At 43.8% G+C, this 106,924-nt stretch overlaps 2 protein-coding genes across 5 annotated transcripts; both read right to left on the reverse strand.

Annotated features, from left to right (window-relative positions):
- Window positions 1-11,139: 11,139 nt before the first annotated feature.
- LOC310997902 (uncharacterized protein) lies at window positions 11,140-42,713 on the reverse strand. The gene is made up of 22 exons (XM_083987735.1): window positions 42,615-42,713; window positions 41,456-42,296; window positions 39,519-39,569; window positions 39,154-39,380; window positions 38,961-39,003; window positions 38,204-38,329; window positions 37,354-37,461; window positions 36,227-36,445; window positions 35,509-35,655; window positions 34,495-34,740; window positions 32,630-32,848; window positions 30,751-30,894; window positions 29,229-29,471; window positions 27,701-27,853; window positions 26,368-26,631; window positions 24,482-24,586; window positions 23,996-24,133; window positions 22,852-22,959; window positions 22,200-22,237; window positions 19,387-22,096; window positions 18,032-18,137; window positions 11,140-12,469 (listed from the first exon to the last, which is right to left on the reverse strand). The coding sequence occupies exons 2-22, from the start codon at window positions 42,203-42,205 to the stop codon at window positions 11,853-11,855; spliced, it is 6,762 nt and encodes a 2,253-aa protein (XP_083843861.1). The 5' UTR covers window positions 42,206-42,296; window positions 42,615-42,713; the 3' UTR covers window positions 11,140-11,852.
- A 2,921-nt stretch (window positions 42,714-45,634) lies between these two features.
- On the reverse strand, window positions 45,635-103,875 carry cul9 (cullin 9). Of its 4 annotated transcripts, XR_014595959.1 has the most exons (45): window positions 103,680-103,875; window positions 98,700-99,410; window positions 96,002-96,156; window positions 93,690-94,406; window positions 91,365-91,506; window positions 89,950-90,327; window positions 88,509-88,766; window positions 87,487-87,679; window positions 85,890-86,091; window positions 84,518-84,708; window positions 83,894-84,090; window positions 82,710-82,858; window positions 81,578-81,666; window positions 80,922-81,027; window positions 79,604-79,831; window positions 78,499-78,589; window positions 77,729-77,900; window positions 77,475-77,580; window positions 76,814-76,909; window positions 75,518-75,693; window positions 74,887-75,020; window positions 74,239-74,424; window positions 73,372-73,401; window positions 71,293-71,426; window positions 70,463-70,645; window positions 68,854-69,011; window positions 67,895-68,093; window positions 66,022-66,193; window positions 64,363-64,508; window positions 64,104-64,230; window positions 63,088-63,293; window positions 61,329-61,594; window positions 57,814-57,931; window positions 56,767-57,015; window positions 54,516-54,656; window positions 53,288-53,452; window positions 51,307-51,470; window positions 50,318-50,411; window positions 50,128-50,202; window positions 49,532-49,642; window positions 49,307-49,424; window positions 48,603-48,736; window positions 47,940-48,031; window positions 46,917-47,567; window positions 46,806-46,830 (listed from the first exon to the last, which is right to left on the reverse strand). XR_014595959.1 is itself a non-coding variant. In XM_083987730.1 (44 exons), the coding sequence occupies exons 1-44, from the start codon at window positions 103,852-103,854 to the stop codon at window positions 47,348-47,350; spliced, it is 8,154 nt and encodes a 2,717-aa protein (XP_083843856.1). In that variant the 5' UTR covers window positions 103,855-103,875; the 3' UTR covers window positions 45,635-47,347. The 4 variants fall into 4 exon arrangements, 3 of the variants coding, with proteins under 3 accessions (XP_083843856.1, XP_083843857.1, XP_083843858.1); XM_083987730.1 differs by having other exon boundaries at window positions 45,635-47,567; XM_083987731.1 differs by lacking the exon at window positions 73,372-73,401 and having other exon boundaries at window positions 45,635-47,567.
- Between the last annotated feature and the right edge of the window lie 3,049 nt (window positions 103,876-106,924).

Below are 106,924 nucleotides of genomic sequence, written 5' to 3' on the forward strand. Positions count from 1 at the left end.
AATGCCACTTGTCAATTAGCTCAGTGCGATCGACAAAGGTCTTTGGTTCCCGAGGTTGTGGGTTCAATCCTCAACTGATGCAAATTGAATATTATAAGGTCAACTGTCTTGTCTTCCTATTCTCCTGTTTGTTGCTCAGAATTGCTTAAATTTGCCCAAAAGTAGCCCGGACCCGACCCATCGCTGCGCAGCAGCTATAATCTTCTTCTTCTTCTTTAGGGTCCGGGCAGCTAAGCTGCCGGGACACTATTGTATTCCTAGGAATTCTTTCTTTCTTTCTTTTTTAGGGTCCGGGCAGCGCAGCTGACAGGACACTATTGTATTCCTAGGAATTCTTCTTCTTCTTCTTTCTTTCTTTCTTTCTTTCTTCTTCCAAGGAAGTCATACTTCCCATGGGCGAAAACTCACCAAACTTTGCACAAAGGTTCAGTCCCATGCCCGATTCACTCAACTCCAAGGACATGTGCCCCCCCCTCCTAGGGGGGGCACAATAAGCGTTTAAATTTAAAAACTTTAAAAATTCCTACCAAACCAACGGTAGATGCTACAGTGTTGAAACTTCACCACAATGTAGCCTCAATACTGCTGAAACTTTTGTCCACTTAAACTTATTACAAATTATGAAGTCCATCACTCTGTTTTTTTCAATAACTGTAAAACTTTTAAAATGTATCTCCTCCCACAATTTTTGCTCAATTGACACCAAACTTGCTACAGAGCATCTCCAGACCGTCCTCCACAAAACTTGTTTCTCGGATTTTTGATTAAGCAAAAATTGAGCCTACAGTGCATGAAAACGTTTGACTGTAAACAGTACTGTAAACATATACCATCAAATTCTTGATAAATACATTTTCAATCTTCCTGAAAAAAAATGACAATATTCTGGAGTCATGGTTGATGAAGTTTGGCAAATATCAGAATTTTAATTCAAAAACTGAATTTTTGAGAACATTTTGAATTCTGCTCTCATGGGAACAACTGCAATCAATGTGAGTGTGGAATTTTTAAACATCAGATTTTCTCTTATGAAGCAAAACACTTATCATTAAAAACAAATCACCAACATTTCCATGCTGTCAAGATGCAATTTATGTATTATCAGATTTTTGTTTAGATGACTGAATTTCTGACTTTTGACCATTTCATCACAACAGCTGCCCGGGCACTGACTCACCTGAGTGGATAAATAAAGCTACACAGCAGGCTTCACTACCAGCCAATTAGCTCAGCGAGTTAAGAGCTGGTTCTTGGTGTCAGAGATTGTGAGTTCGAGACCTAACAAGGGTGATGATGACGATAACAGATCAAAATGTCACATGTCCTCAAGCTCTTTTGCTGTCTAGATGCAATTTATGTATTAACAGATTTTTGTTTAGATAACAGAATTTCTGACTTTTTGACCATTTTTGAAATCTGCGTTCACAACAGCTGCCCGGGCACTGACTCACCTGAGTGGATAAATGAAGCTACACAGCAGGTCTCACTACCAGCCAATTAGCTCAGCGAGTTAGGAGCTGGTTCTTGGTGTCAGAGGTTGTGAGTTCGAGACCCAGCAAGGGTGATGATGATGATGACAGATCAAAATGTCAATTGTCCTCAACACGAAATACAAGACAGTTGTCCTAATGGTGGCATCACAGCAAGCCTCTAAGTTTAAAAATCCAAATAGCTCGGACTGGACCATGTGCGAAGGCTCCTAACATCTTAGACTCATAGTAGATGTTTTACAAATACATATCATTATTCTACCTCAAAAACTGATTTTTCTTTTTACTGTGGTTTCAAATCTGCCTACACGACAGTGAATGGCTTACTCAATTTGTGAAGCCACTGTTGCACTGCCACTTGTCAATTAGCTCAGTGCGATAGACACCAGTCTTTGGTTCCCGAGGTTGTGGGTTCAATCCTCAAATGATGCAAATTGAACATTATAAGGTCAACTGTCCTGTCTTCCTATGCTCCTGTTTGTTGCTCAGAATTGCCTAAATATGCCCAAAAGTAGCCCGGACCCGACCCATCACTGCGCAGCAGCTATAATCTTTCTTTCTTTCTTCCAAGGAAGTCATACTTCCCATGGGCGAAAACTCACCAAACTTTGCACAAAGGTTCAGTCCCATGCCAGATTCACTCAACTCCAAGGACATGTGCCCCCCCCTCCTAGGGGGGGCACAATAAGCGTTTAAATTTAAAAACTTTTAAAATTCCTACCAAACCAACGGTAGATGCTACAGTGTTGAAACTTCACCACAATGTAACCTCAATACTGCTGAAACTTTTGTCCACTTAAACTCATTACAAATTATGAAGTCCATCACTCTGTTTTTTTCAGTAACTGTAAAACTTTTAAAATGTATCTCCTCCCACAATTTTTGCTCAATTGACACCAAACTTGCTACAGAGCATCTCCAGACTGTCCTCCACAAAACTTGTTTCTCAGATTTTTGATTAATCAAAAATTGAGCCTACAGTGCATGAAAACGTTTGACTGTAAACACTACTGTAAACATATACCATCAAATTCTTGATAAATACATTTTCAATCTTCCTGAAAAAAAATGACAATATTCTGGAGTCATGGTTGATGAAGTTTGGCAAATATCAGAATTTTATCTCAAAAACTGAATTTTTGAGAACATTTTGAATTCTGCTCTCATGGGAACAACTGCAGTCAATGTGAGAGTGGAATTTATAAACATCATATTTTCTCTTATGAAGCAAAACACTTATCATTAAAAACAAATCACCAACATTTCCATGCTGTCAAGATGCAATTGATGTATTATCAATACATTGTATTGTTTAGATGACTGAATTTCTGAAATTTTGACCATTTCATCACAACAGCTGCCCGGGCACTGACTCACCTGAGTGGATAAATGAAGCTACACAGCAGGTCTCACTACCAGCCAATTAGCTCAGCGAGTTAGGAGCTGGTTCTTGGTGTCAGAGATTGTGAGTTCGAGACCCAGCAAGGGTGATGATGATGATGATGATGATGATGGTGATGATGATGATGATGATGACAGATCAAAATGTCAGATGTCTTCAAGCTGTTTTGCTATCTAAATGCAATTTATGTATTAACAGATTTTTGTTTAGATAACAGAATTTCTGACTTTTTGACCATTTTTGAAATCTGCCTCTACAACAGCTGCCCGGACACTGACTCCATGAGTCTATTTGAGAAGACACACACCATGTCTCACTTCCGGATAATTAGCTCAGCGAGTTAGGAGCTGGTTCTTGGTGTCACAGGCTGTGGGTTCGAGACCCAGCAAGGGTGATGATGATGATGACAGATAAAAATATCAGTTGTCCTCAACACGAAACACAAGAGAATTGTCCTAATGGTGGCATCACAGCAAGCTTCTAAATTTAAAAATCCAAATAGCTTGGACTGGATCATGTGCGAAGGCTCCTAACATCTTAGAGTCACAGTAGATGTTTAACAAATACATATCATTACCTCAAAAACTGATTTTTCTTTTTACTGTGGTTTCAAATCTGCCTACACGACAGTGAATGGCTTACTCAATTTGTGAAGCCACTGTTTAACTGCTACTTGTTAATTAGCTCAGTGCGATAAACGTCGGTCTTTAGTTCCAGAGGTTGTGGGTTCAATCCTCAACAAATGCAAATTGGAAATTATAAGGACAACTGTCTTGTCTTCCTATTCTCCTGTTTGTTGCTCAGAATTTCCTAAATTTGCCCAAAAGTAGCCCGGACCCGACCCATCGCTGCGCAGCAGCTATAATTAGTGTGACTGCTGAAGCAGTCACACTATTGTTCTTCTGTTTGGCCATTTTCTTCCGCCTTTTTACGGTCTTCTTCTAGTCCTTCATACTTTGTGCTATTTCAACAATTCATATATCAAAACGTGCAGCTTTTTTTGAACTTTATTGGCATTACTTTTCTCTTTTTAACTATTTATACTTTTTCAAATATTTAACCTTTTCTGATTTTTTTCAGCTTTATAATGGGTGTGTATTGCGTCTAACGAGCAGAGCCAGAGTGGTGTCAGAGTGGATAGAGGCAAAAAAACATTCTAGAGTTTTTCTGGCTAAACTGTCAGCACGGCCACAAATTAAACTCTAGACAAATTATTTTCTCCAGTTTTGTAGCCACACTTGTCTTCTGGCTAAAATTCTGGTCAAAAATGCAAAGAGACTTAGATAATAATTTAAAATATTTTTTAAATGCAGCATTCACATTCATCAAAGTCTCAATCTCTCTTCTTCACAACTCCACTGTAGTGTAAGGGGTAGGGTGGCTGCTTGCCAACCCTAAGGTCACTGGTTCGAATCCAAGGGAAGAACTCGGGTTATGTTATGTTGAATTCTGCTCTCCTCCCCCGCCTTCAATTGGTTACAGGTGTTTGTTATCTCCTTGATTACTCATACCAGTTTGCAGCACATCATCACATAACAATGAATGACAACAGTCTTGAAAGCAGTGTGCTCTCTGTAGCCGAGTGGCAGAGTAAAGGTTTAGTGATCATATGGTCATGGGTTCAATTCCTGCCTCGGTCATTTCACATCATTGCTTGACTTTTGATTCCAATTATTCAGCTGTCATTGGACAGTCTTTGATTCCTCATAGTATAAAGCTCATTGTAACTCAGGTTCTCTGTGGCCATATGGTTAGTGTGTTAGGTGTTGTGCTATTTCAACAATTCATATATCAAAACGTGCAGCTTTTTTTGAACTTTATCGACATTACTTTTCTCTTTTTAACTATTTATCTCTGCTCTCATTCAGCCCAATGCTGAGAGTTCTCCACAACTCTGTCTGTAGCCTAGTGGTTAGCTTGCTGGTCTGGGGACCTGAAGGTTGCTGGTTCAAATCTTGCCTCAACAACAATTATAGTGAATTATTTTCCCAGTTGTCCTCTGTTGACTTCTGATAACTTGCTTCATGTTGAAACTGCTGCTCTCAGCCTGAAATTCACAGAAATTTTCATTCTAAGTCATTCAAGCTTGACTCTCAAGCTTTCTTGATGTTGACAGTGTGCAGATCATTAACAGACAACAGTCTCTGCAACTGTGTGTGCACTGTGGCCTAGAGGCAGAGTGGAAGTCTAATGACCATGAGGTTGTGGGTTCGATTCCGACCTTGGTCAAACATTTGTATGGTGATCACTGCTTGCACTATTTGCTAATTCTGCAACAGCGTTCAGTTGCTGTCAGCAGTCACACCATTTCCATTCTTGGAAATGCTTTTTCTAGTTCTTTCTTTCTTCTTCCAAGGAAGTCATACTTCCCATGGGCGAAAACTCACCAAACTTTGCACAAAGGTTCAGTCCCATGCCAGATTCACTCAACTCCAAGGACATGTGCCCCCCCCTCCTAGGGGGGGCACAATAAGCGTTTAAATTTAAAAACTTTAAAAATTCCTACCAAACCAACGGTAGATGCTACAGTGTTGAAACTTCACCACAATGTAACCTCAATACTGCTGAAACTTTTGTCCACTTAAACTTATTACAAATTATAAAGTCCATCACTCTGTTTTTTTCAATAACTGTAAAACTTTTAAAATGTATCTCCTCCCACAATTTTTGCTCAATTGTCACCAAACTTGCTACAGAGCATCTCCAGACTGTCCTCCACAAAACTTGTTTCTCGGATTTTTGATTAAGCAAAAATTGAGCCTACAGTGCATGAAAACGTTTGACTGTAAACACTACTGTAAACATATACCATCAAATTCTTGCTAAATACATTTTCAAACTTCCTGAAAAAAAATGACAATATTCTGGAGTCATGGTTGATGAAGTTTGGCAAATATCAGAATTTTATCTCAAAAACTGAATTTTCTAGAACATCTTGAATTCTGCTCTCATGGGAACAACTGCAGTCAATGTGAGTGTGGAATTTTTAAACATCAGATTTTCTCTTATGAAGCAAAACACTTATTATTAAAAACAAATCACCAACATTTCCATGCTGTCAAGATGCAATTTATGTATTATCAGATTTTTGTTTAGATGACTGAATTTCTGAAATTTTGACCATTTCATCACAACAGCTGCCCGGGCACTGACTCACCTGAGTGGATAAATGAAGCTACACAGCAAGTCTCACTACCAGCCAATTAGCTCAGCGAGTTAGGAGCTGGTTCTTGGTGTCAGAGGTTGTGAGTTCGAGACCCAGCAAGGGTGATGATGATGATGACAGATCAAAATGTCAGATGTCCTCAAGCTGTTTTGCTGTCTAAATGCAATTTATGTATTAACAGATTTTTGTTTAGATAACAGAATTTCTGACTTTTTGAAATCTGCTACACAGGATGATGATGACAGATCAAAATGTCAGTTGTCCTCAACACGAAACACAAGACAATTGTCCTAATGGTGGCATCACAGCAAGCCTCTAAATTTAAAAATCCAAATAGCTTGGACTGGACCATGTACGAAGGCTCCTAACATCTTAGACTCACAGTAGATGTTTGACAAATACATATCATTATTTTACCTCAAAAACTGATTTTTCTTTTTACTGTGGTTTCAAATCTGCCTACACGACAGTGAATGGCTTACTTGTGAAGCCACTGTTGAACTGTCACTTGTCAATTAGCTCAGTGCGATAGACAATGGTCTTTGGTTCTAGAGGTTGTGGGTTCAATCCTCAAATGATGCAAATTGAACATTATAAGGTCAACTGTCTTGTCTCCCTATTCTCCTGTTTGTTGCTCAGAATTGCCTAAATATGCCCAAAAGTAGCCCGGACCCGACCCATTGCTGCGCAGCAGCTATAATTTTCTTTTTACATTTTGACACAACATGTTCCAGCAGTAGGTAGTATACAGAGCTGAAGTTTAGCTCTAGACAGTAGGCCTACATATAGATTACGTGTGTGTCTGCACATGTGTCCATTTGTCCGTCATGAGTGAACAACAGTCTCATCTTGTAGCCTGGCATGACACAAAGTCACAAAGTCACAGAATGGTCCAATCGAAACATCAAACATGTGATTAATATATATTACACTTGAAGAACTAGTCGATAAAACCCTTTGTATGTTTGAAAAGGAAGAAGCACTAGTTTATTCATTCCTACCCCTTCTCCACCTAGTAGGTTATCTTACTTCCTGTGTATCCTGTTTTTTTATTTTATATATACTCTCAACAAAAACAAACAATCACCAACAAATAACAACACCATAACTGCTTGTGAATAAAATAAATGTATTTAAAGTAGGTGGCAAAAGTGTGAAAACCTTAGTGTTTGTCATAGCCAGGGCCGTTGTCTAGGGGAGAAAGGTGATGATAACTCTAGGGGCCCAGCGCCCAGTGGGGCCCATAAAAAACCCCAGTAGTCTAATCTTTGTATGACTGATTTATTCTGTGTAAGACTCTGACTAATACTCATAGTAATGCTGCATTAGCATCAAAACAAAGTAGGCTACATAAGAAATGATAATACATATGTAGTCTATGAAAAAAAGTGGAAGAGTCAGGGGCCCACTTTAATATTCTTTCAGGGGGGCCAGAATTCCTAGCCACGGCCCTGACTATAGTTATTTACCTTTATCTATATAGCTAGCTTGCTATATATCTATACACATAAAGATAAACAGCTTTATTATATTAATTTGATATATATTAAATTTAAAATACAGCTAGCTAAGAGTTCCTAGTGACTCAAAGTAAATAAATTGCTAATACAAAATTAAAAACTAGAGTTTCAATTCTGAACACAAACTAAATTCTTTGGTCAGTTCCAAATAAATAAAGAAGGTATTAGTAGTATGGTCAGGGGGAGGGGCCCACTTTAGTATTCTTCCAGGGGCCCAGAATTCCGAGCAACGGCCCTGATCATAGCCCTCTTCTTCCCTGTACCTTGTGAATATCATCTGTTTTACCGCTGTTTGAATGCTGCTGATGGTTGGACGTTGTCTGAGCTCCTCCTCCAGTCTGTTCCACAGCTTCACTCCACATATTGACATGCAGAAGGTTTTAAAGTCTTTTGGAGATCATTTCATCTTCCACTTGACGAACTGTTCTCATTAACAGTCATTTGGAAACGTTTGCATGACACTGTATGTATCTGGATATAAAATTCATTCTCTACATTTTTTTCGAATACATTCTAGTTTGGAGGAAAAGAAAAAAAGAAAGAAATAATAATTCAAAAAAGTGATTAAACTCTGAAATCCTGATGTAAGTTGAACCCAATGTGGTGGAAGAACATGATATTATTTATGGCTTCAAAAATTAACATAATGTTTAATTCAGAACATGATGCAAACCAGATTGAATTCACAATGTCAGATAAACTTCAATTAGTTTTATGTTAAAACTGTTTAATCTGAGAAAGACATCCAGTTACAACAAAACATTTTCTACCAGGAAAAGAAAAGCACTTCATTCATTGAATATCTGATCTGTTTTTTTTTTTAGGACTGATGGTGAAACGACAAACATCAAGCATGAGTTTGAATTTGTTTCAGATGTTTTATTGATTTTGCAAAAAGAAAAAAAAGGTCATTATCCAACAACAGAAAAGTATTTACATTTGTTTTCAACCAAACACAGATTTATTTTTAGCTGAAGTGACAGTTCAACATGTGACTCATAAACATCAACGTGACTCTGAACAGAGCAGCTGCAGATTCTAATCAGTCGTCGATAACGCGTTAGCAGTCGTATTGATCGACAGTGAATCCTGAACGTTTGCTGGTTTTAACTTCTCACATGTGACTTTCAGTCTTTGTTGAACGTGACATTTTAACAGAAATCAATCATTTCACTGACAATGGAGATAAAAGCTCAGCGCCATCTACAGTTCAGCTGCTTCTACTGCAGCTTGAACCAACCAGGCAATTCATGTTGTTCAGTAAGCCGGTGCATATTCTCATTTGTCCAGGTCATAGTATCTCAAAGGAGGTTAAATGGAAAGCAACTGGACTTAGTTATTTGTCTAGGAAGACGTTTCACCTTCATCCAAGAGGCTTCATCAGTTCAGTTCATGAAGTTCATGAAGCCTCTTGGATGAAGGTGAAACGTCTTCCTAGACAAATAACTAAGTCCAGTTGCTTTACATTTAACCTCCTTTGAAACATGTTGTTCAGTGTAGAGACGAGACTGTTACACAACAGTGAAATATACAGTTTGTAAAAAAAAAAAATCTCTGTCCTCAGAGTTTTTATTAAAATGAATGTTCATGTGTAGAAACAGGTTTGATCACATCTTGTGTTAGTTTGAGTAAAGTGACTCTGTGATCATAGAAAAACACACACACACGAGAAATGAACTCCTCCTGGAGGACAAAAATAAATATATACATTATATACATACACATATACACACACACTGTTCTGACAGAAATCTAGTTCTAGTTCTAGTGACCAAATGTTTCACCTGTTTTGAACGTGGTCATTTGTGTTGTTTAATAGATTGTGTCCATCCATAAATGGAGGAGATTTGAAGGTTCACTCACCAGTTTCTGTCACAGTAACTGTAGAAGCCAAAATATATTGGCTGCCATTTTGCTTTAGGTTTTACATCATTGCGTTAACACATTGAGAGGGTGTGCTTATTTTCTTTTACTTACTGTGTGTGGTGGTGGGAGGTTTGAACACAAAGAGAGAGAGAGAACTAGAAGCTCATATATTTTTTTGTTGACCGTCATTTCACTTTACCATCTCAACATTATCATTATTTATTGAAAGGGCACGTAGGCCTATTATTTTCCCCTTTTGCTATAACTGGTTGTTGGCTCCTTTTGATTTTTGTTACAATAAACACTTTAAACTTTGGACGCGTCACAAAACAGCTTGAAATGAGAAGTTCATCAGCGGCCGAAGTTTGTTGAAAGACAGCCGCAACAGTAACATTATATAACAAATAAACACAGAAATTCAAACCTGTATCACTTCAGTCACTAATTCAATTGTCCCAAAAGTGAGTTTTTGTGTCTCCGCCTGCAGCTTGTTCGGTTCTCAAACCGTCTCATTATTTTTAATGAATTATCTAATATTTGATATTTCTGATCATATAATTTCATATTTCATGGAAGCGTCACTTTAGTGTTTCAGTAAAGAAGCTTCGCTACGTATACAACCTCCATTTTGCACCAACTGAGTTAACTAGAGGTTTTCAATCGAGGACCAGATTGATCGCAAGATATTTAACATTCTGGGAAGCAAGTTTTAGTCTTTAAACAAGTTCATTATGATAGAATTTATAAAGTAGGAAGCTTGATGTAGGTCCTACTTCGTTACCTGATCTCCAGGTCCGGTCTCGAAGACGATCCATGAGTCAGAATCTAGTTTCAGGACTACGACTGTTTTAGTTTTGTGCTCGTTTGCTGCAAATTCATTAATGTGTTCAATTCAGTTCAATTAGCGTCGACCTTGATATGCCTTAAGGTCCAGTGATATTTATAGTTTGAACATTCCTCGAGTGCGGACTGAATTAGGGAAAAAAGCGTTTAGTTACGCCGCTCCATCAACATGGAACAACCTTTCAGGCTGAACTGAAATTGTCTGAACTTGTATCTTTTAATGTGTTTCGTCACTTCTTAAAGGTCCGACAACAAAAATCAATTGAGCGGTGCCTTTGCTGACCAACCTTGTCACCATGACCCCCATGATGCTCCTTGCACTTTTGTTTTAACCTCCATTGCATATTATGGCCGTATTTATTATAATGTAATATTGTAATGTATTTTGTATTTTTATAATGTTGAAGACGTGTGCTGCTGCCCTCTTGGCTAGGTCACCCCTGAAAATGAGATCTCGATCTCAACGGGTCTTTTTACCTGGTTAAATAAAGGCTAAAATAATAATAAAAAAATCTGGTCGTTCATATAGAGATCATTGATGTCATTTGTATGAAATGTTCTAAATATTCTGTTTTACACCTTTGATGAGAAGCTGATGTGAGTTTCCATTAGTTTTCTGTTGGTGTGGACAAAAAAAACACAATCATCAAACATTTTCTTGTGTCTGTGCTCCAGAGGGGAGGAGTCAGATTCTGCTGCGACGCCCGATGATTGGCCGGCGCTCAGGACTCGTCGGCTTCACCTTCACCAGAACCTGCAGAGAAAACAAAGACTCACCTGGTCGGCTCCAACAGGTACAACAAGGCCCCGAAAACCAAAAACCAAGCGTAGAATAGTGACCTCATATATACATCAGTGTTATACATAACAACAGCCCCTAGAATAACTAAGTTACCACGACCATTAGACAAAGCAGGGTAGATGTGTTTTATTTATATTTTTATTAATAACTGTAACTTGAAGGTAAAGCAGGCAGATGTTAACATACAAGTAACGATTTCAGACTCAACTGCTTCTTTTTCTAAAATAACATTATTATTGTAACTCCATTTAAAAATAAAAGTAAATCAGTTGGTAACTTCTCTGTGTTTAGAGAATCTGAAGATTAATGAACAGAGTCTGACGTGGGGGGAACTAGTCGTATTCAACAACAGTTAATCATTCAGTTTAACCAAAAACAAAACCAAGTCATTACTCACAGTCCATTTTTTTACTTCAATCCCATTAACTTCACCTTGATCTCCACAAATCTGCTGCACATCAAACAATCAACATTCACAAACTGTTAAAAGTTAAATCCAGAACTGCAGCTTCTCTTCTGACGTTCCTCGTGAATGATGGACGACAGCAGATCGGTTGATATTGAATTTATTATTTCAATCAGGACAAACAGGGATCAACGGTTTAAGCTGAAGTTCCTACGCAGTAAAATAAAAGTACAAACACATGACGTAATCTAATCTAATCTAAAGAGGTTTCCTGTATCGGTGAAGAGTCTCTGCAGATGTTCATCATTCTGTCTGAATCTCATCAGAAATAAAAGACACGTAAAAGTGATACTCCTCTTAACTTTTCTCTGACGCCTTGTTCACCTCCATCTCCCACTTCTCCAGGAAATCTTGGAGGTTCAGATTGAAGACGTCGATGCCTTTGGGGGACAGGTGGATGCCGTCGGCCCGGTAAAGGCCCGTGTTCGTGCCACAGCGGACGTTGTCATGGGTCAGCGAGGTGCCGCCCAGCTCAGAGATGATGTTCTGAATCCTGCGATTCACCGTCGATCGGATCAGATCGACCTCGTGGGCGTCGGTCGAGTGGCGCCACACCCTTCGGGGAAGGATGTTGGACCACACGAGGACGCACTGCGGGAAGATGCTCCTCATGGACGTCAGGTCCTTCTTGACGCAGGCGAGCAGGTTGGTGGGGCTGTCGGTGCTCAGGTCGTTGCCCCCCAGGTGCATGATGAGGACGTCGGGGTTGGGCCACGTGACTTTGAGCTGGTGCAGCATGGGCAGCAGCTGGGGCCACGTCATGCCCTGGGTGCCCTTCCACCACACCGTCACCTTGCTGGGGTCCATGCCCAGCTGCATACCTACCTCTGGAGACTTGGCTCGAGACTCGGCCCAGTACACCAGCGAATGACCACATATCCACACATTCCTGGGCTCGCTGCTCACTGGTTTACCTACGGGTTTTAACACAACAATCTGTGAAACACAAATCCTCAAGGACTCTTCTGCAATTGATGCTGATGCTGAACTATCTCTTGCAGCGGACGTCTAAAAACTAGGACTCCACTTTTACTACTATTTTAGTCTTTGAGCTGGTTTCACAAAGATCCGTCAGGCTGATTTGTGGGTGTGATTAACCCTAACCCTACAGAGCTGCAAAAGAACTTCACATCAAGCACATTAACTGTGGGGAAAAGCTGGACAGCCGTGTGTCCACTAACCCGGACATATGGGTAAAACTGAGTGGTGGGTTAAAGCCAGTCGATCTGTATAAAACCAGCCCCAGATGTTTAAACATTACCACGACAATGTTTACCATTTGTTCTGTCCAAAATAAAAACTACTCTGTGTTCTCTCAAACTCTTTGTGACCGGTTTAAACATTTGTTTCATTCGACTTTCTGTTGTGAAACCGTGAGAGAACCGTCTCGTCTGAATCTTTTCACCTCCCTAAACCAATGAATGTAATTAACTGACAATTACTGCGTACACAGACGTCATCATCAGTGTCTGTTGTTACTTTGGACTCAGTGAAACCTACTCATGTAAAAACAACTGACAGATCATTGATAACGTTCATGGTAAATGCAACTTTCAATCGGTTTAACAATTTCAGTGATTAATTAAAGGTTTTTTAAAACAATCTTAAGAGATCAAAACAAAACACCTACCTTCACTGTCATTCTGCAATGTTCAACTGTTCTGTTTCGTTTTAAACTTTATGATGACTTCCAAATAAAACTGGATTCATGATTGAACACCTAACATGACAGTAAATATTTGGATAACACTGAACTTTTTTGTGTCTCCCTAGCTAAACGCTAAACGCTGGGTTTACCGAATGTACATTTTGCATCCGTCAACGCTGGCTGTGCATGGAATTGTAACATGCAAAGAACACATAGGGCTGCCCCCGACCAAAGATTTTCTTGGTCGACCGATTCGTCAACTAATCGACCCCCCCCTCCGTCGGACACGTTCCACCATAGTCACTCACACACATCACACAGCTAATGAACTTGATTAACGTTAACATTTCTGTGTCAAAACCAGTGTTGCCAATGGCTTTCTTATTCCTTTTTTTTTTTTCGCCCGCGGTCGGGTTGACAATTAATTCTCATGTTTCCGGCCGTGTTGGGTCTGAGATTCAACACGCCGGTCTGATTTTACAGTTATTACAGGCAGTACGCCCGTTTATCACCAATAAGCACAGTAGGAACAGTAGATGAGGAGGGTAAGTGACTGAGCTGAGGCTGTGTAAGACGGGTGGGATGGGGGGTCTGCGGCGTGGCTCTCTGACGAGTCTCCAAACCAGAAACGTCTGGAACAACAACGGAAAAAGTCGCTCTTGACAAGAAAAAATAAAATAAAATAAATAGAGACCTACCGTGTTGTGTAAAAAAAAACCCCACAACAACAAAAAAACCTAACAGCTAGAGCACGTCACAACTTCCTGTATCTGGCCCTTCAAATTAAAAGCCCTATAGCCTTTCATACACAGTTCAGTCATGTTGATTTTGACTTAAATTTGACAAGAAATGGCTCCAAATGTTTTTGTTTCTTCTCCTGCGACCAATCGACCAATGAAATCTTGGTCGGCAAATGTTTTTTTGGTCGACCAGGGCTTGGTCGACTATTTGGGGGCAGCCCTAAAAAACACATCAACAAAAACCCTAAAATAATTTGTATCATGATATTATATTAATACCCAATTGTTTTGGGTTACAACAAAAATGTTAATAATCAACCGTTTTCCGGTAAACTTTTCTTCTACCTGCTTTGTTCCAGGTTTCTTACAGTCAGAGGTTAATTCAGAGTCCAGTGTTTTGTTTAGAGAAAGGAAATGAAATTCATTCAAAGTCAAATAATTGTTAACTTTATGCGTAATGATGAAACAATGTTTAAGGCACATTTCAGTTAAAGGCATGAAGTCAACCCAGTTAATGTGTCCTGAAATGAACATGCCACTGGTCACTGGTTAAGAAATTGGCTGGTGGGCAGACTGATTGGAATATGAAGCGTTAATTAAATGGCCCATTGAACTGTAAAAATATATAATCTGATCTTATGTCCTTTGGGACAGTTTCTGTTTTCCATTTCTTTTTCTCGACTCCACACTGGACCTCATCATCTCCACTTCAGTCCAAACCCAAGTTGATGTAAACTGTAGTCATCGGTCCTGTGAACAGTCAGAGGACTGTTGAAGTTACCTGAGCAGCTCATTTAAATGACGACACTCGCTGCGGGACAGAAAATCACGGCAGACTTCAATACGCAAAAGTGAGGAGTGAGTCGGCCTACTTTCGGTCGTTTTGGGTGATGGAAATGCAGCAGTCTGAACACCGAAGGAAACTACAGAAGCAAAAGACCTGTGATAAAACATTCCCCCGATCTCTGTAGTTTGATGATATCTGTACAACCAGCTACATACTACACCGAGTTTTACACTTTCAAATCCAAATTGTTACGGAAACGCCCCACTAGGAACCTCTGAGATCTCCAGTCCTTGACGCATGTTCAGGTCTGAGTTTCAGCTTCAGTGATTAAAATGTTAACATCATTCATTAAGTGGTGAAAAGCTACCAAAACACTGGACTACACTGAACTGTTGCGTGGGTCCTCTTTACTGGTATATAACTGATACTTAGTGGACCGAACGCATCATAAAGAACGAGAAATTTAGCCTGTGCGAGATTCGACATTTAACAAATAACCCACCGACATCGAGGGGTGGGCTGCGTTCGCTAACGTTAGGTATAGAGTTGACCACTTACCGTATTGATGACCGATTACCAGTAAGTTGCAACTGAAATCGCTAAAGCTATCAATATCCAGTGGACATTACAGTCATCTACATTAGCTTCCTGAGCTAATGTGGGCAGACTGAAAGGGAAAGAGAGGTTCCTGAACCAGAAACCTTTGGTTTTACAGTTCACAGTTTTTCGGTTCATGCTAAACTTAAGAAAAAGAAGGCAAATTTAGCTTGGACTAGACACTATTTCAATTTATTCTAATTATATTTATGGGAATAATCTACGTGACATTCCGAAATAATATTAAGATTCCCTGTGTAATGTTACATGAAAACAGAGTTTGGCCATTTCGACAGATGGTAATAATAATCAATAATTTGCATCTTACACCACTCAGGTTAAGGATACCTGGCTGTCGGTTTTTAAGTATAAGCTCTCTTTGTTAGCTCTGGGCTAACAGACGCGTAGTTCAGCTCTGGTCGATGACCTTCAGCAGAAGATCGACGACTCGTATACTACCAACTATGGGAACGTGACGCCGGACGGCCCTGGGACACATCGACCTCACCTCTGGGACTCGGCCATGACCTTTGTCAATAACCCGGTATTCAAATTCTTTAACGTAAACTTGATATTTGGTAATTGTCAAATTACTTAACCGAACGAATTCCTGAGAATCAGTGACATCATACCGGAGGTTCACAAAATAATCAACCCGCAACGACTTGACTGCTGTTTTAGCAGTACAACATCTTCCAGTCTATAAACCAGGCACTGCCTGGCTGACAAAGGGGTTCTGATGTTAATCATTAATCAAAACGAGATAAAACTTCTTTCAGTAGAGTGGGACAAGCTTAACTCTATGTTGCCATGGTTACAAGCAATCTATATCTTGAGTCACTTTTCTGGATATCTGGAAAATGCACCAACTTCTTCCTCAGTTTGACATAAACAGAATTGAGCAAACTTGACTTACCCTCAACAGCTTTACAAAAACTTACCAGAGGAAAAGCAACATTGAACGACACAAAAAACAAACATTTAGAGAACTGACTCGCTAGTAATAAAGAACATTAACTCTAAAAAAAACAGCTGAAGGCAGCCCTTCTAACGCTCGGTACTTCCATTTTAGAAATAAGGCCTTGATGTGGAGAGGCTCAGTGAAACACTGTCATGAACATGACTACGTTTCTGGAACAGGGTTCATGGATGAAGCTGGATGTTACAGCTGCTGGGAATTCTGAGAAAACTGAAACTATTTGACACAATCATGTAGTTTGGTTTAACAAAACCATTTCCACAATAAACATGTAGGCTATACCAGCTGAATTTTCTTTATTTTATGCAAGTCCTGACCCTTAAATTCTTAACACCTCACCTGTTGTCTACCTCCCTGATGAGATGTTCTGCTAACTTGTTGAGTATAATTAACGCTTGCAGCAGTGAGGGTTCAACTGTCAAGCGGCTTCTCTAACCTTTTACCACGGGTACCGAGGTGAAAACTAAGACGTTCTGGGATCATCATACACAGCTGAGGTAAACTGTAAACTGGAGCTACACTTCTAGCAAAACACCAGGGCCAGTATCAGGATATCACACCTCAATCATTATTTAGAACAGACTGAAACCAAAATATAATACAAAGTTAAATTCATTCAGTCAGTCATACAGTTTAAAATACTTGTTAAATTAATTCATAGCTTTGATATCCAAACTAGAACTCGGATATTACATCGGCCCAAGAATTTAAACTTTTACCTTACCTAACTAAATATCTTAAAATCTCACCTGACTACATAGTAGTAGCTTGTGTTGGACTCAAACAGGTTTCTTTAAAGCTAGATACCAGTGGAGTCAAAATATGAAGAGGAAAAAGATGTTACTTTGTGAAGTTGGGACTGTAGTTGGCTTCTTCTCTTGATCGATTCGCTGGGATGAACCACTAAGCTCGGCTAACGTGTGCAGGGGATGGATGGACTGACCTCTGGAGCAGAAGAAACGACTGATCTTTGCATCTCTGTAATGAACTTAAGACGCCGGCTTTACCTACATCTATGTGCGGACGCTTGATTAACACACCAGGACTTCCACCATGGGTGACTGCAGGTCCGTAATAACGCAAACAGGCTGGTGCTGCTATGCTAAACGCAGGAGATGCTGGACAAATGTACACTAGAAACGTGAAATCAACGACAAACCTTGCTGTGATCTCTATCATATAATGTATAATAAAAAGGAGCATAATAAGATAAAAGACGCCCCCGAACTATGCTGAGCTCCAAATCCGTTCCCACCTTGCCCAAGCAGTGCGATCGAAAGACGGCATCAACAGACGAGCGTAAATCTAGCTTAGACTCCATCACGAGACCTAACTGGGCTAAACCGATCGTTCGTATTGTACATATCCTGCAGTTAAATCTACTGTAGATAACGTCGCGATATTTCTTAACATTTCTACCATAGCCATCTCCGGACATGTGGCCAATCAAGTATCTCTGGGCTGGATAACTCTGGATAAAATAGTTTTCTTTCACAAAGTACCTGTCTCGGTAAAGAAAAAAGAAAACAAGTAGTTTATCTTTTGTCTTTAGACCTTAAAGTAATATAAACGGCATGCAGTTGTAAAAGTTAACGTCAACACTTACACCTTAGAAGCACGCCGAGAACATAACCTTACTTAATGACAAAATTCGAACATTTCCGTAATTCCGTAATAAAAAAAGACTGTTAATAAAGTTGTAATGTAATTTAACAAGCTTTATACCTGGGGGGATCACTGTGTTGTCCTTGTTCTTATCTCTCTTACGGGCAATCATCTCCTGGTACTGCTGCTCCCTCTTTTCCATGACCCTCTGGTTGTACAAGTCCAGCTGCAACATGAACACAAACACCTTGTCAAGGCTTAAACCACCGCTGAGGTTTCTACTTCTACGTGTATCTAGATTTCCCAGACTGGGGGGCAAAGCAAAAAAAAACCCCGTCACGGAGCGTTGTAAAAGGTTTGACAGCAGAAATGATATCTAGGAACTTGAAGGATTAAAACCTGGGTGGACAACCCGGTCAACTAGCTGCTGGAAAGCTACAGGGGCCAAAACCCCTTTCTTGGGTCATTCTGCTGGCGAAATTATGTAAATGCAAATATTTAGGTACTACAATGGCATAAATAGTCATACAACTATAACATTTGGCAGAGAGTATCTTGACACATAGGGGGAGGCATGCAAAAAAGATTCTGGGGTTTGTTGTAACTCAATTTTAAGATATCACCCTTAACATCCCAAAAAAGACAAAAAAAAGTACTGTTCGCCTGACATTCTCATGAAAATTATGATTTTTCAGCACTTTATGGAGAATATCTATGCCTAACATTTATATAGAAAATGTCCTTAATTCATAAGCTTCCATTTGAGTGCAAGATAGCCTTTCTACTAGCTACTGGAAAGCTTCAGGCTGGCTCCAAACAATGCAACACCTATTGTGAAAAACTACATGTTAACTGGCCTGATCAGAAACCATTCTATTTCTGGTCTCCCCAAAGTGAACAGATAGATAGAGAAGACCGTCGGCCACAGCAAGTGGGGCTTTGGAGATAGAAAGACTATCTTGGACTCAAATGGAAGCTTATGAGTTAAGGAAGTTTTCTATATACATATCAGGCACAGATATTATCCATAAAGTGCTGAAAAATAATAATTTTCTTGAGAATGTCAGGCGAACAGTACTTTTTTTTTTTTGTCTTTTTTGGGATGTTGAGGGTGATATCTTAAAATCGAGTTGCAACAAACCCCAGAATCTTTTTTTCATGCCTCCCCCTATGTGTCAAGATACTCTCTGCCAAATGTTATAGTTGTATGACTATTTATGCCATTGTAGTACCTAAATATTTGCATTTACATCATTTCGCCAGCAGAATGACCCCAGAAAGGGGTTTTGGCCCCTGTAGCTTTCCAGCAGCTAGTTGACCGGGTTGTCCACCAGGTTTTAATCCTTCAAGTTCCTAGAGATCATTTCTGCTGTCAAACCTTTTACAACGCTCCCTGTCTGTTTTCCAAAAAAACTGGGATTTTGCCCGCTGGGTATAGGTAAGAGCATGTCAACGTTCAAAGCCCAAATAAATACCTTCTCCTGCTGCTTTGCCTTGATGTCGTCCTCTCCCGTTGCAGTCGAAGGGCTCGAGGCCGACGGCGCCTCGGTGGGTAAACTGAACTGGACCGACTTGACGGGTTTGGCTGGCGGCTGCACTGCCAGAGATTTAACCGTCTCTATGACCTTCAGACATCTGGCCACCGTGGTAGAGATGGCCGACTGGTCGTTAGTCGCGACGCTTGATGTTACCGATGTTGTTGCTGCTGAGAGTGGCGTTACCATGGCGGCTGTGGTCGAGGGCTGCACAGAACTGGAGGAGTCGGAGGAGATCGAGGCGATGGAAGTTTGGCCGATGAAGGGGAAGCCCGGCGGAGGGAACGGCGGCGGGCCGGGAGGACGCCGGGGCGGCGGTCCGGGCGGAGGTCCCGGTGGAGATTGTCCGGGACGGCGGGGAGGAGGAGGCCCGGGAGGAGGACCGGGGGGAAACCCAAACCTCTGGGGTTGATCGGCTGCTGTAGCTCCCATGGTGGGGGCAGTGGAGGTCTCTTCTACAGGCATCTGGGATGGTAGTCCGGGAATCTGGGATGGTAGTCCAGGAATCTGGGATGGTAGTCCAGGAATCTGGGATGGTAGTCCGGGAATCTGGGATGGTAGTCCAGGAATCTGGGTTGGGATTCCCGGCGGCCAGTTGGTTGGAATGGGGGGAAGCTGGTACTGAGTGGGAGGGGGCCCCGGGGGAGGTCTTGGAGACGTGGTGGTGGTAGCGGAGGAACTCCCCATCGCCTTGGTGAAACTGTGCAGCTGCTGTGCCTTCTTCAGCTCCTCCAACTCCTGCTGGTCCAGGAATCCCTCGTACTCGGAGACTTGAGGTTTACGCCGACTGCCGAGCGGCTCAACGCTGGCGGACCGGACGGGCGAGGGCGAGTGGGAGTGGGAGTGGGAGTGGGAGCGGATGCGGTCGGACTCGACTGAACCCCTTCTACTTGTTCCTGGTTCCTCTTTCATCGACAACAAAGTCTCCCTTTCTACGGACGAGGACTTGGGGCTGTAGATCTTCTCCTGCGCTCGGCTGGCCAGCTTGGACACGTCGCCCGTGCTCAGCTTCAGGCCGATCGTACGGAGGAGACTCTGGATTTTGTCATACGGTTCGGGTGCCTTCTTTGCTTCCTCGCTTGTTGTCGTTCTCTCCACCGAGCACCGTTTGGGGCTCAGCTGCTTCTTCTTTTCCCCTTCTAACGCTCGACTGCTGCTGCTGCTGCTGGGTTGCTCTTGAGCCATTCCCACGATCCGAGAGAATCCGCCGCCGCCGCTGTCTCGGAGCGCCCGCTCATGAGGCAGCAAGTCGTCGTGAACGCGAACAGGAACAGGAACAGGAACAGGAACGGGAACGGGTTCGGACTTCTTCTCGGCGACCACCTTCTTACTGAGCATGTCCAGGAAGCGGTCCAGCGGTGGTTTCTCACCGGGAGGAGAGCGGCTTGAGGCTGCAGGTCGATTCAGTTTGGGCGAAGGGCTTCTGGGAGGCGTTTCTGAAGGCGACGGCGGTCTGAAAGAGGCTTGGGAGGACGAAGCGGCGGCGGCGGTATGCGTCGCGGACGGCTGAGTGGAAGCAGCCGACTGTGCAGAAGACGACGACAAGGGGCCGTGAGGGTCTGGGGCCTCGCCCGGTTTGACGGCGCGGTACGGGTCGTTGTCGTACGGCCGGTCCGCGTACGCCGGGTCGTAGTAGCGGTCGTCGTAGGGCGGCTCGTCGTAAACATCGTAACGGTCGGTGTAGCGGTTGCTGCTGGTGGTTGTCGACGAGGGCGGGGCCGCGTAGGGAGAGGGTTCGCCGTAGACACGACTTTCAAAAGCTTGCTCGGCGCCATACGGACGGTCGCCATACGGACGCTCGGCGTAGGGAGGACGGCTGCTGGCGTACGGCGCCGCGTAATGGTCGCCGTACCGCCGATCCTGGTAGGGGCTGTAGGAACGGTCGTAATACGGATCGTCATAGGGTTGCGGAGGACGATGGTGGTACTCGGGGCCTTCGGGCCGTTTCTTCAGGATGGATCGGACTGGCTTGTACTCGGTGAGCGGCACGGCGATGCGGCCGTGGTCGTAGTCGATGCAGGTCCTCTGTCCGGGGTCGAGTCCTCTGGGGTCGATGTCCACCAGCGACTTCTTGTAGGCGATCATCTCGTTCAGCTCCTCCAGCTCACGCTTCTTCCTCGCCAGCTCGTCATCCACGACCACGCCGCCGCCGCGCCGGGGCGGAGGAGGGCTGACGTCCCTCCTCCTCTTGTGACTGTCTTCTCGGTCGATGCTGATCTTGCTCCTCTTCCTCGCGGCGGCGGCCCGGTCTTTGCTCCTCTCTCTGCTGCGGCTTCGACTGCGGCTCCTGCTCTTGCTGCGGCTGCGGCTTCGACTCTTCGAGCGACTCCTGCTGCGCCTGTGCGACCTCTCCCGACTGTGCTTGTGCCTGCTGCTGACGCTTTTCCGGTCACGGTCGGCGCTAGAGCTGCGCCTCCTCTTGATGATGCGTCCGAACTGGTCTCTGGGAGGACTCTTGCTCCTGCTTTTACTCCGACTCCTACCTCTGCTCCTGCTGCCGCTCCTACTCCTGCTCCTGCTGCGGCTGCGGCCATACCGGCGCCGAGCGGCACTGTAATCCCGCCTGCCGATGCCGCTCTTACTGTCCTGAGCTCGGAGGTTTTTCACCACCACCTTCATCTTGTCTGTCTCTGGTTTGTTAGATTCCTTCCTGAAATGTCGAAAGAATAAAAGATATATCTATCTATAGACTCATTGTTATCAACAGTATCGTCAATGAGACAGTGACCGGTCAATAATAAGAAATGACTCACTCTGCGTCTTCTGCAGCTTTTGTCAGCTTGATGGTCAACTACCAAAGGAAAAGACGAAAGTTGTTAGAAAAACTGTCACCTCTCCTCAGCCACGATTAGGGGTGGGAATCGATAAGAATTTAGCGATTCCAATTCCATTATTGATACGATTCCACAACAAAGCGTGTGTTGTTTGGTTCAGAAGCGCAATTTGCAAAGTAAGTCAGAGGAATTGATCCACTGAGGTCTAGTTCTGGAAAACAACCAGATCTCGATTCCCATCCCTAGTCACGATGCTTTCACATTTTATAAAACACACTGAACTGGTAAATTCACTAAAACATTGTGACTCTAACGGTGCATTCATTGAATATTTGAAAACTTGCGATGTGCCAAACCTGTCATTTACGCTGCTGGCACAAATTTGAATGTATATTTACATCTTTGCATTGACATTGCATGTAATCTCGTGATCCTCGATCTTGAAAAATTTGCTTTGTGTCGACTAAAGAAAGAAAGAACAACTTTGGTGCAAATATTTTGCACATAAATGTCAACATGCCAAAAAATGTGGATACAGTTATTTCATGTAGAGCACATACAGAAGAGAGGGAATCAACAAAACGAGAAGAAGAGCTAGCTGTTTGTCCTGTATGACCAGTCGTAACCTCACCTTTCCTTTGCTTGCTCCGACTCCGACAAGTTTCCGAACCGGGAGGAAAACGCTCTCGGTGTAACGTTTGATCCTAATGGCCTGGTTTCCCCCCTCCGCAGTCTCATGCTTGGAGAAACAACAACATTTTTCATGCTTTTATTCTGAAATTTCATCATCCTGGACTGGAACGCTGAATCACTCACTTACTCACTGACGGCTAGAAAATCTACTTGGACTTAAAGGTTGAATATGTAGAATTACCCGAACAACAGACCGTTGCTAGGTAAAACGGGCCGTTGCTAGGGACTCCGCTCTGATCAGAGGACAGCAGAGGAGGAGAACTATGCAGGATATTTACTAGGGCTGGGACGATATGCTTTTCTCCCAATTCGATTCTTCTACGATTTTTTGGATGGCGATTCGATTTAAATTGCGATTCTACGATATTGCCGATTCTCTCGATTTTTAGTCTGCATTTTTAACATTTATCTGCACACAAAAAAACACAGCAAGTAACGTGTTTATGACAGATAAGACTACACAACTACACCCATCCTAACATGTATATGATAATCCATTGATCCACCGATTGATTATTAAAAAGGCTTCGTTGGAAACAGACACATAGGACCGGGAGGAGGCAGGAAAACAGCGGAGAACTGAGCCACGTGTCGGCTACAGGTACGAATGTAAACAGAACGTAACAGAAAGTCATTGTCGAGCCCGTCAAAAAAATATTAATTCAGACTAAAAAAAATGTTTTTATGGAAAAGCAATACTTTCATTCTGTACCACTCAAAACGCCCCGTGGATGTATTATTTTTGAAAAAATATAGCTTTTAATAAAGATTCTACATATTCAACCTTTAACATTAAATTCACATTTGTACATGGAAACAAAGTTGGTCGTCATTGGTTCCAACCAGAATCTTTAACTCAAGAACTCTGGACCTGGAAAACAACATTTTAAAAAAGACTTTTTCCAAAACCTTCCAGGAAGTTTTCTTACCTTTAAGGACATTGAAACGTCGACAGACTGAACTGCAGCCGCAGCTCCAGGACGTCTCTTATTCAAACATCTTTAAATAAACTCAACTCAACCTGGAGCAAAACCTCTTCTGTCAGACTGAACTGTAGGAGGAAGAGGAAGAGGAGGACTCACCGGGACGACGCTGAACTCCACCTTCTCATTCAGCTCCAGCTTCTTCTTCTCGATGACCTCGGCCATGCTGAAGAACAGCTGGGGGTTCTGGGTGCACTTGATGAGTCCAGAGTTGTCGGTGAACTCGATCACGATGCCCTGGTGGAGTGGATTGTACTTTATTGTCCCGAAGGGCAGACAATACATACGAGACATCCAGACAAAATACTACAGCTTCAAGTCACAACTTACGACTTTGTAGCGTTCCAGGCAACCCACTCGTGTTTTTCCGACCTGTTTTACCTGTGAAAGTCACTATAACGGCCACTCGTAACTTCTGACCTGTGAAGTCGTACCAGATCGAACTGGTACAACTTCACAGGTCGGAAAAACACGAATTACGAGTTGCCTTGAACGCACCATAACAGTCCTCGTCCCTACGTCGCCACATTCACGTGAATCCCTTGGCTGCACACACAGCCCTGCATGCTGTTCTCTCGGACTCACGTGTCGTCGTTGTTCCGTCGACTCCTCGAAGGAGTCGGGGAGAATCTCCACGTAGGTCGCTCGCTCCTCCTTGGTCTCACGGTGGGTGGCGATGTTGAAACGCACCTGAACACGTCAGGAAACAGAGGTTCAAACATTAAAACATTAAATCATACGGCCCCTTTTCCGTTAGCACTTCCCGGCTCGACTCGACTCAGTTCTTTTGCTCATCCACTCGTACGTAGCACCTAGCACTTGTTTTGGTCGTGCCTCAACCAAAGTCCCAAGTGTGCTGATATGAGCCCAGGGTTCCTACAGCTGAAGCCAAGTTAAATATAAGACTTTTTAAGACGTTTTTAATGCCACTTGAATAGGGCTGGGTATTGTTGAGAATCTCACGATTCGATTCGATTTCGATTCATTAGGTCACGATTCGATTCGATATCGATTCGATTCGATATTGATTGAAATGCTTCGATATCGATTCAGTATCAAGCAGAAATACACAAATAAGAGTACCAGATTTTTTTTTTTTTTTAATAATTATTTGTTTAGTTTCATGCCTTATGAACAGCCATAGTATAACTCATAGCATAACAAAATATGACACTGCTTTAACACTGAACTACAGTGCAGCTAAATTTAAATTAGGCTATGTGTTACTTTCCTCTTGGAAAATAACTCATAACATTTTGAGTAATAAAACAATACAAAACAATATTATTAATAATAGCCTACTGCACAACTGAAAATATTGTAGCGACCCCGCAGTAATGTTCTTGTTATGATGTTTAAGTTCTGTGATTTCTGACTGACTGTCAATGTGTATGGTACGGGCAGGTGGGATGAGAAACTGAGGGGCTGGGGTGAGTGTGAGGAAGACAGAGTCCTGTCTGTGTGTAGGTGAGTGAGTGAGGAGGAGCAGAGGAAGAAGTGAGAGCAGCTGTCAGATAAGTTTGTGTTATGTTGTTGACTTGTCGTCGGGTCTGACGCTACAATATCAATAACAACGTGTGCTTAACACAAGGGGGCAGTTGTCGGTCTGACTTTTTCGCGGCACGGAGAAATGCGCATCTGGTGGCTCAACCTGGTCAGTGGGTGCTTGAGCACCGGAGCACCCACGGAATCGGCGCCTATAAATACAAAATGAATCCCCACATCTGCTTTCAGGTTTGAAGGCGCTGGCTTAACGCTGCTGCTGCTACTCACTCCCATATTGTTATGGTTTGGTCTAGTGCGGCCCCCGTCCGTACAGCGCGAATCACACGAGGGTGTTGCTCGCAGCACCCCCACTGGCCAGGGGCTTGAATCGATTCAGAAGATTGCTGAATCGATATTGAATTGCAGAGAAAAGAATTGCAATGCATTGCTGAATCGATATTTTTACCCAGCCCTACACTTGAAATGAAATTTAAGACCGACTTCACAATAAACACAAATGCAAAAAAAACAAAAAAACGTCACCACATCTATTACATAGGGTTAGGGACAATTTTACCCACTTTCCTATGTGGTCCAAGGTAAAGTGACTGCTACATGAATGATTGGGGGGGAAAAAAGCTGATTTGGGAGCTGGTGGCGGTGAGAAATTTAGCATTGACGGCCGCCACTAACTTCTCGTCAGAATGTTACCAATTATTTGCAGATTTGAGACTAATTATAATCATAAAATCCCACCTACCAAGTGTTAAAATTTTTAAGACCTTTGAAAAATTGATTTAAGACACTGGGAACTGTGACAGTCTGTTCTGGTTACGCTCCTCTCCTCTTACTCTCTTTTACAGAGCTCTAGACAGAACGAGCTGCAGAGCTGCAGAGCTGCAGGTGTGAACATTAAACCGCTCTGATTGGCTCTCGTCCAGAGGAGCTGCAGAGCTGCAGGTGAAAGACGAGCGGCGAGAACAAACCTTGTCTCCGTCCAGCATGGTGGCGCCGGTCAGCAGGTCGCAGCGGCCGAAGGTCAGCTGCTTCTGTTGGCCGTTGACGGTCATCACCAGCCGGCCCATCTCTGGGTCTGGTCTGGTGGGTTCAGCCGGCACCTCCTTCTTCACCTCCTGCTGCTCCTCCTCCTCTTTCTCCTTCTTCACCTTCACTCCTTCTCCTGCTGCTCCCTCAGGTTTCCCCACCTCCTCCTCCTCGTCCTCGTCCTTTTTCTCCTCTTTAATCTTCACCTGTCAGAAGAAACACATTGATTTCATTCCTCCAGATGTTCTCCTGTAGAGATGTCACCATTATAGATTTTCTTTGTACGATTATTGTCAGAGAAATAATCACGGTGTTACGATTATCATGATTATTATGCATTCATTAATTTACATCATATGAATGTGTAAAATCAAATACAGTCAAAATATAATTACATTACTAATTATTTACACTAAATATTTCTCTACTATTAATATATAATACACAATCCAACAACTCCACAACGCTCTGGTGGACAAGTTGTGAGCTGCACATTCACCACGCTATGAGATAATAACACAACGTTACCACACAGAGTTGTTTTAGAGGGAAATTCATGTAAAACCTCTGATGCACGTTGCCTTCAGGGACAGTTTTTCATCAACAGTCTCTGTATTTCCCTCTACAACAACTCTGTGTGGTAACGTTGTGTTATTATCTCATAGCGTGGTGAATGTGCAGCTCACAACTTGTCCACCAGAGCGTTGTGGAGTTGTTGGATTGTGTATTTGATGAGTTTGATGATGAGGGAAACCAAGAAATCCCATAATGAGCCTCCGTAGCGTAGCTCTGAGCAGCTCACGGCTCTGCTCCGCCGTTCTAAAAATAGCTTGCACCGACAATTAAAGGTAACGAACCTACTGCTATGACTATAGGGATTATGGTGATGGGCCAATTTGACTAAATGTTGAACTATCCCTTTAACCAATTATTAATCCTGCAGGGGAAGTGTTTTAAATATTCAAGTCATTAATTGTCATCTATACCAAATGTTTAAGTTTATCATTGTTTGTTTTTTAGCACAAATGACTCGCTAACATTTAAATTCCTACCAATCGTATGTTACGTTAGATAAACGGACCAGTATTTCTTACATTTACCTTCACTCTGGCACCACATCTGCCTCCGTGTTTCCAACATAATCTATTTTGGAAAGTGACGGCATTTGGAAATTTTAATTGTGGCGTTTCATACCGCGATTAATTGTGAAAACCAGTAATCATGACCACCTTCTCTCCTCTGCTCCTCCTGCAGCAGGTGTGTGTGTTTCCTCACCTGTCCGAGCAGCGCCTCGTTCTCCAGCGGCTCCTTCTTGATCTCCTTGCGGGGGAACTTGGAGATCGCTCTGAGCACGGTGCCTTCGAAGCGCTCCTTGCTGATGTCGTCCATGGTGCAGGGGTCTCTCATCTTGAAGCCCAGCGGCGTCCACTGACGAGACAAAACACCGCCATCATCATCATCATCATCATCATCATCATCAGAACGTTGTGATGTCATAAAGCGTGAACAGGAAGTATAAATGAATACGACACATGCAGTTGGTAATTATGAAGTACTAAGTAAAATACAGTGAACAAGAGTTTTCATACTCATCGTAACTTTCTTTTTCTAGTTTTTTATGATCAAAAAGTGCAATTTTTTTTTTTTTACTTTTTTATTTCCACACAAAGTTAAACATAATGTTGATTATGTGTGTGTGAGTGAGTGAGAGAGATGTTGTATAGAAGCGTATTGCATTCACTTGAATAAATGTTGTTTTTTTAATCTGGTTTTTCTGAGTAATTTATTTTTTGGTTTGACTTATTGAGATTTTAAAATTTTTTGACCGCAGCGTTTGACCGCAGCGGTTAAACGTTACCTGCCGGTGAGAGCTTCTTGCAGGATTTTGAAATCTTCCAAATTAGTCCAAAAAACAGAAAAAAAAAAACCAAACCAAACCAAACTTTACTCAGAAAACCAGAGATTTTAGTTTTTTTTCTTCAAGTGAATGCAACATGATTATGCACTTGCACTTTCCCACTGCAATCCTGCGTTTTTACTACCATGGGCTATTTATTGTCTTTATTTATCCTCTATGCACTAATTTTTTACTATTTTATGTCTTGCTGTCGAATGATGATGTTTATTGTGCAGCTGAGAAACTGAATTTCCTTTGGGATAAATAAAGTATCTATCTATAGACCGAATCTCCTTGTTGTTAACATTCTACTTCCTGGTAGAAAACCAGCTGTAATTTGAATGAGATCAATAGTAACGAACCAGAGTTTAGCTATGTATCATATTTTTCACGCCCTATCACCGTTTAGACAAATCTGAAATGATTGAAGAAACATTACTATTTCTGTGTGTGTGTTTTGTGTTGCTATGTGTTGTATTTATTCAGTTTGGGGGAATCACAGTGTCTAGAAAGCATCAGTGGCTCAGCTGACAATCCTGTAATATCTGTAACAGACATTCACTCTTTTTATGCTTGTAAAAATCTTGTCTTTTATGCTTGAATATCCTTGTTATTAACTTTTATGCCTTGTTTCTGCTGAATGTTTGTATAGTTGTGCAAATTGTCCAGTCATTGGTTTTATAAACTTTACAAACATCAGATTAGTCTAAACGGTGATATAGTGACATGAAAAATTAGATAAATATAGAGAAACTCTCGTCCGTCACTATTGTTCTCATGCTGGTTTTCTACCAGGAAGTAGTTGTAAACAACAAGGAGATTCGTTCTATCTGCTTCTGTGTGTGACCGGCCAATCACAGAGCAGGACTCAGTCAGCAACCAATGAGACATCGAGCGGCTCCTTACTTTGTCCTTGGCGGCCGCCAGCGCCGCGGCCACCTCCTCCTTCTTCCTCCTCTCGGCCTCCCTCTCCCTCTCCCGCTCCTCCTCCTCCTCCATCTTCCTCCTCTGCTCCTCCTCCTGCCGCCTCCTCTTCTCCTCCTCGCGCCTCCTCTTCTCCTCCTCCTCTCGTCTCTTCTGCTCCTCCAGGATCTTGTCCTCCACCCTCCTGGTCCTCCGCAGCCGGATCGCCCTCTTCTCAGACTTCACCTGCAGAGAGGAAGAGACAGACGTCGTCATGGTGATGTCACCTCCCGACCTGTGATGTCACCTCCCGACCTGTGATGTCACACTTCCTGTAGGCAATATTTTTTTTCGTAGGATGAGTCTGGGAAAGTCCCGCCTTCCTCGCCTCTGATTGGCTGGATGAATTCTCCTCCGATTGACGTCATCTCACAACGGTACTGTAGTAAACTAAAATAGACACAACTGAAGTGTTAAATGTAATCAGACGCCATGGTGAAGCGGTTTGCGTGTTCGCCTGCGGTGTGGTGAATCCCAGTTCGATCCCCGCTGGTTTCACATTCTGAAAAATTTAGTTTTTAAATTTATATTCCAAGTTTACATTTTGAGTTTGAGTGAGAAGTGTAATTGTGCCATTGGTTTAGTTTAGGCAATGAAGAGGGAGTTGGTTAAAGCAGAAGTAAGCGATCCGGTGGTTTTGGCTAATGCTGCGTTCCAGGCAGGCTTTTGAAACCGTAAATTACAGCTTCAAGTCACAACTTACGACTTTGTAGCGTTCCAGGCAACCCACTCGTGTTTCTCCGACCTGTTTTACCTGTGAAAGTCACTATAACGGCCACTCGTAACTTCTGACCCGTGAACTCGTACCAGATCGAACTGGTACCACTTCACAGGTCGGAAAAACACGAGTTACGAGTTGCCTTGAACGCACCATAACGTCTTGTCAGCAGATGGAGTTAGCAGCCCCCGCCCTCGTCATGGATCTATTGGTCCTCGTCCCTACGTCACCACATTCAGGCGCATCCCTTGGCTGCACACACAGAGAGGACTGCCCCTTTATGCCGTTCTCTCTCCTCATTGGATAAAGGTTGTAGGATACAAGGAAAGTTTTCTCCTGGGCTCAGAGCAGAGCAGAGGGACTGACAGACCCGTGTTTCAGACCAAACACTCTATAGAAGTGATTGCTGTCGGAAGATACAACTATTTAAGACTTATATTAACACAAACATATCACTTACTTCTGCTTTAAGTTTAGTAAAAAGAGCAGGTAGAGGCTAGACAGGCCAGATAAGCAGAGAGAGTCCAGGTCATAGACTGTATAAAAGGTCCAGGTAGATCTAGAGGCACTTATCACACTTTGCCGACAGCCTGCGTTTCACAGCCGTTTCACAGCCAAAACCAACAACCAATCAGGCGAGAGTCCTTCTAGCCAATCAGAGGCGGGAACGGCGGGAAAGGCGGGACTTTCCCGGACTCATCCTACAAAAAAAAAAATTGCTTCCTGTGATGATGATGTGATGGTTACCATGGTGGTGGTGAACTCCACCTCCTTGTGGATGTCGCCGCTGTTGAACTCGGTGTCGCTGAAGTTCTCACAGAGGTCGAAGTGAAGTTCACCGTGTTCGTCAGAGTTCACGATGCCGTCGTCGCCGAGGTAGGTGATGACGCCCTGGAGACACGGGGAGCGATCGGTTATTGGTCGTTAGTGGTGATCAATGGTGATAGGTGGTAGGGCTGTCAGTTTTTAGAAAAATGACATTCGAACGATTATTGAATGACCCGTAATTCGTTCGGATATATTCGATTATTACACCCCCCCCCCCCCCCCCCCCCCCCCGCGCCGCCGCAGCACACACAGTCGCGGTGTTTTATTTTGAAAATTGACCGGATACTCTCGTTGTTTCATGTTTGACTTCCTGCCCAGCTTGACGCGATTGCTCGCGGCTCTCACACAAAATAGACCAGACGCTGCACGGCGCGAGCCGGCAGCGGAGGTGCACGCCGCGACACCACACCAGCGGTTAATATGGGCACAGAAAGTAAACTGGCTCCGCTTCTCGGCTGTTCGCGGCCCTTCCGCGTCCGGTGGACGTTCCGCGGCGCTATGCAGGCACCGGGCACTGCAGCCAAAGACGGTAAATAGAGTATCTTTGCTGCAGCCTGCATATCGAGCAGGTCATTAATGCTCGAATACGAACTTTTCCCCCCACATTCGAACGAATATTCGAATGTCGAATAAAAAGTGACAGCCCTAATAGGTGGTGACCAATGACCAATGACCAGTATTGATTGGTGGTGACCAATGACCAGTATTGATTGGTGGTGACCAATGACCAGCATTGATTGGTGGTGACCAATGACCAGCATTGATTGGTGGTGACCAATGACCAGTATTGATTGGTGGTGACCAATGACCAGTATTGATTGGCGGTGACCAATGACCAGCATTGATTGGTGGTGACCAATGACCAGCATTGATTGGTGGTGACCAATGACCAGTATTGATTGGTGGTGACCAATGACCAGTATTGATTGGTGGTGACCAATGACCAGCATTGATTGGTGGTGACCAATGACCAGTATTGATTGGCGGTGACCAATGACCAGCATTGATTGGTGGTGACCAATGACCAGTATTGATTGGGGGTGACCAATGACCAATGACCAGTATTGATTGGTGGTGACCAATGGCCAGTATTGATTGGTGGTGACCAATGGCCAGTATTGATTGGCGGTATTGGTGGTGACCAATGACCAGCATTGATTGGCGGTGATCAATGACCAGTATTGATTGGTGGTGACCAATGACCAGTATTGATTGGGGGTGACCAATGACCAGTATTGATTGGGGGTGACCAATGACCAATGACCAGTATTGATTGGTGGTGACCAATGGCCAGTATTGATTGGTGGTGACCAATGACCAGTATTGATTGGGGGTGACCAATGACCAATGACCAGTATTGATTGGTGGTGACCAATGGCCAGTATTGATTGGTGGTGACCAATGGCCAGTATTGATTGGCGGTATTGGTGGTGACCAATGACCAGCATTGATTGGTGGTGACCAATGACCAGCATTGATAGGTGGTGACCAATGACCAGTATTGATTGGTGGTGACCAATGACCAGTATTGATTGGTGGTGACCAATGACCAGTATTGATAGGTGGTGACCAATGACCAGCATTGATTGGTGGTGACCAATGACCAGTATTGATAGGTGGTGACCAATGACCAGCATTGATTGGTGGTGACCAATGACCAGTATTGATTGGGGGTGACCAATGACCAGTATTGATCACTATTAATCAGTACTGATCAGAGGTGATCATTGATGAGTATTGATGAGTATTGGTGAGTATTGATCATTGATCAGTATTGGTGAGTATTGATCGGCCTCACCAGCTCCCTCTTCTCCTTGGTGTAGCTGAACGTGAACGGGATCTTGGGTCTGATGTTGGCCGCCCTCCTCTTCCTGGTTACCATGTCGACCAGCAGGTTGATGAGCACGTGGTCGTTCTTCAGCAGCGTCACGCCGCAGTCCCGGTGGGCGAAGGTCACGTTGGTCTTGACGGGGCCGATGTTGGCGTGGATCTGCCCCGGGTAACCTGGCAACGTGGGCTGGAGGGGGCGGGGCCGACGGGACAGGAAGCAGAGAGACGGCACGTTGCTTAGTGACAGGTGGAGGGAGGGGGAGGAGCCTCTGGGCCGTGACATCACACACGTCATATACGACCAGCTCGTATTTTTTTTTCGTGTTTTGCCTCACTCCCGAGTCCATGACCAGCAGATAGACACCATCCTTTCAACTGTGCGTGAAGTAACAAGGGAGATGGAGCCGTATCGCCGTAATTAGCTTAGCTCAAACAATGGACGTGTATGGGTAGTGTTAGCCTGCCTCCTACCTAAAGTCGCTAATTAGCTTAGCTCAAACACTGGAAGTGTATAGGTAGTGTTAGCCTGCCTCCTACCTAAAGTCGCTAATTAGCTTAGCTCAAACACTGGAAGTGTATGGGTAGTGTTAGCCTGCCTCCTACCTAAAGTCGCTAATTAGCTTAGCTCAAACACTGGAAGTGTATAGGTAGTGTTAGCCTGCCTCCTACCTAAAGTCGCTAATTAGCTTAGCTCAAACACTGGAAGTGTATGGGTAGTGTTAGCCTGCCTCCTACCTAAAGTCGTTAATTAGCTTAGCTCAAACACTGGAAGTGTATGGGTAGTGTTAGCCTGCCTCCACCTAAAGTCGCTAATTAGCTTAGCTCAAACACTGGAAGTGTATGGGTAGTGTTAGCCTGCCTCCACCTAAAGTAGCTAATTAGCTTAGCTCAAACGCTGGAAGTGTATGGGTAGTGTTAGCCTGCCTCCACCTAAAGTCGCTAATTAGCTTAGCTCAAACACTGGAAGTGTATGGGTAGTGTTAGCCTGCCTCCACCTAAAGTAGCTAATTAGCTTAGCTCAAACGCTGGAAGTGTATGGGTAGTGTTAGCCTGCCTCCACCTAAAGTAGCTAATTAGCTTAGCTCAAACACTGGAAGTGTATGGGTAGTGTTAGCCTGCCTCCACCTAAAGTAGCTAATTAGCTTAGCTCAAACACTGGAAGTGTATGGGTAGTGTTAGCCTGCCTCCACCTAAAGTCATCAGAGAAACTCTTCAGCAACTCTAAACGGAAACCGGCGGCCGATCTTGGTCTCAGAGCTACAAAACTCTCCGGTAAGGCATCTTGAGCGGTCAAATGCCGCTAACGGGATGAGATCGGTCAAAACGGAGGGTTCAAGCAAAGACGCTTTATTTTGGTTCAAGCTAGCTACATCGAGGGTAGGTTAGCTTCCTGTTTCAAAGTAAAAGCACAAATTCTATCCTCATGGTTTTCTGTATGTAAAGGGCAACGGGTGTTTTATTTTGTGAAAGTAACCAGAAGTGCGTTGGTCACAACGGCTAGCTTGAGTAGCGCCGAATTCGTCCCAACAAAATTGTAAACAGCTGGTATTTAGACAAATTAACGACACACTGCTGATCTAAACGGCTACTTTCTCACCTAAACATGTTTGAAATGTGGATAAAGTGAAATATTTACAGAGTTTAGAGCTAAAATGAAATCAGCTTCTGACTGCTGTATCTCCGTATCTCCCTTGTTACTGCACGCACAGTGGAAAGGATGGTGTCTATCTGCTGGTCATGGACTCGGGAGTGAGGCAAGACACACAAAAAAAAAAACATTGGCGTATCCCTTTAAAGCCGATCAGCTGTATCGATCAGCGGGCGGCGACTCACCGTGGGCTCGATGATGGTCTGGCTGACGATGCCCTCGTAGAGCTCCGTGTCCAGCTTCATGTTGGGGCCGAGGTCCAGCTTCCCGTTGGCCTTCCCTCGCAGCGAGTCTCCGTCGCTGTCGCCGCCGCTGCCGTTCTCCGCCTCGGGCTCCGCCTCCTGCTCCATGGCAACGGTGGCGGTGCAGAGCGTCAGCAGCAGCGGCTCCTTCACACGCCGAATACGGATCGCACGGTTACCGGTTTTCAGCTGATGGGAATGGGAAAAAAAAGGGAAAAATTTGGATTTTCCCCCTTTGCTTTGTTTTGTTTTCATTTTAGTTTATTGTTCTTCATTTGTATCTTACATTTCTATTTGTTCTTTCATCTGCTATTGTTTAAAGGAATAGTTCCCCCAAAAATTCAGAAATTCAGTCATTATTGACTCCCCCTCATGCTGATGATGAATACTCTGGAGTAGTTTTTTATTCCTCAAAGTGCTTCTGGCAGGGTTCTTACGGATCCTTAAAAGGCATTTAATTCATTAATCTAAAAACAAGGCCTTAATTGGCATTAAAATGTCTTAAATCAATTTTTCAAAAGTCTTTTAAAATACCTAATTAGGACATTTTTACAGCCTCAACCAGTCCTGGATTGAATTTGCCTGTCCTAAATGACGCAGTTTCCAGTGAACTCTGGACTATCTCCCTTCAGGACTCTTGGATTGCAGTGGACGAGCAGTGTGGAGGAATATTAAATGGTTGTTGTGTAATTTTATGGACGTTTTTGTGTCTGGTCCTATTATTACTCTCATATAAAGTTTTGGTTGGACTAGGAACCGGCCTCCCAGGTCTCCAGATGAACTTTGAGGAATAAAAAACTACTCTGGAGTATTCATCATCAGCATGAGGGAGAATCACTATGACTGGATTTCAGTTTTTGGTGAACTATTCCTTAATGTTGTAAGGAAACAGACCCGCTCCAATAAAAACATGCGACACAGAGAATAAAAGATGGCGGCCGACTGCAACGTCCTCACCACGGTGACGGTGAACTCCACCTCCTCGTTGACGTCCTCGGCCGTCAGCTCCACGTCGCTGAAGTTCTCCCTGATGTCGAAGGGAAGCTCGCCGTGTTCCTCCGACTGGATGACGCCCTCGCTGTCCTTCAGGCTGATGATGACGCCCTGACGACCACACACACACACACACACACACACACACACACACACACACACACACACACACACACACACACACACACACACACACACACACACACACACACACACACACACACACACACACACACACACACACACACACACACACACACACACAGGTTATTGAGCGTCACTTCTCTGGAGCTCAGAGGTCAGAGAACTACAGACTGTGGTGTTTAAAGGGATAGTATCATTTTTTTAAAGTGTGGTTGTATGATCTCCAAATAGCCCCTAAGTACTTTAATTGCAGTAGAAGACTCTCTGCACTCCTCCCGTTAGCAACGCCAGCCCATAATAGCCCTGCCCAGAGATTTACAACATACAGTGTTGTGAACAGACCCAAAGAAACGGCCTATTTTCACGGCCTAAAAGAGGTTTTACCTGAAAAAAAATACACAGTTCCATTGTTCGTTATAATATAATTGTTTTCCAGCACTTTGAGGGGCTTTATATTTGTCTATTGTATTTGTTTTTATAAGACCGAAATAAACACATACAAAAAAAAAAAAAAAGAGGGGGGGGGGTGACCTCTGACCTTCTCGCGCGCCTCCTTGGTGTGGCTGAAGGTGGCGGGGATCTTGGGCCGGATGTTGGTGGCTCGTCTCTTCTCGGTGACGATGTCGGTCAGCAGGTTGATGAGCACCTGGTCGTCCTTCAGCAGCGTCACGGTGCTGTCCTTCCTGTCGAAGGTCAGGCTGGTCCTCAGAGGCCCCAGGCTCACGTGCACCTGGCCCGGGTACTGACGCTCGCCCGGCTGCACACAGGGACAAGACAACCGGTCAGAGACAAGGAGAGAGGAGAGACAAGAAGACAAGGAGAGAGGAGACAAGAGTTCGTTCATAGCTTTTCTTTTTTTTTTTTTTTTTTGAAATCTTAACACTGGTTTCTTTAAAAAAAAAATTCAAACTTTTTTTTTCCCTTTTAGAAATCTTACCACTGGTTTCTAGAACTTTTTTTGAAACTTTTTTTTTTTTTCAAAAATCTAACCACTTACCACTTGCTTCTAGAACTTTTTTTTTTTTTAAATCTTACCACTGGTCTCTAAATTTTTTTTTTTTTTTTTTTTTTTTTTAAATCTAGCACTTTTTAAAAAACTTTATTTTAGAAATCTTACCACTTGTTTCTAGAACTTTTTTTTAAAAGAAATCTAGCACTTTTTAAAAAACTTTTTTTTTTTTTTTTAGAAATCTTACCACTGGTTTCTAGAACTTTTTTTGAAACTTTCTTTTTTTTTCTTTTTTTAGAAATCTTACCACTGGTCTCTAGAACTTTTTTTTATTTTTAGAAATCTAGCACTTTTTTAAAAAACTTTATTTATTTTAGAAATCTTACCACTGGTTTCTAGAACTTTTTTTGAAACTTTTTTTTTCTTTTTTTTTTTAGAAATCTTACCACTTTTTTCTAGAACTTTTTTTTTTTTTTTAGAAATCTTACCACTGGTTTCTAGAACTTTTTTTGAAACGTTTTTTATTTTTAGAAATCTCTTTAGAAATCCTACCACTTATCATCCAAACCATAGAGAGATCAGAGTTCATCTTAAACCTCTCTGACAGGAGGCGGGGCTACTGACCTGGGGCTCTGTGATTGGCTGGCTGACAGGAGGCGGAGCTACTGACCTGGGGCTCTGTGATTGGCTGGCTGACAGGAGGCGGAGCTACTGACCTGGGGCTCTGTGATTGGCTGGCTGACCACGGCCTCGTAGATCGCCATGTCCACGTCCTCCGTTCCACCTGGAGCCACTTTCACGTCCGTCGCTATCAGACTGTTCTGCTGCAGAACCAGAACCAACAGACACATCAACATCTGGACCATAGCAATAAATATTAAAGGGATAGTTCACCCAAAATTGAAATTTCCTCATTATCTCCTCCTCCTCATGTGGACTAAGGGCTGGGAGAAGTTTCAGAGTCCTCCGTGGCTTCTCTGAGTTACAGGGGGTCTCGGCGTAGCAGTGCATGTTCATATGACGGTTGCAAATGGATACCAACTGTCTTCGTAACAAAAAGACACACCAAAAAACATCCAAATACCTCCATGCTGCTCGTCTGTAATGTCCCTCTGGTATTGAAGCCCCGACATGAGAAATTGTTCCGCTCTTCCTGTGTCAGTGCAAATCTCGTGTGATTTGCACTGACACAGGCAGAGCAGTGAACTGAGACACTGGAAGCTTCCAATACAAACAACCTTAAAATATAGACTTATTTAATTTTTTTCGGAACAATTTCTCATGAGGGGGAGGAGATAATAATGAGGGAAATTTGAATTTTGAGTGAACTATCCCTTTAAGTTTAACCAACTCAATATAAAACTTCAAGAAGGGAAATCTAAATATTATAAGTAGCGGTGCAACGGATCACAGCTGATCGATCGATAAAAGAGAAACAGCAGGTGTGTGTGTGTGTGTGTGTGTGCAGCTGAATAAACGGGCGATTAAAACCCTCAGAGCTTCAGGGACTGAATGAGTGGATTTAACAGGAAGTGGTCCGGTCCAGTTCCCGGTCCAGTTCCTCACCTTCTCCTTGCAGGCGGTGAAGTGAACTCTGACCCCGGGCGTCATGGCCTTGGGGTTCCCGAAGAAGGCATCGAAGCTGAAGGTGAACTTCTCCAGGTCTTCTCTCTCGATGTAGCCGAACGACGGCTGAGACAGAGACACAGGACAACCATGAAGCTCCAGTCCTGAACTTTCTTATGAAAAATAATTAACCGATGATTAAACTAAAATGTTTAAAGGGACAACTTGGAGTTTCTATTTGGTTATAAAAAGTCTGATATTAATGTGGATGAATCTCCGTTACCACTTGTTAATGGTCCATTTTAGATAAATCTATGGTTTTGTCTCTATGGTTATTTTGTTATTATTAGTGGTGGTGGAAATGCTGGGCGAGCCGACCAGCGTTTCTTTACTTTCGGTTTCGTGGCGAGTCATGAGAATAACGCCGCCGAATCTCCGTTTATGGTGGGAACTACGACGGTATGTGATTGTCTTCCAACCTTTGACTTTAATTCTTGATGAATGAAAACATGAGTCTGTCTTGCACCGGTCAAAGAATTTCACGGTGCGGAGGCTCATAAATGTAGTGTGGAAACACTTCGCTTTAACAAAACTCCTCATTGTCCCTTTAAAGACAAGATTCTTTAATGATGAGATTCCTATCAAAATAAAAGTCCTAAGTTTCAGGCTTTTACTTTGAAAAAAAAAGTCCTGAGCAGTTTAAACAGTGAAGATCAATGAGATTATTTATCTATAATGTATGAAAGGTGAGTCTCACCCCGATGAAGGAGATGATCCCTGTGGATCTGCCTGGAGGAGGTCTGAGGAGACACACACACACACACACACACACACACACACACACACACACACACACACACACACACACACACACACACACACAGTTGTAATGACTTGTGTCTTCAGAAACAAACATCATCATCAGGACGTAACTTCATCTCTGCACTCACTTCTCAAACATGCGTTTTCCCAGAAGGCCGAGCGCCTTGGCGGTCTTCACGTCCAGTTTGGGTTTAGCGGCGGTGGCGGCTGTAGCAGCGGCGGTGGAGGAGGAAGAGGAGGAAGAAGAAGAAGGGGCGGCGGTCTCAGGTGGTTTAGCGGCCGTCGTTTCCTCTGAAGGTTTTTTAGTTTCAGCTGAAGTCGACTCAGACGGCGGAGCTGAAATCAGCGCTTTGATCTGAGAGGTGAAACCAACCAACCAATCAATCAATCAATCAATCAATCAATCAATCAATCAATCAACCAATCAGAATAAAGACATGGATAAAAACACGAGAGGATGTGGTGCAGCTGGACTGGACCGGTCTGGACTCACCCACTCTGGCTGGTCCGGAGGGGGGTTCGGCATCGGCTCCTCCACAACAGGCTGAGACACAGACACAACAATTAATCAACCAATAATCAATTATTAAATTAATCATCAACTATTCTGATAATCTAATAATCAGGGTTAGTTAACCATGACCACGGACCCACTGGACCAAAACACACCAGAAATACACACACACTTGTTCTTAGTAAATGTTCTAAATTTAAGGCCACTGGCGTGACTTTTTGGAAAGATTTCAGTGAAATTTCTGGAAAAAAAAGTGGTAACATTTCTCAAACGAAAGTTTAAAAAATTATTTTTTAAAAAATTGTAAAAAATTCTCTAACAAAAAGTTTTAAAAAATCTAAAAAAACTAAATAAATAGATAAAAACTGGTGAAATTTCTCGAAAAAAATAAAAATAAAAAATCGTAGAAAAAACTACAAAAAAACTGGTGAAATTGATTAAAAAACGTTAAATGTTTTAAAAATCGTAGAAAAAAAAAAAACTGGTGAAATTTCTCAAAAAACGTTAAACATTTTAAAAATCGTAGAAAAAACTAAAATAAAAAAACTGGTGAAATTGATCAAAAAACGTTTAAAGAGGAACTAAACCCCCAAACCACTTTTTTCTGCTGAAAACAAATATATTTGGGTATAAGGTAGTGTTGTCGGTTGATTCTGGTCCAACTTTTGACATTTTAGTCAAAATATTTCAATTTGGTGTATTTTGTAGTAAAAATGATGAGTGACTGCCCTCTATGGGTTGAAACACGGCTATTACAATGGAATTTTTCTATTGGCTGAGATGGAGGCAGATGACGTTTTGGAGGCAGCTTTCGTCACCGGCCACCAGCTCCCCGACCAATCAGCACCGGCTGCTGCCTGCCGCTAACGGTTGCTAGGCAGTCTAGCTGCTCTGCTGCGGCTAACGGCTGCTAACAGCTGCCTGAATGGGAATCGTTAGTGCGGCCGGCGCTGGCGCTAACGAGCCGTTAACGAGCTAACGAGCCGGCGGATCAGCTGTAGATGCTGTGTCAGGGCTCCTAGTAGTGTCCGCGCTACTAGTGCTGTTTAGAGTCGCTCGTTAGTAGCTTGTTAGCGCTAGCAGAAGTGTGATGTGTGTTTATTACTTTTTTTTCTCTTTTGTGTGATTTTGCGGGTGTGAATGGGGCGCAGGGGAGGGGGAGGGGGGATCGGAGAGTGCTCCTGAGTCCCGCCCATAATCAAGGCATTTTTTGAATTTCAAGCTTAGAGCACGTCATCCAAAACTGAGGGGTTTAGTTCCCCTTTAACGTTTTAAAAATCGTAGAAAAAACTACAAAAAACTGGTGAAATTGATCAAAAAACGTTAAACGTTTTAAAAATCGTAGAAAAAACTAAAATTAAAAAACTGGTGAAATTGATTAAAAAACGTTAAACGTTTTAAAAATTGTAGGAAAAAAAAATGGTGAAATTGATCAAAAAACGTTAAACGTTTTAAAAATCGTAGAAAAAACAAAAACAAAAAAAACTGGTGAAATTTCTCAAAAAACGTTAAAACGTTTTAAAAATCGTAGAAAAAACAAAAACAAAAAAAACTGGTGAAATTTCTCAAAAAACGTTAAAACGTCTTAAAAATCGTAGAAAAAACTAAAATAAAAAAACTGATGAAATTGATCAAAAAACGTTAAACGTTTTAAAAATCGTAGAAAAAACTAAAATTAAAAAACTGGTGAAATTGATTAAAAAACGTTAAATGTTTTAAAAATCGTAGAAAAAAAAAAAAAAACTGGTGAAATTTCTCAAAAAACGTTAAACATTTTAAAAATCGTAGAAAAAACTAAAATAAAAAAACTGGTGAAATTGATCAAAAAACGTTAAACGTTTTAAAAATCGTAGAAAAAACAAAAACAAAAAAAACTGGTGAAATTTCTCAAAAAACGTTAGCCAGTAGCTGCTCACCTCTCCTGTCCATCCGGGAGGGGGGAAGGCCGGGAAGCCGTAGGGTGGGGGGGCGGGGGGCACCAGGTCGGGGGGAGGAACCGCGATGGGGGGGGGAACTCCTGGGGGGGGGAGGACCGGAGGAGGGAGGCCAGGGGGGGGCACGGGGGGGGCCGGAGGGGCGGGCGGACCGGGCTCCGGCCCCCAGGGCGGGGGGGGGCCGTCGGGGCCCCAGCCCGGGTGCCCCCCCCAGCCTGGAGGGGGGGGCTTCTCCCCCCAGTCCTCCTGCAGCCGCCGCCACTCCTCCCGCCGCCGCCACTCCTCCAGCAGCCGCCAGTCGTCGGGGTGGGGGGGCCGCCAGTCGTCGGGGTGGGGCCAGTCCTCCGGGGGGGGCAGCCAGTCGTCGGGGTGTCGGCCCCAGTGGGGGGGCGGGTGTCCGCGGGGCTCCCAGCCAGGAGGGGGGGGCCTCCTCAGGTCCCAGTCCGGGGGCAGCGGACCCCCCGGACCCCCCCAGCCTTCAGGGGGCATTGGCCCCCCCCAGCCTTCAGGCGGCAGTGGCCCCCAGCCCTCAGGGGGGGGCGGCCCCCATCCTTCAGGCCGGGGGGGCCAGTCATCAGGGGGGCGGGGCCATCCGTCAGGTGGGGGGGGCCCCCAGCCACCCGGTGGGGGGGGCCCCCAGCCCGGCGGACCCAGGTCGTACGGCGGCCGGTCGTCCCCGGGGGGTCCCATGGGCATCCGGCCCCCCCGGCCTGGTCCTTTCCCCGGTCCCATCCGCTCCGTCTCCCCGGGCTGAGGAGCTCTGTCCCCCGGGCTGAGGAGCTCTGTCCCCGGGCTGAGGAGCTCTGTCCCCCGGGCTGAGGAGCTCTGTTTCCCCGGGCTGAGGACCGGGCTGAGGAGCTCTGTCCCCCGGGCTGAGGAGCTCTGTCCCCCGGGCTGAGGAGCTCTGTTCCCCGGGCTGAGGAGCTCTGTCCCCGGGCTGAGGAGCTCTGTCCCCGGGCTGAGGAGCTCTGTCCCCCGGTCTGAGGAGCTCTGTCCCGGGCTGAGAAGCTCTGTCCCCCGGTCTGAGGAGCTCTGTCCCGGGCTGAGAAGCTCTGTCCCCCGGGCTGAGGACCGGGCTGAGGACCGGGCTGTGGAGCTCTGTCCCCCGGGCTGAGGAGCTCTGTTTCCCCGGGCTGAGGACCGGGATGAGGACCGAGCTGAGGAGCTCCCTCTCCCCGGGCTGAGGAGCCTCTGAGGCGGCGTGGAGAACCGGAAGCTCCCGGGAGCTAACGAGCTAGCGCGGCTAACGAGTTAGCAGCTACTAGCTAGCAGCTAATCAACGGAAACAAAACAAACCCGAGTTCGGCGGGAAACTCATCCGTTAACGAGGCGGTGACGTGTCGGTCGGTGTGTGAACTTCACCCAGAGTCTCAGACACAAAACGCGGTTTCACATTTTCACCAGAAAGAAGAGATTTTAGAGTCAAACCGGGAACAACCGGAGCGACGTGCTGCAGCCGCTTCTTCTTCAGCTGGGTTAATGGCGGCGGACCGACGCTGCTCGGACTCACGGCGCCGCTGCTGGTGAAGGACGGAACTGCAGCGGCCGCACCGGAAACTACAGGCACACGGACAGTTCTACACTTTTGGAGCATTGTTTTAAGTTACTTACTATTATTTATCTTAGCATAGCATCTTTACGTTTTGTTATGTATGATGTGCTTATGTTTACTGTTTTACACTAAGCCCAAATCCAAATTACTATCAATACTGTGAATAACCATGCTGCTATGAGCACTTTGCACTTTGTCCACTACACATACAGTTAATGTACTGATACTGTATGTGTCCACCACACATACAGTCTCTCTGTTTATGCCTCATCTTTGTATAATAGCTTGTATTCTGTGTATTTTACTACTTTTATGTTATGTGTAGGGACTACAGATGGAAATGAGCTGGGAGCTAAATCTGGTGCAACCATCTTTTAATTTTTTCTTTTAAATGATTAATGTAATTGCACATTGTCCCTTATTAAACGAATAAACTAAACTAAACTAAACTTCCTTCGTTACGTCACATCGTATGTTTTGTGCCCAGGTAGCACCTGTCACTAATAGTCCAGGCAAAATAGCGTTTTCCGATAGACTAATTGTAACAGAATGTTTTTCACCATACATCATTTCTATGAGGTGTCCAGAACAACATACTAAAAGTCCTAAGAAATCCTAGTTGGGGAAATATGTTTAATTCTCATCATTATTTACTGTTTAAAGTCTATGGTGCCGACAACAATACACCCAAATAGGCTTTTTTACTCCTACCACAATGAAACTTTACACAATGAAAGTAGACATGAAAAGTAACATTTTTTTGTATTTCAAGTTTCTTTGAAAATAAATTTGAATATGCAAATTAGCCTTACACTAATCAAATATGCCCAAAATACACCAGAATAGGCTTTTTTTCCCCCTTTACTCCTACCACAATGAAACTTTACACAATGAAAGTAGACATGAAAAGTAACATTTTTTGTATTACAAGTTTCTTGGAAAATGAATTTTAATATGCAAATGAGCAAAACACTAATGTAATACTGTATGCCCAAAATACACCCGAATAGGCTTATTTTCTTCCTTTACTCCTACCATTCGTCTATGGTACCATAGACTTTATACAGTAAATAATGATGCAAATTAAACATATTTCCCCAACTAGGATTTCTTAGGACTTTTAGTATGTTGTTCTGGACACCTCATAGAAATGATTTATGGTGAAAAACATTCTGTTACAATTAGTTCTATTTTGGGGTCCAAAATGAGCTAAATTGCCTGGACTATAAAAGAAAACGAATGACAAGTAAAAAAAAAAAACCCAAAAAACAAAACACATCATCTGTTATTTTCTGTTTTATTCTGTATACCGTTCATTATGCTGTTTGTATTTCTGCCCTTTTTTTCAATAAAAATTTAGATTTCAACATTAAAGTTTAAAGCATTAACATAAAAATTCAAACTGAACTGAACTGAAACTAAATACTAATATCACAATTCTATCTAGTATATTGTATTGATTAATCATTTATTTGATTTGTAACGAAAACACATTAGGATTCAGTTATAAAAATATTTCAAATGATCTATATGTAGAAATAAACTGTTAAATCTTAATAGATTTTAATTGCAAAGTGAGACACAGGAAGTCATTCCTGCCTGGAACTGGAATGGGCATTATACTTTGTTTGAATTCACCAAAAAATAGTCACAAGTCACAGAAAAGTCCTCTACTTACTTGATGTGGCTCATTTCTACTCTATTCTCTTTTTTTAAGCAGAAGTCAGTGAGCCTCTTATACAGGGATTTCTTTTACCCTTCTCTCATTGAATGTAACTATGGTGAAGTGGTTAGGCCACTGGGCTGAAGACCTGAAGGTTGCTGGTTCAAATCTTGCCTCAACAATAATAGTGAATTATTTTCCCAGTCGTCCGCTGTTGACTTCTGATAACTTGCTTCATGTTGAAACTGCTGCTCTCAGCCTGAAATTCACTGAAATTTTCATTGTAAGTCATTCAAGCTTGACTCTCAAGCTTTCTTGGTGTTGACACAGTGTGTTTCCAACAGGTGCAGCTTTGGGCTCGTTAACTTCAGAGTGAGACAGAGTGCAGTTCATCAACAGACAACAGTCTTTGTAACTGTGTGTGCACTGTGGCCTAGAGGCAGAGAGAAAGTCTACTGACCATGAGGTTGTGGGTTTGATTCCTACCTCGGTCAAACATTTGTATGGTGATCACTGCTTGCACTATTTGCTAATTCTGCAACAGCGTTCAGCTGCTTTCAGCATTCACACGCATTTCCATCAGGAAATGCTACTTTATCTAGTTTTATTTATTATTATTCTATTGTATTCTGCTTTTATTTTAGGAATAATGTTTTTATTTATCTTGGACCTGTTCAACTCTTGGGTATATTACACTTATGTTGATTTTCTCTTACTACAGGAGTTTGTAACAGAGATAAATGTCCCTTCATTCTGAATCTGAATAAAATAATAATAAGAAACAGAGACTTTTCTTATTTATACCAGCTGTACCAGTCAGTGAAAACACTCATAACGTCTTTTAATGACATTAATTAAACCGTAGAGTTGTGTGTGTGTGTGTGTGTGTGTGTGTGTGTGTGTGTGTGTGTGTGTGTGTGTGATGAAAGCAGACTCGTGCTGCGTGTTAAAGCAGAAAAAGCTTTTATTTATTTATTTAGTTGCTGGCCGAAGTCGCTCGACTCCAACAAAGGAACCAGAAAGAACATCAACAATATGAATATAGGATCTCTCAATCAAAATTATTACAGCTAAAGCAGCGGGAGCGTGTGTCTCAGAGAGCGCTGGTCTCCCGCGGAAACGCCGACATCGCCACGACAACCAGAACCAGAACCAGAACCTTCCTCAGCAGCAGACAGATGAAGATGAAGCGACGGCCGATAATCGATCGATGAGCCGATAATCGATCGATCAGTTATTGCAGTGATACTCGAGAGGCTGAAGTGATGTGAGGACGTGCAGCTCAGGATCAAACCGGTTCTTTCTGATGCATAGGGACCTCCGGCGGCTCGGCCCGTTTCCTGTCGGGACCTTTGAGCCCAAACACAAACAAACGCTGCTGCTCTTCTTCTCTCCTGCTGCTCTCAACTCAACTCAAGGCAAACTCCAGAAGAAGAAGATAGAAGAAATCAAGGCAGAACGTGAGATGACAGGAAGTTGGTCTACGAGCTAAATAACGGAGTTACATCTGGTACAAAACGAACGGCGTGAGAGCCACTAGACCCGGTTCTTCTTCTGACCCGGGCCCCTATAGACCCGGTTCTGACCCGGGCCACTAATCCCTTTCTCTGTTTTTTATTTTATTTTATTATACTCTTTTTCTCAGGAAAAAAAACCAAAAAAACTCCAAGAAGCAGCAGCAGGAAACAAACAAACATTTTGTTCTGTGGCAGATTCAGAATTCAGACCCAGAACCAGGACCAGAACCAGGACCAGGACCAGGACCAGGACCAGGACCAGGACCAGGACCAGACCCAGAGGCTCAGCACAGACGAGACGTCAGGCCGCGACCGAAGCAACAAACCAGCTCCAAGATGAACCAGTGAAATCTGAGATTAAGTCAGAATCAGGATTAAACCGGTTTAAATTTAGGATTTAACTCAAACATGAGATTCAATTCATCAAGAACCGGATTAAACTGGTTTTTGGACTCGACTCAAAATCTGGACGAGCCGTTTAAGATCGAGTTTAAACTGGTTTCAAACTGGGTTTTTAGACTTGGCCTTGAAATCACTCCAGACTGGGTTTAAACCGGTTTAAACTGGTTGAAACCGGTTTAAACTGGTTGAAACTGGTTTTCACTGGTGTCAGACTGGTTGTAAACTGGTTTTAACTGCGACTCAGTCTAGTTTTAAACCGGTTTAAACTGATTTAAACCGGTTTAAACTGGCGTCAGACTGGTTGTAAACTGGTTTTAAACCGGTTTTGGTTCGGACCGGGTCTTCACTGGTCTTGGAGCTGGTTTGAACTGGTGTCAGACTCTGCTGCGACTGGTCTAAACTGGTTTAAACTGGTTTCACACTGTGACTCTGCGGTCAAACTCAAAGTTTAATTCAAATCTAATAAAGTAACGTAAAGTCGTCTCGTCTCTTCGGACCGATCGATCGCAGGTCTGATGCTTCGGCGCTTTGGCCCTCGCCAGCGTCCGTACGCAGCGCCATCAAACACAGACGGTAAAATACGGGTGAGTGGAGAAGCAAGTGCAGCTGTGTTGGGGGAGGGAGGGGAGGGGGGGGGCAGATCGTCCCTCGTCGCCGTGGCGATCTGAGGCGGCGAGGAGGAGGAAGGGGGCGGGGCCTCAGTGGAAGGGGGCGGGGCCTCAGTGGAAGGGGGCGGGGCCTCAGTCGAAGGGGCTGAAGTCCCGCGTCAGGTTCTCGGACTCGTCGTCGTCGTCGGAGAAGAAGTCGTCCTCGTCGATGTCGTCCTCGTCGTAGTCCTCGTGCCACTCGGGGACGTACTCCTCGTCGTACTCGTCGTCCTCGTCCTCCGCCTCCTCGCCGCCGTCCTCGCAGTTGTTGTTGTCCGAGTCGCCCGAGTCCGAGGCGCGGTCCGACTTGGACCTGAGGAGCGGAGAAGAGAAGACAGAGTTCATCTCTACTCAGAGGTTCACTTCCTGTCCGGCCGGGCGGCGTGCTGTGGCGTTATGAAGATGGCCACATATAAACTACACATGAACACGACATACACACACCTCCCAGTTTGTAATTGTTTTCCTCTCATGTCTGCCTGTGCTAGTGTGTGTGTGTGCGCGTGTGGAATGAACGGATATCGGTGGTTGACGTAGAGTGCGTAAGAATGTAGCGTTTGTAACCGTTAGTGTTGTTGTTGTTGTTAATCATCTGATGTTCCGTCTGTGCTTGTGTTACAGAATAAAATCATAAAAGAAATCACACAGTGCTCTTCAATCAGAGACGTGCAACACGTCCACTCACACTTTGTTGGCGTCCGTGTTGTTGGACAGGTTGGACGCCTGCGTCGACTCCGGCTCCACGCCGCTCTTCGACTGGTACCCGACCCGGAAGTCCTGGATCACAGAGACACAGAGACACGGGGTCAGACAAACTGGACCAGGACTCAGACTGGTTTAACTGGACCAGACCGGTTCAGACCGGTCCAAACTGGTCCAGACTGGTCCACATAAGATATATATGCTGCCTAGATGTCGCGTTCCCAGGCAGCTATATTGAGGGGAATGCGTCAACGCGGCGGCCATCTTGGTCAGGGGGAAGCCGTGTCTACTTCCTGCACTAGTCAACAGAGGCAGACGACAGATATTTATGATTTTATCATATGATAATTTTTTGAAATGTTTTTATAATTTTTTAAAAAATGTATTAAACATACACTTACACACTCAGACACACACCCACATGCATAAATATACATAAATTCGTTCCACTACAGGGTCTGACCGGTCTGACTGCTGGTCAGACGTTTATATGTCTATGGTCAGAAACCCCTCACCAAGATGGCCGCCGCGTTGACGTACGCTGACAAGCAGAAGGCGGTATCTAGTCAGTAGGCTATATATATCTATGACTGGTCCAGACTGGTTCAGACCGGTTCTGACCGGTTCAGACCGGTCCTGACCGTACCTGTGTGGAGTGCTGTAGAATGGCCAGCAGCCTCTCGTGGATGCGGCGGATCAGCTCCAGACCCGTGTTCAGATGCTCCGGCTTCAGCAGCCGCACGCAGGAGGCCAGGTCGGTGCACTGCAGCAGAGTCTCCTCTAGAGGGGGGGGAGAAAAAGATAAAAACTTTTCATAATGACAATATGGTATTTCACTTTTTCACAATAAAAGCCATCAACTGTTTCACAACAAAAAAAACACAACTGTTTTACAATAAAAGTGCTGCATTCTTTCACAATAAAAGCCCCTAACTGTTTCTGAATAAAAGCCCCCAACTGTTTCGCAATAAAAGCCCTGCACTTTTTCACAATAAAAGCCCTGCATTCTTTCACAATAAAAACCATGCACAGTTTCACAATAAAAGCCCTGCACTTTTTCACAATAAAAGCCCTGCACCTTTTCACAATAAAAGCTCCCAACTGTTTCACAATAAAAGCCCCTAACCATTTCTGAATAAACCCCCCCAACCTTTCACAATAAAAGCCCTGCATTCTTTCACAATAAAAGCCCTGCACTTTTTCACAATAAAAGCCCTGCATTCTTTCACAATAAAAGCCCTGCACTTTTTCACAATAAAAGCCCTGCATTCTTTCACAATAAAAGTCCTGCACTTTTTCACAATAAAAGCCCTGCATTCTTTCACAATAAGAGCTCCCAGCGCGTCTCACCCAGCAGGATCTGCAGGGCGTTGGTGTGCAGGTCCAGAGCCTCCGTCTGCTGCTCCATCACGTCCATCTTCTCTGTTTCCTGGTTGTAGTAGCTGTAGACGCACGAGTAGGCCAGAACCTGCAGGCAGAGAGGAGGGCACGGTGAACACACAGAGAGACACACACAGACACACACAGACACACACACACACACACACACACACACACACACACACACACACACACCTTCCGGGCCTGAGCCAGGACTTTACAGGCGTCGATGACGAAGGTCAGAGACTTCATCTGCAGCGCCTCGTTGATCGACGACACTTTGTTCTCCAGGTTGATGGCAAAGTCCTGAAACACACAACCACAACACACAATAAAAGCTCTGCAGTTTCAAAATAAAAGCCCTGCAGTTTCAAAATAAAAGCCCTAACTGTTTCTGAATAACGCCCCCCCCCCCCCCCCCCCCCCAACTGTTTCACAATAAAAGTCCTGCACGGTTTCACAATAAAAGCCCCTAACTGTTTCACGATAAAAGCCCTGCACAGTTACACAATAAAAGCTCTGCACAGTTTCAGAATAAAAGCCCCCAACTGTTTCACAATAAAAGCCCTGCACAGTTTCACAATAAAAGCCCCTAACTGTTTCTGAATAAAAGCCCTTCACTGCTTCACAATAAAACCCCAACTGTTTCACAATAAAAGCCCTGCAGAATTTCAGAATAAGAGCCCTGCACAGTTTCACAATAAAAGCCCCTAACTGTTTCTGAATAAAAAAAACCAACTGTTTCACAATAAAAGCCCTGCAGAGTTTCAGAATAAGAGCGTGAGTGCTACCTTGGCCTGGTTGTGGAAGGTGCATCTCTCGTTGTAATCCTGGAACTTCTTCTCCTGACGAGCTGCTTTACTCACCTGCACACAACATGACATCATCATTATCTATTGAAGTCAGCTGATTGGACGACCGGTGAGGTCATGTGACCGTGTGTGTGTGTGTGTGTGTGTGTGTGTGTGTGGACCAACCAACCATGGCGGAGCAGTTGTAGTAATCTTTGTGTGTTGGTTTCCATGGTTTCAGACATCGCCAGCAGAAACCATGGTTACACTTGGCACAGGTCATACTGAGGAGAGGAAGAACACGTTGTCATCATCATCATCATCATCATCAGTGTGTGTGTGTGTGTGTGTGTGTGTGTGTGCAAAACATGTTTTTTGGAAGAATAAATTACACAATATCAGAATTATAACATAACTTGATAACTTGATATAACTTGATTTCCAAAAACAGACATTTTATTAATTCATAGTTTTTTGTCTGAACGTCATTAAGCCATCGTATGTTTTGTTGCATTTTCAGGATTTGTTCAAAAATATTTTAAAATGCTCCTTTCATCCCAAATATTTTGGTCAAGGGGGTCCCCAACTTTTACTTGAGATTTTACCACTTTTCCTAGAATTTAAAAAAAAATGTTTAAGAAATTTCACCACTTTTTTCTAGAACTTTTTTTAAACATTTTTTTTATTTTAAGAAATTTTACCACTTTTTTCTAGAAATGTTTTAACGTTTTTGGAGAAAACTGTACAATTTTTTCCAGAAATTTCACTACAATATTTCCAAACATTCACGCCATTGGCCCTAATTTGAACGTACATTTACTAAAAAAGTAACGTTCTTCAGTCTCAGAACAAATACTTGTGTGTATTTCTAGTTTTTGCTTCAAGATTTTGTCATTTTAGGGTCCCTGATGTAAAACAGTTTGAGAACCAAGGCGTTAGAGCACCTTACATGTACATTACATTTAAAAACAGACCAATTCTATAAAGTTAGGGAACTCTATTTTAACTATGTAGAGTCTCTGCTGCAGGGATCTACTGTTCCCCCGGGTTTGTTCTGTTTGTTTTGCTTTTTATTTCTGTGGACCATATTATGTATCCATCCTTTACTTGTAAAAGTGAAAAGTTAATACAAAATATTGTAAATATTGTGTGTGTGTGCGCGTGTGTGTGCGTACGTACTGCAGGCAGCCCTCGTTCTTCTCGATCTGCGCCTGGCAGCTGGGGCAGCGCTTGGAGATGAGCTTGGCCAGGTGTTTGCTCTGAGCCTCCATGCTCATCCCCTCGTAGTAGCCGCCGTCGTCCATCCACTGGGACATGTGGCTGCAGCTGGCCGGGTAGTGGGCCTGGTGGGGGGGGGGGGGGCAGAGTGTTACAGCTGTGTGTGTACTGTTCAATTCAAAATTCAAAACTACTTTATTAATCCCACAAGGGGCAATTCATTTTGAGCAGCAGGTTGTCGTGTTCATATAGACCGAATCTCCTTGTTGTTTACATTCTACTTCCGGGTAGAAAACCAGCTGTAATTTGAATGAGATCAATAGTAACCAACGAGAGTTTAGCTATATATCATATTTTTCACGCCCTATCACCGTTTAGACAAATCTGAAATGATTGAAGAAACATTACTATTTCTGTGTGTGTGTTTTGTGTTGCTATGTGTTGTATTTATTCAGTTTGGGGGAATCACAGTGTCTAGAAAGCATCAGTGGCTCAGCTGACAGGGACAGCTAACGGTAGCTAAGCTAACGGCGGTAGCTAAGCTAACAGCAGGACATCAGCTGTTAAAACCCTCCCGTTGTGGGACACGACATGAAACTACTCCAGTTAGCTCAGTCATGTTGGAACTCAGATATCCGCTGGAGAAAATATTTTTTCATGGAGCGTTTATTGAGTCACTGAGTTATTAAAGTTAAACAGGTAGCTAACCGTTAGCCCAGCTAATCTATGATAACCATGACTAATTACAAAAACATGCACACGTAAATAGTAATGTTTGTCCAATCATTGGTTTTATAAACTTTACAAACATCAGATTAGTCTAAACGGTGATATAGTGACATGAAAAATGAGATAAATATAGTGAAACTCTCGTCCGTCACTATTGTTCTCATGCTGGTTTTCTACCAGGAAGTAGTTGTAAACAACAAGGAGATTCGTCATATAGCCAACATGGCGCACAATAAATAGTCAATACAACACACATCAGACAACATGGAGCTTTGAATGGATAATAGTATAAAAAAGCTTTTAAGAAATAAAGAATAGAATTTAAAAAATTAAAAAAACCCTCTGAGGAATTTAAAAGTCTGAGTGCAGAGAGGACGAATGATTTAGAGAAGCGATTTGTTTTACACATAGGAAGGACATAACGGCCTGAAGGCAACAGAGAGAATTCACCCGCGAGGAGCTGGCTTGGCTCGGGGAGGCTGAAACGCTCTCTGCTTTTCGGAGGATTTGCTGGTTGCAAAGGGAACTTAAAGGGATAGTTCACCCAAAATTCAAATTTCACTCATTCTCTCCTCCCCCTCATGTGGACTAAGGGCTGGGAGAAGTTTCAGAGTCCTCCGTGGCTTCTCTGAGTTACAGGGGGTCTCGGCGTAGCAGTGCATGTCCATATGACGGTTGCAAATGGATACCAACTGTCTTCATAACAAAAAGACACACCAAAAAACATCCAGATACCTCCATGCTGCTCGTCTGTAATGTCCCTCTGGTATTGAAGCCCCGACATGAGAAATTGTCCCGAAAAAAATAAAATAAGTCTATATTTCATGCTTGTTTTGTAGCGGAAGCTTCTCGAAGCTGCTCTTCCCAGTTCGTCAAATTTGGACGAACATTACATACGAGCAGCATGGAGGTATCTGGATGTTTTTTGGTGTGTCTTTTTGTTACGAAGACAGTTGGTATCCATTAGCAACCGTCATATGGACATGCACTGCTACGCCGAGACCCCCTGTAACTCAGAGAAGCCACGGAGGACTCTGAAACTTCTCCCAGCCCTTAGTCCACATGAGGGGGAGGAGATCATGAGGGAAATTTCAATTTTGGGTGAACTATCCCTTAAAGTCTTATAGTTTGTGTGTGTACTGTGTGTGTGTGTGTGTGTGTGTGTGTGTGTGTGTGTGTGTGTGTGTGTGTGTGTGTGTGTGTGTGTGTGCACCTCGGGGAAGTTGCAGCTGAAGCAGGACGACCAGCAGCACTTGGAGCAGGTCCCCATGCTGCCCATGTTTTCTTTACACAGGATCTGGTCGCAGCCCTGAGGGTTGGTGCACCAGGTCAGGTTGGAGCAGCACTCCACGTAGCCGCGCAGCAACGCACTCTCATACTGGGGGGGGGGCACCAACATAATAAGTCAAGTCATTTGTTTATTTATAGTTTGTATTCTGTTGCACTTTACTTATGTATTTCATGGTTTTCTATTAATAATGGTATGTTTTTATTGATCTGTGCAGCACCCTGGTTGTTTTAAAGTGCTGTATAAATAAAGTTTGAGTTGAGTAAAACTGATCTTTTCAATTCAATTCAATTCAAAAAACTTTATTGTCTGTCACAAGGACAGAAAATTGTCATCAGTTTGGGCTCAGTTAAACATAAACATACAGACACCAACATAAAAACTCACATTAAAAGATCTCACATAAAAACCATAAAAATTCTAAAATTCCTGTGGCGCTCACATAAAAGCTGCAACAGCAGATAGATCTTTCCCTAAAAACAGGTACCTATTTCTTTTCGTTTAAAATACGCACTGCAGTAGGGATAAAAGAGTTTTAATCTCTCCAGCTCTTCCTGTTTTATTTAAAAAATAAAACCTTCTTTTTGTCTTGTCTTGATCAATAATCAAACTGATCAAACAGACTCACAAAGGCTTTTATTCTGAAATCTACTTCAGACCAGTGATGTCATGGTTATTATCGATTATAGAGAAATAATCACAATCACATCACCAAATATCACAGTTATTATGTATTTAATTAATTTCACAACACTATGAATGTTTAAAATCTAATATAGTCAAAATATAATTACATTACTAATTAGTTATACAAGTATCTATTAATAGGACCAATTATTGATCCCCCAGGGGAAATGTTGGAAATATTAAAGTCATTAATTGTCTTCTAGACCAAATGTTTAAGTTTATTAAACTAACATTTAAATTCCTACCAATTCAGTGTTACATTAGGTAAATTGACATTGACATAATATTTTTTTGGAAGTGGCGTTTAGAAACCTTCACGATTAATTAATTATGACGTTTAATACCGCGGTTAATCGTGATGCCTTTATTTTGAAACAACAACAACTCAGTTTCCTGTGTGTCTGTCGCTGCTGCCCTCCGAGGCGCGGTCGTCAGGGCAACAGCGGGTGTCGGTGGCGGCGGTTACCTTGGCGACGGTGTCCTTGTCTGTGAGGATGCTGAGGAAGAAGTGGGAGGTGGGCTGAGCCTGGCAGTCTGTGATCGGACAGTTACAGTTCATCACCAGGTTCTGCTCGATGCGCGCCGTCAGGTACTCCTGCCAGCACGACTACACACACAGAGAGACACACACACACACACACACACACACACAGTTAAACCAGAGGTGTCATTGTGAGGTCGAGTACTGTCAGTCTGAAGTGGAACGGTCCAGTAATAACGAGCAGTTTTTAAGAAATATGAATCCTAATGTACATACAATACAGTCAAATTTAAAGGTTCAAAGGGCTTTTATTCTGAAAATCCACATCAGATAGTACAGATAGGACAGGATGACACTCAGGAAAAATGATGCCTATCAGTCTGAAGTGGACTGGTTGAGTAATTACAGGTAGTTTAAAAAAAAAAAAAAAAAAACAATTAATCCTACTGCACATACAATACAGTGAAATATGGAAGTTCAGAGGGCTTTTATTCTGAAATTCCACATCAGATTGGCCTAATTCTTTCTGAGTGTCATCCTGAGGTCTAGTACTATCAGTCTGAAGTGGAACAGTCCAGTAATAACGCGTAGTTTAAAAAAAAACAATTAATCCTACTGTTCATAGAGCATAGTCAAATTTAAAAGTTCAAAGGGCTTTTATTCTGAAATTCCACATCAGATTGGCCTCATTTTTCCTGGGTGTCATCCTGAGGTCAAGTACTATCAGTCTGAAGTGGAACGGTTGAGTAATAACAGGTCGTTTTTAAGAAATATGAATCCTAATGCACATGGATTACAGTGAAATATGGAAGTTCAGAGGGCTTTTATTCTGAAATTCCACATCAGATTGGCCTCATTCTTCCTGGGTGTCATCATGAGGTCGAGTACTACCAGTCTGAAGTGGAACGGTCCAGTAATAACGGGGAGTTTTTACAGGGTTCCTACAGCTTAAGCCAAGTTAAATTTAAGACTTTTTTAAAGCCACTTGAAATGAAATTTAAGACCGACTTCACAATAAACACAAATGCAGAAACCCCCCCCCCCCCCCCCCCCCCCAAAAAAAAACACCACATCAATTACATAGGGTTATAGCAAGGGGGCAGTTGTCGGTCTGAGAAGTGAAGCTCACTTCCGCATTCAAAAAGCTGCAATCCCCTCGGCTGTCGCTGGGGGCTGGCTCCAGAAGGGAGCAACTCCAATCGAGCCCCATGTTAAAATAGCCGATTTTACAGCTTAAAAAAACATATTTACAGCCTGGTACATTTTATTTTTTTGGTCTCAATCGATAGTTTCTACCCCCGCACACACTCTGAGGGGGGTGAATTTTTTTTAAACTCTACCGTTTTACTATTAATAGGGTTAAAGTTCTGGCCAATCAGGGCGCAGAACCGTTGAGTGACAGGTCCGGCGACCGCTGCTACGAGGCCAGTGGGCGGGCTCTCGGCCGGCCAACGGCCGCACCGCTCCAAATATGGCAAGTAGAATCCAACATGGCGCGGTTCAAACCCCCGTAGTAGCGGCACAAAACAGACTCCTCCAAACCAATGGAGGACGTCACGGTGCTAAGGCCGTTCTTTTTACAGTCTATGGGTTATAGGGACAATTTTACCCACTTTCCTATGTGATCCAAGGTAAAGTGACTGCTACATGAACATTGGATTGTGTCTCTTTCCAGCTGTCCTTTCAAAATAAATGTCTCTTTCCAGCTGTCCTTTCAAAAAAAACGATAAAAAGTCCGGGAAAAAAAACCACTGACTCTGGAGCTGGAGGCGGTGAGAGATTTAGCGTTGACGGCCGCCACTAACTTCTCTATGTCAGAATGTTACCAATTATTTTGAGATTTGAGACTAATTACAACCATAACATACCACTTACCATGTGTTAACATTTTTAAGACTTTTGAAAAATTGATTTAAGACATTTTAATGCCAATTAAGGCCTTGTTTTTAGATTAATGAATTCAATGCCTTTTACGACTTTTTAAGGATCCGTTAGAACCCTGTTTTAAGAAACCCTAACCCTAATGTACATAGAATACAGTCAAATTTGAAGGTTCAGAGGGCTTTTATTCTGAAATGCCACATCAGATTGGCCTGAGTGTCATCCTGAGGTCCAGTACTATCAGTCTGAAGTGGAACGGTCCAGTAATAATGAATAGTTTTCTAAAACAAACCGATGAATCCTACTACATAGAGCATCTGTGAGTGGTGTGTGTGTGTGTGGTTGTGGTTCTGACCCGGCAGCAGTAGTGCATGCAGCTGAGCGAGGGCACCGGCTCAGAGGGGGGGCTGCGGGGGCTCAGGCAGACGGGGCAGGAGGAGGCGGGGCTCGGCGGCGGCTGCGGGTTTCGGGCCTTGAGGCCGGCGGCCATGACGAGGGCGTCGGCGTCGTCCGTGTAGCGCTGCACCAGCAGGTCCACGTTCCACTTACAGTGGATCAGAAGGTGCTCGGCCCGGTCCAGGTCCAGACTCAGAGTCCCCGACACCTGAGGGGGGGGGGGGGGGGGGGGCATATCACCTTTAATCATGTTCACAAGACAGACAACCCTTAATTCTGTGACTAATTTGTAACGAGAACGTAAATGTAAGAAGAACTGACGACAAAAACTAAATCTCTGTTCATTATGAAGAGACGAGTAAAAACTGACTGAACACAGAGTTAGAGGAAACAGGACAAAAAAAAAGTCCTTTAGCTAAATCTATTACAGGAAAACTAAACTGACAAATTACATCAACTGATTTTCACGTCTTAAAGGGACAGTTCAACATTTAGTCAGATCCTCCTCTCACCATAATCCCTATAGTCGTAGCAGTAGGTTCGTTACCTTTAATTGTCGGTGCAAGCTGTTTTTAGAACGGCGGAGCAGAGCCGTGAGCTGCTCAGAGCTACGCTACGGAGGCTCATTATGGGATTTCTTGGTTTCCCTCATCATCAAACTCATCAAATACACAATCCAACAACTCCACAACGCTCTGGTGGACAAGTTGTGAGCTGCACATTCACCACACTATGAGATAATAACACAACGTTACCACACAGAGTTGTTTTAGAGGGAAATACAGAGACTGTTGATGAAAAACTGTCCCTGAAGGCAACGTGCATCAGAGGTTTTACATGAATTTCCCTCTAAAACAACTCTGTGTGGTAACGTTGTGTTATTATCTCATAGCGTGGTGAATGTGCAGGTCACAACTTGTCCACCAGAGCGTTGTGGAGTTGTTGATAGTTGAACTATCCCTTTAATAATAGTGTGTAGTTATTATAGGACCGGACTCGGACCGACCTGCTGCACCGTCCGCTGCATCAGCTGACGGACTTCCTCCTGCGTCATCGTCCGGCCCATCGAGAACAGAACCGCGTCCAGAACGCCGTCCTCGAAGCGCCGCGGGGCCGGGACCAGACTGCAACACACACACACACACACACACACAGTCAGTCACACACACACACAGACACACACAAACACACAGACGGTGAAACGGTGAAGGAAACAGCAGCTTCTTCTTCTTCAGGGGTGGGGAACGTCCGGCCTCCGGGCCGTATACGGCCTGCGAGACCATTTCAATCGGCCCGCAATGCAATACAATTTTTATATTTTATATCTTATGTATATGAATAAATAATTTTTTTTTTAAAAAGCAGGAAAAAATATATCGCCAGCCATTCGTTTTGAGAGAAACAGACGGCCTATGTCCTATGTCCGAGTCAACGTCAGGGTCAGTGAATACAGCATGTGATGTACGTGTCACTGCATTGGGCCGGAGTGATTGACACAAGTGATGCATCATGGCGACTGTCAAGAAAAGGAAGGTGGACGCAGAATGCCGCGTATTCCAGGAAAAATTGACAAATTACTTTTTCTTTGTTGAAGTGAAAGGCAAGCCAGAGTGCCTAGTTTGTGGCGAGGCGCTGGCAGCTCGAAACAACTCGACGAGTTGGGAGGACAAATGCATTTGGATAAAATTAATGCTCTTTGTCGGAGTTTGGGTGCACGACCGCAGACTGACAGAGAGAATATTACGCGTGCAAGTTTTGTGGTGAGTGAATTAATAGCCACGAAGCTGAAACCTCACGCTGAAGGAGAGTTCGTGAAAAACAGTTCCAGCCATCAGATTAGGTGAGTCTAGAAATGCAGCAATCATGAGGCTTATAACACAGCAGTTAGACTTTTTTCGTCTTTTTTTACATCCCTAGTTATGTGTTCATAATAGTATGGCCCTCGGAGGACTTTATAAAAATTGAAATGGCCCTTGATATGAAAAAGGTTCCCCACCCCTGTTCTTCTTCTTCTTCTTCTTCTTCTTCATCATCATCATCGTTGGGTCATTTTATTTTGAAAATCCTCCATGTGTGTTTATCTTCCTGTGGTGTGTTGAACCTGAGGTAATCATGACTCGGCTGTTTGGCTGCTGATCCCTCTCTGGCTTCTGTCTGTCATTACTTCACACACTTTGTGTTCATTTGAATTTTCATAACTTTATTTAAAAATCTCTGATTTATTTTATTTATTTAAAAAGGACAGTGTGCAGTGACATTAATTATTGAGAAAATAAAAAGATGGCTGCTCTGATCTGTGACAATCAGTGTGATCAGTTTGATTTTTTATTTCGGTTTAGTTTAAGTGAGTTCAACAAGTGATGAATCAGTCTAAGTTTAGTTTTTATTGTAGAGTAACTGACTCGTTTTTTATTTAGTCTTAGTTGTAGTTTTCATGACTCAGCTGTTTGAGCTGTTTGGCTGTTGATCATGACTCAGCTGTTTGGCTGTTGATCCCTCTCTGGCTTCCCACCGCCCGTTAATCTGTCATTACTAGTTCACACACTTTTGTGTTTATTTGAATTGTCATAACTTTATTTAAAAATCTCTGATCTGTGACAATCAGTGTGGAAACATTCAGCGTAGATTAACTAAACCTACATATTTATAACTGTTTGTATAATGTCTTCAATAAAGTTTATCAATGTTTTCAATAAAGTTTATCAATGTTTTCAATAAAGTTTATCAATGTCTTCAATAAAGTTTATCAATGTTTTCAATAATCAATCTTTATGTTTGTAGTTGATTATCACAAAGAGGCGACGAGAGGTCAAAGGTTAAATCTCTTCTTTATTTCCGTTTTATAGAAAATTAAACATTTACATTCTGGTTTTGATTCGTTAGCGAAGAGTTTGTTTTGAGTCGTAACAGATGTGGAGAGGGGGCGGAGCCACAGAGGTCAAACAACAACAACAGCAACAGTAACAACAACAGATCAACATCAACAGGAAGTCTGTCTGATCGACTCCAGCTGTTTGGTTTAAAGGAGAATTCCGTCCATTTTTGACCCTAAATCGTTGTCCTGATGGTCACCCAGTGTTGGGGGATGATGCAGGCAAACCAGAGTTACCATGGCTACCCGGCGCTATAGGGATACACGGCAGAAACTAAAATATCTTACCAAGAATATTTGTCTTATTTCTAGTCAAAACAAATCAAATTATACTCAAAATCAGACTCATCACATAAAAAGCAGCTTGTTTTTAGACACTTTTTACTTCTTTCAAGCTGAATTTCACTTGAAATAAGTAGAAAAATCTGATAGTGGAGCAAGTTTTTCTTTCTTATTACAAACACAAAAAACTTACTTTCACTGGCAGATTTTTCTACTTATTTCAAGTGAAACTTTGTTTGGAACAAGTTAAAATGATCTGAAAACAAGTTAATTTTTAGGCGATGAGTCTTATTTTGAGTGGAAAGAGATTAGTTTTGACTAGAAATGAGACATTTTGACAAGAAATAAGACAAATATTTTTAGAAAGATTTAGAGTTTTTGCAGTGTAGCCACAACGCTAACCCATGGGGGCAATTCTTTCAACTACAACAAAGACTCAGAAAACAATCAGATATCTCTGGTACATGACTGGAATCCTTAGAGACACCACTGAACTCATGTAGTGTAGAGTAGAAACAGTAGAAACTTTGTGTTTTTAACTCTGAAACATCCCAGAAAGACATTACTATCCCATCACAGAGAGAAACTAACACTTTGTCCTTGTTGTAATGATTTCTTTACAATAATTATTTTATTTTATTTTACCTTTATTTTACCAGGCAAATTGCTTGAGATAAAAAAATCTCTTTTACAAGCATGGCCTGGCCAATAAACGGTCAGAGATATTTTGGACATCACCACTGCTCCACCGTTTATTGTAGTAAAGAACTCATCACAACAAGGACAAAGTGTTAGTTTCTCTCTGTGATGGGATAGTAATGTCTTTCTGGGATGTTTCAGAGTTAAAAACACAAAGTTTCTACTGTTTCTACTCTACACTATCTGAGTTCAGTGGTGTCTCTAAGGATTCCAGTCATGTACCAGAGATATCTGATTGTTTTCTGACTGTTTGTGGTGGTTGAAAGAATTGCCCCCATGGGTTAGCGTTGTCGCTATCCCTAGCGCCGGGTAGCCATGGTAACTCCGGTTTGACTGCATCACTTTTAGTCGTTAGTTTTTTCCTTTTGACCATCAGGACAACGACTTAGGGGGTCAAAAATGACCAGAATGCTCCTTTAATTTGAAAGGGTGTCCCGGGAAACGAGGCGGCGGCGGCTCAGACAGACGTTCGCTGATGACGCTGAACAGGAGTCGACACGGATCGTGGATCGCAGGTTTGAATCCGACACCGTGACGCTTTAAGAACAAAGTGAAAACAGAAGCGTGAGGAGGATGAGGAGGATGAGGAGGGTGAAGGACGAAGACAGGAAGCGGGGTCGGCCCTGTGTGTGTGCTCAGAGGTCAGAGGTCAAGGTCAGACGTCACACCTGATGTCGGCTCGGCTGTCCGTGGCGGCGGCGGCGGCGTCGCGGCCCACGTCGGCCGGGCTGAAGGAGAACTGCGCCTGGCCCTTCTGCGGCGTGGACGGGTCCTCGGGCAGGAACTCCACGATGTGCAGGTTGTCCTCGTTGCGGCGGATGCAGCCTTTACTGATGACGTGCATGATGCAGGAGAGCACGTCGCTGGTGCTGCAGCTGAAACGCCCGGCGCCGGCCGGACGCGACGCTTCCTGCTTCTGACACGAGTCCAGAACCTGCAGCAGAGATACAGAGATACAGACCAGAGAGCAGAGAGCAGAGAGCAGAGAGCAGAGATACAGACCAGAGAGCAGAGAGCAGAGATACAGAGCAGAGAGCAGAGAGCAGAGACCAGAGAGCAGAGATACAGACCAGAGAGCAGAGAGCAGAGATAAGAGGAGATACGGGTCAAACAGGAAGAGGAGATACAGAAACTATGAACTACATTTCCCATCATGCACCTGTCTTGGCTTCTGTGGCTTTGTTGGAGTTTAATAAAGGGATAGTTCAACATTTTGGCAAATTGGCCCATCACCATAATCCCTATAGTCATAGCAGTAGGTTCGTTACCTTTAATTGTCGGTGCAAGCTATTTTTAGAACGGCGGAGCAGAGCCGTGAGCTGCTCAGAGCTACGCTACGGAGGCTCATTATGGGATTTCTTGGTTTGCCTCATCATCAAACTCATCAAATACACAATCCAACAACTCCACAACGCTCTGGTGGACAAGTTGTGAGCTGCACATTCACCACGCTATGAGATAATAACACAACGTTACCACACAGAGTTGTTTTAGAGGGAAATTCATGTAAAACCACTGATGCGCGTTGCCTTCAGGGACAGTTTTTCATCAACAGTCTCTGTATTTCCCTCTACAACAACTCTGTCTGGTAACGTTGTGTTATTATCTCATAGCGTGGTGAATGTGCAGCTCACAACTTGTCCACCAGAGCGTTGTGGAGTTGTTGGATTGTGTATTTGATGAGTTTGATGATGAGGGAAACCAAGAAATCCCATAATGAGCCTCCGTAGCGTAGCTCTGAGCAGCTCACGGCTCTGCTCCGCCGTTCTAAAAACAGCTTGCACCGACAATTAAAGGTAACGAACCTACTGCTATGACTATAGGGATTATGGCAATGGGCCAATTTGCCAAAATGTTGAACTATCCCTTTAACTGAAATAAATCTGACTTTAACCTGAACTAGTGCTGTGTGATGTAACAAATCACTATAGTAACAACCAAACAAACACAAACTAAGTCAAACATCTGTCTGGGTGGATCCATAAGACTGACTTAAGTCTGACTTAAACTTGGTTTACAACAGAAACAGATTAAAGAACTAATTAATCCTGGTTTATGAAATAAATACACTAGACTAACTAGCTCTAATCCTGAGTTAATCCTGGTTTATGCTACAGATGAGATGGTTCAACACAGATCTACTGTAAACTTGATTAAATCCAGAGTTAAACCTGGTTTACGCTTCAGATTAGATAGTTTAAAGGGATAGTTCACCCAAAATCTGTACTACTATAAACTTGACTAAATCCAGAGTTAAACCTGGTTTACGCTTCAGATGAGATGGTTTAAAGGGATAGTTCACCCAAAATCTGTACTACTGTAATCATTATTAAATCCAGAGTTAAACACAACTCATTGTCGTTTTGTTAAACCTGGTTTACGGCTCATTGTTGTTGTTCTGTTCGCTCCGTGTGTGCGCCCTCTGACCTTGAAGACGAGGTTGTCGATGTGCATCTCCTTCTCCTGCTTCATGATGCTGACGATCAGACAGTAGATGTAGTTCCTCTTCCTCTCCAGCGTCCCGGCCGCGTCCTCGTCCACGTTCAGGTAGGTCTGTCTGGGCAGCAGCTGCAGCGTCGCCGCGGCGCCGTCCACGCTGCGGAGCGCCACCTGCTGGTCCACCGTCAGCACGCCTGGTGGGGGGAGGAGGAGGAAGGTATAAGGTTATTATAGTTTTAACATTTTCATTAGTTTTTATTTTTCAGTTAGATTTTTTATTTCGGTTCAGTTTTAGTGAGTTCAACAAGTTTTAGGTACAATTAAGAAAATGAAATTAATTGATTATGACTATGTTTGTGAAAGTGAGAAACCTTGCAATAAAGTATTAAAAAAAAAAAAGTTTTAGTTTAGTTTTTATTTTTAAGGAATTGACTAGTTTGGATTAGTTTTATTTAGTTTCTCAGTTTGCTTTTTTATTTTATTTTAGTTTTAGTGAGTTCAACAAGTGATGAATCAGTCTTAGTTTAGTTTTTATTTTAGAGGAACTGACTAGTTTTTATTTAGTCTTAGTTGTAGTTTTTATTTAGTCTTAGTTCAGTTTTTATTTAGTCTTAGTCTTGGTTGTAGTTTTTATTTAGTCTTAGTTTAGTTTTTATTAGTCTTAGTCTTGGTTGTAGTTTTATTTAGTCTTAGTTTTTATTTAGTCTTAGTTTAGTTTTTATGTAGTCTTAGTCGTAGTTTTTATTTAGTCTTAGTTCAGTTTTTATTTAGTCTTAGTTGTAGTTCGTTTTCTTCCTGCAGCTTTAGACATCTCTAAGAAAACTACAACTAAGCTGCTGTTATCTGATGAAACTTTACTTTACTGCAGTTTAGCATCAAACCTGGAGCTTGGAGCTAGTTCTAGTTTTTAGTTTTATTTCAGCTTACAAGATTATTGTTTCACTGCTAGTTTTAGTTAACTATAATAACGCTGGTGTGTGTGTGTGTGTGTGTGTGTGTCTGACCCTGGCTGGGCTGCTCTGGTTGGCTGCAGCTCAGCGGTCCGTCCTCGCTGATGAGCGGCGTCAGAGCGTGAAGCAGCACGGCAGCCGACAGACCGGTCGCCTGCAGCAGAGCCTCCACCTGCAGCTCCTGCACAGACCAACACTCAGAGGTTAGAGGGGGGGGGGGGGACAGCTGTGTGTGTGTGTGTGTGTGTGTGTGTGTGTGTGTGTGTGTGTGTGTGTGTGTGTGTGTCTGTGTGTGTGTGTGTGTGTGTGTTACCTCGTGGCTGTTGAACTGCAGCAGGATGAACATCTGCAGCGTGGACACGTGCAGCGTCCAGCAGCCGAACAGCAGCTCAGCGTGACCGAGCCACGTCCACTGCAGCCGCCGCGGCTTCGAGTGGCTCAGACCGTACATGGACTGACCTGACGCGCACACACACACACACACACACACACACACACACACACACGGACACGCGCGCACACACACACACACACACACACACACACACACACACACACACACACACACACACACACACACACACACACACACACACACACACACACACACACACACACACAAACACACACACACACACACACACACACACACACACACAATTAGACATCACCAAAGAAAAGGAAACCGGTTTAAAGAATTCTGGGTAAATTCACCTCAGGCTGTATTTTCCTATCATTTTAGGTCTAACAGAAGGAATCTGAAGATGTTCAGTTTAATGTCTCCTCCTGTTTTGCGGTAGTTATGGTCTGTCCCCGCGTCGCCACGGCAACGATGAATGGGAGCGGATTGAAGTTCTGCTGCTGAGGCTGTTTCCATCCCTCAAAGCCACAGACAGCGTCAGATGGAGACTCAAACATGCAGCCAGAAGTTTATTCACTTCAACAAGCCGACGTGTTTGTAAAACTAGATCTAATTCAAAGTCTGGCGGAGTCGAGACCCAAGTTGACGCTCGGTGTGTTCAGGTGCAGTGGGAAGCTCCCGTTTGTGTCATAAACACAGGAATATCAACTCTGGACTTGCTTGAAGTGTACATTTTTACATTTTTACAGACAGCGTCAGATGGAGACTCAAACATGCGCCGAGAAGTTTTTTTTTACTTGAAGCAAGTCCAGAGTTGATATTCCTGTGTTTCTGACACCAACGGGAGCTTCCCACTGCACCTGAACACACCGAGCGTCAACTTGGGTCTCGACTCCGCCAGACTTTGAGTTAGATCTAGTTTTACAAACATGTAACGACATCTACAGGTCTCGTTGCCGACAACGGGCAAATAACATAATAAAAGACTCATCACATCCAGGAAACCACCACTTCATACTTTTGCCGTCTGGAAAGCGCTACAGAAGTCTGAAGAGTCGCACATCAAGACTCCAGAACAGTTTTTATTCTTGTGCCATTAAATAACTGAATAGCAGCCTAAAGAACAGATAGGCAACAATGGGTTGTGCAATCCCCAGTGGGCAATATGCAATATCTTTTTTTTTGTGGACTAATGTTCCCATATGCTTTTATATTGATATTTCATGATGTTTTTATAGGTTTTATTATGTTTTGTATTTATTCTGTCTTGTGTGTGTTGTGTGGTATCACAGCGGGGAAGCAACGTGAATTTCGTTGAATTCTTTTTTCAATGACAATAAAGGCAATCTATCTAATCTAATGTCGGCTTGCTTGAAGTAAATAAACTTCTGGCTGCATGTTTGAGTCTCCATCTGACGCTGTCTGTGGCTTTGAGGGATGGAAACAGCCTAAGCAGCAGAACTTCAATCCACTCCCATTCATCGCTGCCATGGCGATGCGGGGACAGACACATAACTACCGCAAAACAGGTGCAATTAAACCTAAACCTAGACCTAAAATGTTAGGAACATACAGCCGGAACTGTCCTTTACTGCAGGGCTGGGTACTGACTGTGAGAGTAGAACTGGGTGAACTGGTTCAGGTAGGAGCAGAGTTCTGATGGGAAGTGTTTGGCCGGTTCGTCCAGGAAGCAGAGCGAGGACACGGCCCAGCAGCGCGGAGACAGAACCAGGACCTGGACGTCCGCCTCCTCCTCCTCCGAGTCCATCCACTCATCCATGATCTACGGCAACACACAGAGGACAAAGCTTTCAGGAAGAGCTGCAGAATAGTGCTGGGTTGAAAAGATCGATCCGCCGATTTTAAATCGATTCTCATTTTAATTCCTACAGATCGATTCATAAGTCCAAAGATCGACCCCAGTCTTATAGCCATTATATTAACTACCAATAGGCTACTTCATTAATTTAATATGAGTATTAATATGTTGCATAACTAGACAATCATGTAACAGCCCAAAACGGTTTTAATAACACTAACTCAAATTGATATCAGATCGAATCGAATCGGATCGAATCGAATCGGATTGAATCGAATCGAATCAAAATAATCGATTCTGAATCTTAAGAATCGGAATCGAATCGATTCTTCAAATTTGAATCGATACCCAGCCCTACTGCAGAACTCAGAAAACCCCTACCAGAACCCGCCCCAACTCTGCCAACTGGGAGACAGGTCAAGGTCACCACCAGGAATATCAAAAGCAGAATTCGGTTTAGCAGTGACAGGCTTCATCACTGCAGATAGAATCATTCAGTCAGACTAAACCAGGATTCACTGACTGGGTTAAGCTGATGACGGATAATGCTTCATATGAACTGATGATACCAAGGTTGAATGATAACAAAGGGAAATTCTACCAGGTTTGGGGACATTTTCTGAATCCTATAAGAGGGGAGTAGGTGCCTATAATGTGGGAGGGGAGGTCAACTCGTGTATTATCATATAATCTTTTTGTGTACACAGTGTTTAGTGTTGGGAGACGTGCTGCGCTGTTTGTGGGCTGGGATTTGTGTACGCATGTATATTTATATATGCACATTTTGTTATGTGTATTTTTGTTTTAACTCTTTTGCGACCATTGACGAGTTAACTCCTCAAAACCGTTTTTTTTTTTTTTTTTTTACAGATTAGGATAATAGACACTCTGAGGTACCCTGTGTGTGAATATGGTAGTCCTCTGATATGTAAAAATGTTTTAAACTACAATCACAACATAATGTTTTTTATAAACTGTGTGATCTTGGTTTTGTTTGAGTAATCGTTCTCCTTGAATGCTGCTGTGGGGACAGCGTGCAGCGCTGTGCGGCTGTCGGCTACAGTGTTGCCACTTTCTCGCTGAATCTAGCGACTTTCCAAACCCTCTTGGCGACTTTTTTTGTCAAAAGTGACTAGCGACAAATCTAGCGACTTTCTCCGGTGCTGTTACAAACGTTTCTGGTTTGGAGATTCGGACACCCCCCAGATATGCCTACAAATATATTTATTTAGCCATAGAAATGATTTGGGAGACGCCACACTGCAGAGTACCGGTAAAATGAGCAGATTGCCACTTGACACAAAAGTGCGTTTTTCTCTGAAACTAGAGCGGGAGCTCCGTTTTTGGAGAAACCCAGCTCTCTTCTCCTCCTTCGTACTCACGAACGAAATGGCGGAAAAACTCGCCGTTTTGCGAGGAGCACGTTGTAAAGTCACTCTTCAACCACGTGAAAACCGTTTGTTTCTAGGTGATGCACAGAGTTCGCTTCAACGTGAGATAAAAGGTAAACAAATAGCCAAAAACATGTGGTCCGGAGCAGATGTGATGAGCAATTAGTGTGGTCGCGAAAGAGTTAATATGGTGGATTTGTTTGTGTTGAAGTTGGATGTCTTTTGTATGATGTTTGACCAGAGGAAGAGCTGCAGAAGTGTGTGTAGTTCTGACCTGGTCGTGCTCCTGCAGGCCGCGGTCCAGCTGCTGCAGCCGGTACAGGTGGAACTCCTGCTGCAGCTCGGCCGACTCGCTCAGGTTCTTCAGCATCTGCTGAGGGAAGCGGCTGGGGAAGCAGCTGCCGATGTGGTCGATGACGGCGCTCTCCAGCCACACGTTGCCCTGGGCCAGCAGCCGGTCGCCTAGGTAGTACCTGAGGAGACAGAGAGAGAGATGGTGGTGATGATGATGATGAATTAATTAATTAATTAATGCAGGGTGTATACAGGAATTTTGAAGTTAATTCTAAAACCTTTTTAAGACTTTTTCAAGACCTTCTCAATATTTTTCAATACCTCACCGCCACTTCAAGCTGTAACCATTTACATCAGTGACACTTTTAACGTAACAGTTTTAGTTTGTGATAAAGACTATAGACCAATGTGATGCCACAGAATTCAAAATAGGCTGGGATAAGGTAAAGTTTATCAAAAAAAATAAATAAATAAACATTGCTCCACTCTCAAAAAACAAAAACAACAATCTTCTTTTCTTTTTTATGTACCGGTTCATCTTTGTTTTTTAATAAAATGAATAAATTCACACACTTTTACAATGTTTTTTTGGACTCTTGGACAGCTAGGCTAATTCAGAAAAAATACCTTCAAAATTTAAGACTTTATAAAGTCATGAAAAGACTTTTTAATACTTTTTAAGGGTCTTCGTTTTCCCCTTCCCTGTCTTACACTCAATCATTTGCAATGGGGAAAACACTAGATAAAATGAAGTAAAATAGATAAAAATGAGAAGACGAGAAAGACATAGATAAGATGAAGTAAAATAGACAGGTGTAGTAGGATAAAATTGAATAAAAAACATAATAATAAGAAATAAAATAAAATAAATTATGATGATGATGATGATGATGATGATGCGTTCAGGTGTGTTTAACGCCGCCGTGACCGCGCCCTCACCTGTAGAAGTGCTCGAAGGTGTTGGCGAGCTCGAGGCCCGACAGGAAGAGCATGGGCTCGAGGAACTGCTGCAGCCGCTCCAGAGTCTCCACGCTGCCCGACGCCGCGCCGCTCACCTGCATCATCTGGTCGATGTACTGAGCAAAACGCTCGCTCACCTGCACAGAGACCACGGATCAGCTGAACCCCAGTTTAACTGAGCTAAACCAGAGTTTAACTGAGCTAAACCTAAGTTTAACTGAACCAAACCTGAGTTTAACTGAACTAATCCTTAGTTTAACTGAACTAAACCTGAGTTTAACTAAACTAAAGCTGAGTTTAACTAAACTAAACCAGAGTTTAACTGAACCAAACCCCAGTTTAACTGACCTAAAGCTGAGTTAAACTGAGCTAAAGCTGAGTTTAACTGAAGAAAACCTGAGTTTAACTGAACTAAACCTGAGTTTAACTGAACCAAACCTAAGTTTAACTGAACCAAATCTGAGTTTAACTGAAGAAAACCTGAGTTTAACTGAACTAAACCTGAGTTTAACTGAACCAAACCTGAGTTTAACTGAACTAAGCCTGAGTTTAACTGAAATTAACCTGAGTTTAACTGAACTAAACCTGAGTTTAATTGAACTAAACCTGAGTTTTACTGAACTTAACCGAGTTAAATTGAACTAAACCTGAATTTTACTGCACTAATCCCAAGTATAACCTGAACTAAACCCGAGTTTAACTGAAATGAACCTGAATTTTACTGAACTAATCCCGAGTTTAACTGAACTAAACCCAAGTTTAACCTGAGCTAAACCCGAGTGTAATGCTGCCTTCATGTGCTATGGTACAGATGGTATTTTCCACTTGTGACCTGGTATTTACCAGTGGGTTGTGTTCATGAGCTTTTGTTGTTGTACAGAGAAAATAAAGATGGTGGACACACAGATTCAGACTTGTTACTTGGGTAAAACCAGAGATATATGACACGTGCTGCATCTACGTGTATATATCTATGGGGTAAAACCATCTTGGATTGCCTAGTTCATCTCTTACAGCAAGAAGATGAATTATCAAAACTCAAACGGTAAATGTTAATATTCATGGAGATTTAGCACTGGCTATTTGGCTAGCTTTTTAAAAGTGTTTTTTACTGTACATGCACGGATACATAAAGTGAATAGCTGCTAACTGTTTTCTAAAGGCTAGCCTTGCTTACCATTAACCAATCTTGCGTTGCTCGCCGCCATGTTGAAAAGGTCAAAGGTTATTTTCATCTCGGCAGCTCGGGCATCAAAACATTCTACGAGTTGCCCAGTGGAAAATACCACATGAGAGGGTGTTCATGTGCACTTTTCACTTCATCTTTTGGTATTTACCATAATCACCATAGCACATGAAGGCACCATAACCTCAACCAAACCCGAGTTTAACTGAACTAAACCTGAATTTTACCAAGATAAACACGAGTTTAACCTGAAATAAACACGAATTAAACTGAACTAAACCCGACTTCAACCTGAACTAAACCCAGTATCTAACTACATGTTGACTGGTCTAAACTGGATGTGGTTGTGGATGTGGACTCACGTGCATGGCTCTGAGGATGGAGATGTGGATGTGGACTCACGTGCATGGCTCTGAGGATGGAGAGCTGCAGCAGCGCGGCAGAGAAGCCGTGTCTCAGCGCGAGGACGAAGGCCGTCTGCTGACCGAACAGCTCCTCCATGGCGTTCTTCAGCCGCAGGTAGAGCGTCCGGTACCGCTCCACGAAGTCCGGCAGGTTGCAGCTCGACTCCAGGAACTTCTTCACCTGAGGGAGGGGGCGGAGTCAGTGATGACATCATACTGAACCAGTGACTTGATTTGATTTGGCTTTTACCTCACAAATACTGTATTCATAACAAAGTTAAAGAAACTCATTTTAAAATTCTCCACAAAATATATCCTGTTAACTCCCTCATTTCAAAATGTATAGATTTGGACAGCTCCTGTGTTTTCTGTGGCCATACTGAAGAAACTTTAAATCATCTGTTTTTTGAATGTAATGTAACAATGAAATTTTGGTCAGACTTGTGTTCTTATATTTTCTCCCATGTAAACATATCATACTGCTTCTCCCTTAAAGATGTTATATGTTATTATGAAAATAAGAAGAACAGGTGTCTTCAGTATTTAGTTAATTTTTTCATTTTATTTGGTAAATACTTTATTCATAAGCAAAAGTTTGCAACCTCCAAACCAACCTTTTCTCATTTTTTAATTGAATTCAATTCTCTCTATAAATCCCTAGCCTTAGTTAAAAATAAAAAGAACACAACTTTTTTTTAGAAAACTATGAAAAGATATTTATTGTACTTCCTGACATTTAATGGAATTAGTTAACAGTGATTACACACATTATTACATTATTGCATGTCTAGTGGGATATGAGTGTGTATCAGCACACTGTGTCGTTACCTGGCGCTGCACCACGCCCTGCCAGCAGAGGGCGATGCCGGCGATGCTGCTGCTGCTCTTCACTCGGGGTTTGGCGGCGGCGGTGGAGGAAGACGAGGCGCCGGTGTTGTCCTTGTTTTTTCCTTCTTTCCCGTCTGCAAGAAGGAAAAAATTCACAGACTTGATTTTCTGTGCGAAGTCGTTCGGCCGTCGGTCGTCAGCATTAAACCAGAAATGGAGGGAATGAAAAGAGCAGCCATGAACGTATAAAGACAAAGCCGTGCCTCTGCTCTGCTCTTCCTTCCCTTCTGAAAAAAATAAAAATGACGTCATCGCCATGGCGACAGCGGGAACAGGAAGTCAGCGGCGGCGGAACGAGCAGTCGAACTGAGGGAAAACGATGGAGCGGAAAAACGTTTCCTGAAGATTCAGGTTCGTTTGTCTGAAGCCGGTTCAGACGAGGAGGAGGAGGAGTCGGGCGACGCCCCCTGCTGGACGCACACCGAGGTCATCAATAACAGATTAACTAATCAATATGGAGCTGAGTGATGGATCAGCTGGTTGATTGGTCTCTGGTCCAGATGTGAATTAATTAACTGCTGCTGTTAAACTCTGAGGACAAACATGAGAAATAAATATTTCTTCATGTAATTCAGGTTAATGGCGATTCAGACTTAAGGCTTTTAACACCTGGCCAGGAGGACAACAGTCTGAAATTAGCCCTTGGCCAACACTGGCACCTTTACATTTATTAAAGGAATAGTTCACTCAAAATTGAAATTTCACTCATTATCTTCTCCTCCCCCTCATGTGGACTAAGGGCTGGGAGAAGTTTCAGAGTCCTCCGTGGCTTCTCTGAGTTACAGCGGGGCTCCGTGCAGCACTGCATGTCCATACAGGGTTTATACAGAAATTCTTAAGTTGAATTTAATACCTTTTAATACCTTTTTTAATACCGTCACAATATTTTTTAATACCAACACAACTTCGAGCTGCAACTGTAGTGGCAACTTTTCGAACTTAAGTGTTGGGGGTAACAACAAAAGTAACAGATTACTGTCATTTTCTTACTTAACTTTCTGAGTGACTAAGTGTAGTAGGCAAATGCGTACAATTCAAATCAAGTAGGCCTACCTGTTACCTGTTAGGGGTGTGTGCTCAGGGCGGTGACACTCACCATTAACAAATTATATACAGGTGCATCTCAATACATTATAATATCATGGAAAAGTCCATTTCCAGAAGTAAAGCCAACATTTCTGTAGCCTACTAAAAATGCTTTTTTTTTTTTAAAATTGGTCCTTTGTAATATTTAGATTTTTGGGGATACTGAATTATAGGTCTTCATTTAACGTTAGTCATAATTAGTACAATTAAAATAAATTGAATAAATAAAGACATGAAATGTTTCATTCTTTGTGTAAGTTTCACTTTTTGAATTGAAATACTGACATATGCCTTGATAAACTTAACCATGATATTCTAATGCACCTGTGAATTGGAAATAATAGGAGTGATAGGTACAGTATATGAAATAATTAATTACTGCATACATCTTGACAGCTCGCCATTACTTCATTTTCGAAACAATTTCTCATGTTGGGGCTTCAATACTAGAGGGACATTACAGACGAGCAGCATGGAGGTATCTGGATGTTTTTTGGTGTGTCTTTTTGGACGAAGAAAAGTGAGCTCCGTTCTCAACCGTCATATGGACATGCACTGCTACGCCGAGACCCCCTGTAACTCAGAGAAGCCAAGGAGGACTCTGAAACTTCTCCCAGCCCTTAGTCGACACATCGAAATTTCAATTTTGGGTGAACTATCCCTTTAAGTCAGAGGTAAGTCAGAGATATTAAACAGGTTTAAACTGGACTTAATCTGGGTGGTGTTTAAAGTTAACTCTGGTTTTCACTTGTCTGAAGTGTGAAGACTCACTACAGCAGCACATGTGGAACAATCACAGTGTGTAACGTCCTGTGGCTCAGTGAGACGCAGCAGCTCGACGGGTCAGAGGTCAAACAGCAGGAGGCGCCGTGACGACTTCCTGTCCTCACCTGGACCCGTGATGACAGAAGAGGAAACGCAGCAGTTACTTACTCTTCAGCTCTTTGCTCCTGTTGAGACCTTCTGGAGACAAAATACACGCTTTAAACACGGAGGAGGAGCAACAAGGTCACAACAAGGTCAACACGTCATCAGCTGGTCATGTGACTCACTGCTGCAGGTTGAGATACGCTACGCTCCGTTGTCCAAGGTTTTAAAGGATAACTACCGTTTTTTTACAATCTGGACCTTATTTCTATCCTAAAATCCGATCATTTCCTCCCCCAGATAACTTTGGTGTCATTACAAGTGGTTGTGATGAAATGAGCTCCAGCCGAGAGGCGCGTATATCCGTATAATGGAGTCTACAGGGCAGCAGAATGCAGCCTCTAAATAACACATTATCTGCAGAGAAACTCCTTCATTTCACCAATATTTAGTTCTGATAGGCTAGTGCTATTCCCCTCTGAGTCCGGGGTTAGCTGTTATCAACATCCGGGGTCTGTAGGTTGACCTACTGACCTCTGACCTGGATGATGTCATCTCTGAGCGCTGCACGGCTCATTCTGATAATAATCATTCTGCTTCGGCATTCAGGTCCATTTTTATCTCAACTAGCCGGAGCTTTAGTGAGTCCAGGTTGAGGAGAGGAAGCCTGTGGAAGCTGAACTTCATCCAGCTGCTCATTTTGTTCTGACAAGTCAGAAACACGCTGAAACCAACCGTAGCATTAGCGCTAGCAACAAACCACACCGCACGGCGCTCAGAGATGACATGAAATGATCGGATTTTACGATAGAAATAAGGTCCAGATTGTAAAAGACAGAAATTACCCTTTAAACACAGGATAAATTAAACTAGCAGAATAAGACTAGAGCAGTGACACATGTTCCACAACGCTGTCGTCCGTCTCACACTCACTTGATTTGACGGGCGGCTTCAGCTCCTCGCTGTCCGGCCGGCTGGTGTCCACGTGGACCAGCAGGTGTGTGAGTCGTCTCACTCTGGAGTTGAAGATGGACACGCGGCTCTTACAGCAGCGCGCCGACTCGGCGTTATCCAGGTACTCGCTGAGCAGCCAGGACAGAGGGCTGTACGCCGAGGATTCTGGGTAAACAGAGAGAGTCTCCATCAACATCTGGACATCACAGACAGGAGGATACAGTTGTTCCAAAGTTTAATCTGATCAGATTCTGGGATCGGATCAAATCTCTAAAATGAGTTGTTTCTAAACTAAAACCAAATCCAGTCTTGGTTTTAATCTGGATCAAACCCTCAGTTTGTGTTGTCCAGAACTGTTTAGTGGGATCAGGAAAACTTTGATCCAGAACATCAGGATTATTCTGATCCAGCTGTTTGGTGGATTCAGGAACAAAATGGGATTTAAACTTCAAACCATTAGAGTGATGAAGTAAATAAAATTAACTTTGGATCATTCAACACATTTCAAAATGTTTTTGGACATTCAAATGAAATTTTGAATTTGAAACACATGGAAAAATATTCACCGTGTATTTGATTACTGTACCAACTGAGCTTTGAACAGCTGTGCTAAAAGTAATAGATTACCTGACAGTGTGATGCTGTGGACGATGGGTGTGATCAGAGCTTCCCAGCAGGTTCGTCCCAGAGCTTCAGCTGCTTCGGCGTCAGGAAGGAAACGGTCAGCGAACATCTGCTCGTGTCTCAGAGCGCTGTTCAGTCTGCACACACACACACACACACACACACACACACACACACACACACACACACACACACACACACACACACACACACAGTGAGCAGCTGTACCTGTTGAAGCAGTGGCACTAGGGGTGTAACGGTATATGTATTTGTTCCGTGCCGTCACGGTACAGGGGTCACAGTTCGGTGCACACAGTCACACGACCAATACGTCTGAATGAATATAAAAATATTTTTTAAAAGTCGGTGTTATAACACTCCTAATGCACTTGTTTTAGTTTATATTCTATTTTTTTTCTACTTTTATAACACAAGACAGATTTTAGTTTTACATTCAATTAGTGTCTGTTGTACCGAACCGTGACTTGCGTGTACCGTTACACCCCTAAGTGGTGCGGGTCCGGTGTGAGTGGTGTTGACGGTGTGTTTAAGTGGTGCTGGTCCGGTGTGAGTGGTGTTGACGGTGTGTTTAAGTGGTGCTGGTCCGGTGTGAGTGGTGTGACGGTGTGTTTACTTGTTGAAGAGCAGCAGCAGCTGAGCTCCGTCCTCCATCACCTTCTGACACCAGCTGTGAGCCTTGGTGCTGTAGAACAGGAAGGTCCGACAGCACAGCTGCTCCTTGAACACCGGCCAGAACGTCGGCTTCGGACCCAGCACCTCGAAGCCGTGGACCCGGGTGTCGATGCCGCCCTGTGACACAGAGAGGAGGGGGGGTGAGGGGGGGCAGAGCAGAACTAGGGATGTCCCGATCCGATATTGATATAGGATTTATGTCCGATATCAGCCAAAAAAACGAATATCGGATTATATCGGACTGCATCTAAAATCTCCGATATAAACGCTCCGATAAAAGCTCCAGCACTTCTGTCCCATATGAATAGGTGACTGTCGTTCACACTCCAACACAGTAGGTGGCGCCGTGGCGGTGATGCACTTAATGTTGGTGCGCCGCCGCCAGTGAAGAAGAGCGCCCGGCTCCAACATGCAGAGATCACATGATCACAACAACAGCGTGTGTGCGACACACACACACACACACACAGGTCGCGCTTGCCCGCTAATAAACGGTAAATGCGCTATATTGCTCTAAATGTACAGTTCAGATTAACTACCGACGGGGTCGGTGGTCAGAGACCAGCTGGTCCACATGTTGTGCCGTGTTAACAGCGCTAAAGCCAGAATTAAATTAACGATGCTAATTTCTGTTAGCCCGTCTATGGTGTTTTACATTATACGTTAGCATTAAGCTAGCGGGCTTTATGCTTAGTTGTGACACTGGCTGTGTGTGTTTTGGACGTTGTTTCAAACTATGTGGGTTTGATTAAACATCTTTGATGCTTAAATATTGCTGCTTAATATATTGCTTTACTCCTCTTTTTATTTTATGTGCCATTTTTACTGTAGGGCAGGCTATAATCTTCAATTTGGAGTGACAAATAAAACCTTGAAGCAAGAAGATTTTGCCTTTTGTTTGACATTGATGTACATACAGTAATTCAATAACAGTTGTAAAAAAGGTTTATTTTTAAATATTTTACAGTTCAAAAGTCCTAAGCTCACTACTGTCTGTCCCATAGAAGAACATGACAGCAGCAGCCTGTCAGCCAATACCAGGAGGACTCTCCTTTGTATTAGAATTTGAAAAATATAAATAATCGTTTTTTTTCACCACCCCTAATATCGGATCAATATCGGTATCGGGCCGATGTTGAAGGCTGCAATATCGGTATCGTATCGGAAGTGAAAAAGTGGTATCGGGACATCCCTAAGCAGAACCACCACACAGAACCAGAACTGGACTGGGTCTGACCTGCTGACACCGCTTCACCCTGATCTGGATGATGGACCAGAACCGGGTCATGTTCTCCAGCAGGACCACGCGGCTGGCTGACGGAGTCACGTTCACCTGGACAAAAAAAAAACACAAAAATATTAATGTGAATAACGTTGGTTCAAGTGCGTTTCCATCTTAGACCTTTAAAGGAATAAGTTCAACATTTTGTCAAATTGGCCCATCGCCATAATCAGAGTTGTTTTAGAGGGAAATACAGAGACTGTTGATGAAAAACTGTCCCTGAAGGCAACGTGCATCAGCGGTTTTACATGAATTTCCCTCTAAAACAACTCTGTGTGGTAACGTTGTGTTATTATCTCATAGCGTGGTGAATGTGCAGCTCACAACTTGTCCACCAGAGCGTTGTGGAGTTGTTGGATTGTGTATTTGATGAGTTTGATGAGGGAAACCAAGAAATCCCATAATGAGCCTCCGTAGCGTAGCTCTGAGCAGCTCACGGCTCTGCTCCACCGTTCTAAAAATAGCTTGCACCGACAATTAAAGGTAACGAACCTACTGCTATGACTATAGGGGTTATGGCAATGGGCCAGTTTGACTAAATGTTGAACTGTCCCTTTAATGCAAATAAAAACATGTGGATGGAGGTATGGTTTATGAGGATGAGGACCAGACTCACTGTGTTGAGCTCCGTGTTGATGTTGGTCGGGTCGTCTCCTCCCAGCACCAGGACGCGGGCCGGCATGTAGCTGGAGTCCTCGCTGGCCACGAGGATGGCCAGTTGTCTACACACACACACACACACACACACACACACACACACACACACACACACACACACAGAGGGTCAGAGGCGCTACTGACTGACTGACTGACTGACTGATCGGTCGGTATTGATCGGTGATCGGGTCAGTATTGATCGGTGATCGGTACCTGATGACGACTCCTTTGTGCATGTAGATGTTGATGAAGTGTGAGCCGGTGCAGCCGTTGGACTCCCAGTAGGTTTTGGGGTTCTTGTCCGTCAGCTTGTTCGCTCGATGGTGATTGGACGAGACCTCGACCTTCTCCCAGCACTTGTCCTCCTTCAGCTCCACACTGGACCCTGAACACAACACCAGTTAGGACCGGTTAGGACAAGTTAGGACAAGTTAGGACAAGTTAAGACAAGTTAAGACCGGTTAGGACCAGATAGGACCAATTAGGACCGAATTAGGACCGGTTAGGACCAATTAGGACCGGTTTAGGACCGGTTAGGACCAATTAGGACCAGTTTAGGACCGGTTAGGACCAATTAGGACCGAATTAGGACCGGTTAGGACCAATTAGGACCGGTTTAGGACCGGTTAGGACCAATTAGGACCGAATTAGGACCGGTTAGGACCAATTAGGACCGGTTTAGGACCGGTTAGGACCAATTAGGACCAGTTTAGGACCGGTTAGGACCAATTAGGACCGAATTAGGACCGGTTAGGACCAATTAGGACCGGTTTAGGACCGGTTAGGACCAATTAGGACCGGTTAGGGCCAATTAGAAACAATTAGGACCGGATTAGGACCAGTTAGGACCAGTTAGGACCAGTTGGGACCAGATGGGACCAGATGGGACCAGATGGGACTAGTTAGGACTGGTTAGGACCAGTTAGGACCAGTTAGGAAGCTACAGGCTACTGGTCCTCACAGCCGCTCAGACAGGAACTGACCTTGGCAGAGGTTCCTGAGGAAGACGTCGAAGAAGGGGATGTTGATTGGCTGATGTCTGCGGCGATGCTCCTCGATCTGACCCAACACCATCTGACCAGGAGGAACAGGAGAGGAACAGGAGAGGAACAGGAGAGGAACAGGTGAGGAATAGGGGTGGGGGAAAAAATCGATTCTTATTCTCTAAGATTCTGAATCGATTCATAATCTTCAAAAATCGATTTTTTATTCAGTTTCCTCCGTCTCAAGACGCGCCCTCACTGTGCCGTCACAGCGCTGCAGCACCATGGCGCTAATAGACGCTCGTTAACCGCCTACAAACGTTAACTGATCTGAATTAAATGCTCTATTGAATGTCTGTGACTAGGCTTGTGTACATCAGCAACCCGACCCTCTATTGAGGAGAGAGGACGATCGCTGTTTTTTTGCCGTTAAACACACACGCGCTCCAGCTGAGCAGCCACATCCACTGCGCTCTGGATCAGCTGATCGGTGCTCAGGTGACGTTAGATCTTCACTTTTTTAAACTCATACAAAGTGCAGCCAAACAGCAGGCTGAAGAGAGAGGACCAGCAGCAGCAGCAGCTCTGACAGCTCCTCTGTGGCGCTGCAGAGTCAGACAGGCTGCAGGTCAGCTGGCGTGAGAGCGGAGTGCCGTCTTTTTTTTTTTTTTTTTTTTTTAGCAGCGTGTCTATGTGCATGTGCATGAGAACTGATTTTGAATCGAATAGACACCCAAATATTCACATCCCTTCAGTCCAGGCTTTTGAAAAGAGAGTAGCTTATGAAATCAGCTTCATGTAGCAGTTTACTTTAAAATGGTTCAAATATATTGCTGCTGAATAAATCTGAAACATGTGATGTGCATTTTTTGGGGGGAAATATGGCTTCTGATATAATAGTCTGTAGACATCATCATCATTCAACTTTTTCACATGGTCTGGTGTTAATAAAGCAAACTAAAAATCGCAAAAAGAAAATCAAGAATCGGTTAAATCGAAAATCGATTTTGAATCGAATCGTGACCCTAAAAATCGGAATCGAATCGTGAGCCACCCAAAGATTCACATCCCTAGTGAGGAACCAACATGAGAACAGGTTTGGTACCTGTATGCATCCGGCCAGCACGCTGGTGGTCATCTTCTTGTAGAGGCTGGCGTACTTCTCACAGTCGGTGATGAGGTCGCGCAGCTCGGTGACCAGCAGCAGGTTGGTGCTGTGTTTGTCCAGCGCCTTCACCAGCGCCTCCTTGGTGCCGAGGCGACACATCACCACCGCGTAGTCTTTGTTCAGGGACGCCAGCCGGTACAGGAAGCGGATGAACAGCTGCACCACCTGCGGGGACCAATCACAGGGGGTTAAAGGGATACGCCAACAGAAGGGTTAGAAACTCTTCAGCAACTCTAAACGGAAACCGGCGGCCGATCTTCGTCTCAGAGCTGACAAAACTCTCCGGTAAGGCATCTTGAGCGGTCAAATACCGCTAACGGGACGAGATCGGTCAAAACGGAGGGTTCAAGCAAAGACGCTTTATTTTGGTTCAAGCTAGCTACATCGAGGGTAGGTTAGCTTCCTATTTCAAAGTAAAAGCACAAATTCTATCGTCATGGTTTTCTGTATGTAAAGGGCAACGGGTGTTTTATTTTGTGAAAGTAACAGGAAGTGCGTTGGTCACAACGGCTAGCTTGAGTAGCGCCAAATTTGTCTGAACAAAATAGTAAACAGCTGGTATTTAGACAAATTAACGACACACTGCTGATCTAAACGGCTACTTTCTCACCTAAACATGTTTGAAATGTGGATAAAGTGAAATATTTACAGAGTTTAGAGCTAAAATGAAATCAGCTTCTGACTGCTGATTTCAGCTCGGGTAGGAGGCAGGCTAACACTACCCATACACTTCCAGTGTTTGAGCTAAGCTAATTAGCGACTTTAGGTGGAGGCAGGCTAACACTACCCATACACTTCCAGTGTTTGAGCTAAGCTAATTAACGACTTTAGGTGGAGGCAGGCTAACACTACCTATACACTTCCAGTGTTTGAGCTAAGCTAATTAGCGACTTTAGGTGGAGGCAGGCTAACACTACCTATACACTTCCAGTGTTTGAGCTAAGCTAATTAGCGACTTTAGGTGGAGGCAGGCTAACACTACCCATACACTTCCAGTGTTTGAGCTAAGCTAATTAGCGACTTTAGGTGGAGGCAGGCTAACACTACCCATACACTTCCAGTGTTTGAGCTAAGCTAATTACGGTGATACGGCTCTATCTCCCTTGTTACTGCACGCACAGTGGAAAGGATGGTGTCTATCTGCTGGTCATGGACTCGGGAGTGAGGCAAGACACGGAAAAAAAATGTTGGCGTATCCCTTTAACGCACTGCGGGGGGCGGGGGCGTGTCCCTGCTGCGTTCCTGTGGCTCTCACCTCTCTGTCGTTGATGAAGGCCGTCATGGAGGACAGGCAGGGCTCGATGCTCTCGTGCCACGGCAGCACGTCCTCCTGGTAGTTGTCCAGGAACTTGTTCAGGATTCTGACAGACAACAAGAAGAAGGAAGAAGAAGATCCATCACCGTGGCAACAGCAGGACATCACACACACACACACACCCAGGTAGGTAGGTTTAACTCAGTACCTGAGGATGAAAGACTATGCACATTATGTAATTTAAATGTAATCGAGGATGAACTGCATTTTGTGTTTCATTGTCCATTATATGACGAAGCCAGAACAGGAAGTTTTTGTTTCAGAAAATGCAAAATGTGAAACCGGAGTTGTTTTGGGTTGATGATGAGGTAAAGTTGGAATGGTTCTTCAGAAAAGAAGTCTTTACTAGAGCTACTTTCATAAAAAGTGCCTGGTCAAAAAGAAAAAGTGAATTATTTATGTGAATTCCATGTGGTTTTTTGGTTTTGTTTGGTTTTGTCTGTGCTCTGATGATTTAGTTTGGTGTCTAAATATGATGATAATGTGTCTTGTAAGCCCTGATAGGCTGGTGCAGGACACGTAAATAAATATAAATTCATTCATTCATTCACACACACACAGAGAGAGAGAGACGGGAGGCTGTGATTGGTCGGTACCTGAGGATGGAGAGCTGCACGGCGCGGTCGGCTCGGTGCTGCTCCATCAGACGCACCAGGTCCTGGTAGGTGTCACGGCTGTGGGTCACCTGCACACAGAGCATCAATGAACCAATGACAGCTGATCGATCATTTCATTTCCCTTCTGATACTTGTGCTGCGGGTATCGCCCGGCACCGAAACCAGGGGTTGCATGAATTCAGATTTTTTAAAGTCGACTCTAATGTTATGAAAGTCGAGTCGACGTCGACCTTTCGCTGATGACGTTCATATTTTTCCCATCATAACTGAAATCACAGGAGGAGGGAAAAGCTCTGCAACAATCTGTATTCACTGACTGACGCTCACGCACAGAAATAAGTCCACAGAACAGCAGCTTTATAAACAACAAGCTGTAAATCAGTTTGGTTTTTTGTAACACACTCCTATACAAGTGCAAAAGATAATACTATAGCTACTGTCCGTTAAACAATTAAAACGTCTCAAAACGTCATTGTGGAGCAGTAAAGTCGACTAGTCTGTGAAACCCCTAGTGTATGATTAGAAAGAAATCAATTTACCGTACTTTCCGGACTATAGAGCACCTGAGTACAAGCCGCACCAGCTAAATGTTAAAATAAAATACATATATAAGCCGCACTTGAATCTAAGCTGCAGGTTTTTATGTTGTAACATGAGATATTTACACAGAAAGACAGTAGAACTGTGACAGTCTGTTCTGGTTACGCTCCTCTCCTCCATGTGCATCTGTTTACAATGAAGCCGGTGAAAAATCAATAAATGGAGCGGTGGATAACGTTACATAACATATACAATGTTACGGCGCGTGTGTTTGTGTAGTCTTAACCGTCATCCAGGGCTCCAGATTAACTTTTTTTACTAGGAGCACAGTGGCCCCTAACTTTAACTAAAATTTGAGGAGGGCAAGCAGAAAATTTAGGGGCGCACACCGAAATCGACTTGCAAAGTACATTTTCACATTTCCTCTAATTATCACTGTATCACTGATAAATACTTTGATAAATGCAGAAACTATAATGTTTAAAATTCACATTTTATTGTGCAACAGTTTTAATAATAATCACAAGTAGACAACATGTGGTAAACTCTCTGTGTGTGTGTGTGTGTGTACCTGGCTGCGCTCCTCCTCCAGCTGCGACGTGTCGTCACACAGCAGCTGCTCCAGAGTCTGAATCACCTCCTTCGTGGCCGTGAGCTCCTTCAGACTGACCACCAACATCTGGAGCTCCGTGTCCTTAAAGTCCAGCTGCTCCCGGCTCTCTGACACACACACACACACACACACACACACACACACACACACACACACACACACACACACACACACGGTCAACTCAGCATCAACAACACAACACCTGTGTGTATTACAACTCGAAGTTCCCCTCACTAAATAATAACACACCTGTTAAAGTGTAGGACGTCATAAATCGGTCAGAAAAAAGCCGTTAATTAACGAGGGGTTAGGGGGGACGAGTCCAAATAATTTGACGTATTTGAGCATTTTATTTTAAAAAAGTAACGAAAGTTATTTTTCCTGGTACCGTATTTTCCGGACTATATGTCGCACAGTTGCATCTGTCAAAAAATAAGTCATGAAGAGGAAAAAAGACATATATAAGTCGCATTTATTTTTGAAACATTTAATTAATAGCTGGGTCTCATGTAATGGCTGGGGCTTTGTGTACACGAACAAATGAAGGCCGGCAAAGTCCGGAAAATACAGTAATTAGTTCCTTTTATGATGTCATAACTCGGTTACAAACTCAGTTATATTTGAGGATAGTAATATGTCACTATAACTAATGACTTTTTTAAAGGGACAACCAGGAGTTTCTATTTGGTTATAAAAAGTCTCATATTAATGTGGATGAATCTACGTTACCACTTGTTAATGGTCCATTTTAGATAAATCTATGGTTTTGTCTCTATGGTTATTTTGTTATTATTAGTGGTGGTGGAAATGCTGGGCGAGCCGACCAGCGTTTCTTTACTTTAGGTTTCGTGGCGAGTCATGAGAATAACGCCGCCGTATGAATCTCCGTTTATGGTGGGAACTACGACGGTATGTGATCGTCTTCCAACCTCTGACTTTAATTCTTGATGAATGAAAACATGAGTCTGTCTTGCGCCGGTCAAAGAATTTCACGGTGCGGAGGCTCATAAATGTAGTGAGAAAACACTTTGCTTTAACAAAACTCCTCGTTGTCCCTTTAAAGTAAGGAGCCCAAACCCGGTCCTGAGGACGAGGTCTGGTGTCTGGTGTCTGGTCTCTGAGGGGGGGTGAGGAGGTCTCACCTTTGCTCTCCAGCTTGTGCACCATGGAGATGTGGTTGAGGGCGATGATGGCGAGCATGGTCTCGGCGCGGGACAGGCTCAGGCACTTCTTGAGGACGGCGGTGACGTCGCAGGCGACCAGCTGCTCGGCCAGGCTCTTGTGGTTGGAGATGAGCATGATGATGACGAGGAGGCCGTTCCTCACCGAGAGCATGCAGCTGCAGAGATGAGACGAACGAGCAGCTCGCATCAACGTTCACACTCACAGCATTTTACAGGACTTTTCTACAGTCTGACAGACGCGTTATTACACAAAACACTAACACATCCTCCTCACATTCATGCTCTGGAGAAGTCTTTTACACAGTTGTAGCCTATTTTGTTCATTTAACTAGTTTGTTTCTATGTTTATTCTAGGGATGTGCACAGTTACCCGAGTACCCGGGTACCCGAGTAGGTAATCTGCTATCCGGTTATGAATTTATTATCCGGTTAACCTAGGATTAAAAAAACGGCACGTTAGAGCAACAGTCTAGTGTCGGATCAAACTACATCATCATGCCGTGGTTCGGCTTTCTCTTTTCCACTCTCTCGTCACACACACACACACACACACACACACACAGGACCCCCGCGGTCGCTCACCCCTTGGTCTGCAGCATGAGGTCGATGGCGGCGGGGATGGCGCCCAGCAGCCCTCGGGCGCCCTCGGGCGTGGCCGAGCCGATGCTGGCGAAGATCTCCAGCATCATCTGGGTGCCGGACTCGGACAGGGGGACGCTGCTGCCCACGCTGCGCAGGTCGTGTTTACTGGCCCCGGTGATGACCTTCAGGGTCTGAGGGAGGAAACACAGCTGCTGATTGGATATGAAGTCTGAAGATGAAGATGAGCTCTTAAACTTCTTTAACTCAGGTAGAAGAGACCGAGTCTCTCTGTGCAGCCACAACCGCCTCAAAAACTCCTTCATCCCTCTGTCCATTAAACTTATGAATGAGCAGCTGGTGTGATGATGTGTATGAATGTCCGTACATCTGCCACTATCTACTCTCTGAGGCATATTGCACTTTAAAGAGCAACTAAAAGTCAAAGTCAAAGTCAGCTTTATTGTCAATTCCACAATATGTACGGGACATAAGAGAATCGAAATTGTGTTACTCTACTAACTAAACCCCTAAACCACTTTTTTCTGCTGAAAACAAATATATTTGGGTATAAGGTAGTGTTGTTGGTTGATTCTGGTCCAACTTTTGACATTTTAGTCAAAATATTTCAATTTGGTGTATTTTGTAGTAAAAATGTAGAGTGACTGCCCTCTATGGGTTGAAACACGGCTATTACAATCGAATTTTTCTATTGGCTGAGATGGAGGCAGATGACGCTTTGGAGGCAGCTTTCGTCACCGGCCACCAGCTCCCCGACCAATCAGCACCGGCTGCTGCCTGCCGCTAACGGTTGCTAGGCACTCTAGCTGCTCTGCTGCGGCTAACGGCTGCTAGCAGCTGCCTGGATGGGAATCGTTAGTGCGGCCGGCGCTAACGAGCCGCTAACGGCTCCGGTGTCCGCTCCTAGTAGTGTCCACGCTACTAGTGCTGTCAGAGTGAGAGAGTTAGTAGCTTGTTAGAGCTGTATCAGAAGTGTTTATTACTTTTTTTCCTCCTTTGTGTGATTTCGCGGGTGTGAATGCAGTGCAGGGGGGAGGGGGGGTCGGAGAGTGCTCCTGGAGCCCCGCCCATAATCAAGGCATTTTTTTGAATTTCCAGCATAGAGCACGTCATCCAAAACTGAGGGGTTTAGTTGCTCTTTAATGATTTTACTGTATGTTTTTAGTAGCTACTTTCCTGCAGCTCTTCTTTTGTGCTGTTTTTGTCTTGTTGTGAAGCAGCACTGCTCTCTGCCCGACAGAAATCTCTCCCACGGGAGACTAATAAATGATTTTGAACTTTGATTGGCCGCTGAACACCCGTGATGTCATCAGATGGCGCTACGCTACACGGCGGCGGCGGACGTGCGACTCACCGCCAGCGCCAGCTGCTGCACCTGCGTGACGGAGCAGAACTCCTGCATGCAGGACAGCACGGCCTTCACGCCGCCCTCGGTGGCGAACGACACCCTCCACTCGTAGCGCAGCATCAGCAGGTGGGTGAGGCGCAGGCAGCTGGTCACCACGTCTCTGGAGGACGAGGACAGCAGCTCCACCAGCAGCTTCAGCACCTTGTCCCTGATAGAAGAGGACACACACACACACACACACACACACACACACACACACACACACACACACACACACACACACACACACACACACACACAGACACACACAGACACACACAGACAGACACACAGGGTGTTTATATGACAGTTGTCTCAAAGGAATTTTAAATGGAAAGCAACTGGACTTGGTTATTTGTCTAGGAAGACGTTTCACCTCTCATCCAAGAGGCTTCATCAGTTCATGCTTCATGAGCATTCGATTTAAAATTCCTTTGAGATACTATGACCTGGACAAATGAGAATATACACAGGCTTATGACAGTTGATAATCCGACTGTAACTCAAGTCCATGTAAACGTGTCAGTCCGACTCAAAAAAAACTTGACTCTACTCGACTAAGCTAATGAATCATTCAATATCTATCCGGACCACAGACATCCTAAAATCAACGGTTGAAGTGATCATGATAGTTCCTGCTCATTAACAAGCAGCCGATCCCCTCGCTGCTGCGTCCTCTCAGCATGGACACAATATTTACATTTTTAGTGAGAGAACCACAAAGTGCATCATCACTGCTTGAAGATTTTTATCTCCCTCTCCGAAATTTGGAACACAAAATAAAAACGCATGTGAATAAAACGCAACGGACTCAGTGTGCAAGAAGCCTAGTGTACGTAACGTTTTTTGTCGGATGACGGATACGAAAAACGCATGCGAAAAAAACGGACTCAGTGTGCAAAGACCTTTATGGTGCCTTCATGTGCTATGGTAATTATGGTAAATACCAAAAGACGACGTGAAAAGTGCACATGAACACCCTCTCATGTGGTATTTTCCACTGGGCAACTCGTAGAATTTTTTGATGCCCGAGCTGCCGAGATGAGAATAACCTTTGACCTTTTCAACATGGCGGCGAGCAACGCAAGATTGGTTAATGGTAAGCAAGGCAATTAGCTTTTAGAAAACAGTTAGCAGCTCTTCACTTAATGTATGCGTGCATGTAGAGTAAAAAAAAAAACGCTTTTAAAAAGCTAGCTAAATAGCCAGCGCTAAATCTCCATGAATATTAATATTTACCGTTTGAGTTTTGATAATTCACCTTCTTGCTGTAAGAGATGAACTAGGCAATCCAAGATTATTTTACCCCATAGATATATACACGTAGACGCCGCACGTGTATATATCTATGGTTTTACCCAAGTAACAAGTCTGAATCTGTGTGTCCACCATCTTTATTTTCTCTGTACAACAACAAAAGCACGTGAACACAACGCACTGGTAAATACCAGGTCACAAGTGGAAAATACCATCTGTACCAGAGCACCTGAAGGCAGCATTATTCCGACTCTACACCCCCAGGTAAAGAGGCCACGCCCCCTTACCAGGCCCCTCCCCCCCTCACCTGATGGTCTGGGCGGAGTCGCTCCTCATGGAGTTCTTCTCCTGGGAGCCTTTGTCCTCCAGCAGTCTGGTGATGAAGAGGAGACCGGCCAGCTGCTGGTTCTGCTCCGCGCTGCTCTTCCTCAGCACGTCCACCACCTCGCCCAGCTTCTCTAGAGCCGTCTTCTTGCCCTGCAGCCGCGGGTTGTTGAACACTAGGGGGAGACACAGGCAAGGCATCTTTATTTATATAGCACATTTCATACCAAGGCAACTCAATGTGCTTTACATAAAGACAAAACATAAAAAAAAAAGGCCGGTGCATATTCTCATTTGTCCAGGTCATAGTATTTCAAAGGAGGTTAAATCAAAAGCAACTGGAATTAGTTATTTGTCTAGGAAGACGTTTCACCTCTCATCAGTTGCGTACATGAACTGATGAAGCCTCTTGGATGAGAGGTGAAACGTCTTCCTAGACAAATAACTAAGTCCAGTTGCTTTTGATTTAACCTCCTTTGAAAAAAAAAAAAAAAAAAGAGAAGCCATAAAACAGAATAAAAACAAACAGAACACTAAAAACAGAGTTAAAAGCAAGAGCAAATAAAAGTAAAATAAAAGAAAATAGATAAAGTTTAAAGTTCTTAAAAGAGTGACTGGTCCCTCTCTTTATTGTGACTGGTCCTTTATTGTGTCTGGTCCCTCGCTTTATTGTGACTGGTCACTCTCATTATTGTGACTGGTCCTTTATTGTGACCGGTCCCTCTCATTATTGTGACTGGTCCTTTATTGTGACTGGTCCCTCTCTTTATCGTGACCGGTCCCTCTCTTTATTGTGACTGGTCCCTCTCTTTATTGTGACTGGTCCTTCTCTTTATTGTGACCGGTCCCTCTCTTTATTGTGTCCGATCCCTCTCTTTATTGTGACCGGTCCCTCTCTTTATCCCCTACAAACACTTCCTGTTGTGTAGCCCCGCCCCTCCTGGCCCCGCCCCCTTTGGCCCAGCCACCCCGAGGCCCCGCCCCCTCGAGGCCCCGCCCCCTCACCTTTCATCTTGTCCTCCAGGTCGTCAGGGAAACCGCTCTCGTCCTCCGTCGGCAGCTCGCTCTCGGTCTCAGAGCCGCCGACGCCTGAATCGACCGCCACCTCCTTCTTGGCCTTTTTAGAGACGGACGCCATCGCTGAGGAAGAGGAGGTGGCAGACGACGATGAAGAGGAGGAGCCCTGAGCTCCTCCCCCTCCTCCTCCTCCTCCTCCTCCTCCTCCTCCTCCTCCTATAGCAGAGGAGCCCAGAGAGCTCTCCGCTGGAAGACAGAGACACAGTCAGACATGTTGGACACGTTGGACACTCTTATCTATTGATGAGGTGAATGCCTATCAAACATGCCTCTTCATCCATAAGTTCTAGGGCTGGGACGATAAACTTTTCTCCCGATTCGATTCTTCTACGATTTTTTGGATGCCGATTCGATTTAAATTGCGATTCTACGATATTGCCAATTTTCTCGATTTTCAGTCTGTATTTTTAACACCAGTGAAACAGTTGAATGATTATGATTGTCTACAAACTATTCCAGGAACCACATTTCCCCAAAAAATACAGGTAAGTCAGTTTTTAAGATTTATTCAGCAGCAATATATATGTTTAGTCTCTTACACTTTATGCAGTCCAAGCTTTTGAAAAAAGTAAAGTATAAAACAGGCTTCTGAAAACTTTCTGACAAAATGAGATATAGACTGAGGTAAAACTGCAACATTTTAACATTTATCTGCACACAAACACTGTAGGAGCCTAGAAATTAACATACTCCATTAGGGGTGGGCATCGCCAAGGACCTCACGATACGATACGCATCATGATACTTGAGTCACGATACGATATGATATTGCGATATCCAAATATTGCGATATTCTACATAGTTCACTGAAAAATGTAAACGGCATTATGCATCTTAAAATCGGAGTTGTATGTACATCAGATGATAGTGATAATTCATGGGACAAACTGAGTCACAACAATGTAATTCAAATGATCCATGCCATTTTATTGTAACTATACAAGTGCAAGTTACAACAACATATTTGCATGAACAACACACTGTCTGAGGTAGCAGTACAGTGACACCTCGAGGAGCAGAGGTACGGAAGTTGTACCGGATTTACGTCTGAAACATGATTTATTATTTGAAAAAAATCTATATATCGAAATATCGATATTCAAATTTTGAATTGATATTGTATCGCAATACAAAATATCGTGATATATTGCCGTATTGATATTTTTGCCCACCCCTATACTCCATTATAAAGTGAACTTAAACCCTTTTCAAAACCTGTACTCACTGTATGTAAAAAAGGCTAACAGATGCACATTGCACAATATTAAAAATAAATAAATTTTAAAAATCGATTTTTGAAAAGAAAATCGATTTAAAAATGGTCAAAAAAGATATCTTGATATTTCTGTGAATGGTATTTTTCTCTCACCCAGCAGCTCCTCGTCGTCCAGGCTGCCGCCGCCCCTCCTCAGGTAGTGCTTGGAGAAGGTGTGCGAGCAGAGCAGGTCGCTGAGACACGACGACGGCAGCTTCTGCTTCAGGTAGTGCAGCAGCTTCTTGGCCACGTCGCCGGGGACGACCAGGCCGATGAGCGCCGCCTCGTCCAGCTCTCCGTCCTGCTCGTCCAGGCTCTGCAGCAGCAGCGCGTTCACCTCCAGCTGCTGCTTGGGCTCCAGCTTCTTGATGAAGAACAGCAGCTCCCACCACTCGGCCCGGCTCAGCGCCGCCGGCTCCACCTGCACGCCGTCAGACAGGTAGGGCAGCGAGTAGAGGCCGCCGGGCGGCTTGGAGAAGAAGGTCTGGCTCACTGAGGACGATGAGAGAGAAGAGAAGAGGGGGGGGGTCAGAGAAGAGGGAACTCAGAGACCGAATCTCCTCGTTGTTTACATTCTACTTCCGGGTAGAAAACCAGCTGTAATTTGAATGAGAACTAGGGGTGTCACGATTTCGATTTTTTATCGAAATCGATCGAAATTACGTCATGGTCTCGAGCATCGAAGTCAAAGAGAGTATCGACGATCCCCGACGATTCCATGCATTATGGAAATTGCATGTAGCCCATCTTTTGAAATAAGATTTACTGTACAAAATTTGATGACTAAATCCAATGATCGTAGACTAGAGTAGTCTGAAAATGGCATAGGCCTCTGTGCTGTAAGAAAAAGAAAAAAAATCGAGAATCGAATCGAATCGTGGATTTGGAGAATCGTGACACCCCTAATGAGAACAGTAGTAACGAATGAGAGTTTAGCTATATATCATATTTTTCACGCCCTATCACCGTTTAGACAAATCTGAAATGATTGAAGAAACATTACTATTTCTGTGTGTATGTTTTGTGTTGCTATGTGTTGTATTTATTCAGTTTGGGGGAATCACAGTGTCTAGAAAGCATCAGTGGCTCAGCTGACAGGGACAGCTAACGGTAGCTAAGCTAACGGCGGTAGCTAAACTAACGGTAGCAGCTAAGCTAACAGCAGGACGTCAGCTGTTAAAACCCTCCCGTTGTGGGACACGACATGAAACTACTCCAGTTAGCTCAGTCATGTTGGAACTCAGATATCCGCTGGAGAAAATATGTTTTCATGGAGCGTTTATTGAGTCACTGAGTTATTAAAGTTAAACAGGTAGCTAACCGTTAGCCCGGCTAATCTATGATAACCATGACTAATTACAAAAATGTGCACACATAAATAGTAATGTTTGTCCAATCATTGGTTTTATAAACTTTACAAACATCAGATTAGTCTAAACGGTGATATAGTGACATGAAAAAGTAGATAAATATAGTGAAACTCTCGTCCGTCACTATTGTTCTCATGCTGGTTGTGTTCAACCCTTTACCTGCGGTGAGTTTGAGCGTCTCAGTGAGCGAGGAGGCTTTCTCCTGCGTCTCCTTCTCGGCCTGGCTGCTGCTGCCGCTGCCGAGGATCTCCACCATGTGCCAGTGGACCCAGTAGGTCCTCGACAGGGAGCTCCAGAACACCTGCAAGCACAACCAGAACGGAGGGAAACGTTAGCGGTCGGGCTGTGGGATTATTGCCTCTACATTTCATATTGTGGATTGTCATCGCTCTAGAGCTTCACACGATCTAGCAACAGCTCCGTCAAAAACAGAACGACGGTGCTGAGACGTGTGTGGTCAGACGTTCAACATGCGTGATGTTTCTGCTTATTGTGCGTGTAATCTGTCAATTAAAACCTAAAAAGTATCTGCAACGCTGCTGCATCCCATCCTCCACCTGACATGCAGCGCACATTCTGCTCAATAGGCAAGGCGAGGCAAGGCAATTTTATCTGTATAGCCCGTTTTTACAAACAGTTTGTCTCAAAGGGCTTTACATCCCATCATAACAACATCCTCTGTCCTTAGACCCTCACATCCACTGAGGAAAAACTCCATGGAAAACCCTTTAAACAGGGAAAACCAGGAGAAAGCTCAGGGTGAGCAACAGAGGAGGGATCATCACCCAGGACAGAGATGTTGTTACAGAAAAGAAAACCGTTTTATAGTTTATGACACAGAATGTGTAAAATAATACAACACACCTGCCGTCACTCCAAAGCATAATCCTTAGACCATAAAGTATTTGCTGATGGGTGGAAACATTATGTGTAAAACCATTCCTTTATTATTGTAATTATTGGTGAAAATAGCCGATCTACAAGCTCACAATGTGTTGCAATGTGTTGAACTTAAAGGTGCAGTATGTAAGAATGTGGCCAAAAACGGTTACTGCAGTCAAATTCAAAACACAGCGATCTGGTTTTTTCTCCCAGTCGTAGCAGCAGCTCAGTGGACCAGACCGGAGGCTGAAACGCCGCTGACGCCACCGTGACTGGGAGAGAGGGCTAGGTGGCGCAACATGTAAACACGTAAATTCAAAACATAAACATGATTTGCAGTCTGCAAAAAAAGATTTTTAATGCGAATACTCTGGCTGTACTATTGTTGTTGGTGAGTTCATCATGTTATATGAACATTATTCCTGAGTCTCTGTGACATATTAGGAGGATTTTACGGCCAGTTGCTTTACATTTCTTACATACTGTACCTTTAAAGATCTGCTATCTTCACAACTTATATTTGTATGATGAAGTAGGGCATCAATTCATGAAAAAAAAAAAGTTGAAATATGGAGATAAAAGGTTTCTGCCCAACAGAAATCTCCAATAGCCTGCTTATTGATTTAAAGGGATAGTTCAACATTTTGGCAAATTGTCCCATTGCCATAATCGCTATAGTCATAGCAGTAGGTTCGTTACCTTTAATTGTCGGTGTAAGCTATTTTTAGAACGGAGGAGCGAAGCGGCAGGCTGCTCAGAGCTACTCTATGGAGGCTAATGGAATTTCTTGGTTTTCCTCATCAAACTCATCAAATACACAACCCAACAACTCCAAAACGCTGTCGTGGACACGTTGTGAGCTGTACAATCACCACGCTATGAGATAATAACGGAACGTTACGAGACGGAGCCGTTTTAGAGGTAAATTCATGCAAAACCGCTGATGCGCGTTGTGTTCAGGGACAGTTTTTCAGCAAGCAGACTCTGTATTTACCCTGTATTTACCTCGAAAACGGCTCCGTTTCGTAACGTTCCATTATTATCTCATAGCGTGGTGATTGTGCAGCTCACAACTTGTCCACCAGAGCGTTTTGGAGTTTGGGGATTTTGTATTTGATGAGTTTGATGAGGGAAACCAAGAAATTCCATTAGCCTCCGTAGCGTAGCTCTGAGCAGCTTGCCGCTCCGCTCCTCCGTTCTAAAAATAGCTTACACCGCCAAATAAAGGTAACGAACCTACTGCTATGACTATAGCGATTATGGCAATGGGCCAATTTGACAAAATGTTGAACTATCCCTTTAAAGACTAGACTTTTTTTTTTTACTAAAACTGCAGTGTTTCACATTAATTAACGAGACTGTGGTGGCCACCCGCCACAGTCTCTCAGAAAAAAAAAATTGAATTTTTTTTTTCCTTTTCTCACGTGTGTCTACGTGCGGTGCGCACGCACGCGAGAGAGGCGGCAGGTTGAGAGGCTGACTGGCAGAGATGAGAGCTGGTGAAACACTAGCATGGTTATAAAACACCATCTCTGATCTCTGCCTGCACATAGATACACAGACACGGGCGCACGCTAAATGCGCTATATCGCTACGTCTCACCTGCACGGGCGGCGAGCCGTCGTTGCTGTAGCGGAACTCTCCCTCGTCGCCGGCGCTCACCTCCTCGTAGTCCTCCAGCATGCGGACCATCATGCCGCTCTTCAGGTTGTCCTGCACGTACTCCACGTAGGCCGAGCGGCTGGCGAAGTCCGACCGCGTCTTGAACCCGTTCCCCGTCGTCGTCGTCGTCTTCTTCTTCGGCTGCGTTGCCGTGGCGACGGCGGCCGAGGCTGCTGCCACGGCGGCGGCTGCTGCTGCGGCTGTAGCGGGCGCCACGGCGACGGCGGCGGCGGCCGAGCTGCTGCTGCTGCTGGCGGGAAGCACCACGACGGGCGACGTGCAGAACCGCGGCTGGAAGATGGAGCGGAGAACGGGCCGCGACGCCTCGTCCGCCGCCTCCTCGCCGCCGCCGCAGACCCCTCCCCCCCCGGAGCGGTGGCCGCCGGCGCCGTCGGGCGGCTGGCGGTTGCGGTCCCATCCCATCACGCGCACCAGCTCGGAGATGAGGTTGGCCATCGCCATGGTGAAGTCGAACTCCCGCTGCACGCGCTGCTGCTCGGCCTGGTGGGCGGAGCTGGAGGAGGAGGAGGCGGGGGAGGGGCTGGCGTCCGCTCGCTCGGCGCCGCCGCACGACTCCGCCCCCGTGTTCAGCTTGTCCATCAGAGACGTGACGCACAGGTAACGCTTCACCAGAGAGAAGAGCAGCTTCCCCGGGATCTACACACACACACACACACACACACACACACACACACACACACACACACACACACACACACACACACACACACACACACACACACACACACACACACACACACACACACACACACACACACACACACACACACACACACACACGTTAGAGAGTGGAGGCATGTGGCGAAAAATAGATTCACATAAGAATCGCAATTCTCATTTAATACGATTCAGAATCGATATAAAATGTCCCAAAATCGATTAAAAAAAATAAAAAAACGAAACAAATCTGGCTGTCGGCCTCCGTTTCCTTAGAATTTAAAGGCAGCTGTTTAACTGCACTATTGTTTTTAATAAAGAAGCACTTTTAATTTTGTTACTTAAAGGGACAACGAGGAGTTTCTATTTGGTTATAAAAAAGTCTGATATTAATGTGGATGAATCTCCGTTACCACTTGTTAATGGTCCATTTTAGATAAATCTATGGTTTTGTCTCTATGGTTATTTTGTTATTATTAGTGGTGGTGGAAATGCTGGGCGAGCCGACCAGCGTTTCTTTACTTTCGGTTTCGTGGCGAGTCATGAGAATAACGCCGCCGAATCTCCGTTTATGGTGGGAACTACGACGGTATGTGATCGTCTTCCAACCTCTGACTTTAATTCTTGATGAATGAAAACATGACTCTGTCTTGTACCGGTCAAAGAATTTCACGGTGCGGAGGCTCATAAATGTAGTGAAAACACTTCTCTTTAACAAAACTCCTCGTTGTCCCTTTAATACGATTCAGAATCGATATAAAATGTCCCAGAATCGATTTTAAAAAATATAAAAATGAAACAAATCTGCTGCTGTCGGCCTCCGTTTCCTTAGAATCTAAAAGGCAGCTGTTTAACTGCACTATTGTTTTTAAATAAAGAGGGACTTTTAATGTTGTTACTTCAGCAATATGTGATATTGCTTTTATGCAACAGTTTCAACGATTCCATCTAAGCATGGATACATGTTTAAACTCAATAAATGTGAAAAAGACACTTCAGTCATTATTAGATCATGAGGATCGTTTCACACCGACAGACTGAAGCAGTGTGGCGTTGTGGCGTTTAATACCGCGATTAATTGTGAAAGTAAGTAATCATGACATCCCTAGTTTCACAACTTATGTGTGACACTCTTCTATGATGAAGTAGGGCATCAATTCACAAAAAAAAACAAAAAAACAGTTGAAATATGTTGGGGAAAAAAGTTAAAAAGTTGAAATATGGAGATAAAAGGTTTCTCCAATAGCCTACTTATTGAATTAATTTGTTAAAGGACTTTTTTTTTTTTTTTTTACTAAAACTAGACTAAAACCCTTTTGAGTTTTCGTCGACTAAAATGTCTTGTAAAGCCGACTGGAGTAGATCATGAGGATCCTTTCACACAGACAGACTGAAGCAGAAATCATTAGGAATCTAATCGTTTTGAATCAAAAATTGATTTTGAATCGAATCGAATCGTAGCCCCAAAACTCAGAATCTAAAGATTCCCAGCCCTAGTGTGTGTCTCTCTGTGTGTGTGTGTGTGTGTGTGTGTGTGTGTGTGTGTGTGTGTGTGTGTGTGTCCCTGTCTCTACCTGTGGCAGGTGAATCCCCTCGAAGGAGATGCCGTGCTCCTCGGACGACGTGGTCTCGGCGAACAGCTCCAGCAGCGTGTAGCGGTTGTCGAAGTCCATGTGCTGCTCGATGCCGTCCTGCTGGCTGAGGGACAGGAGGACGTAGGCGCGGCTGCCTGAAGGACACACAACAGATATACACATTTATATATACTTATTTATATAACATATTTATATATACTTATTTATAAAACGTAAAGGTGAAATCCGGCGATCTGATTGGTTGTTAACCGTGGTATAATGAGCATATACCACGGCTACTATTCTAAAGCCTTATCACAGCGTAGGCTATCACTCCGCCTCAGGCACGTATGACTGGTATGAATGGAAGTTGTTGTCATGTATCCATGACAACGGACTGTTGCAGTCCGTAGTAAAAGACAGTTGATGTTTTTACGATGTTAAAAACTGGACTAAAGTAGTTGACTTCACATGTTTAAGGTGAACTTTCACCTCCAGAGGGTTAACAATGGTAGAGGGGACTGAGCAGTGACTTTCACCTGAAAAAAATGCGGAGGAAAAGACGAGCTGCAGAGCTACTTGGAGCTAACGTCTGGAGAGGTGGGACTATTTTTTTCACAGTGAGGCTATTTTATTGGATAATATGTATTTGGTTGAATAAAACTACATGAAATTGATTGTGTATCCCTCTTTCATTTTGCTCCTCCGCTTCGCGTCGGGCCGAACAACGCCCCTTAGCCGTGGTATAATGAGCATATACCACGGCCTGTCGTGATATATTGCTTAAATATACATATAGATATATACAGTAGATGTATGTATTGAAGCCTGACACAGGCAGAGCAGTGAACTGAGACACTGGGAGCTTCCGCTACAAAACAAGCTTGAAATATAGACTTATTTAATTTTTTTCGGAACAATTTCTCATGTCGGGGCTTCAATACAAGACGGACATTACAGACGAGCAGCATGGAGGTATTTGGATGTTTTTTGGTGTGTCTTTTTGTTACGAAGACAGTTGGTATCCATTTGCAACCGTCATATGGACATGCAGTGCTGAAATTTCAATTTTGGGTGAACTATCCCTTTAAACTGTGACCGATTCTCAAACAGTTCTGATACTAATGCATATTTAAATTCACAAATAGTTGTAATCAATCATGGACTTTTCATATGAAACAGAGAATTTGAGACAATGCAACTTCATTTCTCATCTACTTGCAATTGCATTTTTTTTTTTTTTTTTTAACCACTGTTGAAAAGTGGAAGTGGCGACTTTCTGCCGGCACGCCTAAAACTTTAAGTTAAGGGGGGGGGGGGGCTGTCACTGTTCTCTTGTGGATGTCAACAAAGTTTGTTGAATGAAAGAAAAAAGAAAAAGAAAAAGGAGCTGAACCAGCTGATGAAATAAAGATCAATCATTGAATATCTGATAGGAATGTAAAGTTTCATTTCAGTGTAAACGTGGTTTCAGTTTTTCCCACAGTCAGTGAAGTAATCACTCAGAGCGACAGGAAGTGGGCGGGGCTTAGCCTGCTGCTCGTGGTCATGTGACACACACATGTTGTTGGTGGTGTGTGTCTCAGCAGGTGGAACACACACACACACACACACAGTAGCACACACACACACACACCCTGTGTTCGACCTGGTTGCCTAGCGACAGTGAAACAAGCAGAAGAACACAGTGATAGCGATCAGCGGCGTCACCGTGAGTCAGGATGATTCGTGGCTCCGCCCACTCCTCTCTGCTCCGTCCAATCCCAGCCCTGCTGCCCCCCCCCCCTCTCCTCCTCCTCCTTCACTCTGATTGGCTGAGAGCTGAACGTGTCACCGCTCTACTTCCTGTTTGGGCCGACGGGCTGAAGCAGCGTTAGTTAGTGAGTCAGAGTGAGACCTCTCCCTGCTGACGTGGATCTGCTGCCCCGATGACTCATGGGAAAAAACCTTCCGGGTCCAACAGAACCGGTCCAACAGAACCGGTCCAACAGAACCGGTCCAACAGAACCAGTCCAACAGAACCAGTCCAACAGAACCTCCTCAGTGGCTGCTTGTGAATCTTATGAGTCCATCAATGAACTGATCAGACAGAGGAGCTGAGGGACCGGGTCTGATCCGGTCTAATCGGGTCTGATCGTTTCTAGTGACGCAGCGCGCATCCGTGAAACATCGCCGACGGACTTTGTCCGGACCAGTCGCGAGCTGCCGCCGCCGGCGTTGTGTTTCATTGAAAAACCACACGGTGACATAAATGCAGCAGACAGCTCTCCTCCTCTAACTTCACACTCTCATCACTTCTCTTCTTCATCTGTTATGATGGTTGCTGCAGCTTTGAGGCTCATTACCGCCACCTAGACTGGAGTGAGGACTCGACTTTTTTTTTTTTTTTTTTTTCAATATTCATTCAGACGTATTCGTCGTGTGACTGTGTGCACCGAACCGTGACCCCCGTACCGTGACGGCACAGGACGAATACATATACCGTTACACCCCTAGTATTGACCTGTATTGATCAGTATTGATCAGTATTGATCAATAATGACCTGTTTTGATCAGTAATGACCTGAATTGACCTGAATTGACCTGTATTGACCTGTATTGATCAGTATTGACCTGTATTGATCAGTATTGATCAGTAATGACCTATATTGATCAGTATTGATCAGTATTGATCAGTATTGCGTGGTGTTGTAGTTACCTGCGTCGTGTGATGCGAGCGCCCGCAGCATCTTGCCGGCGCTGCGTCGTGTCTGCGTCTCCTTGTTGCAGAGCAGCTCCATCAGCAGGTTGAGGGCGCCGGTCTCCTTGAAGACGCCGACCAGCGAGCCGATGCCGGCGTAGGCGCTCAGCACGTGGATGGTGTGCGTGATGCTGATGGAGAAGTCGTTCTTCTTGGCCATCTGCTTGCGGGCGCGGCGCACCAGGTTCTTCACGTCCTCCTTCATGTCCGACAGCTCCACCTCGTCGAAGGTCACGTCGGACGGGAACTCGTCGGCGGCGCCGCGGTGGCCGCCGTCGGCCGCCTCTCCGCCGTGCTGCCGCTGCTGCTGCTGCGGCCGCTGCGAGTCCGTTTTCCTCTTGCCGAGCAGCGTGGGGCAGTTGGCGTAAACGTCCTCGGTCGACATCCACATCAGGATGTTCTCCGGCTTCGTTTCCCCCGACGACGAGCAGGAGGAGCCGCCGGAGCCCCCGCCCCCGCCGCCGCCGCCGCCGCCCGTCCCGCCGGCCTCGCTGGCCCCGCCCCCGGGGCCCGAGCCGTCGTCCAGGGTGACGAGGCACCAGCGGATGAGGTACTCCGTCTGGCCGTCGTGCGTGCGGCGCTGGCGGATCAGCTCCTCGGGAAACGCCTGCAGCCGCGGGCCGAGCTGCACCAGCAGGTTCCCGTTGCGGCGCTCGCCCACCATGGTTGCTATGGAGACGGAGGAGGACACACGTTAGAGCAGCGGTTCTCAAAGTCAAGGGGCAACTTTTTCTAGAAATTTTACCACATTTTCTAATAAAAATGTAAACACGTTTTTCGACATTTTTACCATTTTTTTCTAGAAAATTGTTAGCCTTATTTTTTTAAAGAAATTTTATCACTTTTTTCTAGAATTTTTTTTTACTTTTTTGAGAATTTTTACCACTTTTTTCTAGAAATGCTTAAATGTTTTTTGGAGTAATTGTACCACTTTTTCCAGAAATGTCTCTACAATATTTCCAAACATTCACGCCATCGGCCCTAATATGAACGTACATTGACTAAAAAAGTAACGTTCTTCAGTCTCAGAACAAATATTTGTGTATTTCTGTTTTTTCTTTTTGGTCCAGTGGGGGTCCGTGGTCTAAATTGTGTCACTTTAAGGTCCTTCATGTAAAATATGGAAACAGAAACTGATTCAGTAAAACAACGTAGAGTTTCTCTGCTCATGTGAGGACAGTGTCTCAGACTCTATGCTCCTCTGGACAGGTGAGAGAAGCAATAATATGCAAATGAGTCCCCACCACAGGTGACTCTGAGCCTCCATCACACCAACGGTCACTTTATTATTCAAATCTCACACCTGAACTTTTCCAAGGTCTCGGTCTCTGGATTTAACCACAAATGTCTCTCAAATAATAATTCAATTCAATTCAATTCAGGAAATCAATAAGTTGAAATCACCTATTATCTATTACAATTCAAATTGAAGTCACCTATTTCAAATTTCAAGCCTTCAACGGTTAAACTATAAATATGCAGGATTTCTACATTTTCCTCAAACTTTTTATTAACATGTTTTACTTTTACCCTTCAGATATGATGTGGTTATTTTTAGTTAACTACTTCTATATTATTCTACATTTACTCTGCAGATATTGTTTAATCTATATTAGTAATGGTTCAAAAATGTTTTCAAACTCTTTTAAATGAATCTGAGTACACTTTAACCTTTCAATTTCTTCATACTGATCTTCAACAATTCAAGTAATTTCCAACCATTTCATATTTTTTCATCTCTTCAAGATTTCTTCAGCAGTTTCTCAACTTAGTTCAGCATAGTTTCAACAGTTTATTCAGCTCATTCAGCTTCCAGCTTTCAGCATTCACCCGTATTTCCTTCAGGAAATGCATTCTCTAGTTCAAATAGTTGTACTAAAGTCTCTGCTTGTGTTAAACCATGTGAACAACTTGGTGTCACCACCAGTGTCAACATGGGGAGGAGACTTCTGCTGTTCTTCTGTTCAATACAAACTTTGTTTACATTAAAATATGGTTTAGATTTAGATTTTACATCAAATCGCCATCGTCGTTTCTTTGTAGCTGAGGAGGAATAATGTAAATATCAAGACACATGGTTATTATTATTATAATGAGGACTGACTGGTACTAGTGAATAATAACTGCTCCATCACTGACACCGTCAGCTGTTTTCAAACTGTTTTAAATAAATCTGAGTGCACTTTAACCTTTCAATTCATTCATACTATTCTTCACTAATTCAAGTAATTACCACCCATTTCATACATCCTCCATCTTTCATCTTCTACTTTTACTATTCAGATATTGTTTCATCTACATTAGTAATGGTTCAAAAATGTTTTCAAACTGTCAGTTTTAAAGCAGATATCAGCTTCACGGCCGTTTCGGCTAATGCTGCGTTCAAGGCAGGCTTTTGAAACCGTAAGTTACAGCTTCAAGTCACAACTACGACTTGGTAGCGTTCCAGGTAACCCGTAGCTCGTGTTTTTACCATCCTGTTGTCTGTGAAAGTTCCCTATAACGGCCACTCGTAACTTCCGACCCGTGAACTCGTACCAGATCGAACTGGTATGACTTCACAGGAAGGAAAAACACAAAGTACGAGTTTCTTTGAACGCACCATGAGTTAGCAGCCCCCGCCCTTGTCAGGCATCAATTGGTCCTCGTGCTACGTCACCACATTCACGCGCATCCCTTGGCTGCACACACAGCCCTTCATGCCGTTCTCTCTCCTCATTGGATAACACTTGTATCCCACAAGGAAAATTTTCTCCTCGGGTTACAGCAGAGCAGAGTGACGGAGAGACTCGTGTTTAGGCTGAAATACTTCATGTAAGTGATTGCTGACGGAAAATAGGACTATTTAGGACTTATATTAACAAAAACATTCCACTGATATCTGCTTTAAGTAAATCTGAGTAGACTTCAGACTTTCAATTTCTTCATACTGATCTTCAACAATTCAAGTAATTTCAAACCATTTCGTATTCTTCATATATTATTTCATCTCTTCAAGATTTCTTCAGCAGTTTCTCAACTTAATTCAGCATAGTTTTAACAGTTTATTCAGCTCATTCAGCTTTCAGCATTCACCCGTATTTCCTTCAGGAAATGCATTCTCTAGTTCAAATAGTTGTACTAAAGTCTCTGCTTGTGTTAAACCATGTGAACAACTTGGTGTCACCACCAGTGTCAACATGGGGAGGAGACTTCTGCTGTTCTTCTGTTCAATACAAACTTTGTTTACATTAAATATGGTTTAGATTTAACATCTACATCAAATCGTCTTTTCTTTGTAGCTGAGGAGGAATAATGTAAATATCAAGACACATGGTTATTATTATTATGATGATGAGGACTGGTACTAGTGAATAATAACTGCTCCGTCACTGTGACACCGTCAGCGGCTCTGTGGCTCGGCGCTGCCCGGTCGGAGTGAGCCTCTGCCGGGGTGAGTTGGCCGCCGACAGCCGCTCGCTCGGTCGGGCTGCGTCTAATACCTGGACCACCAGCTACTAACTAGTCTGACTCACCGACAGTCACACAACCAGCAGCCATGACAACCGTGACAACCCCACACACACACAACACACACACCGACCGTCAGTTGACCACCACCACCGACGTGACCGTTACTGACGTCACGCCGTCGGCGGTTGACGCAGTTCTCCTCCTCAGCAGCGGCGTCAGGAAGTAGCCGCGTCCCTAATATAACATGGATGTGTTATATTCCCTAACGGTACCTGAACGCAACAGCTAACAGTTAGCTAGCACCGTCTGCTGCTAGTTAGTTAGCTCAGAGTTTGTTCGTTTGTTTGTTTGTTTAATTTGCTTCACATTAACGGTGACTTCCGGTCACTTTAACCGAACAACAGCGTCATAACCCCCCCGTTAACCCCCGTTAACCAACCAAACAACCGACCAACCAACCAACCGACCTGTAGCTAACTAGTCCACACCGTAAAGTGACGGCTGTTCTGTTCAGTTCGCGGGCTAATAAAAGTCGGTAACGTAACTTAACGGTAGCGGCGCGAGGACAGGTTTTAATCATCTAAAACGTTAACGACGCTAACGTTAACCGCGGATGACGTCACTCCGGTTAGAGCAGAGAGAAGAAAGTTCAACTTCTGATGCAACGTTAAGTTAAGTTAGCTGCTGCTAACAGAACAGAAACTAAAACACAACGTCGCGCTTTGCTTTCCTTTTCTGTGTTTTTATCTTTTCTTTTTATCAGGAAGAAACATATAATACGGTAGCCTACAAAGTCATTTCAGTACCATTAGCCTACACCCATACAGACATAACAGAGCAAAACCAAAACATGTAAGTTAGGCCTATTTGGACAGTTGTGTTAACATATTCTCCAAGCTATCAGGCTACTCCCCCTTTCATTTTACAATGTTTTAGGCTAAACAACATTCACATTTACTCATTTTTCCATCCAGATGAATAGACTAATAGACTTCAAGCCATGTAATAGAGACTGTACTTGAAGCAGTTCAGGTCTCCGTGATGTGATCTTAGGCTATATCTGATCCACTTAGACCACCAACTCTTAAATTATCTCTATGATGTAGCCTAGATTTCGTGAACAGTCCAACGTCGCTTTTCTATGTAAAAGCTGTTATTATTAATAATAATAATAGTGCAGCTGGCTGTGTGTGTGTGTGTGTGTGTGTGTCACTGCCCACTCGGCTGCTCTCGGCTTGACTCGGCTTGACTCGGCTCGGTTCGGTCCAAGTGGAGCTGCTGTGTGTGTGTGTGTGTGTGTGTGTGTGTGTGTGTGTGTGTGTGTGTGTGTGTGTGTGTGTGTGTGTGTGTGTGTGTGTGTGTGTGTGTGTGTGTAGCCGAACCGAGCCGAACCGGGCCAGGCCTGTCCAGCTGAAGCCCGGGTCAGGCAGGAAACACAGACACACACAGACACACACGCGCCGCGGGGCCCAGGTGAGTCCTTACCGGCCGTGTCAGTCACCGTTCCCTTGGTGACCGTCTTGCCCCTCGCCTGCTGTTTTCTCTTCCTGCTGCGGGTGTTTCTCTCCGTGTTGTCCTGGTTTTGCTGCGGGTTTTGCTGCGGGTTTTCCGGGCTGTCCGGGCTCTCCGGGCTCTGCTGCTGCTGCTGTTGGATGCGCATTTGCGCCGCACAGTGACAGGAACAGCGTCACGTCCCAGTCTCTTCTGCGGCTGCTCACACCCGCTGCTCTTCTTCATGGCGGCTGGTGGTGGCGCACAGGGAATCGAACAGCGGCCCCTTGCTGCAGCAGCTCGTATAGACTCTCTGTAAAGACATGCAACAACGGTCAATACCAATAATACTCCTTCTTTATTGATAATATTAATATAAACACTCTGTAAAGACATGCAAAACAGTTAATATTCCTACTTTACTAATAATATTCAAATAAACTCTGTTTAAAGACATCCAATAACGGTTTATAGTCCTACTTTACTAATAATATTTATCCAATATCAGTTAATATTCCTACTTTATGTATAATATTCATATAAACTCTCTGTAAAGACATGCAACAATGGTTAATACCAATAATACTCCTTCTTTATTGATAATATTCATATCAACTCTATGTAAAGACATGTGCAACAACAGTTAATATTCCTACTTTATTTATAATATTCATATAAACGCTGTTTAAAGACATCCAATAACGGTTTATAGTCCTACTTTACTAATAATATTTATCCAATGACGGTTAATATTCCTACTTTATTGATAATATTCATATAAACACTCTGTAAAGACATGCAACAACGGTTTATATTCCTTCTTTACTAATATTATTCATCCAATAACGGTTGATAGTCCTACTTTATTTATAATATTCATATAAATTCACATCCACATCCAACAACGGTTAATATTCCTTCTTTACTAATAATATTTATCCAATAGCGGTTGATAGTCCTACTTTATTTATAATATTCATATAAACTCTGTGTAAAGACATCCAATAACAGTTAATATTCCTTCTTTGTTAATAATATTCATGATTATCACCTGTTTCATTTGGGATGAATGATGTCTGAAAAAAAAAGTTAATTCATGTGAATTACATACTAATATTTCTATGTCATCAGACAGAAGACTGTTTATTCATCCCACACATTGGAAATGTGGTTGTTACAGTAGCATTGTAGCATACAAGGTAAAAAAAAACATAAAATGACATAAAGCAAACATAGAAAAACAAAAGTGAGAGAGATAAAGACATTCTGTACAGTTACGTGCCAAAGTATTTCAAGAGTTATTTACAAAATAGAATAAAAACCAGGCTATATTTACAGTGTTGATGAGGCAGAAAAGAAAGGATGTCACAGATGGGGGGAGTAGATATGGGAGTGTTGTTGTTGGACATAAATAGATAAAAACTGTAAAGTGTGTAAAGTACAGCTGTAGTAGTGGATGAACTCCTGAGATGTGGCTGTGCAACGAGGCAGATCAATAGAGCAAGACGGTCAGAGTCCAGCTGCAGGTTGTTACGGGTCAGACTGCTGCTGCTGCTGCTGATGATAACATGTTGCTGCAGCTTCACTTCTCACAGGGTTTCTCTTGTCAATACGTGATCAAATCAACTTTACAACAAAGTTAGAAAGAGAGACAACGAGCAGCCCAGGTTCTGAGGACGGTCAGGTACAGTATCAATCAATCAATCAATCAATCAATCAATCAATCAAAATTTATTTCTACAGCACGTTTCACACAGTTAAATGCAACACAAAGTGGTTTACATAATAAAACAACCTGCAGCCTCAGCACCGACGCCTGTAGATGAATGTGTTCTGGTGCAGCGACGCCTCCTGACCGACAGGGGGCGCCAACGTCTCAGCACTGACCCAGAGCTCAGTGTTTACACATGGACAACGTGTGTGTGTGTGTGTGTGTGTGTGTGTGTGTGTGTGTGTGTGTGTGTGTGTGTGTGTGTGTGTGTGTGTGTGTGTGTGTGTGTGTGTGTGTGTGTTTAATAATTCAGATTCATCAAATCAATCAATAATGTTGATCAGAGATCGATATTTGTGGCGTCATCATTAGCCTGAGGAGAAACTAACACGTCGACAATCTTTACATTTTAAACCTTTAAAGGGACAACGAGGAGTTTTGGAAAAGCGGAAGACAGACTCATGTTTTCATTCATCAAGAATTAAAGTCAGAGGTTGGAAGACGATCACATACCGTCGTAGTTCCCACCATAAACGGAGATTCGGCGGCGTTATTCTCATGACTCGCCACGAAACCGAAAGTAAAGAAACGCTGGTCGGCTCGCCCAGCATTTCCACCACCACTAATAATAACAAAATAACCATAGAGACAAAACCATAGATTTATCTAAAATGGACCATTAACAAGTGGTAACGTAGATTCATCCACATTAATATGAGACTTTTTTATAACCAAATAGAAACTCCTCGTTGTCCCTTTAAAGCAGAAGTAAGTGATATATTTGTGTTAATATAAGTCTTAAATAGTTATATCTTCCAACAGCAATCACTTACATAGAGTGTTTGGTCTGAAACACGGGTCTGTCAGTCACTCTGCTCTGCTCTGAGCCCAGGAGAAAACATTTATCGTATCCTACAGTTTTTATCCAATGAGGAGAGAGAACGGCATGCAGGGCTGTGTGTGCAGCCAAGGGACGCCGTGAATGTGGCGACGTAGGGACGAGGACTGTTATGGTGCGTTCCAGGAAACTCGTATTTTTCCGACCGTGAAGTTGTACCAGTTCGATCTGGTACGAGTTCACGGGTCGGAAGTTACGAGTGGCCGTTATAGTGACTTTCACCGGTAAAACAGGTCGGAAAAACACGAGTGGGTTGCCTGGAACGCTACAAAGTCGTAAGTTGTGACTTGAAGCTGTAATTTCCGATTTCAAAAGCCAGCCTGGAACGCAGCATTAGCGAAAACGACCGGATCACTCACTTCTGCTTTAACTAACGACACCTGAGTCTGTGTCAATCCAACACAGAGTGGCAGCAGCAGTGTGAGGCGTTCAGGTGAGCTGATGTTTAATGTTTAATAATGTTTTAAATGGCAGTGGTTCTCAAAGTTAGGTTAGGTTAGTTTATTGGTCTCCACCAGGGAGAAATTTGTTGCGGAGACACAGGGAACATGTTGCATACATAAAAAACACATACAGTACAAAAGTGCGGTCCGGGGACCCCCAGGGGTCCTTAGGAGGGTTCAACGGGGT

This window comes from Trachurus trachurus, assembly GCF_905171665.1.
Source record: "Trachurus trachurus genome assembly, chromosome: 15".
Taxonomy (NCBI): domain Eukaryota; kingdom Metazoa; phylum Chordata; class Actinopteri; order Carangiformes; family Carangidae; genus Trachurus; species Trachurus trachurus.

What these genes read in the sequence shown, in the direction of transcription:
- cul9 (XM_083987730.1), bottom strand. Translation starts at nt 103,854, where the DNA reads ATGCGCATCCAACAGCAGCAGCAGCAGAGCCCGGAGAGCCCGGACAGC. An exon ending in AACGGTGACTGACACGGCCG is followed by an intron (nt 99,411 to 103,679) that starts GTAAGGACTCAC and finishes CCGTCTCCATAG; the next exon opens with CAACCATGGTGGGCGAGCGC. An exon ending in TGCTGGCCGGATGCATACAG is followed by an intron (nt 78,590 to 79,603) that starts GTACCAAACCTG and finishes CCTCCTGGTCAG; the next exon opens with ATGGTGTTGGGTCAGATCGA.
- LOC310997902 (XM_083987735.1), bottom strand. Translation starts at nt 42,205, where the DNA reads ATGGGACCGGGGAAAGGACCAGGCCGGGGGGGCCGGATGCCCATGGGA. An exon ending in ACGAGGCGCTGCTCGGACAG is followed by an intron (nt 26,632 to 27,700) that starts GTGAGGAAACAC and finishes TTCTTCTGACAG; the next exon opens with GTGAAGATTAAAGAGGAGAA. An exon ending in CGACGGAACAACGACGACAC is followed by an intron (nt 24,134 to 24,481) that starts GTGAGTCCGAGA and finishes CCACTCCACCAG; the next exon opens with GGCATCGTGATCGAGTTCAC.